General features: G+C 42.1%; 1 protein-coding gene and 1 long non-coding RNA gene across 9 annotated transcripts; both read left to right on the forward strand.

The window, feature by feature from the left end:
• Positions 1 to 13758: 13758 nt before the first annotated feature.
• ZNF254 (zinc finger protein 254) lies at positions 13759 to 102546 on the forward strand. Of its 8 annotated transcripts, none has more exons than XM_065536331.2 (7): positions 13759 to 13927; positions 19663 to 19758; positions 22399 to 22476; positions 23142 to 23285; positions 84046 to 84172; positions 84655 to 84750; positions 99062 to 102546. In XM_065536331.2, the coding sequence occupies exons 5-7, from the start codon at positions 84139 to 84141 to the stop codon at positions 100789 to 100791; spliced, it is 1860 nt and encodes a 619-aa protein (XP_065392403.1). In that variant the 5' UTR covers positions 13759 to 13927; positions 19663 to 19758; positions 22399 to 22476; positions 23142 to 23285; positions 84046 to 84138; the 3' UTR covers positions 100792 to 102546. The 8 variants fall into 8 exon arrangements, with proteins under 8 accessions (XP_065392403.1, XP_065392405.1, XP_065392402.1 ...); XM_065536333.2 differs by having other exon boundaries at positions 23147 to 23285; XM_065536330.2 differs by lacking the exon at positions 22399 to 22476.
• On the forward strand, positions 32047 to 50167 carry LOC135968654 (uncharacterized). Its single transcript, XR_010583574.2, has 2 exons — positions 32047 to 37784; positions 49282 to 50167. It is a non-coding gene; the product is annotated as an uncharacterized lncRNA (long non-coding RNA).
• Positions 102547 to 144179: the final 41633 nt, after the last annotated feature.

Raw genomic sequence — 144179 nt, forward strand, 5'->3', positions numbered from 1 at the left:
TTCTGGCTGGGCGAGGTGGCTCATGCCTGTAATCCCAGCACCTTGGGAGGCCGATGCAGGTGGATCACCTGAGGTCAGGAAAAAAAAAAGTCTTTCCTTCAAGCTCCTCTCATTGACCACAAACTACAATTTTTGAACAACACTTTCATTTAATTCTTTAATATTTTTGCAGTGACTCCCATAAATTTTTCTTTTTTCTCTTTGAGATGGAGTCTTGCTCTGTTCCCCAGGCTGGAATGCAGTGGCGCGATCTTGGCTCACTGAAACATTTGCCTCATGGGTTCAAGCCATTCTCCTGCCTCAGCCTCCAGAGTAGCTGGGATTACAGGCGCCCATGACCACACCTGGCTAATTTTTTTATTTTTGGTAGAGACGGGCTTTTACCATGTTGGCCGGGGTGGTCTTAAACTCCTGGTCTCAAGTGATCTGCCCACCTTGGCCTCCCAAAATGCTAGGATTACAGGCATGAGCCACCGTGCCCAGCTGATGCCAATAATTTCTATTTTATTTTTTTCTGAGTCAGAGCCTTGTTCTGTCGCCTAGGCTGGAGTGCAGTGGCAGGATCTTGGTTTGCTGCAACCTTCGCCTTCCAGGTTAAAATGATTCTCCTGCCTCAGCCTCCTGAGTATCTGGGATTACAGGTGCCTGCCTCAACGCCCTGCTAATGTTTTTGTATTTTTACTAGAGATGGCGGTTCACCATGTTGGCCAGGCTTGTCTCGAACCCCTGACCTCAGGTGATCCACCCTGATCAGCTTGGCCTCCCAAAGTGCTAGGATTACAGGTGTGAGCCACCATGCCCAGTTCCCAAAATATTATTATTTTAATATGTGAGCAATATTCATTAATAAAGTATATATATTTGGAACTAAACTTTGGAAACCAACTCTGTATTTTACCTTTTTAGCAGACTGCAGTTCAAAGCAGGAACATTCCAGGCACCCAGTAGCCACACATGGCCAATAGCTGCCACGTTGAAGTATAGCTTCAATGTCAGTGGAGGTAAAGGGACATCCCTTTTCTGCCACAGGGGAGGCCTCTACCTACCAACAACTTCTTCAGTTAAAAAGGTGAAACAGATAATGGCCATAGAAAAGACAGAAGGTAACGAGAATAAAATAACCACAGGCAGACCACTGCTGGCTACCTGTTGTCCATCTTTCTTCCAGTGAACAAAAAATGCTGGGGCCAAACGAGAAGAAAACTCTATGTTTTCAGATCTGTCCACAGTCTTGATTTCCAATGTTTAGATATAAAGAAAATAGGTTAAGGCAAACTTATTCTGCTATTTGGCCTTGGCCCTAATTGTCAGGCTGCAGTCATTTGTTTTTCCTATGGTGTGGGTGACTATGTGAGTATTAGGACCAATTACATGCATATATGTCTGCATGTATTTTTTCATTACTCAACATTATTTCACAAGGCATCCAACTTCAAATTAGGGGAAAAAATCAAAACTTTTAGGGTGCCCACTGTTAGAAGGTAACTAATAACCAACCTGTCATTGAATCCTGGCATCCTATCTGCACCGGGTGCATGTGTCGGCTACCGCAGCATAACAAACCATCCAAAACTTTTTGGCTCATAATTGAAATGGTCAGCCATTTAGGCTGGGCTCAGTGGGACCATTCTTTTGGTCTCAGCTGAGCTCCTTCAGACATGTATCATCAGCTGCTTGTTGACTAGGCAGCTGTACTTCTGACAGCGAGCATCTGCTTCTGGGGCTGTCAACGGGGGCACCTTGCTTCTCCTTCTCATGTTACCTTATCCTCCATCTGCCTAACATGGCTTTACTCATGGAGACGGCAGCATTCTGAAAGAAAAACAGGAGCATTCGAAACCTTTTGAGCCTAAGCCCCAAACTAGCCCACTCTCATATTCACAGATTTCCACTGCCCTGAGCAAATAAGGCCAGCCAGCTATATGGTTTGGAAACCAGATTCTGTATTTCAGTGGGAAGAGCTGTAAAAGCATTGGGAAATGAATATAAAAGAGACAAAAAGGGCCAGGTGTGGTGGCTCATGCCTGTAATCCCAGTATTTTGGGAGACTGAGTGAGGGGGCAGATTACCTGAGGTCAGGAGTTCGAGACCAGCCTAACCAACATAGAGAAATCCCAGCTCTACTAAAAATACAAAATTAGCCAGGCATCGTGGTGCGTGCCTGTAATCCCAGCTACTCAGGAGGCTCAGGCAGGAGAATCATTTGAACCTTGGAGGCAGAGGTTTCAGTGAGCCAAGATTGCACCATTGCTCTCCAGCCTGGGCAAAAAGAGCAAAACTCCATCTCAAAAAAAAAAAAAAAAAAAAAAAAGATAAAAAATTGCAGCCAGGCAGGGTGGCTCACGCCTGCAATCCCAGCACTTTGGGAGGCTGAGGTGGGTGGATTACTAGAGGTTAGGAGTTCAAGATCAGCCTGACCAACATGGTAAAACCCTGTCTCTCCTAAAAATGCAAAAAAAAATTGACTGGGTGTGGTGGTGGCTGCCTGGAATCCTAGCTACTCAGGAGGCTGAGGCAGGAGAATCACCTGGACCCAGAAGGTAGAGGTTGCAGCGAGCCAAGATGCCAAGATTGTGCCTCTGCACTCCAGCCTGGGCAACAAGAGTGAAACTGTGTCTCAAAAAAAAAAAAAAAAAAAAAAATTGCTACAATTTTTGAAATCACTATCATTCTGCCTTTTTGCATATGTGGTTTATACAACTATTTCCTCTCAAGAAACTTGTTCAGTTGTTCACGGGGGCTCACGCCTGTAATCCCAGCACTTTGGGAGGCCAAGGTGGGCAGATTACAAGGTCAGAAGACCCAGACCAGACGGCCAATATAGTGAAATCTCGTCTCTACTAAAAATACAGCAAACTTAGCCAGGTATGATGGCACATGCCTGTAATCCCAGCTACTCGAGAGGCTGAGGTAGGCGAATTGCCTGAACCCGGGAGGTAGAGGTTGCAGTAAGCTGCGTTCATGCCACTGCACTCCAGCCTGGACGACAGAGCGAGACTCCGGATTTAAAAACAAAACAAAACAAAACAACAACAGCAAAACAACTGGGTGCGGTGGCTCATGCCTATAATCCCAGCACTTTGGGAGGCCAAGGTGGGTGAATCATGAGATCAAGAGATCGAGATCATCCAGGCCAACATGGTGAAATGCCATCTCTACTAAAAATAGAAAATTAGCTGGGCATAGTGGCACGTGCCTGTAGTCCCAGCTACTGAAGAAGCTGAGGCAGGAGAATTGCTTGAACCTGGAAGATAGAGGTAACCTAATATCCCGCCACTGTACTCCAGCCTGAGTGATAGAGCAAGACTCTGTGTCATTAAAAAAAAAAAAAAAAAAATTTACTGGGCACAGTGGCTCACACGCCTGTAATCCTAGCACTTTGGGAGGCCAAGGCAGGCAGATTGACAGAGCTCAGGAGTTTGAGACAACCTTGGGAAACACGGTGAAACACTGTCCCTACTAAAATAGAAAAAATTAGCCGGGCGTGGTGGTGCATGCCTGTAGTCTCAGCTACTCAGGAGGCTGATGCAGGAGAATCGCTTGATCCTGGAGACGGAGGCTTGAACCCAGGAGGCTTGTACTCCAGTCTGTGAGACAGAGTGAGACTCTGTCTCAAAAAAAAAAAAATGCAGAAACATTTTGAAAGGACAAAATAATTTGAGAAAATAGATGAGGGATGAGTTTAGAAAATTAAAGCCCAAAAACACATTATTCATTTTAATGATAGAAAAAAATTTTAGGAATTTTTTTTTTTTTTTTTGAAATAGAGTCTTCGCTCTGTAGCCCAGGCTGAAGTGCAGTGGTGTAATCTTGGCTCACTGCAACCTCCGCCTCCCAGGTTCAAGCGATTCTTCTGCCTCAGCCTCCAGAATAGCTGGGATTACAGGTGCATGCCACCATGTCCTGCTAATTTTTGTATTTTTAGTAGAGACAGGGTTTCACCATATTGGCCAGGTTGATCTTGAACTCCTGACCTTATCATCCACCCGCCTCATCCTCCCATAGTGCTGGGATTACAGGCATGAGCCACCATACCCGGCCTGGAAAAATTTTTAAATAAAAAATAAACTGTAGAGAAATTAAATTCAACAGACTTTAATTGAACAAAGAGTGATTTGCAAATAGAGTAGCCTGTGAATCTAGAGGAGGCTCAGGGACATTTCAGCATAGCCACGTGGTGGACAAAGACTTACGGACAGACAAAGCAAAGTGACATACAGAAAATGGAAGTGAGGTACAGAAACGGCCAGATTGATCACAGCTTGAGATTTGCCTTATTTGAACATGGTTTGAACAGTTGACATCCTTTTATTGACCAAACCACAGTGGTTGGTACAAGAATGGATACAGTCTATTCACATATCCAGTTAGGTTTCAGTTTACTGTGTAAAACAAACAAACAAAAACTATTGACTAAAATTAAACAGGAAAGGGGGCAGCTTTAGGGTATAATTAATTTAACAATTTTTCCCTACGGTCACAGCCCAAAACTTTTTTTTTTTTTCTTTTTGAGACAGAGTTTTGCTCTGTCATCAGGCTGGAGTGCAGCGGCGCTATCTCAGCTTACTGCAGCCTCCACTTCACAGGTTCAAGCAATTCTCCCGCCTCAGCCACCCAAGTAGCTGGGACTATAGGTGTGTGCCACCACGCTCAGCTAATTTTTGTATTTTTAGTAGAGACGGGGTTTTACCATGTTGCCCAGGCTGGTCTCAAATTCCTGACCTCAAGTGATCTGTTTGCTTCTGCCTCCTAACGTACTGGGATTACAGGCATGAGCCACCACACCTGGCCGAGATAGACCAAAATTTAGACATTGATATCACTGTGTCAAAATGAAAAATGAACTTATTTAGTCTCAAATCCCACTGTGAAATAGCAGAACTGTGGGTTTTGTAAAGTGGAAGCAAGAACTTCAGGTTATTATTTTATTATTATTATTTTTAAAGGATTAGACTACAGGGGATCTCCTTGTGTTGAAATCTGCTATTTACAGAAGAAAACAAAAACTGGTCTGTTTTTTTTTTTTTTTTTTTTTTTTTGAGACACAGTTCCTCACTCTTGTTGCCCAAGCTGGAGTTTGGTGGCATGATCTCCTCTCACTGCAACCTCCGCCTCCCAGGTTCAAGTGATTCTCCTGCCTCAGCCTCCCAAGTAGCTGGGATTCCAGGCGTTTGCCACCACACCCAGCTAATTTTGTATTTTCAGTAGAGACGGAGTTTCTCCAAGTTGGTCAGGCTGGTCTCAAACTCCCAACCTCAGGTGATCCACCTGCCTCAGCCTTCCAAAGTGCTGGGATTACAGGCATGAGCCACCCGGCCTTAATTCTGTATTTTTAGTAGAGACAGGGGTTTCTCCGTGTTGGTCAGACTGGTCTCAGGCTCCTGATCTCAGGTGATCTGCTCACCTTGGCCTCCCAAAGAAAAATTGGTCTGTTTTAAGATCTACCTATTTTCTTAAATTTTAGGTTTGATAAGCTCACTTTCAGCATAAGTGACTCATTTTGTTTTGTTTTGGTCTGTTTGGGATGAGTGCACATGCTCAGTCTAGATGATGACCATAAATAATTTTGTTTAAAAAATTCACTCCAGGCCGGGCACAGTGGCTCCGGTCTGTAATCACAGGACTTTGGGAGGCCGAGGCTGGCGGATCAAAAGGTCAGGAGATCAAGACCAGTCTGGCCAATATGGTGAAACTCTGTCTCTAGTAAAAACACAAAAATTAGCCGGGTGTGGTGGCACACACCTATAGTCCCAGCTACTTGGGAGGCTGAGGCAGAAGAATCTCTTGAACCTGGGAGGCAGAGGTTGCAGTGAGCCCAGATCGTGCCACTGCACTCCAGTCTGGGCAACACAGCGAGACTCCATCTCAAAAAAGAAAAAAAAATCACCCCATTTGTTTAAGTTCTTACATAGGTCATGGTGTGACCAAAACTCAGGGCTCTAGTCCCACTCTGTTTCCATTATATTTTTCTTTTTTTGTTTTTTTTTTTAGATGAAATCTCAGTTTGTTGTCCAGGCTGGAGTGCAGTGGCACTATCTCGGCTCACTGCTACTTCTGCCTCCCGGGTTCAAGCGATTCTCCTGCCTCAGCCTTCTGAGTAGCTGGGACTACAGGCCTGTGCCACCATGCATGGCTAAATTTTTGTATTTTTAGTGTGGAAAGGTTTTCACCATGTTAGCCAGGATGGTCTCCATCTCCTGACCTCATGATCCTTCCACCTTGACCTCCCAAAGTGCTAGGATTACAGGCCTGAGCCACTGTGCCAGGCCAATTTTTGTATTTTTAGTAGAGATGGGGTTTCACTATGTTGGCCAGGCTTGTCTCAAACTCCTGACCTCATGATCCACTCACCTCAGTTTCCCAAAGTGCTGAGGTTACAGGCGTGAGCCACTGTGCCTGGCCTATTTTGGGTTTTTGTCCTTATCATGTCATTCATAGGTGATGGTGTCTTCATAGTCACATATATCTTCGAGTTTCTGTCATTCTGGTTTAAAAGAGACCATTTGACATTCTAGAGATGACTACATGCAAACATTTATAACTTTTGAGAGAATACAGTGAAGTAGGAAGATACTACTATTTTAACTATCAGGAAGATGATACCAAGAGTCTGAGCATGCTTTTTAGCCAGGGTCCCCATGAACAACCAACTAAAATTAAATAGGTCGAATAGTTAGCTAGATAAGTGCTCTACTCATTTCAACCAAGCACACTGTTCATTAATCCTCTACAACTGCATCTCTGTGGATGCAGAGTAGGCTCAGGGAGCCTACCTAATGTATTTCTCCAAGTGCAACTACCAGTGTTAGCAAGTTCCCAGGTACTTCTCTGTTCATCCGATAAGTAATTAAAAGAGAGAATATTATTTAGCACAACTTTAGTAAGTAAATTTAAAATCTATTGTGTAACCATAGCCTTTACAGTATAATCCGCCATACAGGCCTATTAGGGAGGATACATTTCTAACCATTGCCTCATTTACTCTATACCATGGAAAGTAATGATATAAATGATGGCCACTCAGAAGAGTAAGGGCATCCTGGCAATGCTGCTTAACTTATTGTGAAAAAGTTCTCTTTAACTTATGAAGTAAGTTAAGAGCAGTGGACCAATGTTCTGTTTCTGATATTGTGAGGGAACAAATATCCCCTAAAAATTTTTCACCCACACTGGCCCTTCATCTTTTATCTATCAAGGTATAAGCTTTTTCATATATAATGTTGGCTGCAAAATTCTCTACATTTAAGTATACCCCGTAAGTGCACATAAGGGACCCCTTTCTTTATTTCTATTGTTTGTAGAGCCATAAAAAACTGTGAAGTAAGGGTGTCATGATAGCAGAGAAGTATGATCATGTTCTGAGTGAGTGTGTCTCACCATGAAACAAGCAAAAAAAAAAAATACTGCTGTTATTTTGAGATAGTGAGTTAGCATTTTGTGCTAATATGTACTACGTAATTTTTTATTGATATGTAACATGCATAGAGAAATACATGCACAAATGCTTCATTCAAGTAAAGCTCAGTGAATTATGAAGAAATACACTTGTGTAATCAGATAATAAAACTAGTCTGGATACAGTGGTTCATGTCTGTAATTGCAGTACATTGGGAAGCCAATGCGGGCGGATTGCTTGAGCTCAGGAGTTCAAGACCAGCCTACCCAACATGACAAGGTTCTGTCTCTACTTTAAAAAAATACAAAAAAAAAAAAAAAAAAAAAAAAAAAAAAGATCCAGCCAGGCTGGTGCATGCCTATGGTCCCAGCTACTGGGGAGGCTGAGGTAGCAGGATCACTTAAGACTAAAAGTTTGAAGCTGCAGTGACCCAGCATTCAGCCACTGCACTCCAGCTTGGGTGACAGAGTAAGACCTGTATGTGTACACACACACACACACACACACACACACACACACACGGTGGGGGATGTGAAAGAGAGAAAGTGTGGCTCCTGCAATTCAGTGAGACCTGGTTTTCCATCATGAGAACTGCCCGTGATGAAACCACAATGTAGCACATGCCAATTTGCACTCTAAACCTGCTAAGATACCACTGTTTACCCTTAAACAAAAAATTGAAGTATTTCACCTAAAAGAAGGGAAAAAGAAAAGAAGGATTTCACATCTAAAGCCTTTGTTTCCTTTATAAAACAACAGCCCCTTGTCATTCGAGTTGTCCAGAGGTGTCTGACAACACTAACACACTTATGGAATCAGCCAGGAAAAATGGGCCTCTCAGGTGACAAAGAGGCACAGTGGTAACTAAAGACAATCCATTCTCAGCTCTACATGATGTCCCCCTCTCATGAAGTGATGTTAACCATGTGAACCATATTCACCAGAGGAAAGTATGTTCAGAACAACACAATCACGAGGCTGCAAATCAAACTGGGGGCGGGAAGCACGTAGGAGGTTTCCATGGCCAAGACACTGGTGGCTCTCCTTGGGTGTCATTTAAAAATTTCAGGTGAAAAATCCTCTTCCAGTTGGCTCAAGAAAACTAACAGACATTACTATTGGAATTCGTTTTACTTTTTAGAATTTCTAAGACATAAAGTATGCTTCAAACACTCCAAAAGACATTCAGCTATACCTAGGGCTGAGGACCTGCCTTCTCCTTCACATTAGGGCCCTCACAGCAGGCAAAGAGGAGCATAGGGGCCGGGTGTGGTGGCTCACGGCTATAATCTCAGCACTTTGGGAGGCTGAGGCAGGCCGATCACCTGAGGTCAGGAGTTTGAGATGAGCCTGGTCAACATAGCAAAACCCCTTCTCTACTAAAAATTCAAAAATTAGCCACGCGTGGTGGTGTGCACCTGTAATCCAGCTACTCGGGAGGCTGAGACGGGAGAATCATTTGAACCCAGGAGGTAGAAGTTGCTGTGAGCTGAAATTGCACCATTGTACTCCAGCCTGGGAAATAACAATGAAACTGCCATCTGAAAAACAAAACAAAACAAAACAAACAACAACAATAACAAAACAGAGAAGGAGCATGGGCAGGTGGGGACAGAGAGCAGCCCGGGCCTGTAGGGATCCCCAACCACCCCCAGAGCCGGTGTCTGTAGGAGGGGCTGTGTGGCAAGAATCAGGTAGGGAGCTGGGCTTCATGGAGAGGTAACCACCACTTCTGTACCTTTAACTTTTCCCAGGGATTTATGATTCCACTCTGGTTCTCCCCAGGTCCCCCACCCATCCTGCCCTCACTCCCTCATTGTGTGTTAGGCAGGTCTAGTTAAAATGGGGAGAATAATACATTCAGATTGTAGCCTTCAAGGTATTCCCATCTGGGGTACAGGGAGTAGGGAGGCAAATCAGTCTGTGGTGGTGCTTACTTCCGGGCCTGAGGGCAGGAAGGCCAGGGCTGGGCACATGGATATCTGGGGAAACGCCACTGCTAATTCCTTCTCCCTACCCAGAGCTACAACCAGGCCAGGCCAATCACAATTAATAAAACCACTGCAGCTCACATCCTGCACAAAACTTAAGTGTAACCCAACCCGCAGTCCTACCAGAGATCTGCAACTTCCCATCCCAGAACACAGGAAGCCCTCCGTCTTTTTGACCTAAAGCCTGGACTTTAAGCCAGGTTGGGGCCTGGGGGTAGTGGCACCAAAAGCAGCAGCCACAATGTCAAACATATGAATGACTTGAGAAATCTCATCTGCACGTCATTCACTCAGAACAGACCTGCAGTTGTGTACAAGTTAAGAAGGCCAGGTCTATACACTTATGGCCACGGACACATTCTACACTTGCTGGGGAGAATGAGAGGCACCTGTTTCCCAGCAGCAAGCTGATGGCCTCGTACGCCATTCATGTGTTTTGATTTAGGCCTCTGCATTGTGTATTCATTGAGCTAGTGCAAATACATATTCAGGGGGGCATCATTTAGTGCAGGACCACTCCCCACTTGTTCTGGGGGGCACTCAGGAGGGATCTGGTTAGCTCCCAATTCCCTAGGACAAAGGTGCCTTCCCCTTTCCAGCACTCATATCCAGCAGTGCCATCTCAGGAATTTTTTTTAAAAAAAACATGATCAACATGAAGAAGCAGGCATGGTACAAGAGGCTCAGGGCCATGGATCGCTGGCTGCTGGAGAAACAGCACAGGGCAGGCACATCTGTGGGTGGGGCCATGACAAGCCAAGGCAGACATAGTCCCTACAGCTGACAGCCTCAGCCCAGATAGCATTCAAATCTTCCTGAATGGGCTTGATGCCCGTCACTCACCTGCTCTTTAGCACTGCCTTGTGTTGGTTTCTCAGGGCCTGGGGAGAGGTGGTGGGGATTGTAGATCCAGGGTGGGAATCATCTCACACCCAGAGTTCACCTGGCCACAGGCCAGCAAGGAAGTCCAAGTGGCACAGCTCTAGACCCTGAGCCTTGGCACCTCCGGGCTGCACTTTCTATTTGTATATGAGGATTTTAAAAACCAAAATAAACAAACAGACACAAAAACAGCCACTTTGATTGAGGAGAAAGTGGGAGCCTAAAGCAGCTGACCCTCAAACAGCTCCGCCAAGCCCCAGGCCAGGCCAGGCCAGGCCATCTGAACACTCCAAGGCCACATGATAGTTACAGAGGATGACAGTTCCCACAGGTACTTGTCAAGCACTGTGCTAGCTTCTCACAGAGTCTCAGAATGCCTCCTCGCCAACACCCTGTGAGGGGAGGCCCTTCCTCACTAGGGCACAAGAGGTTCCTAAGCTCTTCCCAGGAAATGGTTAACAAAGTGTGGAGCGGGAGGAAAGCCCAGTCAGAACAAGTGACTAGCCAGGGTCTTCCTAGACTCCATCCCCTCCTCCACATGGGGCCTGGAGGTGATGTGAGCAGCCTCCTAACCCCCTCCATGCCACTATCTCCTCAATCAAAATGGCTGTTTTTGTGTGTGCTTGTTTGTTTATGGGAATTTAAAAACCTAAATTTTTTTTTTTTTTTTTTTTGAGACGGAGTTTTGCTCTTGTTACCCAGGCTGGAGTGCAATGGCACAATCTCAGTTCACTGCAACCTCTGCCTCCTGTGCTCAAGCAGTTCTCCTGCCTCAGCCTCCTGAGTAGCTGGGATTACAGGCATGCGCCACCACACCCAGCTCATTTTGTATTTTTAGTAGAGAAGGAGTTTCTCCATGTTGGCCAGGCTGGTCTCAAACTCCCGACCTCAGCTGATCCGCCCGTCTCGGCCTCCCAAAGTGCTGAGATTACAGGCATGAGTCTCCGCGTCTGGCCAAAAAACCCCCTGATATTTTATTTATAGTAGTTTCAGGCTTGTATGTATGTAGTTGTATAGACTTTATTAGAAGGAAGAGGGTTTAAGACAATAACATTTTTAAAAGGTCTCCGTGGGGAATAGACTTCCATGCCACAAATGATGATGCTGACCTCCTTCTGTTGCTTTTGGGCAAAGTATAAAGAGTGTGAGAATTGGCATGTGCTGGGTTGTGGTTTCAGTGTGGGAGGGCAGTTCCTTAAGATGGAAACCAAGCCTCACTGAGCTGTAGGAGTCACACTCACCTTTTATCACATTCCCCACCATAGTCTTTCATTTTTCTTCTGTGCTTGAATTTCTTTCGACATACATATTATTTTGATTATATATATATACACACACACATGCATATATGCATATATGTATATATATGTATATGCATGTGTGTGTGTGTGGGTGTATGTATATGTTTGTGTGTGTGTGTGTACACATACAGGTGTCACTCTGTCACCCAGGCTGGAATGCAGTGGCCAAATGATGGGCTACTGCAGCCTCAACCTCCAGTGATCCTTCCACTTCAGCCTCTCAAGCAGCTGGGACTATAGGCATGCAACATCACACAAGGCCAATTTTTAAAATTATTCTAGAAACCGAGTCTCACTATGTTGCCTAGACTGGTCTAGAGCTCCTGGACTTAAGCAATCATTCCACCATGGTCTTCGAAAGTGTTTGGATTACAGGTGTTTGCCATCAAACCCAGCCAAAAATATTTTTATAAGAACGATTACAACCCAATTATGAGCTATGGTTGTGCCACTGCACTGCAGCCTGGGCACTAGAAAATCATTTGAACCCGGGAGGCGGAGGTTGCAGTGAGCCAAGATTGCACCATTGCGCTCCAGCCTGGGCAATAAGTGTGAAACTCGATCTCAAAAAAAAAAAAAAAAAAAAAAAAAATCCAAAAGATCTTTCCTTACCCTTACCTTGTCTCCAAAAACAAAGCAAAACAAAAAAAATTATGACCAAATTAAACTTCTAAGACTGTGTCATCTGTGTCCCCTTTCTGCCTTGTAAGCTATCATTGTTAAATTTTTTCTATTGAGAAAACTGTTAGATATTAAGAAATTCCTATATATCCTCTAAGTGAGAATAAGGTATTCTGATGTGGCCCAATATTTCCTCACCTCTATCTCCAGGGTCTAAACTAGCAAATCAAATCAGGATGCCCACAAAGGACTGTTGGCCATTTTCAAATAGAAAATGATATACCCCGTTAGTGAGAGTAATCCAGTGATTTTAAAAAAGAGAAGTCAGACTGAGACGCAGTGCAGTCAGGGCACAGTTACCCTGGAATAGCCACTTCACACGGAACGATAGAGGAGGCTTTCTAAGATGAACAAATTTGGGTAACATAATTCTTGCTTAACCATTCTCAGCCTCGACTGCCCCCCACCCCAGCCCCATTCCTAATGGACATCCCACGATGTGGTCAGCAGTGTGGTACAGCATGGTGAGAGAGGGGTCCAGGGATGGGATGAAGGTCTTTCCTGCATTATCAAAATGATTAAAAAGTTGTTAAAAAATGTCCAAATGGGCCGGTCGTGGTGGCTTACGCCTGTAATCCCAGCACTTTGGGAGGCTCTGGCGGGCGGTCACGAGTTCAGAGCAGCGTGGTGTCAGGAGTTCAAGACCAGCCTGGGTAACATGGCGAAACCCTGTCTCTACTAAAAATACAAAAGTAGTCGGGCATGGTGGCATATGCCTGTAATCCCAGTTACTCGGGGTAATCCCAGCTACTTGGGAGGTTGAGGCAGGAGAATCATTTGAACCCGGGAGGCAGAGGTTGCAGTGAGCCAAGATCACACCATTGCACTCCAGCCTGGGCAATAAGAGTGAAACTCAGTCTCAAAAAAAAAAAAAAAAAAAAAAATAAATCCAAATGATCTTTTCTTACCCTTAAGTAGCAAATAAGATGCATTATACAAGCAGACGCAGGCAAGGGAAAGAGCAAGTGCATTTTAAGTCTCAACTCACTTCTTAATTAGCTGTAATTCCCTGTGCATTTTACCCTACCTACTTTAGCCTGTTTTTCTTTTCTTTTCTTTTTTTTTTGAGACAAAGTCTCCCTCTGTTGCCCAGGCTGGAGTGCAGTGGCACGATCTTGGCTCCCTGCAACCTCTGCCTCCCAGGTTCAAGTGATTCGCCTACCTCAGCCTCTCCAGTAGCTGGGATTACAGGCACCTGCCACCACGGCCGGCTAATTTTCGTATTTTTAGTAGAGACGGGGTTTCACCATTTTGGCCAGGCTGGTCTTGAACTCCTGACCTTGTGACCCACTCGCCTCGGCCTCTCAAGGTGCTGGGATTACAGGCGTGAGCCACTGCGCCTGGCCTGCCTGTTTTTCTGTTCATAAAACGCACTAATGCTGAGAGGAGGGCGGGCGTCGGGGGTGGTATGGGGAGAGTGTCTGTGCTTTATCCAATCATTGGCGCTGGCGCGGGAACCGCCCAATCAAGCGCACAGTTGAAGAGGAGGGCGTGGTTTTCGCCATTTGGCGGGGCCTTTGTCGCTCCCACCAGAGCTTGGGATCTGTCTCCACTCTTCTACGTTCTTCACCTCGGGAGCCCTTGGTGACTCTGTGACGGCCTCTGTTGCCCTGTGATCTGCAGGTCGGGAGAGACGCACAGCGAAGATGCCAGGACATCCTGAAAGCTGGGAAAGGGTGAGTGTGCGGGGTTGGGGCATCCCGAGAGGAGAGAGCGGGCTGTGTAACCGGCGGGACTGGTCTCCTTTCCGCTCCCGGGTTTCCGACCTGAGTCCCTGCTGGCGCAGTTCGGCGCCCGGACCCTCTGGCCGCAAGATGGCGGCTGGGCCCGCAGCCGGGACCCCCGCGTTCCGCCCCGTCCCTGCGGCGCCCTATCTGGAGCTCCCTCGGCAGCTCTGCACGCAGTCCCGAGTATTTCCCAGATTGTTCAGGGATGCCAGGCGGATCATCAGGGCAGAATCCTGACTCGGTGTGTGCGTGGCAGGAGCTGCGGCAGGTGGGGCTGCCAAGTCTCTTTTCTTAAACATTTTGTTTGAGACGGAGTCTTGCCTTGTCGCCCAGGCTGGAGTGCAGTGGCGCGATCACTACAACCTCCGTCTCCCAGAGTCAAGCGATTCTGGTGCCTCAGCCCTCCGAAAAACTAGGATTACATACCTGCGCCACCACGGCTGGCTAGTTTTGTATTTCTAGTAGAGACAGGGTTTCTCCATGTTGGTCACGCTGGTCTCGAATTCCTGACCTCAGGTGAAATGCCTGCCTTGGCCTCCCAAAGTGTTGGGATTACAGGCGTGAGCCACCACGCCTGGCCAAGAAAAGTATTCTTGTCCTTGTACCCAACAGTTAGCTGAATAGCTATAGGTAACATCAGATCAGGATCAAGAATTAGAGGCAGTTTTATTTTTATTTTTTAAGTTTTTGTTATTTTTTATTATTTTTTGAGACGGAGTCTCACTCTGTGGCCCTGGCAGTGCAGTGGTGCAATCTCGGCTCACTGCAAACTCCACCTCCTGGGTTTAAGCGATTCTGCTGCCTCAGCCTCCCAAATAGCTGGGATTACAGGTGCCCACCACCATGCCTGGCTAATTTTTTATTTTTAGTAGAGATGGAGTTTCGCCATGTTGGCCAGGCTGGTCTCGAACTCCTGATCTCAAGTCATCTGCCCACCTCAGCCTCCCAAGGTGCTGGGATTATAGGCATGAGCCACCGCATCTGGCCAGCTGTTTTATTTTTTATTCTGGCCTCACAGAGTCAGCCTGAGTCTCCTCTGTTTGAATAACTTTTGGAGCATCAGCCCAGGGCCACTACAGACCCTTTCACTAGCGCCTAATAGTCTGAGGCATTTGGGGGTGTCCTGTGCAGACTGGGGTCAGGCTGACAACAGAGTCCAATCTTCCTCTTATCTCAAACAAAGAAGAGTGAGTAATCCAGGGCTTGTTTCTCCCCTCATGGAATGTTCTTATTTGACATCCAAATGGGAGTTGCTCTTGTTTCCTGATACTTGGGTGAAGAACAAGTAGGAGGTCTGGAGGCTCAAATTGATAGGTAAACACATTGCTTTTATTATTATTATTTGCCATTAGAAGAACAGGTGAAATAATCATGGACTCTACTATTCAGGAATTATTATTCTAGAGCCAATAAATACATGGTTGAATTAGGAGTAATGTGATCAGAATGAAGAAGGGAGTTGCACAGAAGACTTGGGCTTTATTTGGGACACTGCTCTTATGTTGTGAGTTCTGATGTCACCACCTGAAGGGACATCATAGACAGAAGAGTTGATACAATTTTTTCTGTTGCTTTTCTCTTGTTAAGAATCGTTTCTAATGTAGTTTTTATAGAAAGTACTACATGTTTTGGTTAAATCGGTTGTTCGTGTGTCATGCAGAATAGAGATGAAGCTTAAACCATTAAAATCAGAAAAATTCTTGGGAGTCAAGCTCTTGTTGGTCCAGCTTAGGAAAGATAGAACACAAAATAAGCCAGCAGCATAGAGATGAGAAGATGAGGGCCAGCTCCCTACCCCAGCCCTATCCAGACCTACCCTCTTTGAGCCTTGTCCAGGTCTGACCCACACTGAAATCTCCCCTCACAGAACCAATTAGAGGAGATCAGACTCCTGTTTGGAACAACTATTGGATCTGCAGGAGTGTGAAACAGGTGTCTACCCTTGGTGTCTCTTCAGAGCTGGAGCTCACAATTTTTCCAAACACAAAAGCAAATACATGGGAACAAAGGAGTATACATTTTAGAATCTTAATGTCTTTCTTTCTCAATGAAACCAGTGCTTACATTTTACACAGCAACCTGTTTTACACTTCTGCAGATCCACAGTCATGAGAAAGTAAATAGAAACACAACAATTAAAAGTCTCTCTACTTACCCCTTCCTTTCTATATCCCTCCCATCTGTGTGTATTTAGCTTTTATAGTGATAGGGAAACCAGAAGAAATAGCCTAAGCCGTCATCTAAATCCTACTGGGAATTATGAGACACTTAGTACCCACCTTTCAAAGTTTTTTGAGGCTTAGCTGACACCATGCGAGTTTCCCAGCACAGTATATTATAGCATACTTGGTGAGCACATAGTACAAGCTCAATAAACACCATATTAATGTATGTGTACATGTTGTTGTTCAAATGCAGATGTAGACATTACTACATTCTCCAGCCTTCTGTAAACTTTAAAAAGCTGGCGAAGCATGTGATTCTCTGAGACAGTGACTTGTGGTCTTCACTGTAACAAAAAGTATTTGTGTTGCAATAAGGGTATCAGATGTAAGGGACTCTGTGTGCTATGCCTGCTTTCTCTGAGTGCTGGAGAGCAACAGCGCATTAACAGGGAACTTTTGATAAACAAGCTAATTTCTGGACCCCTCCAAAACCTGCAGAATCACATTAGTTAGAGAGTGGCTCAGAATACCAAATGAGCTATATGCACATCGAAGCTTGAGAAGCAATGGTCAGCTAAGTGGTTCTTAGCCCAGGCTTCCAGTTAGGATTACATGACAAGTTTGAAGAAATACCACTACCTGTGTCTTCCCTACAGGTTCTGTTTTTTCATTATTAGATTCAGATTAGTATTTACTTTTCTCTCCACCAATATCATAGCAGTAATTATGGGCCCATCTGTGCATTGGCTTCTGGATCCAATTTGTCTAATTACAGCTGACACTAACTTTATTCATCTGGCTAAGGTGTTTTCTGCGAAGTTTCTTCTCTATAAAGTTATTTTTCTCTTTATTATGAAATGAGTTTCTTGGAGGGATGGGTTTCCTAAGTGAGGTTTATAAATTGTCACATTTAATCCAAAAACTCTGTTTCTTTTTCTTTTTAGGTTTTTTTTTGTTTTTTGCTTATAGCTTGCTTTGGAGAACAAATGATCTCATATTTGTTGACTGTAGATATCAGCTTTTGAAACTGGAAGTTCTAAAAAAGGCATTAGTTTTGTAGGTTTTTATTTTATTTCATCTTTATTTTACAAGCATACACTTTACTTTTTGCATATTCAGAGAAAGAGAACAAAAATTAATATATAACTAATATATCATCTTAAAAATCTAAAATATAACGTGGCACATAAAGCCAAAAAAATTTTTTTGTTTTTTTTTTTTTGAGACAGAGTCATACTTTGTCACCCAGGCTGCAGTGCAGTGGCACGATCTCAGCTCACTGCAACCTTAATATCCTGGGTTCAAGCAATTGTCCTGTCTCAGCTTCCTGAGTAGCTGGTACTACAGGTGCATGCCATCACGCCTGGCTAATTTTTGTATTTTTACTGGAGACGGCATTTCACTATATTGGTCAGGCTGGTCTCAAACTCCTGACCTCAGGTGATCCACCTACCTCGGCCTCCCAAATTGCTGAGATTACAGGCATGAGCCACTGTACCAGCCAAAGCAAAAAAATTTTAAAGAACACCTGATTCAGTAACAATAGCTCTTAATTTAGTTTATATCGTTAAATGTTTTGATCTTCATCCTTGTTTTAGGAAACACAAAAAAGCATACACAAAGAGGCTTATAATTTTTATACAATTTAAAATATTTGTTAATTTCATTTAAACAGAAGTGTGCTACTCTCCCACTTTTCGTGTGTACATAGTTACCATTTCTGTGGGTGTATGCATAAAATGTAAGCATCATTTGATCAATTTTCTGTTGTTGCCTTGTTTATATTACTCAGTTATGAAAACTGTCCTGGATGTTGTTTTACAGTTATCTCTGTGTATTGGGTCATAAATCCTTTTGAGATAAATTTCAAATCAGATAAATAGGGGTAAAACGCAAAGCTCGGCTGGGCATGGTGACTCACGCCTGTAATCTCAGCACTTTGGGAAACTGAGGCAGGCAAATCACGAGGTCAGGAGTCTGAGACCAGCCTGGCCAACATGGTGAAACCCCATCTGTACTGAAAATACAAAAAATTAGCTGGGCGTGGTGGTGGGCGCCTGTAATCCTAGCTACTCAGGAGGCTGAGGCAGGAGAATTGCTTGAGCCCGGGAGGTGGAGGTTGCAGTGAGCCGAGATTATACCACTGCACTCCAGCCTGGAGACAGAGCAAGACTCCGTCTCAAAAAAAAAAAAAACAAAAAACAAAAATAGCACTCAAAAATGTATATTCTTTTACTGATTCCTGTTTAGATTTTGTTTTATATGTACATATTTCTGCTAATTTTGTGGATCTTATTCTATTTCCACAGAATTAGAGAATACATTCGAAATATTACTGTGTTTAAAAGTATCTTATTTAATAACTCAGGCCACTCATAAGTCAGAACCAGTTCTTCTCTTAACTTTTTAATTTCATCTTGGGTCAAATTAGGAACTCTACCCTTGACTGCATGATCAATGCATTATTTATTTTTATTACAGAAACTGTTGACATTCAGGGATGTGGCCATAGAATTCTCTCTGGAGGAGTAAAAATACCTGAATCCTCAGCAGAATATGTATAAAGATTTGATGTTAGAGAACTATACATACGTTGTCTCTGAGTCGGAATAACTTGCCTTCAGAATATCTAACGTCTAATAACTGTGATACCCTACCTTGTTTTAACCTGATTGTCTCTCGTAGCTGAGAGAGCTGGACAGACTCCATTTTAGTTTCTTCGCTTGCAGCCCCGTTACCCTACTCCCTTACGGACATAACTAGTGCAAGCTGACTCCAAGCACATCCAGGAATACACTTACTGATAAGATACTGAGGCAAGCTGTACCAGCAGCTCCTGGGAATGCATTCAAAGCCCCTGCGTTTATCGCTTTGTGATAGTTTAAGCCCCTGCACCTGGAACTGTTTATTTTTTCTGTAACTGTTTCTGTAACCATTTATCTTTTTAACTTTTTGCCTGTTCTGCTTCTGTAAAATTGCTTCAACTAGGCTCCCCCCTGCCCTTTTAGACCAAGGTATGAAAGGAAATCTAGCCCCTTCTTCGGGGCGGAGAGAATTTTGAGTGCTAGCTGTCTCTCGGCCACCGGCAATAAAGGACTCCTGAATTAGTCGCAGAGCGTGGTGTTTCTCTACAACTCGCTGGGTTACAACATAACAAGGGCTTTATTTCTTTCCTTTTTAGAATGTCTCCTTGGGAGGTAGTGCTTTGTCTGAATGAATTTCAGAGTTTTGCTTTCAGGAAAAAAAAAAATTGTAAGTTTGTTGATGCAGAAAAAAATCTTCCTAGTGTTTCCAGCCCTCCCCGTTAGTTTTGATTCATTCAAACTTGAAAATGAAGCTTAGAATTTCTAAACTTAAAATACTTCCTACATATTCTAAAGAAGCTGGTAGGAAACAGTATTTTGGGGAACAATTTTTAAAAATCTCATATAATGTTCCCTTTTCTCTACTGAGCCACAGTACTGAGCTGGAAATTACAGATCCTCCAGCATGAGTCATCTGACTTTTTATTAAAAACAGGTCTTGCCATCTCTAAGCTGGACCTGGTGACTTTTTTGGAGGGAAAGAAAGAGCCCTGGACTGTGAAGAGTGAGGAGACCACAGCTGCACAACCAGGTAAGTGGGAGTAAAGATGGTAGGTGGCCTGGGTGAGAGGTTCGAAGGTCAAGAAGCCAGATTTTTTTTTTTTGTCTTCCTTTATTTTGTTATAATATATATATGTGTGCAGATCTGTTTTATGTACAACAATTGATTCTATCAGATAATCAGACCAAGGCATTCCACTGGTAATTTTCCCTCAAATCAATTCAGGTGAAATTAGATATTTATGCTCTTCCTGGGCTATCAAAACTTGAGATTTCATTATCAACTTTAGTTCTGAAGCCATACACACAATTCAAAATATACATTAACTAGGTTAAATCAACAAAAGTGGGCTGAAAGAAACCACAGGATTCAAACAATGAAACCGTGTATTTTGTTTGCATGAGAGTCACAATGTGAGCAGCAAGTATTTCACATATCTCATGGCTCTTCAGTGTAGAGGGAGTGGCTTCTGAACATCTAAGGTCATTACACAGCAGGTGGGCAAACAGTTGGTGTGGCCTCCTGGAGGCTTCAACCAGCGCTAATTTCTTCTCTGCCTCTCCTTTTTTAGGTTCTGTTTTTTCATCTTTCTTCTTTCCTCTTTTTTTTTTTTTCCCCCTTGAGATAGAGTCTTGCTCTATTGCCCAGGCTGGAGTGCAATGGTGCAATCTCAGCTCATTGCAATCTCTGAATCCTACGATCAAGTGATTCTCATGCTTCAGCCTCTGAATAGCTGGCATTACAGTTGTGCGCCATGATGCCTGGCTAATTCTTTGTATTTTTTTAGTAGAGACAGGGTTTTGCCATGTTGGCCAGTCTGGTCTCGAACTCCTGACCTCAAGGGATCCTCCTGCCTTGGCTTCCCAAAGTGCTGGAATTATAGGTGTGAACCACTGCGCCTGGCCTCCTTTCCTCTTTTCCTATTTTTTTCTCCCTTTCTGTCTCTTTCTTTCTGTCTGTCTTTCCCTATTTCTCTCTTCCTTTTTTTTTTTTTTTTAATATATTTCTCTCTTTTTGTTTCTTTTTAATTTTTTTTCCTTGTAGAACTTGGTTTCTTTTTCCTTCCTACCTTTCTTCTTTCCTTTGCTCCTTTCCTCCTGCCTGTTTTCTTTCTTACTACATGAGCATGCCATCATGCCTGGCTAAATGTTTTATTTCTTGTAGTAGAGACAAGGCCTCGCTATGTTCCCAGGGCTTGTGTCAACAGCTAGTTCTTCCATTTCAGCTTCCCAAAGTGTTGGGATTATAGGTTTGAGCCAACATGTTCTGCCCACTTTTATTTTCTTCTTTTTCCTTTTCATTCTTCCTTTTTTTTGGCTCTCTTTTCTTTCTTGCTTGTTTCTTTCCTTCATTTCTTTCTTTATTCTACATTTTTCTTTTTTTCTTTTTTTGAGATGGAGTTTCACTCTTGTTGCCCAGGCTGGAGTTCAATGGCGTGATCTCAGCTCACCGCAACCTCCACCTCCCTGGTTCAAGTAATCTCCTGCCTCAGCCTCCCAAGTGGCTGGGATTACAGGCATGTGCTACCATGCCCAGGTAATTTTGTATTTTTGGTAGAGATGGGGTTTCTCCATGTTGGTCAGGCTGGTCTCAAACTCCTGACATGAGGTGATCCTCCCGCCTCATCCTCCCAAAGTGCTGGGATTACAGGCCTGAGCCACTGCGCCGGCTCTTCTTTTTCTTTTTCTTTTTCTTTTTCTTTTTCTTTTTCTCTTTCTCTTTCTCTTTCTTTCTTCTTCTTGTTCTTTTTCTTTTTCTTTTTTTGAGATGGAGTCTCACTCTGTCGCCCAGAGTAGGTGGGAAGCTCTCAGACTTAGCTGCCAGAGGGACCGTTTTGAGCGCGAGCGCCACACATGGCCGGCAGGGTGGACCCAGTAGCTTCCTGGTCAGGCCGTCAGGTGACCAGATGTGGGCTGCAAGCTGTGGCCACTACTTGAGGCCGCTGGCCTCACGTTTGGGTTGATCAGAGATTGAAAGCTTAGGAAGGAAGGCCAGCGGACTTAGAGGCCGGCCGCTGAGGTGGGCCACCTTGGGGGGAATAAGTTTCCAACGGGGACAACTTCAGGCCGCGAGCGCCACACGTGGCCTGTAGGGTGGAACCAGTGGGCTTCTGCCTCCGCCATCAGCTGGCTTTTCCTTCTGGCCGCTAGGTCTACAGGATGTAAGCCACAAGCGTAGGACTTGGTCGCCAGCTTAAAATGTTTAAGATGGACCCGATGGCTCTCGCCGGTGCAGTACCGCTTAGGTCCAGCAGAGAAATTCAATGATGGTTCACTGTGCCCTCCACCTTCCTGGGCTCATGCAGGTGATCCTCCCATTTTGGCCTCCCAAATAGCTGGGGATCTGGGGATCGTTCTGTTTGTTTGTTTGTTTGTTTTCTATCCCCACTTTGAGTTTGTTTCCACAGTACATTGAGTTCTGTAGGTTTTTGTGTTTTGGGTTTTTTTTTTTTTTAAGCTGCTTCCTGTATACTGAAGTTCCTGTTGTTTTAGATTTCTTTCACCCAGGCTTAAGTGCAATTACCTGATCACAGCTCACTGCAGCCTCGACCTCCCTGGGCTCAGGTGATCCTCCCGTCTCAGACACCCTGCCTCTTTAGTAGCTGGGACTAAAGGTATAGGGCACCACACTGGCACATTATTTTGTATATCTTGCATTTTATTTTTGTAGAGATGGAGTTCCATCATGTTTTCCAGGCTGATCTCAAACTCCTGCAGTCAAGCGATCGCTTGGCCTCGGCCTCTCAAGGTACTGAGCTTATAGGCGTGAGCCACCATGACTGGTTCTCTCTCTATCTACCTACCTGCCTACCTACCTATCAATCAATCTATCATCTATCTCCTTTTTTTTTGTTTGTTTTTTAAGAAGAGACGTGGTCTTGCTATGTTTTTCAGGCTCTGGTGTTTTTTATATATATATATATATTTTTAATTTAATTATTATTTTTTAATATAGGTGTTGTCTCACAATGTGGCCCCCAGGATAGTCTTAAACTGCTGGGCTCAAAGTATCCTCCCGCCTGGACCTCCCAAAGTGCTGGGATTACAGGCATGCGCCACCGTGCACGGTCTTGGTCATTTTTTTTTTTTTTTTTTTTGAGACGGAGTCTTGCTCTGTAGCCCGGGCTGGAGTGCAGTGGCCGGATCTCAGCTCACTGCAAGCTCCGCCTCCCGGGTTTAGGCCATTCTCCTGCCTCAGCCTCCGGAGTAGCTGGGACTACAGGCGCCCGCCACCTCGCCCGGCTAGTTTTTTGTATTTTTAGTAGAGACGGGGTTTCACGGTGTTAGCCAGGATGGTCTTGATCTCCTGACCTCGTGATCCGCCCGTCTCGGCCTCCCAAAGTGCTGGGATTACAGGCTTGAGCCACCGCGCCCGGCCCTTGGTCATATTTTTGATGTGTTGATTCTTTCCAGTCCAGATGTATTATCTCATCCCTGAACATGTCTGACAGTGTGATTATGACATATGACTTTACCCGGCAACAGAGTGAGTTGATACTCCCGCCTGAGCCCAGCCCACAGAAAGGATTGTGACATATCGTTGGACCCAGAATTGAGGTGATGTAACTATTCTACTGCCCTGGCACTGCCCACAGAAGACATTGTGACATATCGCTGGGTCTTGTACCCAGGTGGTGTGAATCTTCTCTCCAGCCTTGGCTCTTCCACAGGGGGCATTGTGTCATATCGCTGGGCTCCACACATAGGTTATGTGACTCTTCTGCCTGTGCCCTGCCCATGTGGCCCATTGTGACATATTGCTGGGTCCAAAACCTAGGTGATGTAACTCTACTGCTTAGGCCCTGCCTACAGAGGACATTGTGACATATCCCCGCATCCGTCACACAGGTAATGCGGCTCCCTTCTGCTTGGCCCCGACTCACAGAAAGGATTGTGACGTATCACTGGGCTCAGCACCTGGCTAACATGACTTTTCTCCTCTTCCTAGGTTTTTGCCCACAGGGGATATTGTGACATGTCACTGGGCCTAATACTAAGGTGACATTACTCTTTTGTCATGGCACTGCTCTCAGAAGGCATAGTGATGTATTCCTGGGCACAGAACAAATGTGATATGAGTCTCCTGCCTGGACCCTGCCTACAAGGTGCATTGTAACATACCTGGGGCCCTTTGACTATTTTATTTATTGTATTATGTTTTATTTATTTTAATTTTATTTTTGAGACGGAATCTCACTCTGTCACCCAGGATGGAGTGCAGTGGCGTGATCTCTGCTCACTTCAACTTTTGCCTCCTGGGTTCAAGTGATTCTCCTTCCTCAGCCTCCTGAGTAGCTGAAACTACAGCTGTGTGCCACCAAGCCCGGATAATTTTTGTGTTTTTAGTAGAGACAAGATATCACCCTGCTGGCCAGGCTGATATCAAACTCCTGACCTCAGCCGATCTGCCGGCCTTGACTTCCCAATGTGCCGAGATTACAGATGTGAGCCATTGCTCTTGGCACCCATTGACTATTTTATGTGACTCTTCTCTCTTACCTGGACATTGACCAAAAAGAGACTGTGACATATCTTTGGACGCAGCACCAAGGTGACGTGACTCTCCTCTCCTGCCTGGGCCTTGCCTATAGAATAGAGAGTGACTTACTGCTGAATGTAGCATACAGGTGATATGATTCTTCTGCTGACTCCCAGAAGTCACTGTAACATATGTCTGGACCCATTACTGAGACTGTGTGACTCTCTTCTCCTTGGGACCTGTCCACAGTGGGGATTGTGACATATTGCTTAGCCAAGCACCTACATTATGTGACTTTTTATTTATTTACTTTTTAAGATGCAGTTTCGCTCTTGTTGTCCAGGCTGGAGTGCAATGGTGCCATCTGGGCTCAGCTGGGATTACAGGCATGCGCCACCAGGCCTGGCAAATTTTTTTTGTATTTTTAGTAGAGATGGGGTTTCTCCATGTTGGTCGGGCTGGTCTCCAACTCCCGACCTCAGGTGATCCGCCTGCCTTGGCCTCCCAAAGTGCTGGGATTTCAGGCATGAGCCACTGCACCTAGCTTCGATATGACTCTCTTCTTATGCCAGGGCCCTGCCCACTGGAGTGATTTTGACACATAGCTGGGACCAGCTCAAATGTTATGTGACTGCACACTTCTTCCTGAGCCCTATCCATGAGGTGCGCTGTGTCTTATATCGGAGACCCTTAATCCTTTAGTTAGGTGATGTAACAATTTTTTTTTTTTTTTTTTTTTGAGACAGTGTCTGGCTCTTTTGCCCTGGCTGGAGTGCAGTGGTGTGATCTTGGTTCACTGCAACCTCCGCCTCCTGGGTTCAAGTGATTCACTTGCCTCAGCATCCTGAGTAGCTGGGATTATAGGCGCACATCACCACAGCCAGCTAATTTTTGTATTTTTAGTAGGGACGGAGTTTCACCATGTTAGCCAGGCTGGTCTTGAACTGCTGACCTCAAGTGATCCACCCACCTTGGCCTCCCAAAGTGCTGGGATTACAGGCATGAGTCACCACACCCGGCCGATGTAACTCTTTTGTTTGGACCCTCTTCTTCGGGTATTGTGACATATTGCTGGGCCCAGAATCTAGGTGATGTGACTCTTCTCTGCTGTTCCATCTCTGCCCAAAAAGAGATTGTGACATACCACTGGGTCAAGAACCTAGATGAGGTGACTCTCGTCTCCAGCCTGGTACTTGCACACATTGTGTATTGAGATATATCACTGGGTCTAACACATAGGTAATGCAACTCTCCTGCATGGGCCCCGCCCATAGAGGTATTATGAAATATTTTTCTATTAATCACCTAGGTGATGTGACACTCCTACCTGGGAACTGCCAAAAAAACCGTATTGGTACATATCACTGGGCCCAGCACCTAGGTGATGTGACTCTTTTCTCATGCGTGGGCTCTGCGAACTGGGGTGTTTATTACATATAGTTGGGCCTAAACCCTAGGTCTTGTGATTCTTTTGTTTTCCTGAGCTGTTCCTCTTCATAGAGAACATTTTGACATATTTTGAGGCCCATAATTTAGATGATGTGACTCTCTTGGATGGGCCCTCCGCGAAGTGGGTACTGTGACATATTGCTGAGCTCATTATATAGGTGATGTGACCTCTTGCGTGGGCCCTCCACATAAGGGGTAGTGTGACATATTGCTGAGCCCAGTACATAGGTGATGTGGCTCTTCTTTATGGTTTGGGCTTTGCCCAAGCAGGGATTGTGATGTGTTGCTGGACTCACCACCTATGTGTTGTGACTTTCTTCTTCTGCCTAAGCCCTGCATGCATTGTGTGTTGTGACATATGCCTGGATTCAACACCTAGGTGATACAACTTTGTGGCATGAGAACTGCCCACCGAAGTATTATGTCATCTTTCCATCACTTAGATGATGTGATTCTTTTATTTTTCCTGTTTCTGGCATATTTTGGGTATAGTGACATATCACTGAGTTTAACACCCATGAAATGGGAGGCTTCTGCCTGAGCCCAGCACATAAGTGGCCTTGTGACATATCTTTGCATTCATTATCTAGGAGGTTTAACTCCCCTTTTCTGCCTGCACCCTGACCACTGGGAAGATTGTGGCAAATCACCGGACTCAGCAATCAGGTGATGTGTTTTTCCTGCCTGGTCCTTGCCCACAGATCATTGTAACATATCACTGGGCCTAGCATCCAGGTGATGTGATTCTGCTGACTGTATTCTGCTTTCAAGAGGAGACTGTAACATATCCCTAATTGAGCACCCAGGTGATGTGACACTTCTGCCCTGTCCCTGTCCCTGCCCTCTGACATATCACTGCCCCAAAAGGCGGGTGAGGTGAATCTTTTGGTTAATCCCTATTCACTGGTGGATTGTGATGCATATTATCCAAACTTACAGGTGCAATATGACTTTCATACCTCTAAACAACCAATAGCAGATACATTATCTCTCATAGCCAGGGTCAGGAAAATGAGTAATGTCTTGGGTTTCTTCTTTGTATGAAGATCATAAAGAATTAACACTCTCTCACTGTATAAAGTTGTCAAGAGGTACAGAGAATGTCCTAACAGAACTCAGCACACAGGGGAGGTTGTGACACTCATATGCATAGCCTGCCAACAATAAAGACTGTCATCCTTCCACGTAAACACAGCTCACTGTTGAGGTTCCGAATCTCATATGCAGATGCAGTTGAAAGTTAGAAAATTAAATCTCATGTTAATTCGGTCCATAGAGAGGTTAGTGTCTCTGAGACCAAGATTCAGCACACCTGTGAGTCAGTGATTTCACTAAAATGACACCATTTGCAGGAGGGACTGAAGTTCCCATACACAAATCCAGACCATCATTGAGACTGTCACTCATGTACTTAACACCCAACATACAGAGGATATTACGTCTCATACCTAGAACTAAGACATGTGTGAAATTGTTAATCTCATACCTTGACCTTAATTCAGGTGTGTTTGTGACATACACCTTTTTTTTTTAGCACCTGAGTAATTCGACTCTACTGCCTGAGCTGAATGTACAGATGGGATTGTGCCATATTTCTGGACCCAGCATTTAGGTGATGTGAGTCTATTCTCTGGTCTTAGTGCTTTCCACAGAGAACACTGAACATATCACTGGGCCTAGTGTCCTGGTGATGTGACTTCCCTCTACTTCCTGGGCTTTTCCTAAGAAGGGATTGTAATATATTGCTGGGTCAGAACCTAGGTGATGTGACTTTCCTCTGCTGCCTGGTTCCTCTTGTACATTGTGTATTGACATGTGGCTTGTTCTAACACTTTGGTGATGTGAATCTCCCACATGGGCCCTGCCCACAGAGGTGTTATTACATATCTTTTCATTCATCACCTAGGTGATGTAATTCTTCTGCCTGGGCCCTGCCAAAAGGGAGGATTGTGACATATCACTAGACCCAGCACCTAGGTTATGTAATTCTTCTGCCTGGGCCCTGCCAAAAGGGAGGATTGGGATGTATCACTAGACCCAGCACCTAGGTGATGTGATTCTTCTGTTTTCTCTGGGCCTCAAATATTTTGGATAATGTAAAATATTACTAGGCCCACTACCTATGGGATTGCATGCTCCTGCTTGGGCTCTGCCCACAGGGACCTTGTGACATATATCTGCATCCGGACCTAAAAGGTGACACTTCTTGCATGCACCCTGCCCTGCACAGGAAAGATTGTGACATATCCCTGGAACCAGACACCAGGTGATGTGGGTGTTCTGCCTCTGTCTTGCCCCCAGGGAGCATTGTGACACAGTGCTGAGCTCAGCACCCAGGTGATGTGACTGTGTTGCCCGTGCTGTGCTTTCAGGAGAGAATTGTAACATATCCCTGGCTGAGCAGCCAGGTGATGTGACACTCCTGCTTGGTTCCTTCCCTCAGGGAAGAGTGTGAGATATCCTTGGCTGAAATCCCAGGTGATGTAACTCTTGCTAACTCCCTACCTACAGGTTAAATGGTTACTTATACTATAGTCGGCTTATAAGTGCAGTGATGACTCTCATACCTCAAGTCAGCTATTAGAAGAAATAGTGTCTCTCATAGCCTGCCTTAGATTAGTCACATCCTTAGTCTTCTCTTTTTATGAAGGTCATAAAGAATTGCCACACTCTAACATATATAATGCCCTCGAGTGTTACAAAGAGTGTTATCCCAGGGCACAGCATAAAAGTGAGATTGTTTCTTATATGCACACCTCACCAACTATTAGGATTATCACCCTCACACAGGGAAAGAGCCCATGGCTGAAGTCTTGAATCTCAAATGCAAACAGACTGTCAAATGCAAACACTGTGCACAGTTGGAATTGTGACTGTCATATATGAGCCTCCAGTCACAGTTGAGATGGTGACACATTTCTAAACTCAGAACATAGCAGATGAGGACTCTATTCTCTAAACCCAACAAACTAGAGAGAGGTTGACTCTAATACCTAGACTTAGGGCCACAAGTATGGTCATGGGTGTTTACAAACATGATTTAAGAGTAAACTGCCTCTCATTTATACTGGATAAAAACCTTGAGTAGTATAGACGGTGTACTAACCAGGCGCTGTGGCTCACGCCTGCAATCCCAGCACTTTGGGAGGCTGAGGTGGATGAAACAAGGTCAGGAGTTTGAGACCAGCCTGACCAACATGGTGAAACCCCGTCTCTACTAAAAAATACAAAAAATTAGTTGGTCATGGTGGCGGGCCCTGTAATCCCAGCTACTTGGGAGCCTGAGGCAGGAGAATTGCTTGAACCCCGGGAGGTGGAGGTTGCATTGAGTCGAGATCACGCCACTGTTCTCCTGCCTGAGTGATAGTGCGAGACTGTCTTACAAAAAAAAAAAAAAAAGAAAGAAAGAAAAAAAAGGAGTGTACTAACAACATCCAGCACACAGGGGTGATTTTCTTTTTTTCTTTTTCTTTTTTTGGGATGAAGTCTCACTCTGTCACCCCAACTGGAGTGCAGTGGTGCGATCTCAGCTTAGTGCAACCTCTGCCTCCGGGTTCAAGTGATTCTCCTGCCTCAGCCTCTTGAGTAGCTGGGATTACAGGCACACGCCACCATACCCAGCTAATTTTTGTATTTTTAGTAGAAAGGGGGTTTCACCATGCTGGCCAGGATGATCTCAATCTCCTGACCTCATGATCCGCCTGCATTGGCCTCCCAAAGTGCTGGGATTATAGGCATGAGCCGCTGCAGCCGGCCTGGAGATTTTTACAGTCATATGAACACCTATTGAACAGTATACATCATCATACTCTCACATAAACAGCCCACTTTTGAAGTTCTGGATAGCACATAGAGAAAGTCAAAGGTGGAAAAATTGACTCTCGTATATGGATCCAGTCCACAGTGAGTTGGTGACCCTAAGAGCAAGATTCAGCACACCTATGAGGCTGTGACTTCACTAATTAGACAAAGTCCGCAGGAGGAGTATAGGCTGTCAGGTACAAATTTAGTTCACTGATGACATTGTAACTGCTGTTCTTAGACACAACATATAGGAAGGGTTAACCTCCTTTACCTAAAACCGGAACATGTGTGGGATTGTTAATTTCATCTCTGCACCTTCCCACAGGTTTAATTGTAACATTTTTCTCTGCCCGACACCTGAGTGATCTGACTCTCTTGCCTAAGACCAGCCCACAGATGGAATAGTGACATATTGCTGAACCCAGAACTGAGGGGATGTGATTCTATTTTTCTGCATTGGTGCTGCTCACAGGGGACATTGTGACATATCACTGGACCTTACACTTAACTGATGCGAGTCTCCTCCCCTGCCTTGGCACTGCCCACAGAAAGCATTGGGACATGTCTCTGGGCCCTATACCCAGGTTATGTGACTCTCCTGCCTGTCTCCCGACCACATAAGCAATTGTGATGTATTGCTAGGTTTGACACCCTGGTAATGCAACTCTACTGCCAAAAAGGAGCATTACGACATATATTTCCATTCATTACCCAGGTGATGTGACTGTCTTCTCCTGCCTGGTCCCTGCTCACAGAGGGAGTTGTAACATATCCCTTGGCTCCGTACCAAACAAGTGTGATTGTTCTTTCATCATAAGTTCTGCTGGCAAGGGAGATTGAGACATATTGTGGAGCTCTACGCCAGTGTGACATTACTGTTTTGCCTTGGCCTGGACCTCAAAAGGCATTGTGACATATTGCTGGGCCCAGCAACAAGGTGACATGAGTTTCCTGTATGGACCCTGACAACAGAGCATTATGACATATCTTTAAGAGCATCAACTATTTGATATGACTCTCCTTTTCTACCAAGGCTTCCCCACAATGAGAGATTGTGACGTATCTTCTTGCCCAGAAATCAGGTGATGTGTTTCTCCTGTCTGAGCTTTGCTTGCAGGGAGCATTGTGACATATCACTGGTCTCAGCACCCAGGTGATATGACTCTACTGTCTGTGCCCTGATTTCAGGAGGAAATTTAACATATCACTGACTGAGCACACCCAGGTTTTAACTCTTCTGCCTGGTGCCTGCTCTCAGAGAAGATTGTGACATATCCCTGGCCTGTTACCCAGATGATGTAACTCTCCTGCTCTCTCCCCTATTCACAGGGGAGATTGTGACATATATCTTTGTTCAGATCATAGGTATGATGTTGACTCTCATATCGAAATCAGCCAATAGGAGACATACCGTCTCTCATATGTGGGCTTAAGTACATGGGTAAGATTCTCACTGTCCCCTTTGTAGAAAGGTCAGAGAAAATTACACTCTCTCACATATTGTATAAAACCCTCAAGTGGTACACAGAGTATCGTAACGGCTCTAGAAAACAGATGAGATTGTGTTTTATGTATGCACACTTTGCCAATTGTTAAGATTGTCACCCTCATCCATGGATAGAGCCTTCTGGTGAGGTCTTAAGTCTTACATGTGGATGCAGTGCAGAGTTGAAATTGTGACTGTCATATGTGAACATCAGGCAACAGCTGAGGTGGTGACTCATTAGTAAGCCTAGCTTATAGGCAGGTGACAACTCTCATATCTGGGCGTAGAGCCATAGGTACGATCATGGGTCCATACCAGCACAAATGTCTCCCCATCACAAAAGATTGCGACTCTCATGGGAACCTTATAAATTCCTCGGTTGGTACAGAGAGTGTTCTAACTAGGCCCATTGTACAGTTGAGGTTTTGACACTCATGCACACCCAGCCGACGGTAAAGATTATCCTCTTTTCACATGAACACAGTCCACTGGAGGTTCTGAATCTCATATCCAGAGACAGTCGCAAGTTGGAAAATTTACTATTATAAGTGAATCTAGTCCACAGTTAAGTTGGTGACTTTCAGACCAAGATTGAACACACTGTTCGTCTGTGATTCCACTAAGGTGACGCAGCCAGTAAGAGGGATAGAGTCTCATTCAGTGATTCAGCTCATTCTAAAAATTGTGACTTGTGTACTTAGATTTAACATGCAGGAGGTGTTGACTGTCATACCGAGAATTGTGGTATATATAGGATTGTTAGTCTCATCCTTGGTCTTTCCTTCAGGTGCGATTTTGACACACTTCTGCCCAGCAGCTGAGTAATGTGATTCTTCAGAATTGGCCCAGCCTACAAATAGGATTGTGCCACACTGCTGGACCCAGCACCTAGATGATGTAACTATTCTCCTGCTTTGGTGCTATTCGAAAAAAACATTGTAGCATATCTGAGAGCCTTGCACCCAGGTATTGTGAGTCTCCTCTCCTGCCTGCTGCTGCACACACAAGCGGGATGTGTACAGGATTGTTAATCTCATCTTGGTCCTTCCTGCCCGTGTGACTGTGCCACATGCCTCTGTGTAGAACCTGAGTGAGTTTACTCTCCTGCCTGGATTTAACCCACAGATCGAATCGTGACATATCGCTGGACCAGAAACTAGGTGATGTGACTCTCTTTTCTTACCTCTCTGCTTTCCACACAGAGGTAAGAAATTGTGACATATCACTGGGCCTTGCATCCAGGTGATGCAGGTGATGGGAATTTTCTTTTTCTTTTTCTTTTCTTTTCTTTTCTTTTTTTTTTTTTTGAGACAGAGTTTCGCTCTTGTTGCCCAGGCTGTACTGTAATGGTACAATCTCGGCTCACAGCAACCTCCGCCTCCTGGGTTTAAGCAATTCTCCTGTCTCAGCCTTCCAAGTAGCTTAGATTACAGGCATGCGCCACCATGCCCGGCTAATTTTTGTATTTTTAGTAGAGACAGGGTTTCTCCATGTTGGTCCGGCTGGTCTTGAACTCCTGACCTCAGGTGATCCACCTGCCTTGGCCTCCCAAAGTGCTGGGATTACAGTCGTGAGCCACCGTGCCTGGCCAGTGATGGGAGTTTTCTCTCCTGCTTTGGTGCTGACCACAGTGAGCATTGTAAAATATTGCTGCCATCACCCCTAGATTATGTTACTCTCCTGCCTCTGCTTTGCCCACATGGGTCATTGTGACATATTACTGGGTCTAAAACCCAGAAAATGTAACTCCCTTATTTAGGTTCTGCCTGCAGGAGCCATTGTCACACATCTCTGTGCTCATCACCTGGGTGATGTGACTGCCTTTTACTGCCTAGTTCCTTCTCACAAAGCATCTTGTGACATATGGCTAGGTCCAGTACCTGGCTGGTGTGGCTCTTCTTTCTAGGTTTCACCTGCAGCAAAAGTTGTAACATACCACTGGGCCCAACAGCATAATGACATTGCTCTTTTGCCTTGGGCCTCCGCTCAGAAGGCACTATAAGATACTCATGGCCCCAACACTGAGGTGATGTGTGTCTCCAGCTTGGATCCTGCCCACAGGGGGCATTGTGACATATCTCTTGGCCCATCAGATGTTTAATGTTATCACCTCCCCTTTCCTACCCTGTGTTTCCTATAAGAGACATTGTCACATGTTTCTTGGCCCAGCACCTAGGTGATGTCTTCCTGGGACCTGTCCATATGGGGATTGTGATATATTGTGTGGCCCAGTACTTACGTGATGTGACTCTCCTCTCATGCCTAGGCCCTGTTCACAGGTGTGATTGTGACACACAGCTTGGCCTAGCCCCTAGATTATGTTACTCTCCTCTTATTCTTCAGTCATTTTCACAGGGGGCATTGTGACATATTGATAGACTGAGAACTTAGGTGATGTGACTCTCCTCTAGTGCTTGCAATAGTTCCAAAAAGAGAGTTTGATATATTGCTTAGCCAGGATCCTAGGTGGTATTACTCTTTTCTCCTGCATAAACCCTGCATACATTATGTATTTTGACACATCACTGGGGCCAAAACCTAGGTGATGTAACTCTCCTGCGTGGGCTTTGCCTACAGGGGTATGATGATGTATCTTTTCATTCATCACCCAAGTGGTGTGACTCTCCACTTATGCCTGGGTCTTGATGAAAGAGGAATTGTGACACATCCCTGACCCTAGCACTTAGGTGATTTAACTTGCCTTTATTGCCAGAGCATGGCATATTATGAGTATTGTGACATCTCTGGGCCTGACACCTAGGGGATGAGAGGTTCCTTCCTGGGCCCTGCCTATAGGAGGCTTTGTGGCATGTCTCTGGCCTCATTATCTAGAAAGATGTGACTCTTCTCTTCTACCTGTGTTCCTCCCTCAGAGAAAATTGTGACATCACTGGACCCAGCAATTAGAAGATGTTTCTCTCCTGCCTGAGCCTTGCCCACAGGAACATTGTGACGTATCTTTAGGCTCAACACCCAGGTGGTGGAATTCTGCCACCTGTGCCCTGTCTACTTAGGCTATTGTGAAACTGGTTTCAATACCCAGGTGATGTAACTTTCCTGCCAGGCCACTGCCTTCCAGGGATATTGTTACATACCTTTGTGCCAGTCACCAAGGTGATGTGAATCTTTTCACCTGCCTGGTCCTTGTTCACTGGGGGATAATGCTATCTATTGCTGGTTTCAGCACCGAGCTGATGTGACTTGCCTCTTCGTAGATTCTGCCCACAAAAAAACTGACACATCACTAGGCCCATCAGCAAAATTATTTTGCCTGGCCCTGCCCTTAAAAGACATTGTGACACACTGCAGTGCCCAGCACCAATGTAATTTGTCTCCTGCCTACTGGGGACATTGTGACATATCTCTTGGTCCATCAACTATTTGATGTGACTCTACCTTCTTACCTGGGCTTTGCTAATAGTAGAGATTGTGACCTATCTCTGGGCCCAGCACCTAGATGTTATGACTCTCCTGCCTGGTCTATGCCCACAAAAAAGAGAGTGACTTATACTAGGATCAACCCACAAATGATTCCATTCTTCTGCATGGCTTATTGTGACATCTCTAGGTTCATTATCTAGATGACGTGACTCTCCTTTTCTTCCTGGGAACTATCCATAATGAGGATTGTGACACATCACTTGGCCCAACACCTATGTGATATGACTCCCTTCTTTTGCCTGGGCCTATCAGTTTGGGTGATTGTGTCATATAGCTTTACTTGGCACCTAGATTATGTGACTGTCCTGTTTCTCTGAGTCCACAGAGGTCATTGCAACATATCCCTGAGCCCCTCATTTAGGTAATTTGACTCCTGCCTGGGCCCTCCCCTCAGTGATTTTTGTGACATAGTTTTTGACTCAGCACCTAGGTAATGTGATTCTTCTCTACTGCTTGGACTGTGTCACAGAAGGTATTGTGATGTGTCACTGGGCCTGACACCTAGGTGAAGATACTGTCTTCTCCTGCCTGGGCCCTGCATAAATTGTACATTTTGACATGTCACTGGGTTCAACACATGGGTGATTCAACTCTCTCACATGTACCATGAGCATGGGGTTATTGGGACATTTTTTTTTTTGTTCATCACCTAAGTGATGTGACTCCTCTCTGATCCCTGTCAAAAGGAAAGATTGTGACATGTCACTCAAACCAGAACTTCGTTGATGTGACTCTTCTGTCTAACAACCACATATTTTGGTTATTGTGACATTTCACTGAGCCAAACACCTAAAAAATGGGAGGCTCCCACCTCAGCCCTGTCCCCAGGGGTTCTTGTGACATGTATCTGCATCCATTACATAAAAGATGTGATGCCTTTTCTGCCTGCACTCTGCCCGCAGGAAAGATTGTGACACACTGCAGGGCCCAGCCACCAGGTGATGTGTCTCTCCTGCATGTGCATAACTTTCAGGAGAAAATTGTAACATGCCACTGGTTGAAAACCCAGATGATGTGACTGTCCTGCCTTTTCACAGCCCTCAGGGAAAAAAATTACATATCATTTGCCCAGCATCCAGGTGATGTCACTCTCCTAAGTGGTTTGTGCCAACAAGTTGGTTGGTGACATATATCTCGGCCCAGCTCACAGGTTTGATGATGACTCTAATACCTCATACCAGCTAGTAGAAGAAATACTATCTCTCACAGCTTAGAAAAAGGAGTAAAATTCCTGGCTGGGTGTGGTGGCTCACGCCTGTAATCCCAGCACATTGGGAGGCCAAGGTGGGCGGATCACCTGAGGTTGGGAGTTCAAGACCAGCCTGATCAACATGGAGAAACCCTGTCTCTACTAAAAATACAAAAAATTAGCCAGGCATGGTGGCACGTGCCTGTAATCCCAGCTACTTAGGAGGCTGAGGCAGGAGAATCGCTTGGACCCAGGAGGCGGGGGTTGTGGTGAGCTGAGATCACGCCATTGCACTCCAGCCTGGGCAACAAAAGCGAAACTCCATCTCGCAAAAAAAGAAACAAAAGAAAAAGGCGTAAAATCCCGGTCTGCTCTCTGTATGAAGGTTATAGAGAATTACCACTCTCTTGTATATTGTATAAAGCACTCGGATGGTACAGAGCATGTCATCATAGGACCCAGCAAACAGGTTAGATCATGTTTCATGTAAGCACTCCCTGCCAATTTTTAGGATTGTCATCCTCACACATGGAAAAGCCCGCTGATGAGGTCATAATTGTGAATGGATGCAGTCCAGAGATAAAATTGTGACTATCATATGTGAACATGTGGCCACACTTGAGATGGTGACTCATTTCTAAACCCAGCTTATAGGTGGGTGAGGACTCTCCTCTCTGGAGCCAGCCAATTGGAGAGATGTTGACTCTCATACCTAGACTTAGGGTCACATTAGATCATGGGTCCAAAGCAGCGCAAAGCTCTCAGAGCAGGTTGCAACTCTCATGCACACCATATACAGTCCACAAGAGAGTGCCCTGACAGGGACAAACACACAGGTGAGATTGTGAAATTTATATTCACACCCAGTCAGTACCAAAGACTCATCCACTTACACTCTTCTTTTGAGGTTCTGAATCGCACTTTTGGAGGCAGTTCAATGTTGGAAAATTGACTCTCATTTGTGGATTTTGTCCACAGTTGGGTTAGTGACTTATTAACCAAAATTCAGCACAGCTTTGTGACTGCAATTTCACTAAGGAGCATAATTTATTTATTTCTTTTGAGATGGAGTTTTGCTCTTGTTACCCAGGCTGGAGAGCAGCGGTGCAATCTTGGCTCACTGCAAACTGCTTCCTGGGTTCAAGTGATTCTTCTGCCTCAGCCTCCTGAGTAGCTGGGATTATGGGTGCCCACCACTGTGCCAGTTAATTTTTTGTATTTTTAGTAGAGCTGGGGTTTCACCATGTTGGTCAGGCTGGTCTTGAACTCTTGACCTCAAGTGATCTGCTTACCTTGGCCTCCCAAAGTGCTGGGATTACAGGTGTGAGCCACCATGTGCAGACTAAGGCACATCATTTGCAAAAGAAATTGAGGCTCTTATGCACAGCTCCAGTCCACCTTTGAGATTGTGACCCCTGTACTTAGATCCAACATGCTGGAGGTATTGACTCTCATCCTTTGACTCAGGACATGAGTGTAATTGTTAATATCATCACAAGACCTTTCTACAAGTGTCATGTGACATACATCTTAGCCCAGCATCTGAGTTATTTGTCTTTTTATCCTGGTCCCAGCTCACAGTGCCATATCACCGGGCCCAGACCCTTGGTACTATGATTCTATTCTGCCTTGATACAGCCCACAGTGGTCATTGTGACATATTGCTGGGTGTTGCACCCAGGTGATGTGAGTCGACTCTTCTGCCTTGGTGCTACCCACAGATGTATTGTGACATATTGCTGGGCCTATGTTATGTTAATCTTTTGCTTGTACGCTAAACACATAGGCCATTGTAACGTTGCTGAGTCCAACACCTAGGTGATGTAACACTTCATCCTGGACCTGTGTACAGAGGGGATTGTAATATATGTCTTCACCAATCATCCAATCACCCTGGAAATGTGACTGACTTTTCCTGCCTGTTCCCTAATCACAGGGGATGTTGGGACATATTTGTTGGGCCCAGCTCCTAGCTGATGTGATACTTTTTTTAGGTTTTGCTCACAAAAGAGATTATGACATATGACTGTGCCTAACACTAAGGTGTTGTTACTATTTTTTGCTTTGGCTCTGCCCTTAGAAGGCATTGAGACATATGACTGGGCTCAGCACTAAGAAGATGTGAGTCCTCTGCCTGAAGCCTGACCACAGGGAGCACTGTGACGTATTTCTTGACCCATTACAATCTCTCCTATGGGCAAAGCTGAGGTAAATGCCCTTTTTACCTACGTGATATGACATTCCTCTTCTGCCTGGGCCATGCCCACAGAATAGAGAGTGACTTATTGCTGGGGCAAGCAAAACAGTGATGTAATTATTCTGCCTGGTCCCTGCACACAGGAGTCACTGTGATATATGTTTGGGCCTCCCGCCTGGATGATGTGACTCTTTTCTTCTGGGGTTTGTCCACAGTGGGAATTGTGATATGCCATGTGATGTAGCTGCTATGTGATGTGACTCTTCCTCATTCTTGGCTTCTTTCCACTGGGGTGACTGGAACATAAAGCTGAGCCCAGCATCTAGGCTATGTCTCTCCTCTTCTTTATAAGCCCTACTCACAAAAGACATTGTGATGTATCTCTAGGCTTTTCACCTAGGTAATGTGACTTTTTTACCTATGTCCTCCCCTCAGGGTTATTGTGAGATACTGCTAGACCAAGAACCTAGGTGGTAGGAATCTCTGCTACTGCTTGGGGTGTGATTAAGAAGAAATTGTGATGTGCATTTAGGTGCATCCAGCACCTAAGTGATGTTACTCTCCTTTTGTGCCTGAGACCTGCATGCATCTTTTTTTGTGTGTTTTTTTGGTTTGTTTGTTTGTTTTTGCGATGGAGTTTCACTCTTGTTGCCCAGGCTGGAGTGCAATGGCGCAATCTCAGCTCACCGCAACCTTCATCTCCCAGGTTCAAGCAATTCTGCCTCAGCCTCCCGAGTATCTGGGATTACAGACATGTGCCACCAAGCCCAGCTAATTTTTGTATTTGTAGTAGAGATGAGGTTTCTCCATGTTGGTCAGGCTGGTCTCGGACTCCCAACCTCAGGTGATCCACCCACCTCAGCCTCCTAAAGTGCTGGGATTACTGGTGTGAGCCACCGTACCTGGCCAGCATCACGTATTTCAACATGTCTCTGGGTCCATCAACATGGTTATGTGACTTTCCTGCATGGGCTCTCACACAGAACTATTCTAACACATCTTTTCATTCATTATCTTGGCGATTTGACTTTTCCGTTCCACTTGAGTACTGCCAAAAGAAAAGTTTGTCACAGATCGCTGGACTTAGCACCTAGGTGATGTGACTTTTCACTTGCCTGAGACCTGCGTATTTTGGTTATTGTGACATATTACTGAAACAAACACCTAGGGGTTGGAAGGCTTCTGCCTGAGCCCCTCCCACAGAGGACCTTGGAATATATTTTTTTTTATCCATCACCTGGGAGATGAAACCCTCTACTTCTACCTGCATTCTTCCCTTAGAGAAGATAGTGATATATTGCTGGGCCCAGCAACCAGGTGTTTTGTCTGTCCTTTCTAGGCTTTGCCCACAGTGAGCCTTGTGGCACATTTAGCTGAGCCCAGCACCCAGGTGATCGTACTCTTCTTCCTGTGCCCTGCTTTCAGGAGAGGATTGTAACATCTCTGGTTGAGGACCCTGTGATGTGACTCTCCTGGCTGGTGCATGCTGTCAGGGAAGATTGTGACATAACCCTGGCTCAGCACACAGTTGATGTGACTCTTGTGCTTGTTCTCCACCCACAGGTGGAATTGTGACATAACCTGGCCAAGCACACAGATGTAACGATGATTTTCATAGCTCGAGGAAGCCAGTAGGAGAGAGAATGTTGCTTATAGTTACGGTTAGGAAAACAAAGAAGATCCTAGCTCTTCTTTCTATACAAAAGTCATAGAGAATTAAAACTCCCTCACATATGTAAAGCCCTAGTGTGTTGGAGAATGTCATAAGAGGGTCCACCATGCAGATGAGATAGTGTTTGTCCTATGAATACACCACCAAAGTTTAGAAGAATTGTCATCCTCACACATGGACAGAACCCTCTGGTGAGATCCTGAATCTCACATCAACGCACTCCACAGTTGCAACTTTGACTGTCATATGTGAACATATGGTCACAGCTAAGATAGTGACTTTTTCTTTTTCTTTTTTTTTTTTTTTTTTTTGAGACAGAGTCTCACTCCTGTTGCCTAAGCATGGAGTGCAATGGCACCATATCGGCTCACTGCAACCTTCGCCTCCTGGGTTCAAGTGATTCTTTTGCTTCAGCCTCCCAAGTAGCTAGGATTACAGGCATATGCCACCACACCTGGCTAAGTTTGTATTTTTCGTAGAGATGAGGTTTCTCCATGTTGGTCAGGCTGGTCTTGAACTCCCAACCTCAGGGGATCCGCCCGCCTTGGCCTTCCAAAATGTTGGGATCACAGGCATGAGCCACTGCACCAGATGGCTCTCTTTTTTTTATTATTTTTATTTTTTTTATTGAGACGGAGTTTCGCTCTTGTTGCCCAGGCTAGAGGGCAACGGCGTGATCTCGGCTCACTGCAACTTCTGCCTTTCAGGTTCAAGCAATTCTCCTGCCTCAGCCTCTTGAGTAACTGGGATTACAGGCACCTGCCACCATGCCTAGCTAATTTTTTGTATTTTTAGTGGAGACGGGGGTTTCACCGTGTTGGTCAGGCTGGTCACAAACTGATGATCTCAGGTGATCCACCCGCCTTGGCCTCCCAAAGTGTTGGGATTACTGGCGTTAGCCACTGCACCCAGCTGGTGATGACTCATTTCTAAACCCAGCTCACAGGAAGGTGAGAATTCTCTTATCTGGACTCAGCCAATTAGAGAGATGTTGACTCTGGGCTTACAACCACAGAAAAGATTCTGGATTTCCTTCTTGTACGAAGGTTACAGAGGATCACCACTCTTGCATATTGTATAAAGCCCTCAGGTGACATGGAGAGTGTCATAAGAGTGCACAGCACACAGGTGCGATAGTGTTCTTGAATGCACATCCAGGCAACAATAAAGATTGTCATTCTCCCACATAAACATATCCCACTGTTGAGGTTCTGAATCTCACACGTGGAGGCTGTTGAAAGTTGGAGAATTGACTCTCATATGTGGATCTGGTTCACAGGTGGGCTGGTGACTCTCAGACCAAACTTCAGCATACACATGAGGCAGTGACTGCACTGAAAGGATAAGTCTGCAGAAGAAGTTGTGGCTCTCTTGCAAAAAGTCTGTCAGCTCTTGAGATTTTTACTCATGTACTCAGACCCAACATACAGGAAGTGTTGACTCTCATATCTAGAATGTGGACATGTATGAAATTTCTAATCTCATTCCTGGAATTTCCTTCAGGTGTGATTATGTCTGCTAAGCATTGTAGTGATTTGACTCTCCTGCCTTGGCCCAGCCCAGAGATGAGATTGTGACATATCTCTTGATTCTGCACCTCAAAGATGTGACCCTCTTCCAGCCTTGGTGCTGCCCACAGGTGGCATTGTGACATATGGCTGGACCTTCCACCCAGGTGATGTCTTTTTTTCTTGGCGCTGCCCACAGAGTGCATTGTGACATATTGCTAAGGTCTACACTCAGGTTATGTGACTCCTTTTTTTTTTTTTTTTTTTTTTCCTAAGCCCTATATTTGCATGTTAGGGCATATTACTAGGACCAAAATCTATAAAATGGGAGGCTTCTGTCTGGGCCCTGTCTTCAGAGGGCCTTGTGACATATCTTTGCATCAATCACCTAGGAGATGTTACTCCATTTTTGCCTGCATTCTGCCCACAGGAAAACTTGTGAATTATCACTAGGCCCAGGTACGGGGTGATGTGTCTCTCCTGCATAGGCCTTGACCATAGAAAGCATTGTTACCTATTGCTGGACTCAGCACCCAGGAGATGTGACTCTGCTGCTTGTATCCTGCTTTCAGGAGAAGGTTGTAACGTATTCCTGGCTAGTATTAAAGTGATGTGACAGTCCTGTCTGGTTCCTGCCCTCAGTAAAGATTGTGATGTATTCCTGGCCAAAAACTCAGGTGATGTGACTCTTCTCTCTGCCTATTCGTAGGTAGGATTGTAAATTATATATTGGCCTAGCTCACAGGTGCAATGGTGAGTCTCATACCTCAAACTATCCAATAGGAGAGATGCTGTCTTTTATAGCTAGGCCTTAGGTAATGATTAAGATCCTGGGTCTCCTTTTTTGTACAAAGTCATAGGAAATTACCACTTTCTTGCGTACTATATAAATCCCTTGCTGGGCATGGTGGCTCATGCCTCCCATAGTGGCTCAGCACTTTGGGAGGCTGAGGCGGGTGGATCACCTGAGGTCAGGAGTTTGACACAACTCTGACCAACATGGTGAAACCCCATCTCTACTAAATACAAAAAATTAGCCAGGCATGGTGGCACATGCCTGTAATCCCAGCTACTTGGGAGGCTGAGGCCGAAGAATCACTTGAACCTGGGAGGCGGAGGCTGCATTGAGCCAAGATTGTGCCATTGCGCTCCAACCTGGGCAACAAGAGCAAAGCTCGGACTAAAAAAAAAAAACAAAAAAAAAAACAAAAAAACACATTAGATTTAAAAAATAAATCTCTTGTGGTACAGAGAGTATCATTTCAGCATTCAGCACACAGACGAGATTGTGGTTCTCATGTGCACACCCCACCAATTGTTAGGCTTGTCACTCTCACTCATAGACAGAGCCCACTGGTAAGGCCCTGAATTTCACACACACACAGTCAGCAGTTGAAATTGTGACTATCGAAGATGGCCGAATAGGAACAGCTCCAGTCTCCAACTCCCAGCGCGAGTGACACAGAAGACCGGTGATTTCTGCATTTTCAACTGAGGTACTGGGTTCATCTCACTGGGGAGTGCCGGACGATCGGTACTGGTCAGCTGCTGCAGCCCGACCAGCGAGAGCTGAAGCAGGGCGAGGCATTGCCTCACCTGGGAAGCGCAAGGGGGAAGGGAATCCCTTTTCCTAGCCAGGGGAACTGAGACACACAACACCTGGAAAATCGGGTAACTCCCACCCCAATACTGCGCTTTAAGCAAACAGGCACACCAGGAGATCATATCCCACACCTGGCCGGGAGGGTCCCACACCCACGGAGCCTCCCTCATTGCTAGCACAGCAGTCTGTGATCTACCGGCAAGGCAGCAGTGAGGCTGGGGGAGGGGCACCCGCCATTGCTGAGGCTTAAGTAGGTAAACAAAGCTGCTGGGAAGCTCGAACTGGGTGGAGCTCACAGCAGCTCAAGGAAACCTGCCTGTCTCTGTAGACTCCACCTCTGAGGACAGGGCACAGTAAACAATAACAAACACAGCCGAAACCTCTGCAGACGCAAACGACTCTGTCTGACAGCTTTGAAGAGAGCAGTGGATCTCCCAACACGGAGGTTGAGATCTGAGAAGGGACAGACTCCCTGCTCAAGTGGGTCCCTGACCCCTGAGTAGCCTAACTGGGAGACATCCCTCACTAGGGACAGTCTGACACCCCACACCTCACAGGGTGGAGTACACCCCTGAGAGGAAGCTTCCAAAGCAAGAATCAGACAGGTACACTCGCTGTTCAGAAATATTCTATCTTCTGCAGCCTCTGCTGCTGATACCCAGGCAAACAGCGTCTGGAGTGGACCTCAAGCAATCTCCAACAGACCTACAGCTGAGGGTCCTGACTGTTAGAAGGAAAACTATCAAACAGGAAGGACACCTACACCAAAACCCCATCAGTACATCACCATAATCAAAGACCAGAGGCAGATAAAACCACAAAGATGGGGAAAAAGCAGGGCAGAAAAGCTGGAAATTCAAAAAATAAGAGCGCATCTCCCCCGGCAAAGGAGCGCAGCTCATCGCCAGCAACGGATCAAAGCTGGACGGAGAATGACTTTGACGAGATGAGAGAAGAAGGCTTCAGTCCATCAAATTTCTCAGAGCTAAAGGAGGAATTACGTACCCAGCGCAAAGAAACTAAAAATCTTGAAAAAAAAGTAGAAGAATTGATGGCTAGAGTAATTAATGCAGAGAAGGTCATAAACGAAATGAAAGAGATGAAAACCATGACACGAGAAATACGTGACAAATGCACAAGCTTCAGTAACCGACTCGATCAACTGGAAGAAAGAGTATCTGCGATTGAGGATCAAATGAATGAAATGAAGCGAGAAGAGAAACCAAAAGAAAAAAGAAGAAAAAGAAATGAACAAAGCCTGCAAGAAGTATGAGATTATGTAAAAAGACCAAATCTACGTCTGATTGGGGTACCTGAAAGTGAGGGGGAAAATGGAACCAAGTTGGAAAACACTCTTCAGGATATCATCCAGGAGAACTTCCCCAACCTAGTAGGGCAGGCCAACATTCAAATCCAGGAAATACAGAGAACGCCACAAAGATACTCCTCGAGAAGAGCAACTCCAAGACACATAATTGCCAGATTCACCAAAGTTGAAATGAGGAAAAAATCTTAAGGGCAGCCAGAGAGAAAGGTGGGTTACCCACAAAGGGAAGCCCATCAGACTAACAGCAGATCTCTCGGCAGAAACTGTACAAGCCAGAAGAGAGTGGGGGCCAATATTCAACATTCTTAAAGAAAAGAATTTTCAACCCAGAATTTCATATCCAGCCAAACTAAGTTTCATAAGTGAAGGAGAAATAAAATCCTTTACAGATAAGCCAATGCTTAGAGATTTTGTCACCACCAGGCCTGCCTTACAAGAGACCCTGAAGGAAGCACTAAACATGGAAAGGAACAACCGGTACCAGCCATTGCAAAAACATGCCAAAATGTAAAGACCATCGATGCTAGGAAGAAACTGCATCAACTAACGAGCAAAATAACCAGTTAATATCATAATGGCAAGATCAAGTTCACACATAACAATCTTAACCTTAAATGTAAATGGACTAAATGCTCCAATTAAAAGACACAGACTGGCAAACTGGATAAAGAGTCAAGACCCATCAGTCTGCTGTATTCAGGAGACCCATCTCACATGCAGAGACATACATAGGCTCAAAATAAAGGGATGGAGGAAGATTTACCAAACAAATGGAGAACAAAAAAAAGCGAGGGTTGCAATCCTAGTCTCTGATAAAACAGACTTTAAACCATCAAAGATCAAAAGAGACAAAGAAGGCCATTACATAATGGTAAAGGGATCAATTCAACAGGAAGAGCTAACTATCCTAAATATATATGCACCCAATACAGGAGCACCCAGATTCATCAAGCAAGTCCTTAGAGACTTACAAAGAGACTTAGACTCCAATACAATAATAATGGGAGACTTCAACACTCCACTGTCAACATTAGACAGATCAACGAGACAGAAAGTTAACAAGGATATCCAGGAATTGAACTCATCTCTGCAGCAAGCAGACCTAATAGACATCTATAGAACTCTCCACCCCAAATCAACAGAATATACATTCTTCTCACACCACATCGTACTTACTCCAAAATCGACCACATAATTGGAAGTAAAGCACTCCTCAGCAAATGTACAAGAACACAAATTATAACAAACTGTCTCTCAGACCACAGTGCAATCAAACTAGAACTCAGGACTAAGAAACTCAATCAAAACCGCTCAACTACATGGACACTGAGCAACCTGCTCCTGAATGACTACTGGGTACATAACGAAATGAAGGCAGAAATAAAGATGTTCTTTGAAACCAATGAGAACAAAGATACAACATACCAGAATCTCTGGGACACATTTAAAGCAGTGTGTAGAGGGAAATTTATAGCACTAAATGCCCACAAGAGAAAGCAGGAAAGATCTAAAATTGACACTTTAACATCGCAATTGAAAGAACTAGAGAAGCAAGAGCAAACACATTCGAAAGCTAGCAGAAGGCAAGAAATAACTAAGATCAGAGCAGAACTGAAGGAGATAGAGACACAAAAACTCTCCAAAAAATCAATGAATCCAGGAGTTGGTTTTTTGAAAAGATCAACAAAATTGACAGACCACTAGCAAGACTAATAAAGAAGAAAAGAGAGAAGAATCAAATCGACGCAATTAAAAATGATAAAGGGGATATCACCACCGACCCCACAGAAATACAAACTACCATCAGAGAATACTATAAACACCTCTACGCAAATAAACTGGAAAATCTAGAAGAAATGGATAATTTCCTGGACACTTACACTCTTCCAAGACTAAACCAGGAAGAAGTTGAATCCCTGAATAGACCAATAGCAGGCTCTGAAATTGAGGCAATAATTAATAGCCTACCAACCAAAAAAAGTCCAGGACCAGATGGATTCACAGCTGAATTCTACCAGAGGTACAAGGAGGAGTTGGTACCATTCCTTCTGAAACTATTCCAATCAATAGAAAAAGAGGGAATCCTCCCTAACTCATTTTATGAGGCCAATATCATCCTGATACCAAAGCCTGGCAGAGACACAACAAAAAAAGAGAATTTTAGACCAATATCCCTGATGAACATCGATGCAAAAATCCTCAATAAAATACTGGCAAACCGGGTTCAGCAACACATCAAAAAGCTTATCCACCATGATCAAGTGGGCTTCATCCCTGGGATGCAAGGCTGGTTCAACATTCGCAAATCAATAAACATAATCCAGCATATAAACAGAACCAAAGACAAGAACCACATGATTATCTCAATAGATGCAGAAAAGGCTTTTGACAAAATTCAACAGCCCTTCATGCTAAAAACGCTCAATAAATTCGGTATTGATGGAACGTACCTCAAAATAATAAAAGCTATTTATGACAAACCCACAGCCAATATCATACTGAATGGGCAAAAACTGGAAAAATTCCCTTTGAAAACTGGCACAAGACAGGGATGCCCTCTCTCACCACTCCTATTCAACATAGTGTTGGAAGTTCTGGCTAGGGCAATTAGGCAAGAGAAAGAAATCAAGGGTATTCAGTTAGGAAAAGAAGAAGTCAAATTGTCCCTGTTTGCAGATGACATGATTGTATATTTAGAAAACCCCATTGTCTCAGCCCAAAATCTCCTTAAGCTGATAAGCAACTTCAGCAAAGTCTCAGGATACAAAATTAATGTGCAAAAATCACAAGCATTCTTATACACCAGTAGCAGACAAACAGAGAGCCAAATCATGAATGAACTTCCATTCACAATTGCTTCAAAGAGAATAAAATACCTAGGAATCCAACTTACAAGGGATGTAAAGGACCTCTTCAAGGAGAACTACAAACCACTGCTCAGTGAAATAAAAGAGGACACAAACAAATGGAAGAACATACCATGCTCATGGATAGGAAGAATCAATATCGTGAAAATGGCCATACTGCCCAAGGTAATTTATAGATTCAATGCCATCCCCATCAAGCTACCAATGAGTTTCTTCACAGAATTGGGAAAACTGCTTTAAAGTTCATATGGAACCAAAAAAGAGCCCGCATCTCCAAGACAATCCTAAGTCAAAAGAACAAAGCTGGAGGCATCACGCTACCTGACTTCAAACTATACTACAAGGCTACAGTAACCAAAACAGCATGGTACTGGTACCAAAACAGAGATATAGACCAATGGAACAGAACAGAGTCCTCAGAAATAATACCACACATCTACAGCCATCTGATCTTTGACAAACCTGAGAGAAACAAGAAATGGGGAAAGGATTTCCTATTTAATAAATGGTGCTGGGAAAATTGGCTAGCCATAAGTAGAAAGCTGAAACTGGATCCTTTCCTTACTCCTTATACGAAAATTAATTCAAGATGGATTAGAGACTTAAATGTTAGACCTAATACCATAAAAATCCTAGAAGAAAACCTAGGTAGTACCATTCAGGACATAGGCATGGGCAAAGACTTCATGTCTAAAACACCAAAAGCAACGGCAGCAAAAGCCAAAATTGACAAATGGGATCTCATTAAACTAAAGAGCTTCTGCACAGCAAAAGAAACTACCATCAGAGTGAACAGGCAACCTACAGAATGGGAGAAAATTTTTGCAATCTACTCATCTGACAAAGCGCTAATATCCAGAACCTACAAAGAACTCAAACAAATTTACAAGAAAAAAACAAACAACCCCATCAAAAAGTGGGCAAAGGATATGAACAGACATTTCTCAAAAGAAGACATTCATACAGCCAACAGACACATGAAAAAATGCTCATCATCACTGGCCATCAGAGAAATGCAAATCAAAACCACAATGAGATACCATCTCACACCAGTTAGAATGGCAATCATTAAAAAGTCAGGAAACAACAGATGCTGGAGAGGATGTGGAGAAATAGGAACACTTTTACACTGTTGGTGGGATTGTAAACTAGTTCAACCATTATGGAAAACAGTATGGCGATTCCTCAAGGATCTAGAACTAGATGTACCATATGACCGAGCCATCCCATTACTGGGTATATACCCAAAGGATTATAAGTCATGGTGCTATAAAGACACATGCACACGTATGTTTATTGCAGCACTATTCACAATAGCAAACACTTGGAATCGACCCAAATGTCCATCAGTGACAGATTGGATTAAGAAAATGTGGCACATATACACCATGGAATACTATGCAGCCATCAAAAAGGATGAGTTTGTGTCCTTTGTAGGGACATGGATGCAGCTGGAAACCATCATTCTTAGCAAATTATCACAAGAACAGAAAACCAAACACCGCATGTTCTCACTCATAGGTGGGAACTGAACAATGAGATCACTTGGACTCAGGAAGGGGAACATCACACACCAGGGCCTATCATGGGGAGGGGGGAGGGGGGAGGGATTGCATTGGGAGTTATACCTGATGTAAATGACGAGTTGATGGGTGCAGCACACCAACATGGCACAAGTATACATATGTAACAAACCTGCACGTTATGCACATGTACCCTACAACTTAAAGTATAATAATAATAAATAAATTAAAAAAAAAAAAAAAAAAAAGAAATTGTGACTATCATGTGAACATCCAGCCAGAGTTGGAATGATGACTTATTTCTAAACCCAGTTCATTGGCAGATGAGAATTCTGTGTGACCCCATGAAAATTCTCCCTGGGCTTAGTGCCAGAGTAAACAGAGTTTACAGGAGGAATGAAGGCTCTCAGGCTCCCATCCAGTTTATTGGTGAGATTGTCACTACCATACTTAGACCCAACATAGGAAATGTGGTGACTCTCATACCTAGAACTGGGACCTGTGCAGGATTGTTAATTCATTACTGGACCTTCCTTTGGGTGTGATTGTTACATATGCCTACGTTCAGCACCCACGTGATTTGATTTTGCTGCCTGGTCTCAGTCCAAAGGTAAGATTGTGATTTATCACTGAATCCAGCAGCTCGGTGATTTGGCTCTCCTCTTTTTTTTTTTTTGCGGGGGGGAATCCCACAAATTTTGGGTATTGCCAATTATTTCTGAATCCTGCACCCATGTTATGTGACTCTCCCACGTGTGCCTTACATGTTGTGCCATATTGTGGCTCAATATATCACATTAGACATTGTTAAATATTATTGGGTTCAACACCTGGGTGATGGATGTAACTTTTTTTCTGGGCCTTCCTACAGGGGACCTTGTGACATAACTCAATGCCCATCACCATGGAAATGTTACTCTCTTCTCCTGCCTGATCTCTGCTCACAGAGAAATTGTGACACATCACTGGCCTCACATCTAGATGATGCAACTTTCTTCTTTTTTTCAGGCTCCACATATTTGGGTATTGTGATGTATTGCTGAACTCAACACCTAAGGGATGGGAGTCTCCTACCTAGGCCCTTCCTACAAGGGGCTTTGTGACATGTCTCTGCATTCCTCATCCAGGAGATGTGACTCTTCTCTTCTGCCTACACCTGCCTATACAGAAAGTTGCGGCGTATTGCTGTGGTCAGCAACCAGATGATGTGGTTCTCCTGCCTGGGTCTTTATTACAGGAAAGATGGTTGACACATTACTGGGCCCAGCATCCAGAGGATGTGACTCTCTTCTTCTGTTGGTCCCTGCTTACAGGGAAATTGTAGCATATTGCTACACCCAGCTCCTAGCTTATGTGACTCTTCTTTTAGGTTTTTGCCTTCAGGGGATATTGTGACATATTGCTGGACCCTGCACTGACAATTTGTGACTCTTCTGCCTGTGATTTGCCCACTTGGGCCATTGTGACATTGCTGGGTTTAACACTCAGGTGATGTAACTTTTATGCCTGGGCTTTGCCTACAGGAGGCATTTTGAAATGTCTTTGTGGCTAGGCACAGTGGCTCATGTCTGTAATCCCAGCACTTTGGGAGGCCAAGGTGGGCAGATCACAAAGTCAGGAGTTTGAGACCAGCCTGGTCAATATGGTGAAAACCTGTCTCTACTAAAAACAAACAAACAAACAAACAAACAAAACCAAAAATCAGCCAGGTGTGGTAATGGGTGCCTGTAGTCCCAGCTACTCAAGAGGCTGAGGCAGGAGAATCGCTTGAGCCCAGGAGGTGGAGACTGCAGTGAGCCGAGATCATGCCACTGCACTCTATCCTGGGCAACAGAGTGAGACTCCATTTCCAAAAAAAATAAAAAATAAAAATAAAAAAATGTCTTTGCACCAATCCCACAGGTGATGTGACTCTCTTGTGTTACCTGGTCTCTGTTCCCAGGAAGTATTGTGACCTTTCACAGCATATAGCTATTTTTTTTTTTTATTTCTTAGTTTTTTCTTGCAGGAAAGATTGTGAAATATTACTGAACTAAGCACCAAAGGGATATGCTTTTTTTCTTGGACTTGCCCATGAAAAACATTGTGACATATTGCTGAGCCCTAAACCTAGATGGTGTGAGTTTTCTGCCCGTCAGCTATTTTATGTGACTCTCCTCTCTCATCTTCACTTTGTCCATGGTTAGATTATAATATATCTTTGGGCCTGGGTCACACTAACAGAAGCAAGAGTGACTTATTGCTGGGCCCAGCACACAGGGGATGTGATTCTTCTTCTTGGTTCCTGCCCAAATCGTCATTGTGACATATCTCTGGGTCAGTCGCCTAAATGATAGGACTCTTTTTATCTTTCTGGACCTGTCCACAGTAGGAAACGTTACATATCGCTGGGCCCAGCACCTATCTGATATGACTCTCCTCTCATGCCAAGGCCTTGCCTACAGTAGTGATTGTGCCACATAGCTGGGTCCAGCTTCTACGTTATCTGACTCCTGTTTTCTTCCTGAATCCTACAAAAAGATAGCATTATAAAATATTTCTGGGTCTTTTACCTAGGTGATGTGACTTTTCTTCCTGGCTTGTCCTCTCAGAGGGAATTGTGACATGTTGCTGAATACAGCATTTAGGTGATGCGAAGCTTCCTCTACAGCTTGGACTCTTACCAAAAAGAGATTGTGATATATCACTGGGCACAGCACCTACATAATGGAACTCTTTTCTCTTGTCTGTGCCCTGCAAACATTTTGCATTGTGACATATAGCTGGGTCTGCCACCCAGGTAACATGAGTCTTCCACATAAGCCCTGGCCACAAGAGTGTTATGAAATAACTTTTTATTTATTGCCTAGGTAGTGATGTGACTCTTCCTCAGCCTGTACCTTGCCACAAGGGAATTGTGATGTATCACTGGGCCCAGCACCTAGATGATGTAACTCATCTTTTGGCTGAACCTTTCATATTTTACATATTGTTACATATCACTGCATCTGACATTAGGGGATGAGAGACCTCTGCCTGGGCCCTCCCCACAGACGGCCTTGTGACCTATTTTGGCATCCATCACCTAAGAAATGTGACTCTCCTCACCTACATGCACCGTGCACAAATAAAAGATTGTGACATATCACTGGGATCAGCCACCCAGTGTGTGTCTATCCTCTCAGGGTGTTGCTTAAAGAGACCATTGTAACGTATCACTGGGACCAGCACCCAGGTGATGTGACTTGTGGCCTGTGCCCATCTCGTCTTTTTTTTTTTTTTTTAAGGCAAAGTCTCACTGTGTTGCCCAGGTTAGAGTGCAGTGATGTGATCTTGGCTCACTGCAACCTCCGCCTCCTGGGTTCAAGCAGTTCTTCTGCCTTAGCCTGGGATTACAAGTAGCTGGGATTACAGTCATGCATTACCACACTGGTCTAATATTTGTATTTTTAGTAGAGGTGGGGTTTTACCATGATGGTCAGGCTGGTTTCTAACTCCTGACCTCAGGTGATCTACTTGCCTTGGCCTCCCAAAGTGCTGGGATTACTGGCATGAGCCACTGCACCCAGTCTACCTGCGGCCATCTTATAGGATTAGATTTTAATCCATCCCCTGCCAAGAACCTAGGTGATGTGATATGACTCTCCTGTTTGGTCCTTGCCTTCAAAAAAGATTGTGACATACCTTTAGACGAGACCCAGGTGATGTCACTATTCTGTTCACTTCCTACCCACCAATGTCATTGGGACATATATCTTGCTTCAACTTGCAATTGCTATGATGATTCTTATACCTTGAACTAGGCAATAAAAGAGTTATACTCTCTCCTAGCTAGGCTTAGGAAAACAAAAATAATCCTTAGTCTCTTCTTTTTGACAAGGTCATAGAGAATTACCACTCTCTCAAATATTGTATAAAGCCCTCGGGTGGCACATAGAGTGTCATCAAGGGATAAAAACACTGATGATATTGTGTTTCTTTTCTTTTTTGGAGATGGAGTCTCACTTTGTCACCCAGGCTAAAGTGCAGTGGCATGATCTCAGCTCACTATAACCTCTGTCTCCTGAGTTCAAGTGATTCTCCTGCCTCAGCTTCCCGAGTAACTGCGACTACAGGTGCGTGCCACCAAGCCCAGCTAATTTTTGTATTTTTAGTACAGATGGATTTTCACCATGTTGGCCAAGCTGGTCTTGAACTCCTGACCTCAGGTGATCCACCCGCCTTGGCCTCCCAAAGTGCTGGGATTACAGGCGTGAGCCACTGCTCCCAGCCCAAGATTGTGTTTCTTAAAAGAATATCCTGGCCGGGCACGGTGGCTCAAGCCTGTAATCCCAGCACTTTGGGAGGCTGAGATGGGTGGATCACGAGATCAGGAGTTCAAGACCAGCCTGGCCAACATGGTGAAACCCAATCTCTACTAAAAATACAAAAATGCACCAGGTGTGGTGGCAGGTGCCTGTAATCCCAGCTACTCAGGAGGCTGAGGCAGGAGAATTGCTTGAATCCAGGAGGCGGAGGTTGCAGTGAGCCGAGATCATACTACTGCCATTCAGCCTTGGTGATAGAGTGAGACTCCATCTCAAAAAAAAAAAAAAAAAAAAAAAAAGGAATATCCTGCCAGGCATGGTGGCTTACACCTGTAATCTCAGCACTTTGGGAGGCTGGCTTGTGCCTGTAATCTCAGCATGAGGTGGGCGGATCACGAGGTTACGAGATTGAGAGCATCCTGACTAACATGGTAAAACCCCATCTCTACTAAAAATACAAAAAATTAGCCAGGTGTGGTGGCACTCACCTGTAGTCCCAGCTACTCAGGAGGCTGAGGGAGGAGAATCACTTGAACCCAGGAGGCGGAGGTTGCAGTGAGCTGAGATCGTGCCACTACATTCCATCCTGGGCAGCAGAGCGAGACTTTGTCTCAAAAAAGAAAAAAGAAAAAGAAAAAAAGAACATTCTGCCACTCATTATAATTGTAACCTCAACATAGACAGAACCCACTGGTGAGGTCCGAAATCTCATATGCAGATGCAGTCCATAGTTGGAATTGTGACTGTGATATGCAGACATCCAGCCAGGAATGGCTCATTTCTAAAGCTACAAATGATGACTCACTTGTAAATGTAGCTCATAGGCAGATGAGGACTCTCCTATATGGATCAGCCAATTGAAGAGATGTTGACTCTCATTTCTGGGATCAGAGCAACACGTACTTTCAAGGGTCCATACCATCACAAATGTCTTAGAGTGAATTGTGACTCACATGTATATTGCATAAAGTCCTCAGGTAATGCATTGAATGCCCTTACATGGCCCAGCACACAGGTGACATTGTGATACTGATTTTCACACCCAGTCAACAGTAAATATGTCATCCTTTTAGAAGAACACAATCTACTTCTGAAGTTCTGAATCTCACCCCTGGAGGCAGTGGAAAGTTGCAAAATTGACTCCCATATGTGGATCTGGTCCACAGCTGGGCTGTTGACTCAGATCAAGATTCAGCACACCTGTGAGGCATGAGTTTACTGAGAAGACAGTCTGAGGGAGAGATTGAGGCTCTTTTTCATGAATTCATCCATATTGAGATTGTGATTTGTGCACTTAGACCCAGCTTCCAAATGGTCTTGCCTCTCATACCTATAATGGGAATATGTGAGGAATTATTCATGTTATTCCTGAGCCTTTCTGCGTGTGTGATTGTGACACACATCTCTGCTCAAAACCTGAGGGATTTGACTCCTGCCTGCGCCCAGCACACAGATAGGATTGGGACATATTGTTGGAACCAGTATGTAGATGATGTGACCCTATACTCTTGTCTTGTTCCTGCCACAGAGGACATTGTGACATATCACTGGTCCCTGCACCCAGGTAATGTGTTTGTCCTTTCTATGCCCTGCCCACATGGGCTATTATAACATATTGCTGGGTCCAACACCCAGGTAATATGAATCTCCTACCTATATCCTGACTACAGGGGCCATTTTTGGAAATAGATGGAAATAGAACCCATCATCTATTTGATGTTACTCTCCACTTTTTTTTTTCTTCTTGGTTTTAAGGAGTGGAGAGTTTAATAGGCAAGAAGGAAGGGAGAAGACAGAAGGAAGAAGCTCCCCTGTACAGAGACAGAGGGAGGGGAGCTCCAAAGCCAAAAGAGAAGGCCCCCTACTCTGGACTTTTACATAGGCTTTTCCCTAGGAGACATTGTAACATATCTGGGCCAAGCACCTATATGATGTTACTCTTTGCTCCTGCCTGGGCCCTGACCACAGAAGGGGGAGTGACTAATCCCTAGGCACAACACACAGGTGATGTAATATTTCTGCCTGTTCCCTGTCCACAGGAAACATAGTGAATGTCCTTGGCCTACTAAACAAGATGATACGACAATTTTTTGTCTCTGAGACCTGTCAACAGTGGGGATTGTGACAGATCACTTGTCTCAGCACTGACATAATTTTTTCCCCGTGCCTGGGTGCTTCCCACTGGGGTGACTGTGACATGTAACTAGGTGAAGGGCCTAGGTTATGTGACTTTTCTATTCTGCCTGAGCCTAGGTTAAAGACACATGCAGTGGAAAGCTTTTTGGGGCCTGGCTCCTAATTGCAAGGACAGTTACATAGGTGTCTCTGAATGCTTAGACAGCCTGGTCTTTCCTCACCCAATGCTCCCCAACCGCTTTTTCAAGCACATCTTGACCTTTCTGTTCTCTGGGGTGAAAACTCATCTTCAGGGCTGTCTGCGACAAAAGAGAAACATCGGGTTACTAAAACCTCAGGAACAGAGATTACAGATTGGGTTAAGAGTGTGCCCTTTCTTAAGGATGGTATGCATGGGAAAGTAGCAAACAGTTTCAGAAAGATACAAGAAAAATTGCCTCTAATGGGTATTTATACTTCAACTCAATTTGTTCTGTAAGTGGTAGGGAAAATGGGATAAAATACCGTATGTTCAAGTATTTTTGCTGCTCAGTCAGAATGAAACCCTGCAGCAGGCATGTCCATGTTTCATGAGAGAAATAGAAGAAAAAGAATTGGACATACAAGATGATCCTGTATGACAAGCCCCCCTGCCACTTGGTTCAGTGGGCATTTTTGGGTGAAGCAGAACTTCTTTCTCTCAGGTCTGAAGGTTCAGATGTGTTGGTCCTTTTTCCCACTAGTACACCTGAAAGTTCTATTGAGAACCATTTGTCCCTCCTCCTTACCCATCTAGTCCTGCTCTACACCCACCAGTCCCTGAAGAACTTAGCCCTGTGAGTACTACTTGTAGTGGGGCTGCCTATCAACTTCCAAGGGGAAATCTTTGATCACTTACAGAGGTTGCAAATGGGGAAGAAGGCCTGTGAGAGGATGTGTCCCCTTTTCTCTGTCTGGTTTAGCTCTATAATAAGACAAGTTTGGTCATTTCTCTGAAGATCCAGGAAAATTCATGGGTGAGCTTGAGAAGTTAACTCTGACCTACAGTTTAACATGGCAGGATCTGTATATTTTGTTGTCTCTGTGTTGTACAGTGGAAGAAAAACAATGCATTTTGGGGACAGCTAGGACTCATGCAGGTGAGGTATTGGCTCATAACCTGAACCATAATATATATCAGACAGGAGGTATAGCAGTTCCAGATCAAGATCTAGAGTGGAACTATCAAAGTGGGTGTGAGGACTTGGAAGAAGAGATCATATGGTCACTTGTTTGTTGAAACAGATGAAGAAATGTATGAAAAAACCCATTAACAATGAAAAGGTTAAGGAAGTTTCTCAGGGCAAAGATGACAATCCAACTTTGTTTTAATAGCCTTTAGTTGAGGCAATCAGGAAATATACTAACACTGGTCTTGCCTCAAGGAAAAGATAAACCCTTCTGAGAGTACATTTTATAACCAAGTCTGCCCCTAATATCTATAGAAAACTACTAAAAGCAGCTATGGGTTCCCAAAGTTCTCTGGAACAGCTTTGGATATGGCATTTTTAGTTTTTAATAACAGGGACAAAGCAGAGGAAGCAGAAGAGGAAGAAGAACCTCCCACAAGTTGCAGCTCTTGGTTGCAACCTTAAGCTAACCTCCCAAATGGGGTTGCCCTCCTGGGTCTTGGCTTGAACAAGGGAAGCTGAAAAGTGGGAAGCCCAAACTTGGGTGTCGGAGTCACTGTGCCTTGGGCATAAATCAGGGTGTGCACTGTAAGAAAACTGACCATTGGAAGAGGGTTTGTCCAGTGTTCTGAAGAGAGCCATCAGCACCTGAACTAGTGATGGGTAAAACAGCCAGGCAAGTACCCAAGAGTGACGGGACCTGAGACCTTCCACCACTGTTTCCATCAGACAACTAGCCATATATCTGGAAAAGCCTCGGTAACCTTTGCCATGGCAGGTAAGAATATGAAGTTTCACCAGGTGTGGTGGCTCACACCTGTAATCCTAGCACTTTGGGAGGCCGAGGTGGGTGGATGACTTGAGGTCAGGAGTTCATGACTACCTGGTCAACATGGTGAAACCCTATCTCTACTAAAAATACAAAAAATTATCCAGAAATTGCTTGAACCTGAGAGGTGGAGGTTGCAGTGAGCTGAGATCATGCCACTGCACTCCATTCTGGGAAACAGAGACTCTGTCTCAAAAAAAAAAAAAAAAAAAAAAAGGCCGGGTGCGTTGCCTCATGCCTGTAATCCCAGTACTTTGGGAGCCCGAGGTGGGCGGGTGGATCACCTGAGGTCAGGAGTTTGAGACCAGCCTGACCAACATGGAGAAACCCCCATCTCTACTATAAATACAAAATTAACTGGGCGTGGCGGCACATGCCTGTAATCCCAGCTACTCAGGAGGCTGAGGCAAGAGAATCACATGAACCCGGGAGGCGGAGGTTGCAATAAGCTGAGGTCACACCACTGCACTCCAGCCTGGGCGACAGAGTGAGACTCCATCTCAAAAAAAAGAATATTAACTTTCTTCTGGACTGCTTACTCTGTTTTGACCCATTATAATGGGTCTTTGTCACCCCAAAACTGTATGGTCACGGGGATAGATTGACAAGCCCATAGATGCCATTTTACCTAATCTCTAAGCTGTTTTTCAGTGACTGGTTTTCTTACATAACTTTCTTATCATGCCTGGATGCCTCAGGGAAATTGTAGCAACTTCTCTTTTGGTAGATAAAGCCAATAAACTGGCTTTAGAACAACACCGTGAGGTTTAAGCCCACACCAAGTACAAGGAGTTCTATAAGCTAAAAGACACCAGTGGATGACCGGGAATTCTTATTGAAATAGCAGGCATTTTGCTAGACACTCCAATAAACCTGATATGAGATGCTAATCAATAAAAAAATAGTTAAACATTTGCATGACTCTACTCATTTGGGAATAAATTCCCTGTTTAAATTAATATCTTGGCTTTTTATAGAAAAAGAATTACTTAAAAGAGTAGACCAGGTCACTCGGGCCTGTGAACTATATGCCTGGAACAACCCAAATGACCAATGTTTACCTCCTCCTTTAGTAAGGCCTGTTCAGCATAGAGGAACGTACCCTGGTGAAGATTGGCAAATAGACTATAACAGATGCCCCCATGTAAAGGGTTTAAATATTTATTAGGCATTCATTGACACCTTTACTGTTTGGATTGAGGCTTTTCCTATGCAGTCTGAAAAGGCAATTGAGATTTCTAAACTACTAAAAGAAATAATTCTGGTGGGTGTGGTGGCTCACACCTGTAATCCCTGCACATTGGGAGGCCAAGGCGGGTAGATCACCTGAGGTCTGGAGTTCGAGACCAGCCTGGCTAACATGGTGAAACCCCGTCTCTACTAAAAATACAAAAATTAGCTGGGTGTGGTGGTGTGCACCTGTAGTCCCAGCTACTCTGGAGGCTGAGGCATGAGAATCACTTGAACCTTGGAGGCAGAGGTTGCAGTGAACCGAGATTGTGCCATTGCACTCTAGGCTGGGCAACAAGAGTGAAACTCTATCTCAAAAAAAAAAAAAAAAAAAAAAAAAAAAAAAAAATAGAGTCTCATGAAATATAGTAATTAAGAAAATTAATTCTTTATCGCAAACCCTTGCCACAGAGCACATCTCCTCATATGTAGAAACACTATAACTATGGTAAATGTGTTCCTCAATAGTAAATTAATTAGTTATTAAAATCATTCAAAATTGTTTTTTATTTAATTTTTCAGAACAATGCTTATGTTTCATATAGCTAATTCCTTTAAGTCCTTAACAAAAACTGGGCCGGATGCGGTGGCTCTTGCCTGTAATCCCAGCACTTTGGGAGGCCGAGGCGGGCGGATCACGAGGTCAGGCGATCGAGACCATCCTGACTAACACGGTGAAACCCTATCTATACTAAGCAAAAAAAAAAAAAAAAAAAAAAGTACAAAAAATTAGCCGGGCATGGTGGCAGGCACCTGTAGTCCCAGCTACTCGAGAGGCTGAGGCAGGAGAATGGCGTGAACCTGGGAGGCGGAGCTTGCAGTGAGAAGAGATTGCGCCACTGCACTCCAGCCTAGGCGCCAGGGTGAGATTCCGTCCCCCCAAAAAAAAAAAAAAAAAAAAGTCTTTAATAAAAACCAAGCTCACAGCAGCTCAATACAGAAGTTAAAAATAAATCCGTCTTGTAACGTTTCCTTTTGGTTTTTCTGTCGGCCTTTTTATTTTTTTTTTTTATTTTTTATTTTTTTATTTTATTTTATTTTATTTTTTGAGACGGAGTCTCGCTCTGTCGCCCAGGCTGGAGTGCAGTGGCCGGATCTCAGCTCACTGCAAGCTCCGCCTCCTGGGTTCACGCCATTCTCCTGCCTCAGCCTTCCGAGTAGCTGGGACTACAGGCGCCCGCCACCTCGCCCGGCTAGTTTTTTGTATTTTTTAGTAGAGACGGGGTTTCACCGTGTTAGCCAGGATAGTCTCGATCTCCTGACCTCGTGATCCACCCGTCTCGGCCTCCCAAAGTGCTGGGATTACAGGCTTGAGCCACCGCGCCCGGCCGGCCTTTTTATTTAAAATAATTTTAAAAAGTAACCAACGGGCTGGGCGTCGTGGCTTAAGCCTGTAATCCAAGCACTTTGGGAGGCCGAGGCGGGCGGATCACGAAGTCAAGAGATGGAGACCATCCTGGCCAATGTGGTGCAACCCTGTCTCTACTAAAAATACAAAAAATTAGCCAGATGTGCTGGCATTCACCTGTAGTCCCAGCTACTCAGGGGGCTGAGGCAGGGGAATTGCTTGAACCCGGGAGGTGGAGGTTGCAGTGAGCCAAGATCAGGCCACTGCACTCCAGTCTGGCGACAGAGCGAGACTCCATCTCACGAAAAAAAAAAGAGAAAAATAACAAATTCCTGTCCACATCCATTCCTATATGGCCTGGGACAATTAATTGGCTTTAAGTCTTTTGACTGTTAAGGCCCTCAGCCATAGGGAATCCTGCCACGGGAAAACTGACACTGTAGAATTATATGACTTCTCCTGTGACAAAACCTCTTCTCTCCCAAATACCAGTATATGGTGCAATACAAAAATCGGAGGAAAAATGGATTTGTCTACTGTTAACAAGTCTATAACAATTTAGACACCGAGGACCAGACATTTCTTGCATTGAATTTATACGCTCCTCAGGATGCTATACCTATGGAGATAAATTGGCTGGAAAAAAGTTAAACTTATTAAATTCTAATTTAACGCTGGTCCCACAATTCTCAAGTAAGATTTATCACAAGGTCCAAATAACCCTTTATAAGGAGGATAAACACATTGTGAGTCTGATCAAAAAGTATGATGATGCATGCAGTGGTTTTTGGGCTGGTTAGTAAACAGAGGCTGTTTACTGCCCTCTGACTCTACGTATAACCTTTTGGGTGCCTAATCCTTGCTATCTTTTTATATATTTTTTGAAGATGTTATGCTGGATGCAGCAGAAGGAAAGGCACAATTAAAGACCTGCATCACGATAGCTCAGAAAATAGATTTTATCCAAGATTTTTTATTTTAGACTAAACCTAGGCCTGACCCCATCTCACCTTTAAACAATTAACTGTTACATCAGGTCAGACTATGTCCTCATAGCATTATCCAAATTGCTAATATTTAAAACTACCACCAACCAGACTACTCTAGAAATGAGCCTTCCTAGCATTGTGGGAGCTCACCTAATGACCAGATCAGACAACTCTAGGATGAACCCTTCCTAGTACCATGGGACCTGCTGCTGTTAGCTTGCATATGCATTCTGTGGAATGCTTTTTGGCCAAGAGGAGGACTGAGGACTGACCTCTGATTTTTTATCTTGCCCAAATTTGTACCTAGGGGATATAGGGAGTCATGCCCTACAAACCATAAATTTACTCATCAGATGCAGTTTATTTGACCCTATATGTCATGACTTACTTTTCAGTCTAACTCTCTCATAACATTATGAGACAAGAAAAAAGTATTTAAACCCAAAATAGATTTCCTTGCCATATCTGGAAATTGCCCCACCAAAGTCTCTTGTGGGAAAAACTCACATTCTGTAGAGAATCTCCTTCCCCCTTTGTTTTCCTTTCTTCCTGTGCAGATCCAGGAGATAGTCAACTAAGAGCCAACCACCCTTTTAGGTCTGATAAGAAACATTTTCCAACCTGTTCTGTCTCTGAAGTCAGCTATCTGAGAGATTTCTCTGCACAGTAAAACTTGGTCTCCATAATTCTTTACCTTAACCTAAAAATTCCCTTTTGTTGATCCCAAGTCTTCAGATAAATTCCACCAATTGTCAACCAGAAAATGTTTAAATTTACCGGAGAGCCCCCTGCTTGAGTTGTCCAACCATTCTGAATCAAACCAATGTATGTATGTATGTATGTATGTATGTATGTATGTATTTATTTATTTATTTTTGAGGCAGAGTGTTGGTCTGTTGCTCAGACCACTGCACCTGCCTACCAGTGCATTTTTTAAATGTATGTGATTGGCCAGGCACAGTGGCTCACGCCTGTAATGCCAGCACTTTGGGAGGCCAAGGCGGGCGGATCATGAGGTCAGGTCCTGGCTAACACGGTGAAACTCCGTCCCTACTGAAAATACAAAAAAATTAGCCGGGCATGGTGGCATGCACCTGTAGTCCCAGCTACTTGGGAGCCTGAGGTAGAAGAATCTCTTGAACCTGGGAGGCGGAGGTTGCAGTGAGACCAGATCATGCCACTGCACTCCAGTCTGGGCAACAGAGCAAGACTCCATCTCAAAAAAATATATATATATATTCGATTGATGTCTCATTCCAAAATACATAAAAGTAAGCTCTACCCCGACCACCTTGGGCACATGTTCTCAGAACCTCCTAACAGTTGTGTCATAGGCCATTGCCATGCATATATGGCTCAGAATCAATCTCTTCAATTTTTTTTTAAAACCGTCTGTGACAAACCCACAGCCAACATTAAACTGAACAGGAAAAAGTTGGAAACATTTCCTCTGAGAACTGGAACAAGACAATAGTGCCCACTTTTATCACTTCTATTCAACATAGTACTGAAAGTCCTAGCCAGAGCAACTAGAGAAAAGAAAGAAATAAAGAGCCTCCAAGTTGGTAAAGAGGTAGTCAAATTGCCACTGTTCACTGATGTTACACTTATCTAATTAGGAAACCCTAAATACTCATCAAAAAGCATCTAGATCTGATAAATAAATTCAGTAAAGTTTTAGGATACAAAATTAATGTGCACATATTAGTGGCATTGGTATACACCAATAGCAACCAAACTGATATTTAAATCAAGAACTCAGCCTCTTTTAAAGCAGCTGCAAAAAAATAGTAATAATAATTAGGATTATCCCTAAAGAAGGCCATGAAAGATCTTTACAAGAAAAACTATAAAACATTGCTGAAAGGTATCATAGATGACACAAACAAATAAAAACACATCCCATGCTTATAGAGGGGTAGGGTTAGTATTGTAAAAATGATGATATTACCAAAAGTGAGCTACAAATTCAATACAATTCCCATGAAGGTAACATCATAATTTCCTCACATAACTAAGAACATCTAAAATTCATATGAAACAAAAAAGAACCTGCATAGATAAAGTAAGACTAAGCAAAACAAAAATCAACTCAAGATGGATCAAAAACGTTAAGACCTGAAACTATAAAAATTGTAGAAGATAATACTGGAAAAACTCTTCTAGACATTGGCTTTGGCAAAGTGTACATGACCAAGAACCCAAAAACACATGCAACATGAAACAAAGACAGATGAGACTTAATTAACTCTCAAAAGAAGATATACAAATGGCCAAAAAACATTGATAAAAATGCTCAACATTAATGATTAATGATCAGGAAAATGCAAATCAAAACCACAATGTGATACCACCTTATTCCTGCAAAAATGACGATAATTAAAACATCAAAAAATGATACATGTTGTCATGGCTGCGGTGAAAAGGGAATACTTCTACACTGCTGGTGAGAATGTATACTAGTACAACCATTATGGAAAACAGTATGGAGATTCAGTAAAAAACTAAAAGTAGAACTACCATTTGATTCAGCAATCCCACTACTGGGTATCTACACGGAGAAAAAGAAGTCATTATATGAGTAAGACACTTGCACATGCATGTTTATAGCAGCACAATTTGCAATTGCAAAAGAATGGAAGCAGCCTAATTAGTGCCCATCAACTAATGAGTGGAAAAAGAAAATGTGGCATATGCCACACATATATATGTGTGTATATATACATACATATATACACACCAATGAATGCTACTCAGTCATAACTAGGAATAAAATAATAGTATTTGCAGCAACCTCGATGGAGTTGAAGACCATTATTCTAAGTGAATTAACTAAGAAATATAAAACCAAACATTGTATGTTCTCACTTATAAGTGGGAACTAAGCTATGACAATGCAATGGCATAAGAATTATATAAATGGACTCTGGGTACTCAGTGGCAAGGGTGGGAGAGGAGTGAGGGATAAAAGACTACATATTGGGTACAGTGCACACTGCTTGGGAGATGAGTGCACCTAAATATTAGAAATCACTACAAAAGAACTTATCCATGTAACCAAACATCATCTGTACTTTAGAAACTTTGGAAATAATAATAATAAACAGAAACAAAATAACCCCAAACCCCATAAGTTTAACTTTCTGTGCTTTGGCTGTTTTTGGTTTATTTTTTATTTTTCAGAAGGGGTCTCACTCTGTCACCCAGAATAGAGTGCAATGGCTTGATCAGGGCTCATTGCAGCCTCGACCTCCTTGGTTCAGTCAATCCTCCTCCCTCAGCCTCCTGAATAGCTGGTACTAAAGGTGCAGGCCACCATGCTCAGTTTAACTTTTGTAATTTTTTAGATACATGTTTTTACCATGTTGCCCAGGCTGATCTCGAATTCCTGGGCTTAAGCAGTCTTCATTTCTTGGCCTCCCAAAGTGCTGGGATTATAAGCATGAGCCATCATGAGTGACCACAATCTTTTCTCTTTTTTTGGAGACAGAGCCTCACTCTGTCACCCAGGCTGGAGTGCAGTGACCTGATCTTGACTCACTGCAACCACCGCCTGTCAGGTTCAAGCGATTCTCCTGCCTCAGCCTCCGAGTAGCTGGGACTACAGGTGCACGCCACCATGCCCAGCTAATTTTTGTATTTATTAGTGGAGATGGGGTTTCACCATCTTGGCCAGGCTGGTCTTGAACTCCTGACCTCGTGATCCACCCACCTCGGCCTCCCAAAATGTTGGGAATACAGGCGTGAGCCACTGCACCCAGCCCACAATTTTTTTAAAACATGATATAGAAAAGTTAACTATATTTAGATCTGTTACTTAACAGAAAATTTGAATAAACATTAAAAAACAAAATATTTTTTATCTACAAATATTGATACAAAACAGTTCAAAATTACTTTCTAGGGATTTCATTAAAAATTGGTTTGTTAAGGGTTAATGTAATTTATATATATAAAACAGATTTCTAGGTGTAAGAAAACCGATTTTTCGTAGAGAGTGTATAAACAAAGGTCAGGTGCAGTGGCTCACATCTGTAATCCCAACATTTTGGGAGGCCAGGGCAGACGGATCATTTCGAGTTTAGGAGTTCCAGACCAACCTGAGCAACAAGGCAAATTCCATTCTCTACTTAAAATACGGAAATAAACCGGGCCTGATGGCTTACGCCTGTAGTCCCAGCTACTTCAGAGGCTGAGGCTGGAGATTCGCTTGAACCTGGGAGGCGGAGGTTGCAGTGAGTCAAGTTTGCGCCACCGCACTTCAGCCTGGGTGAAAGAACAAGCCTCTCTCCCGGAAATAAAAAAAGAGAGTGTATAAACCAAAGCAAAATATGTTTTTGATGAAGAAAGTTAGAAACATTTTGTCTACTTTGAAATTACTTAAAGGTTGTTTCAAATTGAAAACATAAAAATAATGTAAATTAAAATAAAATATAAAAACTTAAAAAATGGCCGGGCACGATGGCTCACGCCTGTAATCCCAGTAATTTGGGAGGCTGAGAGGGGTGGATTACCTGAGGCCAAGAGTTCGTGACCAGCTTGGCAACACAGTGAAACCCCGTCTCTACTAAAAATACAAAAAATTAGCCGAGTTTGGTGATGCATGCCTGTAATCCCAGCTGCTCGGGAAGCTGAGGCAGGAGAATCGCTTGAACTCAGGAGGCAGAGGTTGCAGTGAGCCGAGATGGCGCCACTGCACTCCAGCTTGGGCGACAGAGCTAGACTTTGTCTAGACAAAAAATAAAAAATAAAAAATGATAAGAGATCATAAAATATGTATAAAAATCTAGAATGGTCAAAAAGACAAATTCGATGGACTTTATTTTTGTTATTATTATTATTATTATTATTATTTTTGAGACAAAGTTTCGCTGTGTCGCCCAGGCTAGGGTGCGGTGGCAAGATCTTGACTCACTGCAACCTCAGCCCCCAGGGTTCAAGGAATTCTGCTGCCTCAGCCTCCTGAGAAGCTGGGATTACAGGCACGCCCCACCATACCCAGCTAATTTTTTTTTTACTTTTATTTTTTTGAGACAGAATTTCACTCTTGTTGTCCAGGCTGGAGTGTAATGACGCGATCTACACTCACTGCGGCCACCACCTCCTGGGTTCAAGCAGTTCTCCTGCCTCAGCCTCCCGAGAAGCTGGGATTACAGGCACATGCCACTACGCGTAGCTAACTTTGTATTTTTAGTGGAGATGAGGTTTCACTATGTTAGTCAGACTGGTCTTGAACTCCTGACCTCAGGTGATCCGCCCGCCTGGGCCATCGAAAGTGCTGGGATTACAGGCGTGAGTCACCGCGCCCAGCTGATGGGTTTACTTATAACGGTTTATTAAATTAGCTTTTGTACTGATAATACATTATTACTAAAGTAAAAGTTGATTTTCTTGAACAAAAATTTTATGTATTATTAATATACATAAAATATGTTTGTTCACATTTTGAATACGTTGAAAAAGAGAGAGAGCAAAACGGATATAGAATTTTCGCATGCTCTGGGGTGGGCCTGGCTCAGCTCAGGGAGGAAACCCTGCCTGATAAGGCTGCAGCTTAAGCTGTCACTCTTCAGTCCAGCGTGTGATCACATCTTCTATCACTCAGGGTCTGACTAGGCGGGGCCTTAAACGTTATCCAATCAGGGACGTTGGGCTGGGAACTGTCCAATCAGGCACACAGCTGGAGCGGACAGGGCGGCTTCCGGGATATGGCGGGGCCTTTGTCTCTTGCTGCCGCTGGAGCTGCAGGTCTGTCTTCACTGATCTGTATCCCCTGCTCCTAGAGGCCCCGCGTTTGTGGCGCTGTTACCAGCAGGTATTGGAGATCCACAGCTAAGATGCCGGGACCCCCTAGAGGCCTAGAAATGGTAAGAATTCCAGTCCGACATCCCGAGAGAGGGGAGGGGGCTGGTTGGAACTGGTGGGAAGCGGTTGTGGCGGGACGCAGGCCTCCCTGCAGTCAGCTCCACAATCTGCGCCCGGAGTTCTCCTTTCCCAGCTCGGCCTCAGTCCCCTGCAGAAATAAGATGGCGGCTACGCTGACAGCCAAATCCCCAGGCGTCCTGTCTCTTCCCTGCGCAGTGACCCGCAGTCCCGCGTCTCTCCCAAGTTGTGCAGGGACCCAGGGATGGTCGTCAGGGGAGAATCCTGACTCGGGTTGCGTGTTCATGAACGGGAAGAGCTTTGGTCTGTGGGGTTCCCAGGCCCTCTTTTTTCCCATTAAAAATTTATGGGCGTCACTGCAAAAATACTAAGTAATTTAATAAAAGAATAATTGAAAAAATTGTACAGCACCCAGCTGTGGTTTGTAATTTGTGGTCCATGGAAGGGGCTTGAAGAAAAGATTGATATAAGGTTCATGATAAAGAAAACCAAATAATTGGCTAGGTACAATTATCTAGCTTTTTTTTTTTTTTTTTGGAGACAGTCTCACTCTTTTGCCCAGGCTGGAGTGCAGTGATGTGATCTCGACTCACCGCAACCTCTGCCTCTTGGGTTCAAGCGATTCTCCTGCCTCAGCCTCCCTAGTAGCTGGGATTACAGGCGCCCGCCACCATAATTTTTTTATTTTTAGTAGAGACGGGGTTTCACCATGTTGGCCAGGCTGGTCTCCAACTCCTGACCTCAGGTGATCCACCCACCTCGGCCTCCGAAAGTGCTAGGATTACAGGAGTGAGCCGCCGTGCCCAGCCTATTTTCTTGATTTTTACATTCAAGGTAGAAATAGCCTGGTAATGTAATCAGAGCTCAATTGGCAGCTTATTCTTGGTTAAGCCTGAATTTTGTTTCCGCTAATGTAGTAATATACCAAAAAAATGCTCTTGAGTTTAGATTTTTATTTTTAGAAGTAGAAATCCGGGGACTAGAGCCACCTCAATCTAATTGCCTGCCACTTAATTATTTTCACATTCCATAGGGGACTGATTTCTTTCTGAAATTTTCACATGTGTCCCAAGCAGGGCTTCAAGTTCACCCCTCATCCCCTATTCCTCCAGCCTAACTCTGGCTTGCAGGAAAATACTAAATTTCCCGTTTCGTCTGATATTCCCAAATGCCAGTTTCCCCTCCCTAATTCACTTCATCATATATTTGTCCTTTAGTGTACGTTTTGATACCTATTTTAATTTTTTTTTTTTTTTTTAATTTTTGAGACAGAGGCTTGCTCTGTCGCCTCAGATGGAGTGCAGTGGTGCGATCTAGGCTGTCTGCAACCTCTGCCTTATGGGATCAAACGATTCTCTTGTCTCAGTCTCCCAAGTAGCTGGAATTACAGGCGCCCGCCCCTATACCTGGCTAATTTTTGTATTTTTGGTAGAGACCGGGCTTCACTGTATTGGCCAGGATGGTTTCAAACTCCTAGCCTCAAGCCATACGCCTGCCTCGGCCTCCCAAAGAGCTGGTATTACAGACGTGAGCCACCTCGCCTGGTCAATTAATCATTTTTTGACAGCATTTGATGGCACATTTAAAAAGATTTGTTTTCTTTTTGTAAATATTTCCTATGAGAAGAAAGCAAAGAATAATCTCTTGACACTGTATTGTAAAATATCTCTGTGTGTTTTTTTCTTCTATTTTCCCTAGACACAGATATCTTATCAGAATGTTTTTGGGTCAAGTTTTCCTTTTGGAAACTATAGTGTGATGTGTCTTCAGTCACCGTTCGGTTTTCTTGGACCTGGGTTTCAGAACTGTATTGGGATAAACTAAGATACCCACCGTGGCTGTGTCTGCTAGAGTGTCTAGTAAATATCAGCTTTGGGTCATATTCTCTCATAGGAAAATCTGAGGTATTGAGTGTAGCTTCCCAAGTGTGCAGGTGGATGCCCTGAGTCTAAGAGGCATTTCCTGGTGCACTTTTTTTTTTTTTTAAAGCTAATTTTTTGAGACATTAATATTGTCTTCACCCAACCCGGCTTTTGTTTCTTAAAGACACATTGCTGGTCAGCCAATCAGATACTAGTATTGAGGAGAAAACAAGTAATTTCTAACTCCTGGTTTCCTTTAGAGGGCAGAAAAGTAGTAAAAAAAATTCTAGAAACAAACAAAACAAAACCAAACCAGGGCCAGGCGCAGTGGCTCACGCCTGTAATCCTGGCACTTTGGGAGGCCAAGGAGGGCGGATCATGAAGTCAGGAGTTCAAGACCAGCTGGCCAACATGGTGAAACCCCATCTCTACTAAAAATATAAAAAAATAAAATAAAATAAAATAAAATACATAGCTGGGTGTAGTGGTACACGGCTGTAATCGCAGCTACTCAGGAGGCTAAGGCAGGAGAATCACTTGAACCTTGGAGGTGGAGGTTGCAGTGAGCGGATATCATGCCACTGCACTCCAGCCTGGGCAACAGAGTGAGACCCCTTCTCAAAAACAAAAACAAACCCCAAAAAACTGACCCCAGTGAGATGGTGCAAAAACTTGAGGAATAAAATGCGTCTGAGGCACTCAATGGAGCATAGTTCAGAGTCTCCTGAGAGGGGGTTATTGAGCACTTCAGTGAGTAGGATGGGGTGGGACAGTCTCTCAAGTATTTGGGTTGCCTGACTTGACACATGATTAAGACATATCTGTGTCTTGAAAAGGTTTTTTCACGTATTTTGACCGAAGGTTTGTTTTTGTTTTTTTGAGACAGAGTTTCCCTCTGTCACCCGGGCTGGAGTACAGTGGTGCCATCTCGGCCCACTGCAACCTCTAGATCTTGAGTTCAGGTGATTCTCATGCCTCAGCCTCCCAAGTAGCTGGGACTACAGGTGTGCGCCACCACACTCAGCTCGTTTCTGTAGTTTTAGTAGAGATGGAGTTTCATCATGTTAGCCAGGCTGTTCTCAAACTTCCGGCCTTAAGTGACTCCTCTGCCCGGGCCTTCCAAAGTGCTGAGACTACAGGCCTGAGCCACTGTGCCCAGCTCACCTCAGTTTTTTAACTGTATATTGCGTTTTATTAGTAGAGCTTGAAAGGTAAGAAAATATTTACAAAGGGCATAAAAGAGGTGAGTTTCAAAAACATTAATATCTAATAATATATTTTATTTGTTGAAAATTTTCATTTCCTTTTTTCTTTCTCAGAGTGAGTTTAGCAAGTTTCTCGGGCACGTTTATTTTATGGCTGAGTGATTTTTTTATTTTATTTTTTTTTGAGACAGAATCTCACTCTGTCGCCCAGGCTAGAGTGCAATGGTGCCTCTCGGCTCACTGCAACCTCTGCCTCCCGGGTTCAAGCGATTCTCCTGCCTCAGCCTCCTTGGTAGCTGGGATTTCAGGCACATACCACCATACTTGGCTAATTTTTGTATTTTTAGTAGAGATGGTTTCACCATGTTAGGCTGGTCTCAAACTCCTGACCTCAGGTGATCCACCCGCCTCGGCCTCCCAAAGGGCTGGGATTACAGGAATGAACCATGCTTGGCCTGTGGCTGAGTGATTTCAAACAGAATTCCATCTAGCTTTTAGACTGGTAGCTACCAAGGAAAAAAAGAAAAAAACAAAATCTCTCTTCAATTTCAGCTGTAGACAATGAATACATTTCCATAAAACAATGTGGTAGATAATTGATGAGTTACATAGATTCCTGAAAACTTCAGTTCCTTTTTTTAGCCGGGTAAATTTTTGATAGTGAGTATCTTTGTTCTATATCCTGTGTTTTTTTGTGTGTTTGATTGTTTTTGAGATAAACAGTTGCACTGCAACACCCAGGCTGGAGTACAATGGTGCAATCTTAGCTCACTGCAACCTCCAGTTCCCAGGTTCAAGTGATTCTCCTGTCTCTGCCTCCTGAGTAGCTGAGACTACAGGCATGTGTCACCACACCTGGCTAGTTTTTGTATTTTCAGTAGAGATGAAGTTTCACGGTATTGGCCAGGCTAGTCTCGAACTCCTGACCTCGAGTGATCTGCCCATCTCAGCCTCCCAAAGTGCTGGGATTACAGGCGTGAGCCACTGCGCCCAGCCCAATATCCTGTTATTTTGATTTTTGAGTTTAATGCTACATTTTATGTGATGAAACTTGGTACCTCCTACAAGTGTTCCTATGTGATTAATTTTTTTTTTTTTTTTTTTTTTTAAGTGGAGTTTTGATCTTATTGCCCAAGGTGGAGTGCAATGGGTGATCTCGGCTCACCTCAACCTATGCCTCCTGGGTTCAAGCAGTTCTCCTGCCTCAGCCTCTTGAGTAGCTGGGATTACAGGCGCCCACCACCATGCCTGGCTAATTTTTGTATTTTTAATAGAGATGGGGTTTCACCATGTTGGCCAGGCTGGTCTTGAACTCCTGACCTCAGGCGATCCGTCGCATCGGCCTCCCAAAGTGCTGGGATTACAGGTGTGAGCCATCACGCTGGGCCAAGCAATCGTCTTGTACCTCGGCCTTCCAAGTAGCTGGGACTACAGGCATACAGCACCATGCCGTAGGTAATTTTTGTTTTTGTAGTTTTTTAGAGATGGGATTTTTCCATGTTGCTCAGGCTGGTGTCAAACTCCTGAGCTCAGGCAATCCACCTGTCTTGGCCTCTCAGAGTGCTGGGATTACAGGCGTGAGTCATTGTGCCTGATCATACCATATTTTCTTTATTCAGTCTACCATTGATAGACATTCAAGTTGATTCCATGTCTTTGCTACTGTGAATAGTGCTGCAGTGAACACCCTTGTGCATGTGTCTTTATGACAGAATAATTTATATTTCTTTGGGTATATACCCAATTATGAGGTTGCTTGATGAAATGGTAATTGTTTTTTTTTTTTTTTTTTTTTTTGAGACGGAGTCTCACTCTGTCGCCCAGGCTGGAGTGCAGTGGTCGGATGTCAGCTCACTGCAAGCTCCGCCTCCCGGGTTTTTACATCATTCTCCTGCCTCAGCCTCCCGAGTAGCTGGGACTACAGGCGCCCACCACCTTGCCCAGCTAGTTTTTTTTTTTTTTGTATTTTTTTAGTAGAGACGGGGTTTCACCGTGTTAGCCAGGATGGTCTCGATCTGCTGACCTCGTGATCTGCCCGTCTCGGCCTCCCAAAGTGCTGGGAATATAGGGTTGAGCCACTGCAATGTACCCTTTTAACAGCAGTGTATAAGTATTCCCTTTTCTCTGCAACCTTGACATAATCTATTTTTTGGCTTAATAGCCGTTCTCACTGGCGTGAGATGGTATCTCATGGTTTTTCTTTGCATTTCTCCAATAATTATTGATAAGCATTTTATTATATGTGTGTTAGCCACATGTTTGTCTTCTTTTGAGAAGCATCTTTTTCATGTTTTTTTGTCTGCATTTTAGTGAGGTCTTTTTTTTCTTGTAAACTTGTTTAAGTTTCTTATGGATTCTGGATACTAGACCTTTGTTAGAAGCATAGTTTGAAAATATTTCCTATTATTCTGTAGGTTGTCTATTTACTGTGTTGATAGTTTCCTTTGCTGTAAAGAAGCTCTTTAGTTTAATTAGGTCCAATTTGTCAATTTTTGCTTTTTTGCAGTTGCTTTTGGTATCTTCATCATGAAATCTCTACTAGATTCTATGTCTAGAATGGTATTTCCTAAGTTATCTTCCAGGGTTTTTTATAATGTTAAAATAAACATTTCAGTCTTTAATTAATCTTGAGTTGATTTTTGTATATGGTGTAATAAAGGGGTCCAGTTTCAGTCTTCTACATAATGTTAGCTAGTTATTCCACCACCATTTATTGCATAGGGAATTGTTTCCACATTTCTATTGTCACCTTTGTTGAAGATCAGATGGTTGTAGGTGTGTGACATTATTTCTGGACTGTCTATTCTGTTACGTTGGTCTATGAGTTTGTTTTTGTACCAGTTCCATGTTGCTTTGTTTACTGTAGCTCTGTAGTATAGTTTGAAGACAGGTAATGTAATGCCTTCAGCTTTGCTGTTTTTGCTTATGATTACCTTGGCTATTCAGACTCTGTTTTGGTTTTATATGAATTTTACAATAGTTTTTTTTTTTTTTTTTTTAGTTAAAAATATTTTGATCATTTGATTAGAATAGCATTAAATCTGTAAATATTTTGGGGGACATTATGATCATTTTTAGGATATTGATCTTTTCTGTTTATGAGCATAAAGTTGTTTTCCATTTGTGCTTTTTCTGACTTCTTTAAGCATTGTTTTGCAATTCTTATAGAGATCTTTCACCTTCCTGGTATTTGTAGATATTTTATTCTTTTTGCAGCAGTTGTGAAGGGATTGTGTTTATGATTCATATTTGGCTTGGATGTTGTTGATTTACAGGAGCACTACTAATTTTTGTACACTTATTTTGTATCCTGAAATGATACTGAAGTTGTTTTTCTGCCAAGAAAGAGCTTTTCTGCCAAGTTAAAGAGCTGTTTTGCTAAGACTAGATGGTTTTCCAGATGGAGAATTATGTTGTCTGCAAATAGGGATTGTTTGACTTCCTCTCTTCCTGTTTAAATGCCTTTTATTTATTTTTATTTTTATTTTTGTGAGATGGAGTCTCGCTCTGTCACCCAGGCTGGAGTGTAGTGGCATAGTCTTGGCTCACCGCAAATTCCACCTCCCAGGTTCAAGCGATTCTCCTGCCTCAGCCTCCCGAGTAGCTGGGATTACAGGCGTCCGCCACTGTGCCTGGTTAATTTTTGTATTTTTAGTGGAGGCGAGGTTTCACCATGTTGGCCAGGCTGGTCTCGAACTTCTGACCTCGTGAGCTGCCTGCCTTGGCCTGCCAAAGTGCTGAGATTACAGGCGTGAGCCACTGTGCCTGGCCAAATTGCCAAAGTTTTGCCTAATTACTATAACCAGTACTTCCAATTTTATGTTGAATAGTAGTGTTGAGAGAAGGCATCTTTGCCTTGTGCCGGTTTTCAAAGAGGAATGCTTTGTTTGCTTGCTTGTTTGTTTTTCTTTTTGAGATAGAGTCTCACTTTGTCTCCCAGGCTGGAGTGCAGTGGCACAATCTCGGCCCTCTGCAGCCTCAACCTTCTGGGTTCAAGTGATTCTCTTTGCTCAGCCTCTCGAGTAGCTGGGATTACAGGCACCTGCCATCATACCTGGCTAATTTTTGTATTTTTAGTGGAGACAGGGTTTTGCCATGTTAGCCAGGTTGATCTTGGAATCCTGACCTCAGGTGTTCCACCTGCCTTGGCCTCCCAAATTGCTGAAATTATAGGCATGAGCTACTGCACCTGTCCACTTTCAGGTTTTTGTCCATTCAGTATGTTTGCTGATGGTTTGTCATAGATAACTTACTATTTTAAAGTATGTACCTTCAGTGGCTAGGTTGTTGAGGGTTTTTAACATGAAAGATCTTAAATTTTATCAAAAGCTTTTTCTGCATCTATTGCGGTAATCTTGTGGTTTCTGTCTAGTTTTGTTTATGTGATGAATCACATTTATTGATTTGTGTATGTTGAACCAACCTTGCATTCCCAGAATAAATTCTACTTGATCATACTGGGTTAGCTTTTTGATATGCTGCCGGATTTGGTTTGTCAGTGTTTTGTTGAAGATTTTTGCATCAATGTTCAAATATATTGGCCTGAATTTATTTTTGTTTTTGTTTTATCTCTGCCAGGTTTTGGTATCAGAATAATGCTGTTCTTATATAATGAGTTGGAAAGAAGTTACTTTTTCTTAATTGCTTAAAATAGTTTCTGTAGAAATAATATCAGCACTTTTTTGTACATTTGATAGAATTCAGCTGTGAATCTGTCTGGTCCTTGGCTTTATTTGGTTGGTAGGCTATTTATTACTAATTCAATTTTTGAGCTTCTTATTCATCTATTTAGGGGTTTCATTTCTTTTTTGTTAATTCTTGGAAGGATGTATTTGTTCAGTACTTTTTTCATTTTTTCTAGATTGTCTTGTTTGTGTGCACAGAGGTGTTCATAGTAGACTTCAAGTTATTTTTGTGGGTCAGTGGTAATGTCTCTCTTTTGTTATTTCTAATTGTGTTTATTTGGGTCATCCCTTCTTCCTGCATTAATCTAGTTAGTGGTTTATTTATTTTTTTCATAGATTTAATTCCGGGATTTTTTTATATTTTGTGAAGTTTTATGTCTAAATCTCAATTTAGATCTGATTTTGGTTATTTCTTGTCTGCTGCTACCTTAGGAATTGATTTGCTCTTGCTTCTTTCATTCTTTTATTGATGATGTCAGGTTGTAAAATGAAGATCTTTCTAACTTTTTGATTTGAGCATTAAATGCTATAAATTTCCCTTTAATGCCATCTTAGCTATATTGCAGAGATTCTGATGTGTTTTTTTTTTTTTTTTTTTTTTTTTTTTTTTTTTTTTTTGAGATGGAGTTTTACTCTTGTTGCCCAGGCCAAATGCAATGGCACAGTCTTAACTCATTGCAACCTCCGCCTCTTGGGTTCAAGCATTCTCTTACCTCAGCCTTTCAAATAGTTGGGATTACAGGCGTGTGTCACCATGCCTGCCTAATTTTTGTAATTTTAGTAGAGACAGGATTTCACCATGTTGGCCAGGCTGGTCTCGAACTGCTGACCTCATGTGATCTGCTTGCCTCAGCTTCCCAAAGTGCTGGGATTACAGGTATGAGCCACCGTGCTTGGCCTGTTCTTTGGTTCTTATTTGTTTAAAAGAACTTCTTGGTTTCTGCCTTAATATCATTATTTACCAAAAAGTTATTCAAGTGCAGGTTGTTTAATTTTTATGTAATTGTATCAGTCGTTATATTTTTATTGAACTATATTTCTGTTCAGCTGTGGGCTGTGTTTGGGTTTGTATAATTTTGAGATTTTTGAATTTCCTGAGGATTATTCTATTTCTGATTGTGTGGTCAGTTTTTGAGTATGTGCCACATGATGATGAGAACAATGTATGTTATGTTATTTTTAGATGAAGACTTCTGTAGATGTCTATTAGGACTGTTTGGTCAAGTGTGGAGTTTAGATCCTAATGTTTTGTTAATTGTCTTCTTCAGTTATCTATTAGTGCCTGTGGGATGTTGTAGTCTCCCACTATTATTGTGTCAGAATCTGAAACTCTTCATAAATCTCTAAGAACTTGCTTTATTCATGTGAACCCATGAATTTTATATAACGCCTTTCTGTCTTCTGCTTTTTCTCCCATAATCATTCTTACATGTGCACACAGTGTGCAAAATTCAGATGTCCAAGAGTTCAAGGACATGTTTAGAGACCTGTCTGTTGTAAAACAAAATATAAATTAGAAATAAGAGGCTTAGTCTACATTAAAATAAGGGAAAATATTAAAACCTCTTTTCTTAAAACATTTAGGTTATGTGTAGATTTTTATCCCTGTTTTTTTGAAATATATGTAAGTCATATTAACAGCAAAATAAACCTTTTGTCATATTTTTGGTCTCAGGATTGTCTTTATCTGGGACCTGAGATTAATTGCTTTGTTTTTGCTTTGGCAAAAGATTATTCTTATGATTTTTAGTCTTTTAAAGTTGACACAGATTTGTTCAGAGTAAAGCTCATTCCAAGAGCACACAAAAGCCAAGCATAAAAATAGATAAAATTTAGCAATACAGAATTATAAAGATTAAAAGATACTGAGTAAGTTGTTTGACAGAAACCTGATTATCCATGGTGATTGTTTGTGGGCTGAAGTATTTATACTACAAAAGCAAAAAGAGTTTAGTTTATGGCTGGACGTGGTGGCTCATGCCTGTAATCCCAGGATTTTGGGAGGTTGAGGTGGGCAGATCACCTGAGGTTGGGAGTTTTGAGACCAGCCTGACCAACATGGAGAAACCCCATATTTACTAAAAATACAAAATTAGCAGGGCAGGGTGGCACATGCCTGTAATCCCAGGTATTTGGGAGGCTGAGGCAGGATAGTTGCTTGAACCTGGGAGGTAGAGGTTGTGGTAAGCTGAGATCATGTCATTGCACTCCAGCCTGGGCAGCAAAAGCAAAACTCTGTCTCAAAAATAAAATAAAAAAAACAAGCAAACAAACAAAAGTTCAGTTTATAAACTGAACAGTGGAGTCTGTTGTCATACCTTGGTTTCTATTTATTACTTCAGTACAATTAGTATAGTTATGTGCAGTGTTTGTAGACAGCCTCATTCATATACATTCACTAGTATTTTCTACAATAATATGAATAAAGCCATAATATTTACTTTAAGTGAATTCCTTAAATAGCCATTTTAGTGTTGTGATTCATACTTTTGAAATGTAGTTTTTGAACTGGATTATAGTTACAGAAAAATTTTAAAGATTCCACATACATTATGAGTAGTACATTAAAATTATTCATACTTACATATTTATGTTTAATATCCAAAGAAAATTTACTACCAAATTGTTACAGTAGATGTTAGTCTGATAGGCTTATTAATTTAACCAATAGGGATAATTATAAGTAAGCATAATGTTAGTGTCTTTCATTTCACAAATTGGAATGCTGCTATTACAGGACAAATAAAGGCAAGTGATGTGGCCACCCAAAAACTGTAATAACTCTCTAGTGAGCTATGTTGCAGGCTCACATATATTCCATTGTACTATCACAGTCAGATTTTAATTTTTTATCAAAAGTGCTGGTGGAAGTTGTCAAATATATTTCAATATAGATTCTGCCTTCAGTGGCTAGATGAGAGCAGCAGAGATGAATACAAACTTAAAATTCCACTGATAATATGCCCCCTTTCTTCATAATACTCATATTACTCATGCTGAGAGTAGCTATGCACTCTGGGTATTTAGAGCGAAATTCTTTTTAGAGGAATATTTTCTGGCTGACTTGATCAATCTTATATCTAATCTCAGGTTTTTTTTAAAGAGGCTTTTAACTTCCTTTTTTCTCAGTATAATCTTTCTTGGAGTGAGAGCTGTTTTTCTTTTGAATGCTTTGTATGTCTGTTTTAGAATCCCTATTAGTATCCCATAATATCTCTGAAAGACATGGGCTATCACAGTGAGAACTCTTGGAGCTATCTTTATCTGGATGCATGCTGGAAATCCAGCAGTGTTTTTCCATGTAACCATTATAAATAGAAACTGTGGCTTAAATAATGCTCTCATTACCATATTGTGAAGGTGCAGTTCTACCCAAGAGGCCTGTAGGCTCTCCTTCTGCAGCTCAGGCTTCACTCTTTTTTGTTTTTTTTTGAGACAAAGTCTTGCCCTGTCTCCCAAGCTGGAGTGCAGTGACATGATCTCAGCTCCCTGCAACCTCTGCCTCCTGGGTTCAAGCGATTCTTCTGCCTCAGCCTCCAAGCAGCTGAAATTACAGGTGCCCACCAGCACGCCCAGCAATTTTTTTTTTTTTTGGTAGAGATGGGGTTTCACTTTGTTGGCCAGGCTGGTCTCGAACTCCTGGCCTCATGATCCACCAGCCTCGGCCTCCCAAAGTGCTAGGATAACAGGCATGAGCCACCGTGCCCAGCCAGGCTTCACTCTTTGATGTGATACTGAAGTGCTGCTGTGACAATTGGCATTCACCTAAGATGTGAGCTGCCAGCCGTGAGCCCTGTGCTGTGGGCTGTACGTCAGTGGCAGATGGTAGGAAACAAAAGAGGACACTGGCCACCAGAAGAGGGGAAGCAAGAGTGCTCTAGCCCAGTCCTCAGGGAGTAGAGAGCCACTGATTTAAAATGCAAGTAGCCAAAAGGATAGCACCCTATTCAGTCACTATTGTAGAAGAGTGAAAGTCTACCTGGCTTGAAGTTGCAAAACTACCTTCTGTCATGAAGATGTGAAAAGCTGATTTTGTCATTGAATATAACCAATTAGCATACATGGATGGCCTCCCCAGTGACCAGGTGAATTTAGGATGAACTATGTATGACATGGTGCTGTAAAATCTTCTACTTGTGAACCAATTATGGTAACTGTCTTTCTGTCTTTTCAATCCCTTAAGTAGACTGACTGTAATATATGTGACATTCAGATTTAATTGTGTAATGAAACAGTTTTCTTTCTGTTACATGATTGTGGTTTCTCTGGGGCTAAAGAGAATTTTTTAAAAACTATATTTTCCAAATGCTATCTAGAATTACCAGACATAATATAAACACATAAGGTGCCAACCAAGCTTTACTGTAGAGGGGACTTTCCCTCGTAGTCTTCTAGTCAGCTCACAATTGTGCTGTAAAATGCATGCTGTCACCTAAATATGCAGACAGAATTGTGTCTCTGCCTATTTGGTATCTAGAGTGGCTAGACCAGATTTCTGCAAACTTTATAGAGCAGGTATTAATCATTTTACTTCATTCAGTGACTCTTGTATCTTCAGAACTGAAACTGATTCAGAGACCGTGGAGCCCAGAAACCTAATCATAGTAACAGTGTGCATTGGGTTGATACGGAGACATGAGAATCTCCACTTCCCTTTTCCTTCTCTCGCTAAAATGCTCACAATTGCAGGTAACAACTGCTGCTACTCCACCCATCTGGGACCTAAGTCTGCAGCTCTAAATTCTAAATCTAGGTCTTGAAATTTGAAAAAAAAAAAAAAAAATTCCAAAACTTTTGTTCGAGAATGCAACTATTTTTACTTATGAAACTCAGAGAGACATTAAAATAAGAGCACAATTACGGCTTTCTCCCTTCCTTCAACTATGTATTCATCTCTTGAAACTGTTCACTATTGCCACAAGTAGGTGTAAGTTAAATTAATAATGACACACTGGACACTATATTGTATACCTTTACCCTTAGTGTACAGTCAGTCAATAATTAAAGTTATTTATTTAAACAAGAATTTTTGACAAACAAGTTTGTATGTCTCTTTTTTTTTTGCCTTCGCAAATCCACTTGTAACTGCTGCTAATCAAAGTGTAAATTCCAGGCATCTTGAGTATTTCTTCTCAAGTTACAATACTTAAACTTGGCCCAAATAAACCGTCTACTTATAGTCATGTTGTGTCAGCTTTTTTTTTTTTTTTTTTTTAGACGGAGTTTTGCTCTAGTTGCCCAGGCTGGAGTGCAATAGCTTGATCTTGGCTCACCGCAACCTCTGCCTCCCGAGTTCAAATGGTTCTCCTACCTCTGCCTCCCAAGTAGTTGGGATTACAGGCATGGGCCACCTTCCCCAGCTAATTTTGTATTTTTGGTAGAGATGGGGTTTCTCTATGTTGGTCAGGCTGGTCTCAAACTCCTGACCTCAGGTGATCTTCGACCTCAGGGGATCTACCTGCCTCGGCCTCCCAAAGTGCTGGAATTACAGGCATGAACCATGGGACCCAACCTGTATCAGCCTTTTTTTAGGTAAAATATTACTTAGAATTTTCAAGAGCAGCCTCTATGAGTAGATCTTTTGATTGTATTCCACTTTCTGTAACAGCCAAAAATGCAGAGTGATGTTTATTTTATTTAGAATCTGCAAATAAGGTCTGGTCTCTGCCTTTTTATTTCTGTTTCTTTTTTTATGAAACAGGGTCCGACTTTAGATTGAGAATGTACAGAAAACCAGCAGGAGGCATTTTCTGCATTGTGAGATGTCAACATAGACATTTCAGATCCCTCCTTTGAGAGTGTGGCTCTTTGACCTTTTCACATCTTGTGTGTTCATCTGCTAGTTATGTGAGAGGCCCCAGGTGTAAATAGAATCTGATGACAGAATCTCTAAGTGTAAACAAGCATCTTAGGAGTGAGAGATCAAGGCCACAAAGTAGCCAGATCCCTGAGCACAACTATACCTACCTAGAGAATGTGATACTAGAGTATTCTTGCACTTCTACATACCCAAAAGCTAGCTAATCAGGACAGGTGATCCAGGTTCTGGAGTTCCACCAGGGTACTTCCATTTTCTATTTAGAATCAGCCTGAGTCTCTCCTGCCGGCTTATTATTGAACCGTCAGCCCAGAGTCACTGGAAATGCTCTCATAATCAACTAGGCATCTTTGAGACATTTGAGAATCTCCAGAATAGAAATGTGTCAGGCTGACAAGAGTGGTTAATTTTGCTTCTGTCTTAGTATAAACGAAATGAATCATCCTGTGATTGTTCCTCCCCTCATACAAGAGATGTCTTTGGTTGGTACCCAGATGAGAGTTTCTCCAGTTCCCTGATACTTGGGTGAAAAACAAGGAGGCGATCTGCAGACTCAAACAGATAAACTAATTGCTTCCATTTCATATAGTCATTAGAAAAATAGATAAGGCGGTCATGGTCCCTACCATGCAGGAACTTTTAGTCTAGACTAGCAACTGGATAAATGATTTAATTATGCATCATATGGTGGGTACAATAAATAGATGTGTGCAAAAATATGGGCTTTATTTGGTCCATTTTCTTTATATTGTGACTTCTGATGTCTATACCTGAACATATATTAATAAACAAAGTTATTTTTTTTTGCCTTGCTAAGAATACTTATCTTCTAAAAATTATTCTAGAAAACCTTAAGGGATTTGTTTAAATTGCTTATTAGTATGTGATAAAAAATTGACAGGGCAGTGGGGCTAAAAAAAGATAAAATTACACAAACTCTGAGATTTAGGTTTTGTTTTTTTTTTCTTTTAGGTAAGCTTAAAAAAAGAAACAGAAATAAAAATACTCCCCAGTGGCATAAAGAACAGAATTTTACATCAGCTCTACACCCTCCCCCAGCCCTGTTCAGATTCACCCTTTTTGAAGGCCTTATTTAGGTCTTTCCCTACCCTGGAGTCTTGCCTCACACAACTAACTAGAAGAGATCAGAGTTTTGGCTGATGAATCCTGTTGCCTTTTTAGAGTTGGTGCTCACAATTTTCTGAAACCCAGTGGCAGATAAATAGAAAATATAACATGTATTATAGGGTCTTAATTTATTAATTTTATATTAAAACCAGTGTTTACAGAGACATTCCATTTAGCAGCTTGTTTTCTGTTCCTGCACATATAGTAGTTGATTCACAAGTCACAAAATAGCAAATATAAACACAGTAAAAATTCATCTACATTTCATTAAACTCTATTTGTATCCTTCTCAACTGTCTGCATTTAGATTTTATTCTGTGAATTTAAAAAAAATCAATGAACGATAAACCGAAGAGGAAATAAAAATGCTGGGTCTTTATTCTAAATACTTGGACTTATTGGACACTTAGTATCAACTCACAGAGTGTTATTAGAATCAAATAATGTGCTATCACAGTGCTTTGTAACATCCTATTGATCACATAGTACCTGCTTAATAAACATTGCATTAGGACATGTGCACATGTTGTTTTCCAAATGCAGACTTACTCAGAGGTTGCTGCTTTCTGTTTTCTCTGTAAACTTTAAAGAGCCAGAAAATAATATGATACTTTAAGATAGAGAATGATTGTCTTCATTTGCATCAGAAGTATTTGTGTTGTTACAAAACTGCTGAGTGTAAGGAGCTCTGTGCTGTGCCTCATTTTTCTAACTAATGCTAATAATGAACCCAGAGAGAGTGACACCAGCATTGACAGAAGACTTGTTTAGAACACCTATTTATGGTCCATTTCCAAACCTGAAGAATCACATTACATAGAGTGGGGCCATGTTTACTAAGTGATTTATAAGCTCATTAAAGCTAGAGTGACAATGCTTAGGTAAGTGGTTATAAGCTCAGGCTTCTAATTAGAATCTCATGACCAATTCACAGAAGTCTCTTTACTTGCACCCTTTTCACAGTTTCTGTTCTGGGTGAAAGCATCTATTTGTTTTAATTAAGTGCCTCATGTGACTCTCACGTGCCAGAATCAAATTCGTGGAGTTCAAGATACATTCATCGGAGTTAAGTTCCACCTTTGCACTAAAGAATGGTCCAGGAATCTATTCTGTTTGGGTTTGATAAGGACAGGACACTGTGGCCAATATTTCTTGCCCTTTTTTTGAGATGGAGTCTCGCTGTCTCACCCAGGCTGGAGTTTTATGAATGGCACGATCTCGGCTCACTGCAACCTCTGCCTCCCAGGTTCAAGTGATTCTCCTGCCTCAGCCTCCCGAGTAGCTGGGATTACAGGTGCCTGCCACCATGCCCAGCTAATTTTTGTATTTTTGATAGAGAGGGGGTTTCACCCTGTTGGCCAGGCTGGTCTCGAACTCCTGACCTCAGGTGTCCACCTGCCTTGGCCTCCCAAAGTGCTGGGATTCAATATTTCTATTACTGTAGCAGAAATTGCCGGTGTTTGTAACAGGGGAGAGCACCTGGGGACATAAAAAAGAGAAACTTAAATTTTTATCTCTGTGGAGCAGCTCATTGTTCCTGAATCTTTATTGTTATAAAGGACAGAAACGGGTAGAGTTTTTCTGTCTTGGGCCTTCTGACTTTGAGTGTGGTGGTAACAAGTGAACATGTGGTGCTCAGAATTTTAAAGGCATATTCTCAAGATGCAGGTGTAATTAGTCCAGAAAATCTCATCTGAGAAAGAATTCTAAAGGAGGAGGAGAAAGAGAAAAAGTGACTTTTCTTCAGCTAAACGTGTCTTAGATCGAGAGCTGTGTCTACTCTGCTTTTTGGAATGCCATGCATTTAGTACTTGCAAATCTTCACTTCTATACCTGTGTTTTTTCTCCCTAATGAGTTTATCTTAACTACTTTTAAAAATGTTTATGATAGTCAAGGGTGTCTGAAAAATTTTTCTATATACCAGAGCCTTCTCTACATCATGGCTTCTTATATGCCATGCAGAATTCTCACCATGAATTTGTGGTGTGCAATATTAAAAATGTTCTCCTTGTGGCTGTTGAACATGGAGAGGTGTGGATACTCAATATTTCTATGGGGAAACCCTGGGGTTCTTAGTAAAGATGTAGAACGTGTAATGTTGAGGTTCTATCTGTGTTCTTTATTATCTATATGCATTATACAATTAAGAAAATGCTTATTTAAACAGGATGGCATTTATTACCCAGAAAGTTCTGAAAAAATTATCAAGAGAGACCTCCTTATTAGGGTGCCATAGAAAGACTACTTAAAATCACTATTAAAAACTGCAGAACATGAAAGATATCTGTATCTTGAACTTTCCATAAAACTGATTTTTTTTATGGTTAAATTCAGACTGTAATTTACTTTAGTGGGGACAATATCTCAGTAGTAATGCCATGTCCTTCTGGGTACATTAGCACACTATAAAAACTTGTCCTAGGGCAGTTGATGTTGATGTTAATAACTCAATAAGCTCTCTTACAGATTTTTTTCACTATAGAGTTATTTTTCTCTTCATCATTAAGCATCTTTATGGGAACTGATGTGTATAAACCATCACATTTAATCTGGCTGCCCTTTTTTTTTTTTTTTTGTAGATTTTCTTTGCATTTTTCTTTGGTAAATGAAAACTCTCATCTTTGTTTACAGGCTAGAAAAACTGAAACAAACAAACAAAAAACACAGGCTGTTCCACTTACTGGATGTTTGACAAAATAGTCTTTTGGGGCCAAAACATTGGCAATACTGGTGAGCTTGGCAGAGATTCAGTAACTCAGACTTTATTTCAGATCTCCTAAAAAAAAAGATCTGCATTAACAAGATGTCCAGTTTATTGTACACATTAAAATTTGAGTGAACCTTCTAACTTAAGATGTCTATTTTGTCTGAAAAATATAAAGAACTATGTCTTTTTCCTCTGAAAAATATACATAACTCATTCTGTATTATGTAAATATAGCACTCAAAAATGTATGTTAGTGTTTATGCCTTCAGTTTTACATTTTATCATCCAGACAATTATCATATATACACTGATGTTGTGAATATTTTTCCACTGTCTTTTCTCAGAGTTAGAGAATACATTAGAAAATGTTTATGTGTTGACAATTATTTTATTGGATAATTTCAATCACTCTTATAAGTCAGAATCAGTTCTGTTTACTCTAATTTTACCTTGAATCACATGAAAAATTCTGCCCATAGCCACTTTGTAAATATGTGTGTTTGTGTGTGTTTTCCAGGGACTGTTGACATTTAGGGATGTGGCTATAGAATTCTCTCTGGAGGAGTGGCAACACCTGGACATTGCACAGCAGAATTTATATAGAAATGTGATGTTAGAGAACTACAGAAACCTGGCCTTCCTGGGTGAGGATAACTTTAATACAAGATTCCTAATATAAACTAAAGCTTTCATTTCTCTTTTGTAGAATGTTTTCTGGTAATTTATGCTTTCAGATTTCTGTTTTCAAGAAAATACTGGGGATTTGTCTTGAGAAAAGAATTTCTTCAAGATGTTTCATCTTGACCTGAACTTTCCGCATTCCTGAGCTGATCTGTGTCCTGCACTTTAGATTAAGGCTAATTTCAGAAGTTTAGTGGCATGAAATATTGTTATACCTTAAAATCTAATTGGCGTCACCAAATTTGATTCAGTAGTACCAGGCAGTGAAATTAAGAACCTAAAAAATTAAAATATTTTCTGAATATTTAAAAATCTCTTTTATAAATTAGTATATTGGAATAAAGTTGTTAGAATATTCTATTATATCCTCTTTACTGAGCACATTACTAAGTTGGCAATTGGAGAATATGAGCAAGATTCATGTTAGTTATTTTTAATAAAACAGGTATTGCCGTCTCTAAGCCAGACCTGATCACCTGTCTGGAGCAAGGAAAAGAGCCCTGGAATATGACGCAACATGAGATGGTGGATGAGTCCCCAGGTAGGTAAGAATGAATACAACAGATGACATGGTTGAGAGGTCCAAAGTCAAGAAGAAAGCCACTCTTTAATTTGGGAAGCTGTGTTTCAAAGGAAACAGTTTCTGGGAAGCCTAAAATTTTTTTTTTTAATTATACTCTTACATAGGGGCATCTTCTACTTATGCCTATAAAATCTAAGAATTCTACTTTCCCTTCAATGATCTTCCTTCAAGTTTACAGTGACAGCCAAAGTACTGTTCATGGCATACAAAAAAAGTGTACAATCTGACTTCTTTTTTCTTGTTTTGTGGACAGACAGATATCTCCATAATTTTGAGATACTCTGTTAAACTGTTTTTTAAGTTCTCTTTTTGCATCACGTCTGAAATGTGTGACAGTAGTAGTTTCTGTTCTATTGGTTTTTTTTTTTTTTCCTGCACATTTCATCCCAGTTTTCATTACTGTAGTCTTGAAATCTAGTTTGAAATTATAAAGTAGGATGTCCTTCTGCTTCCTTTTTTTTCCTCAAGATTGCTTTGGCTATTCAAAGTTTATTGTAGTTTCATGTATATTTTAGGATTGTATTTTTTATTACTGTGAAGAAAAACGCTGGAATTTTGATAGGGAGTTCATTGAATCTACAGGTCACTTTGGATAATATGGCAGTTTCACAATACTTATTCTTTCAATAGAAATAAAATATTTTAAAATTTATTTGTGTCCTCTAATTTTGTTCATTGATGTATCTTTCACTTAAAAGATTTATGAACTCCTTGTTTAAATTTGTTCTAAAATTGATTATTTCATTGGTATTGTATGTAAGATTGTTTTTTTCCTCTATTTTATCAGATAGTTTGTTTTAAGTGTATGGAACCATCACTTATACTTGTATGTTAATTTTATATTTTGCTAATTAACTGAGTGTATTCATTAGTTTAAACAGGTTTTAATATACTATATTTATATCTATCTATGTGATTACATGATCTACAAACAGCAACATTTTACTTATTGGTCTTCAATTTCAATGACTTTAAATTTTTCTTTTGACTATTTTGTCTTCTATATACTTCGAGTGCTGTGTTAAAATAGAAGCTAGTTTTGCATTAGTGTCTAAATTTGAAGGAGCAGCCGGGCGCAGTGGCTCACGCCTGTAATCCCAGCACTTTGGGAGGCCGAGGCGGGTGGATCATGAGGTCAGGAGATGGAGACCATCCTGGCTAACACTGTGAAACCCCGTCTGTACTAAAAATACAAAAAATTAGCTGGGCGTGGTGGCGGGTGCCTGTAGTCCCAGCTGCTCGGGAGGCTGACGCAGGAGAATGGCGTGAACCTGGGAGGCGGAGCTTACAGTGAGCCGAGATTGCGCCACTGTACTCCAGCCTGGGCAACAGAGGGAGACTCCGTCTCAAAAAAAAATTTTTTTTTTGAAGGAGCAAACACCTCTTCAAGTTTTTACAAACTGGTTTCAGAAAGTAAAAATGTATTTTTGTTGGGCCCGCAGAGTGATAAAATGCCCTCTGGGTTTGTAGTAAAGAGGGGTTGTAGCTTGGCCTTAAGGCTGCTGAGTCTGCACAAGGGTCCACCTTTAGTTGTCTTGTTAAAAGGAGCGTGGATAGTTGTAATTCTCATTTAATTTTTGGACAGAGTGAATATCCTTCAGGACTTTGCTCTGCAGGGCAGACCCAAGGGCAGGTTTCTGCAGTCAGGCCTGCGTATGGTGGGTTTTATATCAGGATGTGGATGACAAGTACAAGAGCGGATTTTCCCAGGTAGCTTTGGGTTTCTACATAGGCAAAACTGGCCATGAACTGTGGCTCAGGGAGCTGGAATTGAGTCATGGAACTGCTCCAGGGACCACAGTAAAGGTCAAGGTCTGCAGGCCTGCCAGCATGGCTATAAATGGGTATCTTTCTCCAGGCCTCTGGAAAGGCAGGACCTCCCCCACACTGTGACTGGGAAGAGTTTGGGACATTTACAGAGTAAGTTTAAAATTCTCAGGGGAACCAAGTTCGGTGGAACAATTTCTTGTATGTAGCCAGAAACAGTAGTTCTGTAGTTTGCTACCTGAATGAGGGCCTGCCTTCTAAAAAGGATTACCTTCAATCTTGCGCTTTAGCAGAGTTTCACAACTCCTTTCCTGGATCTCAGAGTTCTTTTAAAGGCACTTATTTTTGAGCTGGGGTCTTGTAACATAACCCAGGCAGGTCTTAATATTTTGACTGAAAGCAATTCTCCAACTTTTATGTACCATGTAGCTGTCATTACAGGTGTGAACCATGGTGCCTGGTTCTCTCATAAAGGCATTTTTGTCAGCAATGGCTGACAGATTTTCTTGCTGTTGGAGAATAAGCAAATAGGGCACCTTTAATTTTTTATCTTATTAATGTCACTCTCCATATAAATTTTTACTATTTTCTACTTCAAATTTGTCTGTAATTTTAGATTCAGACATTTAGGGCAATATACTAGAATATACATGTTGTGTCTGAATTAAATTAGATAATTAGTATGCAGGCAGGCAAAAAGGAATTATAGAGCCGGGTACAGTGGCTCATGCCTGTAATCCCAGCACTTTGGGAGACTGAGGCGGGTAGATCACGAGGTCAGGAGATCGAGACCATCCTGGCTAACACTGTGAAACCCCATCCCTACTAAAAATACAAAAAATTAGCTGGGCATGGCAGCACGCACCTGTAGTCCCAGCTACTAGCGAACCTGAGGCAGGAGAATCACTTGAACCTGGGAGGTGGAGGTTGTGGTGAGCCAAGATTGTGCCACTGCACTCTAGCCTGGGAGGCAGAGCGGAGACTCCGTCTCAAAAGAAAAGGAATTATAGAAATTTCAACCACTTTTATCAGCCTATATCTAAATAATAACATAATTTATTCCCCCAATATTTGTTTTATATGTGAGGCTCTAACCATATTCTGCTAAATATATACATAATTTAGCAATGTAAAACTATTCTTTGCTTCTAAACTTGGATTACAGTAGTTTTTGGTGTAAAATAGCATATATTTAAAACATAAAAGTTGCCTATCTTATCTATTGAATGCTTATCTATTAAAAGTTTCTCATTAGCATCTCCTATTTACGATTTTATGCATTTTGTCTAAAATTTTATTGCCACATAACAGATGCCAGTAATTTAAAACGCCTGCTTTCCCTGAATGCACAGTTACAGTCAAACATTGCGCTTATCTAGACAAATTATTTGTTAATGTACATTATTGTTGCCAACTAGATTTTATGAGTAAACATTTCTTTCATTATTGTCTTACGGTTCTATATTAGTGTTTTTTTTAGTGCAAGTTTCTTAGTATCAGTTTATTTTGTCTATTGATTTCATGCATTTTAATTTTAGACAATTTACAATTCTGTTTGTATACTTTAAGTCAGTGTCTGGTTTAATTAAAAGATAAATGAGCCATATGTCTATCACAGTCAGATTATATGTGTGTGTTTATAGCTACAAATATGACCCAAATTTGGTTATAGTTTACTTGTATATATTGTATATATTCTTTCTTAGCTCATTTTCTTTTTCTTTTCTTTTTGTTTTCAGACAGAGTTTTGCACTTGTTGCCAAGGCTAGAGTGCAGTGCATGATCTTGGCTCACTGCAACCTCTGCCTCTCGGGTTCAAGTGATTCTCCAGCCTCAGTCTCCTGAGTAGCTGGGATTACAGGCACGTGCCACCATCCCTGGCTAATTTTGTATTTATTTATTTATTTATTTTTTAGTAGAGATGGGGTTTGCCATGTTAGTCAGGCTGGTCTCGAACTCCTGACCTCAGGTGATCAGCTTGCCTTGGCCTCCCAAAGTGCTGGGATTACAGGCATGAGCCACCGTGCCCGGCCTCTTAGCTCATTTTCAATGTTGGTTTTATCTTGTCTAAGTGAGTAGCCTTGGAAATAGTCTTATTTTCGCCATGTGTTTAATGATAAATATGTATTTCTTTTGTGTGAGAAAAGCACTTTCGTGATTTGAAGGTAATTTTTAAAAAGATGTATATTGTATTTTTTCCGGTTAAAAAAAATATATTTGTTGTAAAAACACTTAACATATAATTTACCTTCTTAAATCTATTTAAATGTACATGTCAGGGCCAGGCATGGTGGTGGCTCACATCTTTAAAACCAGGATTTTGAGAGGCCAGGACAGGAGGATTGCTTGAGCCTAAAAGTTTGAGACAAACCTGGGCAAAATATGGAGACACCCTCTCCACAAACATTTTTTTTTTTTTTCTAAAAAATAGCCAGGCATGGTGGTGTACACCTATGGTCCCAGCTACGTTTTTTTTGTTTTGGTTTTTGAGACGGAGTCTCGCTCTGCCACCCAGGCTGGAATGCAGTGGCCGGATCTCAGCTCACTGCAAGCTCCGCCTCCTGGGGTTATGCCATTCTCCTGCCTCAGCTTCCCGAGTAGCTGGGACTAAAGGCGCCTGCCACGTTGCCTGGCTAGTTTTTTTGTATTTTTTAGTAGAGACGGGGTTTCAGCGTGTTAGCCAGGATGATCTCGATCTGACCTCGTGATCCGCCCGTCTTGGCCTCCCAAAGTGCTGGGATTACAGGCTTGAGCCACCGCGCCCGGCCAAGTCCCAGCTACTTTAGAGATTGAGGGGCAGGATTACTTGAGCCTGGGATTGTGAGGCTGTAGCGAGCCATAGTTGTGCCAGTGCATTCAATCTTGGGTTGCAGATTGAGACCCTGTTTCAAAAAAAACAAAAAACAAAACCTGTATATTTCAGGCATGTTAACTATATTCACATTGTTATGCAAAAGACTTCTAGAAATTTTACGTCTTCTAAAACTAAAACTCAATATCCATTAAATAACATTTACTTGTTTTATGTTCTCTCCAGCCCTTGAAAAACACCCTTCCACTTTCTGTTTTTATGAGTGTGACTATTTTATATATTTCATATAAGTAAAATCATAACATCCATCATTTCGTAACTGGTTTATTTCAGTGGACATAATATTCTCAAAGTGTATCTTTAAATGTGACAAGATTTTTTTTTTTTTTTTTTTTTTTTTGAGATGGAGTCTGGCTCCGTCGCCCAGGCTGGAGTGCAGTGGCGCGATCTCGGCTCACTGCAAGCGCCGCCTCCCGGGTTTACGCCATTCTCCTGCCTCAGCCTCCCGAGTAGCTGGGACTACAGGCGCCCGCCACCTCGCCCGGCTAGTTTTTTTGTATTTTGTAGTAGAGACGGGGTTTCACCGTGTTAGCCAGGATGGTCTCGATCTCCTGACCTCGTGATCCGCCCGTCTCGGCCTCCCAAAGTGCTGGGATTACAGGCTTGAGCCACCGCGCCCGGCCGACAAGATTTTTTTTATAAGGCTGAATAATATTCCATTGTATCAAATATGTCTTCAAGGTCTTTTGTTGCATATTTTAGATACAGATTCATAAATGTAATTGCTGTATTTGATAATAGTTTTATTTTTATTTGAAGTACATTTATAACATTATAAAATAATATGTGCATCCTAGTTTTCTACCAAAAATTCACATGGATTTCTTTTTTTTTTTTTGAGACAGAGTCTCCCTTTGTCACCCAGGCTGGAGTTTAGTGGCAGGATCTTGACTCACTGCAACCTCTACCTCCCAGGTTCAAGCAATTCTCCTGCCTCAGCCTCCTGAGTAGCTGGGATTACAGGCACGTGCCACCACATCTAGCCAATTTTTGTATTTTTAGTAGAGATGGGGTTTCACCATGTTGGTCAGGCTGGTCTTGAACTCCTGACCTTGAAATCTGCCCGCATCAGCCTCCCAAAGTTCTGGGACTACAGGCGTGAGCCACCTTGCCTGGCCAAGGGTTTTATTGCATCATCAACAGATTTGGTGTTTTTAAAAAATTGATAGTGGCCATTTACATGGGTGTGGGAATTTTTTTTTCATTGTGATTTTTATGCATTTCTCTAGAAATGAGAAATTTTGTGTGTCCTTTTAAATTTTTTTATTTGTGTTTTTTTTGATGAAAATGTATTTCAATTATTTGCCTATTTCTAAATAAATTCATTCAAATTTATTGTTTAGTTTTAAAAGTTGTTTACATTTTTTGAATATTGACTCCTATCACATGTGATTTGTAAATATTTTCACCCATTTTCTATGAGGTCCTATTCCTCTGTTAAATGTTTACTTAGATGTGCAGAAATTGTGAAGTGTAGTGTAGATTTTTCTGTTTTTTTCTTTGTTGCTTATGCATTTAATGTTGTATCTAAGAAAGTGGCGACAAGATTATTGTCATGTGTTTCCCCTATATATTTTTAAATGATGAAGAAGTTATGCGGCCTGGAGCGGCGCCTCACACCTGTAATCCTAGTGCTTTGGGAGGCTGAGGGAGGTGGATCATGAGGTCAGGAGTTTGAGACCAGCCTGGCCAATATGGTGAAACCCTGTTTCTACTAAAAATACAAAAAATTAGCCAGGCATGGTGGTTGGTGCCTGTAATCCCAGCTACTCAGGAGGCTAAGCCAGGAGAATAACTTAAATCCAGGAGACGGAGGTTGGAGTGAGGAGAGACCATGCCACTGCACTCCATCCAACCTGGGCAACAGAGTGAGATTCTGACTCAAAAAACAAAAAATGTTAACTTCTTATGTCTAATGAAAAGATTTTTCCACATATTGTTTAAGGAAATAATCAAACTTTAATTTTTTTAATTTGTTTAATTTGTTTCGAGACGAAGCCTCACTTTGTTGCCCAGGCTAGAGTGCAGTGACACAATCTCAGCTCACTGCAACATCTGCCTCCTAGGTTCAAGTGATTCTCCTGTCTCAGCCTCCTGAGCAGCTGGGACCACATGTGTGTGTGACCATGCCTGGTGAATTTTTGTGTTTTTAGTAGAGACGGGGTTTCACCATATTGGCCAGGCTGTTCTCGAACTCCTCAGGTGATCTACCTGCCTCAGCCTCCCAAAGTGCTGGGAGTACAGGTGTCAGCCATGACACCCAGCCTTATTCGTTTGTTCTTGAGATAGGGTCGCACTCTCTCAACCAGGCTGGTTTGCAGTGTTGTGATCATGGCTCACTGCAGCCTCAACCTCCCAAACTCAGAAAATTCTCTGATTTCAGCCTCTCAGGTAGCTGGGTTATTAGTATGTAGCATCATGCCCTGCCAATTTTTTTGTATTTTTGGTTGAGACAGGGTTTTACCACATTGCTGAGACTGGTCCCAAACTTCTGAGATCCAGTGATCAGCCCACCTTAATCTCCCAAAGTCCTGATATTACTTTTTTTTTTTTTTTTGAGACGGAGTCTCGCTCTGTCGCCCAGGCTGGAGTGCAGTGGCTGGATCTCAGCTCACTGCAAGCTCCGCCTCCCGGGTTCACACCATTCTCCTGCCTCAGCCTCCCGAGTAGCTGGGACTACAGGCGCCCACCACCTCGCCCGGCTAGTTTTTTTTTTTTTTTTTAGTAGAGATGGGGTTTCACCGGGTTAGCCAGGATGGTCTCGATCTCCTGACCTTGTGATCTGCCTGTCTCGGCCTCCCAAAGTGCTGGGATTACAGGCTTGAGCCACCGCGCCCGGCCTACATTTCTTTTTATTAAGTAGTTTAATTAATTTATATTTAAAATTATTTCTTAAAATGAAATTACTAGTTTTATTGCTATTGTTTTATGTGTTTGAGTGGTATATTTTTCCTTATTTACTGTTTTATTGCCTTTTAATTGTGTAGTGACAAACTTGAATTATTAAATTTTGTTTTGCATAGTTTCTAGAAATATTATCTTCATAATCATCTTGTGTATTAGTCTGTTTTCATGCTGCTGATAAAGACATACCTCAGACTGGGCAATTTACAAAAGAAAGAGGTTTATTGGTCTTACAGTTTCGTGTGACTGAGGAGTCATCACAATCATGGTGGAAAGTGAAAGGCATGTCCCCCATGGTGGCAGACAAAAGAAAGAGAGCTTGTGCAGGAAAACTGCCTTATAAAGCCTTCAGATTTCATGAGACTTATTCACTATCATGAGAACAGCACAGAAAAGATCTGCCCCCATGATTCAATTCCTGCTACCACGTCCCTCCCACAACATATGTAAATTAAAGATGAGTCTTGGGCTGGGACACGGCTAAACCATATCATGTTAAAAATGGAGTTCACGTAAAACATCTAAAAATTAAAACAATCTATTTTAATCTCATGACAACTTCAATTGAATATAAAATTATACCTCTGTATTTTTCAGTTTATTAATATTAAAATTTATTTTGTGTATTAACATTTATGCAGATTTTTATTGTTTTGAATATTCTACAGAAGAGCTCTTAAGGGTTTTATGTGTCATCATTATGATAGTAAAGATTCATACATTTGCATGTTTACATTTAATAGCTTTATTTTTATGTATGGTTTTATGATGCTGTCCAGTATTATTTTATTTTTAAACAAAGTTGACTCATTTTACCTTCTTTTTTGTCGTTTTTGTTGTTGTTGAGACGGAGTCTCCCTCTGTTGCCCAGGCTGGAGTGCAGTGGCGCATTCTCGGCTCACTGCAAGCTTCGCCTCCTGAGTTCATGCCATTCTCCTGCGTCAGCCTCCTGAGTAGCTTGGACTACAGGCGCACCCCACTACGCCCAGCTAATTTTGTTTTTATTTTGTATTTTTAGTAGAAACAGGGTTTCACCATGTTAGCCAGGATGGTCTCAATCTCCTGACCTTGTGATCCACCTGCCTCGGCCTCCCAAAGTGCTGGGATTACAGGTGTGAGCCACCGTGCCCGGCCCATTTATTTTTTTTATTTATTTATTTTTTTTTTTGAGACGGAGTCTGGCTCTGTCACCCAGGCTGGAATGCAGTGGCGCGATCTCAGCTCACTGCAACCCCTGCCTCCCGGGTTCACACCATTCTCCTGCCTCAGCCTCTGGAGTACCTGGGACTACAGGCGCCCACCACCACGCCTGGCTAGTTTTTTGTATTTTTAGTAGAAACGGGGTTTCACTGTGTTCACCAGGATGGTCTCAATTTCCTGACCTTGTGATCCTCCCGCCTCGGCCTCCCAAAGTGCTGGGATTACAGGCGTGAGCCACCGCGCCCGGCATGCAGAGTCTCTGCTGTATTACTCAGACTGATCTGAATCTCCTGGTCTTTAGTGTTGTGACAGCTTTGGCCTCCTAAAACTGTAGAATTACAGGTATAAGCCACAATGTCTGGCCACCATGTAGCATTTTTTTGTAGAACTGTGCTACTGGTGATGAGCTCCCTCACCTTTTATTTTGGAAATTTTAAATTTTCATCTTATTCTTAAAGGGAAATAAATTTAAATCAAATATTCTTGGTTACAATTTTTTTCCTTTATTACATCAAAATTTGGGAAGTTCTCACCCTTTATCTTCAAGTAACCACTGTATTATTTTTTTCCCATATCCTTCTTCTAAGATTCCCTTAATGAATATATTGATCTATTTGATGGTATCTAATTAAGTTTTACATTCCATGTTTTAATTTTGTTTTGCAATTTTATATTTTTGTGTTATATGTTCTAGCATATGCCACCGCACATCTGTTATTTGTGTTTTGATTTTGTAGTATATATCATAATTGTGCATGATAATATTTAACTTTGTACAATTTAAGACAATGTGGAGAAAAATCAAATAGGAATCAGCCATATGTCTTTTTCCAGTGGAATTATTTCTATGTTTGTTTGCCTGTGTAAATGTTATCCTTGTTTTTTGTTGTTGTTGTTGTTTTGTTTTTTGTTTTTTTCCGAGACAAATTTTTGCTCTTGTTGACCAGGCTGGAGTGCGGTGGCATGATCTCGGCTCACTGCAACCTCTGCCTTCCAGGTTCAAGTGATTTTCCTGCCTCAGCCTCCCGAGTAGCTGGGATTACAGGTGCCCACCACCACGCCTGGCTAATTTTTGTATTTTTAGTAGAGACAGTTTACCACGTTGGCCAGACTGGTCTCAAACTCTTGACCTCTTGATCCTCCCTTTTCAGCCTCCCAAAGTGATTACAGGCATGAGCCACTGCACCTGGCTACCCTTGTTGTTGTTGTTGTTGTTTTAATTACTTGTATATGTGTCGTTTAGGTTTGTTGTGAATGGTTTTCTAATCCTGTGTAGATGAGTACTCATAAAATTCTTGTAATTTCAACATCCTATTTATGAATCTATATGATTTTTGTTGGGAGAAACACTTGGATTTGAATATAATTTATAACTATCATAACTCTGTATCTCTTTTGGGTATTATTGTTTACTTGTCAAAAAAATAACAAAATTTACCACAAAATATTTTTAAATATTCAGTTTAGTCATATTAATTATCTTGACATTGCCATGCAACACATTGCTAAAATGTTTTTATCTTGCAAAGCTAAATCTTAATACATATTGATTACCAATTGTTCCTTTTTTTTTTTTTCTTTTTTGAGGTGGAGTCTTGCTCTGTCACCCAGGCTGAAGTGCAGTGGTGCCATCTCAGCTCGCTGCAACCTCCACCTCCCAGGTTCAAGTGATTCTCGTGCCTCAGCCTCCTGAGTAGCTCAGATTACAGGTGCCTACCATCATGCCTGGCTAATTTTTGTATTTTTATTAGAGATGGGGTTTCACCATGTTGGCCAGGCTCATTTTAAACTCCTGACTTTAGGTGATCCACCCACTTGGGTCTCTCAAAGTCCTCGGATTACAGGTGTGAGCCACCACGCCTGGCCCCAATTTTTTCTGTTTTATGGCACTTTGTGAACACCACTCTGTTCTTTGTTTCTAAGAGTGTAACTCTCATTTCATTTTGCATAATGCCATCAACATTTATCTTTACAGTTGGTACAATATTTCCTGCTTTTTGAAGACTGAGTAATATTTCAGAATTTTTATATTTCAAATTATGTCTACTGAATGATTTGGTGAAAGAAATTTGCATTGCTTTTACCTATTGGCTTGCAGTAACAATGCTGCAGTAATTATGAGTATGTAAATGACTCCTTATATGACCATATATGTGAATGTTTATATATGTGCTGCATTCTATTTTATTAGTCTACTTTTTCACCTTTATACTTATACCAAATTGTTTTAATTCTGTAGCTTTGTAGTGTGTTTTAATCAAGAACTTTAATGCCTGCAGCATTGTTCCTTTTATTTTTTGAAGATTGTTGGGTACTTTATTGTCTCTTGCGATTCTGTATACTTTTGGGGTTGCTGTTCCTGTTTCTTCAAAAATGCAATGAGAAATTTGAAAAACATTGCATTAAGTCTGTGGATTGCATTGAGCAGGATGGACCTTTTCACAATATTAACTATTTCAACCTTTGTATAAAAGCACACTCAAGGGTGTGTTGTTTAATTTCTATATATTTGTAAATTTTTCAGTTTTTCTCTCATTGTTGGATACTCATACTCCATTTTACTCATAGAAAGTAGTTCATGGAAGTTTACTTTTAAAAATTTTGGTAAGACTTCCTTTTTGGCTTAAGATGTGGTTTATCAAGGAAAATGTATGAGCTATTGAGAAGGGTGTATATTCTGATGATGTTGAGGAGTGTTCTCTATAACTCTGGAATAATTGTTTTATACTGCCTTTAAGTAGTCTGTTTGCTTATTAACATTCTTTCTTGTTTTATTTTTATTACAGTAAGTATGGTATTAAAATATCTTGCTATAATTATATTGCTTTCTGTGTGTTTCTTCCATTCTGTCAATATTTGCTCTATATATTTGGAACCCTAATGTGAGACACACACACATGCACACGCACAGACACAAATTTTTCATAGGTTCCCAGTGAATAAATCTATTATTTTTTGATGTCCTTCTTTGTTTCTTTGGAGTTTCAATTTCAAGTACATTTTATAAAATATTATAATTTTTCACTTAAGATGTAGCTTGTGTAAGATTATTTTGACTGTTTCTGCTCTCATTTGATTAATATTTTCATGGAATGTCTACTTTCTTTCTACCTCTTCCAGTCTTTTTTTATCATTAGATTTCAACTGACTCTTGTAGAAAGGCAAGATGAATCTCGGTCTTTAAAATATTTTAATAAAACTATTTATTGAAAGTATGTCTCAATTTAAAAGTTAATTTTATATATATTTAAATAATTTTCTGAAATAGATTGTTACTTTATTAAGTATTTTATTTGATTCTTGTGTCTTTGTCTTTTATTCTCTTTCCATCTTTCTTTGTGTCTTTTTGATATTTGTATTGATAGGCTTTCACTTATTTTGTTTTGTGTATTTATACAAATATTTTTGTGGTACCTTGGGGTATTACATATAACCTCTAAAAGATACAACAACATATTTTAATCTGGTAAATAAACTTATGTTGTATACAAAAATTTGTTCTTATTACACCTTCCCTCAAATTTGTCATTGATGTTGTTAATGGTATCTTTTTATATTGTATATTCATTAATGAATATTTATGATGATTTCTATGCTTTTATCCTTCAAATTTCAGAGAATAATTAAAAATGTTTTCTGCACCACTAGGGTAATACTAAGAAATTCTACTTTTGTGTATTTGCATATTTTTTCCTAGAAAATCATGTATTTTTATATTATTCTGTTTTTTTTTTTTTTTAAAAAAATCATGTTATTTTCAGTAGAATGAACTGTTTTCAGCACCTTTTATCTGTAGGGCATATGCACTTCCAATATACTTTTTTAGAGTTTGGTTACTTTGGAAGGTGTTTACTTTTTTTATTTGGGAGGACAGATTCACTGATGGTATTATTCTCAATTAATTGAAGCTATTTTTTTTTTCACAATTTTTTTCATGACTACATCACACAGTTCCCTTATGGCCTGCAAAATTTCTGTTAACAGTTCACTGATTATCTCATAACAGTATGTTTGTAAATGGCACATCACTTCTTTTCTTTTCTTTTTTTTTTTTTTTTTTTTTTTGTGCAGACAGAGTCTCACTGTATCCCTCAGCCAGGCTGGAGTGTAGTGGTGTGACGTGAGCTCACTGCAATCTCCACTTAAGGGGTTCAGGTGGTTCTCCAGCCTCAGCTTCCTGAGTAGCTGGGATTACAGGCATACACCACCATGCCTGGCTAATTTTTGTAGTTTTAGTAGAGATGGGGTTTTGCCATGTTGGTCAGGTTGGTCTCAAACTCCTGACCTCAAGTGATCAGCCCACCTCAGCCTCCCAAAGTGCCTGGATTACAGGTGTGAGCCACTGTGCCTGACCTGGCACATCAGTTTTATCTTGCAGCTTCAAAGATAATCTTTTTGTCTGTGACTTTTGAAATTGTGCTTATGTATGTGTTTGTAATAAATATCTTTTTGTTATTCTAGTTTGTTGAACTTTTTTATTTTTACATCTTTTTTTTTTTTTTTTTTTTTTTTTTTACTTTCAGGATCTGTCAGTTTTTTGGTGTATATTTTATCTCCACAATTTCTGTTTTTTGATATCTTAAATATTTTTTATTCTCATCATCATTTTTCTAATTTTCCATAGTTGTCTCTGTACCTATTTTAATCAGTTTATTACCAAATATTAAAATTAATGTATACATCTTTTTTATGGTTTCTTTCAGAAAATTATATATTTTTGGTGGTATTGTCCTATTTTGTATATATTATAATCTTTGATTGAGATTTGGACATTAAAAAAAGCTTCTTGTCAAAATCTTTATAATGTAGCTTTGTCCTGGCATATTCTGAAAACAATTTTCTTGCCTGTTGATTATGAGAGTTCCTTAAACATGTTCTTAGGATATGTGTTGTCTGAAATTTTGTGTTTATTCTTTAGTTAAGAGAGTTTACTCATGTTACTTCGTAGAGTCAGTCATCACTTGCTACACCTGTTCCATTTCTGTGGCACTGCAGTCTGTTTGCTGCTGTATGTAACGTTTTTCTTTGGTCTCAGCAGACTCAAACTCTCATTCCAAAATATACCACCATTTCTTTCAGTACTTTATGTCATGAGAGACAGAAACCAGTGTCAGGAAAAACCACTAAAAGCCAGAAATGACAATGAATGTGCCAGTATTTTACCTTTCTTTTAAAACAGAAACCAAGAGTTGGCAATTTCGTTTTAAAGGCACTATGTTATAGTGGGAACCAGGAAAAGATGTGTTGAGTAAATTTAACAGACTTTTCTTTTTCTTCCACGTGTTTCTTTTGCATTGTGCTCACCTGGGACACTGCACACACTTGACTCATATATAACTTTTCCACAGATGTGTTTTGGTCTGTATGTTTTTGTTACATTTATGTCTATGAAAGAATTAGGACCTGTGGTATTTTGCAGTGCCATCTTGTTTATGTAGTTTGTATAATTTTATAGGTAAGATTTTAAAACTATATTCATCTGAGTCTAGTAAATGGAGTAATTTATTTATTTATTTATTTTTTCAGGTATATGTCCTCGTTTTGCTCAAGACCTTTGGCCAGAGCAGGGCATGGATGACTCTTTTCAAAAAGTAATACTGAGAAGATATGAAAAATACGGACCTGAGAATTTACAGTTAAGAAAAGGCTATAAAAGTGTGGATGAGTGTAAGGTGAACAAAGAAGGTTATAATGGACATAACCAGTGTTTCACAACTGCCCAGAGCAAAGTATTTCAAAGTGATAAATATTTGAAAGTCTTATTTAAATTTTTAAATTCAAACAGACATAAGATAAGACATACTGAAAAGAAATCTTCCAAAGGTAAAAAATGTGTCAAACCATTTTGCATGCTTTCACATAAAACCCAACACAAAAGCATTTATCATAGAGAGATGTCCTACAAATGTAAAGAATGTGGAAAAACCTTTAATTGGTCCTCAACCCTTACTAATCACAGGAAAATTTATACTGAAGAGAAACCCTGCAAATGTGAAGAGTATGGCAAAGCTTCTAAGCAACTCTCAACCCTTACTACACATGAAATAATTCATGCTGGAGAGAAACTCTACAAATGTGAAGAATGTGGTGAAGCTTTTAATCGACCCTCAAATCTTACTACACATAAGATAATTCATACTGGAGAGAAACCTTACAAGTGTGAAGAATGTGGCAAAACATTTATCTGGTCCTCAACCCTTACTGAACATAAGAGAATTCATACTAGAAAGAAACCCTACAACTGTGAAGAATGTGGCAAAGCATTTATATGGTCCTCAACCCTAACTAGACATAAGAGGATGCACACTGGAGAGAAACCCTACAAATGTGAAGAATGTGGCAAAGCTTTTAGCCAATCCTCAACCCTTACTACACATAAGATAATTCATACAGGAGAGAAACGCTACAAATGTTTAGAATGTGGCAAAGCTTTTAAGCAACTCTCAACTCTTACTACACATAAAATAATTCATGTTGGAGAGAAACTCTACAAATGTGAAGAATGTGGCAAAGGTTTTAATCGATCTTCAAATCTTACTACACATAAGATAATTCATACTGGAGAGAAACCTTACAAGTGTGAAGAATGTGGCAAAGCTTTTATCTGGTCCTCAACCCTTACTAAACATAAGAGAATTCATACTAGGGAGAAACCCTACAAATGTGAAGAATGTGGCAAGACATTTATATGGTCCTCAACCCTAACTAGACATAAGAGGATGCACACTGGAGAGAAACCCTACAAATGTAAAGAATGTGGCAAAGCTTTTAGCCAATCCTCAACCCTTACTACGCATAAGATAATTCATACTGGAGAGAAACCCTACAAATGTGAAGAATGTGGCAAAGCCTTTAACTGGTCCTCGACTCTTACTAAACATAAGATAATTCATACTGAAGAGAAACCCTACCAATGTGAGAAATGTGGCAAAGCCTTTAAGCAGTCTTCAATCCTTACTAACCATAAGAGAATTCATACTGGAGAGAAACCCTACAAATGTGAAGAATGTGGCAAATCTTTTAGCCGGTCTTCAACTTTTACTAAACATAAGGTAATTCATACTGGAGTAAAACCCTACAAATGTGAAGAATGTGGCAAAGCCTTTTTCTGGTCCTCAACCCTAACTAAACATAAGAGAATTCATACTGGAGAGCAACCCTATAAATGGGGAAAATGTGGCAAAGCTGTTAACCAGCCCTACCTCACCACAGATAGGATAACTCATATTGGAGAGAAATATTGCAAGTATGAATAATGTGCCAAAGCCTATGAAAGTCCTCAATTCTTAGTAGATATAAGGTTATTCATACTGGAGAGAAACTACAAACCTGAGAGAGGTGCTGTTGCTTTTGACAATACCTCAAACTTTAAAGAAAATCATTCTGCTGAAAAATCCTAGAAATGTGAAGAATGTGACAAAGCCTTTAAATGATTGTCACACTTGATTGTAGGTAAGATAATTCATACTGGAGAACTACCAGTGTGAACAATGTGGCCAGGCTTCGAACCAATGCTCACACCTTATTGCACAGGAAAGCATTTATACTTCAGAACAAATGTACAAATATAGGCAAAGTAAAAAAGCCATTAATGCCTGCCCACATCTTACTCAAAATCATAGAGTTCATACTAAAAAGCATTAAAATCTACTCTCAGAAGATCAGAAAATATGTTTTTAAAGTATAGAAGAGTATTTATTTTGAAAAAGCATTACAAATATGAAGAGGATTGTAATATCTTTACTTGCATCACAGATCTTATTGTACACATTTTGTACTAGAGAAAAACCCTCAGGCAGTTGTTAAAATTGTGTTGAACATCAGGGAGTTTATATTGAAGAAAACCCTGCAAGTGTAATGAATTTGGAAAAACATTTTTTCAAAAACTACAAATTATAAACCACTGAGGTGTTCATCTAAAATATATTTTTGTAGATGCATTAGATATGAATGATACTCCAAAATTAAGTCTATATCAGGGAACAATTCACAGTAGAAATATCTAGGGTGCTCAAACATTAGACATTACACTAAATCAGAGTGCTGAGTAGAAAATAATACAAACTAAAATTTGTGTAAACATTATTTGTATATAACTTTACATTCAAAGTACTTTTAAAAAAATACATTTTTAAAAAAGTGAATAATGTGTTAAACTCTTAAATTACTTCATACTGTTTCATCATTCCTAGTGTATTCACATGTGAAAGCATGTGACTAATTGTTGCTGCATAAAATATATGAGATTTTTATTCGGCATTATTTATGATCTTTTCTATGAAAAGATAAGGACATTAAAATGTAAGATGCATGATGAAAATTTAAGTAGAGAGGCTCTTTGTGGTTAACTTATAATATTGAGTGATGCATGAGGTAGGTGTTCACTATGAATGAAAAATATTCTTAATTTTAGTTAAAATTAAGTTATATGTTATTTTATTAATTGTACTTCTATGGAATAATATGCAGTATATTTTTAAATTATAAATTATGTGTGAACTTAGCTTTTCAATTCAACATTTTTAACATGTTAAATACTATTGTGAATTCAATGAAGTGTTCTCATGCCACTAACATTAACCTGTTCCACTTTACTCAAGGGTGTAGGTAAAAGATGATAACAATACACTTTTGTAAGATAATGGACTGTCATCTCTAGGAATCTTTTTTGCCAGTGACTTTAAATTGCCAATAAGTTAAAGAATATTGTTCCTATAGGTTAAATTTTTATTCTTATTTTCAGATTTAAATTTATTTTTCTTAATTTTTGTGGATACATAATATGTGTATATATGTATGCCATTTATGGTATATTTTGATGCAGGCATACTCTATATTATAAATAATCACATTAGAGGAAATGAGATATCCATTACCTCTAGCATTTATTCTTTTTACTACAAGCAATTCAATTCTACTGTTTTAGTTATTTTTAAATTTACAATTGTTATTGACTACAGGGTCATTTTTATGGTCATAATAAAAAATTATATACAAACATGTAAAATCCATACATTTCTGAGTTCTGAATATTTTTAAAAATTTTAATATATTTTTCTTTGAACATGTGGCCTCTGCCCGCAAGCACATATGGACTCTTAGAATTGATTTACATAAAATTAAATATATATACATCTGTTAAAGATAAACCTTAGGTGTAAATAAATTATGGAGTAAGTATGTTTGTGTGAGTACAGGTTTGAAAGTTTTTAGCAGCAAAAAGCAATATTGGAACAAAATAAATTATTTTAATAAGGTGTCTAATTTACTAGAAAACAAAAATTTTCAAAAATGCTGAAACCAAATTCATGCTATTTGCTTTGTGTTGAATTTATTACTGTACAGTCTTTGGGCTTATGATTCAGAATCTCCCCATGCAGATTCTATGTTTTAACTTGACTGGTACTCGTGCTAGACCCACAACTTTGTTTTTTTTTTTGTTACTTGTTTGCTTGTTTGTTTATCTATTTATTTTTGAGACAGAGTCTTGCTCTGTCACCAAGGCTGAAGTTCAATGGTGCGATCTCAGCTCACTGTAATCTCTGCCTTTTACGTTCAAGCAATTCTCCTGCCTCAGCCTCCCAAGTAGCTGGGATTACAGGTGCCCGCCACCATGCCCAGCTAATTTTTGTATTTTTAGTAGAGATGAGGTTTCACCATGTTGGTCAGGCTGGTCTTCAACTCCTGACCTTAGGTGATCCACCCACGTTGGCCTCTGAAAGTCCTGGGATTACAGGCGTGAGCCAGTATGCCTGACCTGTGTAATAGTTTTAGAAGTATTATGTGAGCTGGTCTGTAATTATAAGAATATATATATTTTTAATTTTGCTGTTCCTTAAGTTATTGGGGTACATGTGGTATTTGGTTAGATGAATAAGTTCTTAAGTGGTGACCTGTGAGATCCTGGTGCAATCATCATCTGAGCAGGATACACTCCACCATATAAGTTGTCTTTTATCTCCCCCCGCCACTCTTTCCCCAAAGTCCCCAAAGTTCATTGTATAATTCTTATGCTTTTGTGTCCTCATAGCTTATCTCCCACATACCAGTGAGAACATATGATGTTTGGTTTTCCATTCCTGAGTTACTTCACTTAGAATTACAGTCTCCAGTCTCATCCAGGTCATTGCAAATGCTGTTAATTCATTCCTTTTTGTGGCTGAGTAGTAGTCCGGGGTGTGTGTGTGTGTGTGTATCCACTCATTGATTGCTGGGCATTTCAGTTGGTTCTGTGATTTTTTTAGTTGCGAATTGTGCTGCTAGAAACATGCGTGTGCAAGTATATTTTTCAAATAATGACTAGTTTTTCTCTGGATAGATACCCAGTAGTGGGATTGCTGGATCAAATGGTAGTTCTACTTTTAGTTCTTTAAGGAATATCTACACTGTTTTTCATTGCAGCTGTACTAGTTTACATTCCCACCAGCAGTGTAGAAGTTGTTTGAAATGTTTATTCCTTAGTGCCATAAAGAAATAGCACTTGAACATACATTTAATTTGTTTAATAAGGCCATTTTTACTTCCTGCAGAAAGTGCACACTCGCCAGCAGTTTTGCCATGAAAGTACAATGAACAAAGGAGACAGGGTCATTTATAACCTGACGCTTCCACCCTACTGTTGTGTCCGGTTTCCGTTGGCTGGAATGGGACCTCACATTCTGTATTTGTCCTGATTAGCTAGCAACTTAGAACTTTTTAAAAGAGGCAAAGGTAAAGGAGAACAAAGAAAGGAGTGAGTAACTTGTGGAATGCTCAGAAAGGTAAAACCACTTTTAAATAAGGAAGAGGAACGGGCTATGACCTAATGCTTGCGTGGACCACTATAAGCATACCAGGGCAAATATTTAGGAGTACAGGTCTTTGAATAAATTTTGCTTCTAAGAAAAGTTACCATTTATTCCTAATTAGATGGGGGGAAAAAACTTTGAAGAGGAACCTCTACTTTACTTTTTACAAAGTGTTCCCTAATCACCGCATCCACGCCAACATCTACAGTCTTTTGATCTTTTGATTATGACTATTCTTGCAGGAATAAGGTGGTTTTGCATTGTGGTTTTGATTTTCATTTCCCTGATCAATAGTGATGTTGAGCATTTTTTCATATGTTTGTTGTCCATTTGTATATCTTCTTTTGAGAATTATCTTTAGCACAGTTTTTGATTTTTTTTTCTTACTGATATGTTTGAGTTCCTTGTAGATTCTGTATATTAGTTCTTTGTCAGATGTATAGATTGTGAAGATTTTCTCCCACTCTGTGAGTTGTCTGTTTACTGTTCCTTTTGCCATGCAAAAACTCTCTATTTAATTAAGTCCCAGCTATTTATCTTTGTTTATACTGCATTTGCTTTTGGGTTTTTGGTCATGAAATTTTTGCCTAGCCAATGTCTAGAAGGGTTTTTCCATTGTTATCTTCCAGAATTTTTATAGTTTCAGGTCTTACGTTTAAGTCCTTAATCCATCTTGTGTTGATTTTTTTTTTTTTTTTTAATAAGGTGAGAGATGAGGATCCGGTTTTATTCTCCTACATGTGGCTAGCCAATTATCCCAACACCATTTGTTGAAATGGGTGTCTTTTCCCCACTTTATGTATTTTTACTTTTTTGAAGATTGCTTGGCTGTAATTATTTCAGTTTATTTCTGGATTCTCTGTTCCATTGGTGTGTGTGTCTATTTTTATACCATGCTGTTTTGGACACTATGATTTTGTAGTATAGTTTGAAATCAGGTAGTGTGGTGCCTCCAGATTTGTTTTTTGCTTAGTTTTTCTTTGGCTCTGTGGGCCCTTTTTTGGTTCCATATGAATTTTAGAATTGTTTTTTCTAACTGTGAAGAATGATGGTAGTATTTTGATGGGAGTTGTGCTGAATTCATAGATTGCTTTTGGCAGTATGATCATTTTCACAATATTGATTCTACCCATCCTTGAGCATGGAATGTGTTTCCATTTGTTGATGTCATCTATGATTTCTTTCAGTAGTGTTTTGTAGTTTTCCTTTTAGAGGTCTTTTGACTCCTTCATTAGGTATACGCCTAAGTTTTTCTTTTTCTTTTTTTTCAGCTATTGTAAAAGGGGAGTTCTTGATTTAATTCTCCATTTGGTTTCTGTTAGTGAATAAAAGAATAAAAGAGCTACTGATTTGTGTACATTAATCTTGTATCCAGAAACTTTGCTGAATTCTTTTATCAGTTGTAGGAGCCTCTGGAGGAGTCCTAGGCTTTTCGAGGTAAATATTCATATCATCAGCAACCAGGGACAGCTTGACTTCCTGTTTACTGACTTGGATGCCCTTTATTTCTTTTTCTGGATAACTCTGGAGGATGTCCAGGACTATGTTGGAGAGGACGTCCAGGACTATGTTGGTGAGAGTGGGCATCCTAGTCTTGTTTCCATTCTCAGAGAGAATACTTTCAACTTTTCCTCATTCAGTATTATGTTGGCTGTGGGTTTGTTGTAGATAGCTTTTATTACCTTAAGCTATTCTTTGTATGCCAACTTTCCTGAGAGGTTTTGTTTGTTTGTTTTGACAGAGTTTTACTCTTGTTGCCCAGGCTGGAGTGCAATGGCACGATCTCGGCTCACCACAACCTCTGCCTCCTGGGTTCAAACGATTCTTCTGTCTCAGCCTCCCAAGTAGCTGAGATTACAGGCACATGTCACCATGCCCGGCTAATTTTTGTACTTTTAGTAGAGACGAGGTTTCATCATATTGGTCAGGCTGGTCTTGAACTCCTGATGTCAGGTGATCTGCCTGCCTCCGCCTCCCAAAGTGCTGGGGTTACAGGCGTGAGCCACCGTGCGCCAGACCAAGCTGAGAGTTTTACTTACAAAGAGATGCTGGATTTTGTCGAATGCTTTTTCTGTGTCTATTGAGATGATCATGCTATTTTTGTTTTCAATTCTATTTTTGTGGTGTATCACATTTGTTGACTTGTGTGTGTCAGACCATCCCTGCATTCCTGCTATGAAACCCACTTTGTCATGGGGCATTATCTTTTTGACATGTTGTTGGATTCGGTTAGCTAGTATTTTTTTAAGGATTTTAGCATCAATGGTTATCAAGGATATTGGCCTGCAGTTTTCTTTCGTAGTTGTGTCTTTTCCTGATTTTGGTACCAGGGTGATGCTGACTTAATAGAATGAATTAGGGAGGGTTCCTTATTTCTCTATCTGGTGGAATAGTGTCAAGAAGATTGGTACCAATTCTTTGAATGTCTGGTAGAATTCTGCTTTGAATCTGTCTGGTCCTGGACTTTTTATTGCTAATTTTTTAAATTACTATTTTAATCTCACTGCTTGTTATTGGTCTGTTCAGGGTATCTAGTTCTTCTTGATTTAAGTTAAGAGGGTTGTATTTTTACAAGAATTTATTCTTCTCTTCTAGGTTTTCTAATTTATGTGTGTAGAGGTGTTCATAGTAGTCTTGAATGATTTTTTGTATTTCAGTGGTGTCAGTTATCTCCTGTTTCATTTCTCAGTGAGGTTATTTGGATTTTCTCTCTTTTCTTGGTTAATCTTGCTAATGGTCTATCAATTTTATTTATATTTTCAAAGAAGCAGCTTTTTGTTTCATTTATCTTTTGTATTTTTTTGTTTCAATTTCATTTAGTTCTGCTCTGATCTTGGTTATTTTCTGTTTTTTCTTCTGGGTTTGGGTTTGGTTTTTTCTTGTTTCTCTAGTTTCTTGTGGTGTGACCTAAGATTGTCTGTTTGTGCTCTTTCAGACTTTTTGATGTAAGCATTTAGGGCTATGAACTTTCCTCTTAGCACCACCTTAGCTGTGTCCCAGAGGTTTTGATAGGTTGTGTCATTATTGTCATTCTGTTTGAAGAATTTCTTAATTTTCATATTGATTTGGTTTTTGCCCCAGTGCTTATTCAGGAGCAGGTTATTTAATTTCCGTATATTTACGTGGTTTTGAAATTTCCTTTGGGAGTTGATTTCCAGTTTTATTCTACTGTGGTCTGAGAGTGCTTGGATATAATTTCAATTTTCTTAAATGGTTGAGGCTTATTTTATAACCTATCATATGGTCTGTCTTGGAGAAAGTTCCATACACTGTTGAGTAGAATTGTGTTCTGTAGTTGTTGAATGAAATGTTTTGTGTATGTTAAGTCCATTTTTTTTCCAGGGTATAGTTTAAATCCACTCTTTCTTGGTTGACTTTCTGTCTTGATGGCCTGTCTAGTGCTGTCAGTGGAGTTGAAGTTCCCCACTATTACATTGTTGCTGTCTATCTCATTTCTTAGGTCTGTTATCAATTGTTTTATAAATTTGGGCCCTCCAGTATTAGGTGGATATATGTTTAGGGTTGTGATGTTTTCCTGTTGGACCAGCCATTTACCATTATTTAATGCCCCTGTTTGTCTCTTTTAACCACTGTTACTTTAAAGTTTGTTTTGTCTTATATAAGAATAGCTACCCCTGCTTGTTTTTGGTGTCCATTTGCATGAAGCGCCTTTTTCCACCCCTCTAAGTTTATGTGAGTCCTTATGTGCTAGGTGAGTCTCCTGAAGATAGCAGATAGTTGGTTGGTTAGTTCTTATCCATTCTGCAGTTCTGTTTTAAGTGGAGCATTTAGGCCATTTACATTCAATGTTAGTATTGAAATGTGAGGTACCACTGCGTTCATTATGCTCTTTGTTGCCTGCGTACTTTGGTGTTTTGTTTTGTGGAAATGGAATCTCACTCTGTCACCCAGGCAGGAGTGCAGTGGCGCCATCTTGGTTCACTGCAACCTCCGCCTCCCAGGTTCAAGCGATTCTCCTGCGTCAGGCTCCCAAGTAGCTGGGAGTAGAGGTGCCCCCAACCACGCACAGCTAATTTTTTTGTACTTAGTAGAGACGGGGATTCACCTTATTGGCCAGGCTGGTCCTAAACTCCTGACCTTGTGATCCGCCCGCCATAGCCCCCAAAAGTGCTGAGATTATAGGTGTGGACCACTGCACCTGGCCTTTTTTTTGTTTGTCACTTTTGTTTTTTATCTTGTATTTCTGTTTTATAAATCCTGTTTGATTTATGCTGTAAAGAGATTCTGTTTGGATATGTTTCCAGGATTTGTTTTATGAACTAGAGTTTCTCTTAGCAGATTTTCTATTAGGGGCTTGGTAATGGTGAATTATCTCAATATTTGTTTGTCTGAAAATGACTGTATCTTTCCTTATATATGATGCTTAGTTTCATGGCATGGAAAATTCTTGACTGATAATTGTTTTGTTTGAGGAGGCTGTAGTTGGGGCTCCAATCCCTTCTAACTTACAAGGTTTCTGCTGAGAAATCTGCTGTTAATCTGATAGGTTTTCTTTTATAGGTTACCTGGTTCTCTCTCACAGCTCTTAAGATTTTTTTGTCTTAACTTTGGATAACCTGATCACAATGTGCTAAGATGAAGATCTTTTTGCTATTGATTTCCCAGCTGTTCTTTGTGCTTCTTATATTTGTTTTTTTTTTTTTTTTTTTAATTATACTTTAAATTCTAGGGTACATGTGCATAACGTGCTGGTTTGTTACATATGTATACTTGTGCCGTGTTGGTGTGCTGCACCCATCAACTCGTCAGCACCCATCAACTCGTCATTTACATCAGGTATAACTCCCAATGCAATCCCTCCCTGCTCCCCCCTCCCCATGATAGGCCCCGGTGTGTGATGTTCCCCTTCCCGAGTCCAGGTGATCTCATTGTTCAGGTCACACCTATGAGTGAGAACATGCGGTGTTTGGTTTTCTGTTCTTGTGATAGTTTGCTGAGAATGATGGTTTCCAGTTGCATCCATGTCCCTACAAAGGACACAAACTCATCTTTTTTATGGCTGCATAGTATTCCATGGTGTATATGTGCCACATTTTCTTAATCCAGTCTGTCACTGATGGACATTTGGGTTGATTCCAAGTCTTTGCTATTGTGAATAGTGCCGCAATAAACCTATGTGTGCATGTGTCTTTATAGCAGCATTATTTAGAATCTTTTGGGTATATACCCAGTAATGGGATGGCTGGGTCATATGGTATTTCTAGTTCTAGATCCTTGAGGAATTGCCATACTGTTTTCCATAATGGTTGAACTAGTTTACAATCCCACCAACAGTGTAAAAGTGTTCCTATTTCTTCACATCCTCTCCAACACCTGTTGTTTCCTGACTTTTTAATGATTGCCATTCTAACTGGTGTGAGATGGTATCTCATTGTGGTTTTGATTTGCATTTCTCTGATGGCCAGTGATGATGAGCATTTTTTCATGTGTCTGTTGGCTGTATGAGTGTCCTCTTTTGAGAAATGTCTATTCATATCCTTTGCCCACTTTTGGATGGGGTTGTTTGTTTTTTTCTTGTAAATTTGTTGGAGTTCTTTGTAGGTTCTAGATATTAGCCCTTTGTCTGGTGAGTAGATTGCAAAAATTTTCTCCCATTCTGTAGGTTGCCTGTTCACTCTGATGGTAGTTTCTTTTGCTGTGCAGAAGCTCTTTAGTTTAATTAGATCCCATTTGTCAATTTTTGCTTTTGTTGCCATTGCTTTTGGTGTTTTAGACATGAAGTCCTTGCCCATGCCTATGTCCTGAATGGTATTACCTAGGTTTTCTTCTAGGGTTTTTATGGTATTAGGTCTAACATTTAAGTCTCTAATCCATCTTGAATTAATTTTCGAATAAGGAGTAAGGAAAGGATCCAGTTTCAGCTTTCTATTTATGGCTAGCCAATTATCCCAGCACCATTTATTAAATAGGGAATCCTTTCCCCATTTCTTGTTTTTCTCAGGTTTATCAAAGATCATTTGGCTGTAGATGTGTGGTATTATTTCTGAGGGCTCTGTTCTGTTCCATTGGTCTATATCTCTGTTTTGGTACCAGTATCATGCTGTTTTGGTTACTGTAGCCTTGTAGTATAGTTTGAAGTCAGGTAGCGTGATGCCTCCAGCTTTGTTCTTTTGACTTAGGATTGTCTTGGCAATGCAGGCTCTTTTTTGGTTCCATACGAACTTTAAAGCTGTTTTTTTCCAATTCTGTGAAGAAACTCATTGGTAGCTTGATGGGGATGGCATTGAATCTATAAATAACCTTGGGCAGTATGGCCATTTTCATGATATTGATTCTTCCTATCCATGAGCATGGTATGTTCTTCCATTTGTTTATGTCGTCTTTTATTTCACTGAGCAGTGGTTTGTAGTTCTCCTTGAAGAGGTCCTTTACATCCCTTGTAAGTTGGATTCCTAGGTATTTTATTCTCTTTGAAGTAATTGTGAATGGAAGTTCATTCATGATTTGGCTCTCTGTTTGTCTGTTACTGGTGTACAAGAATGCTTGTGATTTTTGCACATTAATTTTGTATCCTGAGACTTTGCTGAAGTTTCTTATCAGCTTAAGGAGATTTTGGGCTGAGACGATGGGGTTTTCTAAATATACAATCATGTCATCTGCAAACAGGGACAATTTGACTTCTTCTTTTCCTAACTAAATACCCTTGATTTCTTTCTCTTTCCTGATTGCCCTAGCCAGAACTTCCAACACTATGTTGAATAGGAGTGGTGAGAGAGGGCATCGCTGTCTTGTGCCAGTTTTCAAAGGGAATTTTTCCAGTTTTTGCCCATTCAGTATGATATTGGCTGTGGGTTTGTCATAAATAGCTCTTATTATTTTGAGGTATGTTCCATCAATACCGAACTTATTGAGCGTTTTTAGCATGAAGGACTGTTGAATTTTGTCAAAAGCCTTTTCTGCATCTATTGAGATAATCATGTGGTTTTTGTCTTTGCTTCTGTTTATATGCTGGATTACATTTATTGATTTGCGTATGTTGAACCACCCTTGCATCCCAGGGATGAAGCCCACTTGATCATGGTGGATAAGCTTTTTGATGTGCTGCTGGATCTGGTTTGGCAGTATTTTATTGAGGATTTTTGCATCGATGTTCATCAGGGATATTGGTCTAAAATTCTCTTTTTTAGTTGTGTCTCTGTCAGGCTTTGGTATCAGGATGATGTTGGCCTCATAAAATGAGTTAGGGAGGATTCCCTCTTTTTCTATTGATTGGAATAGTTTCAGAAGGAATGGTACCAGCTCCTCCTTGTACCTCTGGTAGAATTCAGCTGTGAATCCATCTGGTCCTGAACTTTTTTGGTTGGTAAGCTATTAATTATTGCCTCAATTTCAGAGCCTGCTATTGGTCTATTCAGGGATTCAGCTTCTTCCTGGTTTAGTCTTGGGAGAGTGTAAGTGTCCAGGAAATTATCCATTTCTTCTAGATTTTCTAGTTTATTTGCGTAGAGGTGTTTATAGTATTCTCTGATGGTAGTTTGTATTTCTGTGGGGTCGGTGGTGATATCCCCTTTATCATTTTTTATTGCATCTATTTGATTCTTCTCTCTTTTCTTCTTTATTAGTCTTGCTAGCGGTCTACCAATTTTGTTGATCTTTTCAAAAAACCAACTCCTGGATTCATTGATTTTTTGGAGGGTTTTTTGTGTCTCTATCTCCTTCAGTTCTGCTCTGATCTTAGTTATTTATTGCCTTCTGCTAGCTTTTGAATGTGTTTGCTCTTGCTTCTCTAGTTCTTTTAATTGTGATGTTAGAGTGTCAATTTTAGATCTTTCCTGCTTTCTCTTGTGGACATTTAGTGCTATAAATTTCCCTCTACACACTGCTTTAAATGTGTCCTAGAGATTCTGGTATGTTGTATCTTTGTTCTCATTGGTTTCAAAGAACATCTTTATTTTTGCCTTCATTTCATTGTGTACCCAGTAGTCATTCAGGAGCAGGTTATTCAGTTTCCATGTAGTTGAGCGGTTTTGCTTGAGTTTCTTAGTCCTGAGTTCTAGTTTGATTGCACTGTGGTCTGAGAGACTGTTTGTTATAATTTGTGTTCTTGTACATTTACTGAGGAGTGCTTTACTTCCAATTATGTGGTCAATTTTGGAATAAGTGCGATGTGGTGCTGAGAAGAATGTATATTCTGTTGATTTGGGGTGGAGAGTTCTGTAGATGTCTATTAGGTCCGCTTGGTGCAGAGATGAGTTCAATTCCTGGATATCCTTGTTAACTTTCTGTCTCGTTGATCTGTCTAATGTTGACAGTGGAGTGTTGAAGTCTCCCATTATTATTGTATGGGAGTCTAAGTCTCTTTCTAAGTCTCTAAGGACTTGCTTTATGAATCTGGGTGCTCCTGTATTGGGTGCATAGATATTTAGGATAGTTAGCTCTTCCTGTTGAATTGATCCCTTTACCATTATGTAATGGCCTTTTTTGTCTCTTTTGATCTTTGATGGTTTAAAGTCTGTTTTATCAGAGACTAGGATTGCAACCCCTGCTTTTTTTTGTTCTCCATTTGCTTGGTAGATCTTCCTCCATCCCTTTATTTTGAGCCTATGTATGTCTCTGCATATGAAATGGGTCTCCTGAATACAGCAGACTGATGGGTCTTGACTCTTTATCTAGTTTGCCAGTCTGTGTCTTTTAATTGGAGCATTTAGTCCATTTACATTTAAGGTTAATATTGTTATGTGTGTACTTGATCCTGCCATTATGATATTAACTGGTTATTTTGTTATTTTGCTCGTTAGTTGATGCAGTTTCTTCCTAGCTTCGATGGTCTTTACATTTTGGCACGTTTTTGCAATGGCTGGTACCGGTTGTTCCTTTCCATGTTTAGTGCTTCCTTCAGGGTCTCTTGTAAGGCAGGCCTGGTGGTGACAAAATCTCTAAGCATTTGCTTATCTGTAAAGGATTTTATTTCTCCTTCACTTATGAAACTTAGTTTGGCTGGATATGAAATTCTGGGTTTAAAATTCTTTTCTTTAAGAATGTTGAATATTGGCCCCCACTCTCTTCTGGCTTGGAGAGTTTCTGCCGAGAGATCTGCTGTTAGTCTGATGGGCTTCCCTTTGTTGGTAACACGACCTTTCTCTCTGGCTGCCCTTAAGATTTTTTCCTTCATTTCAACTTTGGTGAATCTGGCAATTATGTGTCTCGGAGTTGCTCTTCTCGAGGAGTATCTTTGTGGCATTCTCCGTATTTCCTGAATTTGAATATTCGCCTGCCCTACTAGGTTGGGGAATTTCTCCTGGATGATATCCTGAAGAGTGTTTTCCAACTTGGTTCCATTTTCCCCCTCACTTTCAGGCACCCCAATCAGATGTAGATTTGGTCTTTTTACAGAATCCCATACTTCTTGCAGACTTTGTTCATTTCTTTTTCTTCTTTTTTCTTTAGATTTCTCTTCTCGCTTCATTTCATTCATTTGATCCTCAATCGCTGATACTCTTTCTTCCAGTTGATCGAGTCGGTTACTGAAGCTTGTGCATTTGTCATGTATTTCTCGTGTCATGGTTTTCATCTCTGTCCATTCGTTTGTGGCGTTCTCTGCATTAATTATTCTGGTTATCAATTCTTCCAGTCTTTTTTCAAGATTTTTAGTTTCTTTGCGCTGTGTACGTAATTCCTCCTTTAGCTCTGAGAAGTTTGATGGACTGAAGTCTTCTTCTCTCATCTCGTCAAAGTCATTCTCCGTCCAGCTTTGATCCGTTGCTGGCAATGAGCTGCGTTCCTTTGGAGGGGGAGATGCGCTCTTATTTTTTGAATTTCTTCCTGGAGGCTTTGTTTACCTACTTAAATCTCAGCAATGGCGGGCACCCCTCCTCCAGCCTCACTACCGGCTTGCAGTTAGATCTCAGACTGCTGTGCTAGCAATGAGGGAGGCTCTGTGGGCGTGGGACCCTCCCGGCCACATGTGGGATATAATCTCCCACTGTGTGGTTTGCTAAGACCCTTGGTAAAGCGCAGTATTAGGGTGGGAGTTACCTGATTTTCCAGGTGTTGTGTGTCTCAGTTTCTAAAGGGATTCCCTTCCCCCTTGCGCTTCCCAGGTGAGGCGATGCCTCGCCCTGCTTCAGCTCTGGCTGGTCGGGCTGCAGCAGCTGACCAGCACCGATTGTCTGGCGCTCCCCAGTGAGATGAACCCGGTACCTCAGTTGAAAATGCAGAAATCACCCGTCTTCTGTGTCGCTCGCACTGGGAGCTGGAGGCTGTAGCTGTCCCTATTTGGCCATCTTGCTTGCACCCCCCACCAAGCTATTTCAATTTTAAAAAGTGAAGAGTAGGGAGGGCTTTTTAAAGTTTTATTTCTTTCTATTCAGTTTATCTTATGCCATACAACAATGGAATAAAGTGTGGTGTCTGTCCTAATGATATTTATGGCGTGGTGATACAGAAATATCTATGCTTCCAAGCAAGAGATGAAAAATTATGATCTCCCCAAAACAGAGAAACAAGTGCCACCTGGAGCCCAAAGAGATGTTCGGGTTACATCTGTCAGAATTGATACTGTACAAGAGAACCATCTTTGGAGAAGTGTGGTTCACCTGAGATTTTGGTGACCCATATGGATGACATCAGAGACAGGAGTTACACAAAATGAGCATCCCAATAAGATTTTCATGTATGATTGTCTTAGAAGATGGTGGCCCAACTCAGAAGATGACTGTGCAGCCAAGTAAGACAGATATTTTTTTCTCAGGAGCAGAAATCTCAAAGTAGGAGACGGCCACTCACTGAGCAGTCAAAGCATGCCCTGATGGAACTCTCTGGGGGTCAGACTGCACACTGTCTCCCTGAGTTGCATAAAGCACAGAACAGCATGCTGCATTACAGTTTCCAGTGTGCACCAACTCAGCAGAAAACACATCACTGTCTATTTTGTTTCAAAAATACTTTGCTATGAAAAAAAGTGAATATAGTAGAAACCCAAGAACTACCGAGGAGTAGGGAGTAAGTCTGTCATCAGTAGTATTTAAATGCTGACTAGACACATACTCTGTGGAAATAAGTTTCACTGTTTGGGAAAGGAGTAAAATCTTTTTCTTGGGCACTGACATATCTAGTGAAGAGTGTAGCATACAGTAGGTAAACAGCAACTTCTGTTTACTAAATAAACTTTATTTTCACAGATTACTGGTGAAGCAAAATATTGATACATCTCCAAGACATGAAGGGTATCACAAGACCACTCATGTTCTTTATGGGGTTTCAATTATGAAATGAGTTGAAAAATCTGGCTACAAAAGGAGTTTTAATCCTTCTAAGTAGCATCAGAACTGTTATGATGTGCTTAAGCCATGGTGACAGTCCTAGCTTGGTTCCTACCCAAAGTCTCTTCTCATGAATCCTATGCTTACAGGTCAAATAGATAAAGCATCCCTAGATCAAACACAAACTTCAACACTCTTAACATGTAGGTGTACATCTCATCTGAAAACCATTCAAAAGCTCAGGTTATCTACAAGAAATCTTTGCCTTTTAGTATCAATAAAAGAAAAGAAGGAAAAGAATAAGAGAAAGGCATTTAATTATTTTCATAGTTAAAAATATAACATTGGTTTCTCAGTTACATAAGTACTTATCTTGCTTCATCTGTGCCATAATTTTTAACCAACTAAAACACATTACAAGTAGAGAAATAGCTAAAATCATGGAAAACATATACATAACTCTTTAAAGAGTAGGAAACATTCCCTGTTCATATACAATGCTTAATCCAGCATTCCAATCTCACTGAGGCACCAACATCCACGCTGTTCTCTGAAAAGCATTCTTTTTCCTTCTGTCACCTATTCTTCAGATACTAGCTCAAATGTCACTTCCACGGGTCACCTTCTTCCTGGTATCCTCCATTCCTCTCCCATACAAAAAGGCCAAACTTTATGTTGGGGTGATCAGACCCAACACTACATCTTGGGGGTGACAAAATTCGGCTGAGTCAAAGGATTGAGAAAAAGACTGAGAAAAAAGTGGGACACCAGGGGGCCATCTCTATCGTGGAGGCTGCGAAGGCCTTGTTTAGCCCATGGTGTTTATTGCTAATCCATCAAAGAAATAGGTGGTGAGAATGTGGAGATCAAAAGATCAGGTACATGATCTATAGCTGCGATGGTTTAATATTTATATGGAATATGTTCTGCTACTTGAAATAATGGGAATAGGAGCCTAGGAAGGCCAGAAGGAGCCAGCAAGTCTAGACACATTCCAGAGGACATTATGCAAGCCCTGCCTCAGCTTCCCTCCCAACACTCAGCTTTTTCCCAACATGCTCCCCTTCTGTTTTTGTAAAAGAAGGTATCATTATTACTATCATTATTACTAGCTATCATTACCAGCATAAAAGGTGGCCTCTTTTAATTGAGCAAGGCGATTGCAGGTTTTTGTAGCCCTTAATTGATGGTTGGTGATCCAGCTTTATTTTTCTTAGCCCTTATCCAAACTGGAGTCGCTCTGGCTTGAATGCTTCCTATAAATCTCCCCTTTCCCTTTTACAAGAGGACCCTTAATCCGAGGCGTTGCAGAAGGATGAAGGTCCATCTTCTGTAACTTCTTCGTGCTGTATAGGGGTGATGATATTCCTGCCTAACTATCAGCATTTCTTGTATTCAAGGCAGAGAGGAGCTGAGTCAGAAAGCATTGGTCCATTAATCATCATGACTCCAGTCGGTCCTCATTCCATCTTCACATTCAGATTCAATTGTTTCATGGCTCATATTGGGGAAATCCGGTCCATGGTTGGGATCCATGTGTCCCTCCAGTCTCCCATTCAATGGTCATACACATCTTGAGGGCGTCCACATGGTTTGTTCATCTCCTGCAAAAGCAAAAGCATACCCTCACCCCTACTTTAGTAAATCTACTGAAACAAGCAAAAACTTTTGTCGTTGTGGCCGGGAGGCCACTGATAATGAGAAACAGACCTTTTCTGATTAACAGAAGGTATAGAGAAAGCAAATTGAGGCTTTTCAAACCTTCAATTCGCACTGTACAGGTAGGTCCACTAGATGCTGTGGCTCACGATAGATCTTTAGATGCTTGGTGGGCACCCACATAGGCATCTGATTGTCACTTAGAGAGACACAAGCAAATCCCCTTCCCTATAAAATTATCTTTAGGCAGGGATCGGAGGATGTAGGCTCAGAGGTAAGCAGAATTTTGGGGCCTAATGGCTTCCTGATGTTTGATAGGTGTTCCCTCGGAAGTTAGGAATTCCCTTTTTCTCCATATTGCTGTGGGGGCATGGAGGTCTAGGTAAACATACTTAGAGTTTGTATATATATTTATCCTTTTTCATTCTAATTCTAGTGTATCGTGGCTCCTGCTTTTGCTAGGATGTCTCTCTCTAACAAATGAGTGGGTCTTTCAGGCATTATTAGAAAGGTATGTGAAAAGAGTAAAGTTCCCCAGTCACAACTTAGTGGCTGGGAGAAGTATCTAGTGACTGCCTGTCCTATGACCCCTTGGATAGCGACAGATCTGGAGGACAGTTGTCCGGAGCAGGAAAGTAAGACTGAGAAGGACACGCCAGTGTCCAGGAGACAGTTAACTTCCTGGACCTCAATGGTCAGGCATACCCGGGGCTGGTGATGGCATGGGCTTGCCTCAGCGGATTTGCGCGCCTCAGTCTCCCAAAATGCTGGGACTACAGGTGCGAGCTACCATGCCCGGATGGCAACTACATTTATTACCAGGACACCTATGTTGTACAGTTCTGGCATACACCAGGTAGCCAATAAACAGCTTTTGATCTAATGCAGGAATAATAAGGTGAAGTTTGTTTTTTTTCTTCTTTAACATGCTGTACTTGTGTCAGATGCAAATAAGACCTCCGGAGTCTGCCTGAAGTAACATAAAATAGAAAACCCTTTCATCAAACAATCACTTGGATGGTGTAACAAGTTAGGTATGAATGTACCACCTTTACCAACTTAGTGAGATGAATGTTTACCATCACATAACAAACACGTGTTTGCCACACTAAGGGCTTAGAGTCTGAATTTCTGATGAGAAATAGAGCGGCATGTAGAAAACCCCAGAGAATGATAGTCCATATATCCATAAGCATCAGTAGCATTTCTATTCTTAAAAGTTTCATACATCCAGCAAATCCTTTAAAAACAAGATATCCTAATATACAGCCCGTTTAGCAATTTTGTTTGTTTGTTTCTTTTTTTTTTTTTGAGACCGACTATCTCTCTCTCATCCAGGCTGGATTGCAGTGGCGCGAACTCCGCTCATTGCAAGCTCCGCCTCCTGGGTTCACGCCAATCTCCTGTCTCAGCCTCCCGAGTAGCTGGGACTACAGGCTCCCGCCATCACGACCCGCTATCTTCTTCTTTCTTTCCTTCTCCTCCTTCTCCTCCTCCTTCTCCTTCTTTTCTTCTTCATTTTTTAGTAGAGACGGGGTTTCACCGTGTTACTCAGGATGGTCTTGATTTCCTGACCTCATGATCCGCCCACCTCAGCTTCCCAAAGTGCTGGGATTACAGGCGTGAGCCACCGTGCCCGGCCAGAAATATTTTTCAGACTGATAAGACAGTGCAGCTTCGTTTACCTGAAATGGAGCACAAGTTCTTTTTGAAGGAATTCATACCCATTCCTGCAGAAGTTCTGGGACTCTTGAAGGCAGCACAGAACTAAGCGTTCTTTTGTGTGTGTTTCCAAAGAGATTTTAGCCAAGACTTTGGTCTCTAACAGACTCACTGATTAAAATATGGTTTAGAAACGATACCTGCCTACTTGAAAAAGCATCAAATCTACAGAATGCTTTTCATGGGTGTAAAAAATGAAAGCAAAATCACATTCTTCTTTTTGCAATTCACTTTTTCTCACCTTCCACTTCTATTAAATATACTTCAGCATCATTGTGCATAGGTTCAGAGACCACTACATTTCTAAAAAAGGAAAAAACTCTCAAATATATGGGGATGCACTGGCAATCTTGCCTTTGCAGAGATCATTTTTGTTTCCTCCAGACAGAAGTGTCTCACTATTTTCAGCTTTCTTACCTAACAGGAAAACTGTTTCCATTGACTTTGAAAGGGCTAAACTTAAATCTAAACTCATAAACAAGAATGAGGGTTCAACTTTTTATTAATGAAAATCCCAGACAGGTTTTTCAACCTACCAAATAGTTACACTTTTTATTCACCCTTCTCTCTCTCTCCATAACCACTAACATTACCACCCACAAAAGAAGAAGAAAATCCCTCCAACGTTCCCCCAATGTGTGCTGTTGCTAGCTTGGAAGCTGCGTAGAGTTTTGTAATGGAATGTGAACTGCTGCCCCGGATCTGGGCTCCTGTTCCACCTCCTAACCAGTAAGGAGAGAGGGAGGACAAATCCGCTGAGCAGGAAAAAAGTCTTTCCTCCTCATTATAACCTTTCAGGGATGCAGCGTTGAGGAGCGTGGCCAGGGCACGGGGCCGCTACCAAGTCGCCCAATGGCCAGCGCATTCTGCGCCGAGCTGGGTCCCCGCGCACTGCATGTCTCCGCCCTGCCTGGAAAGGAAGTGGTCTCACCAGGCAGTGGAATCGGACGCCGCGCCCCGTCCTCATCCTTGGCCAGGGAGCAGGGCACATCCTCGATGTGCCCTCGGCCCAGAAAACGCGCCGCTTCCCAGGGAGGGCGTTGGCAAAGGGAAGGACCTCCCCTGCTCCTTAGCAAACATTAGGGTTGCGATTTCCTAAGAGACGCGAGTGGGATGTGGGGAGGGGACCTAGGCGAGGCTGGTGCTGGGGGCAGAGGAAGCCACAGTATGATGAGGGCTGATGTGGGAGGAGGAAGGGAAGCACTGGAACTAGCCACAAATTGTTCCAGCAGGAGAAGACCCCCTTGCCTTTTTCCTGGACTCACAGTGGCTCCTGGCTCCCAGCCCCCGACTCACGCAAGGAAGGTGCACGCCACACTGATGGATCCTATCTGTTGGATGGATCCCCTCCAACAGAAGGGAGAGGAACGATAGGCGCCCCCATGGTAAGGCCCTGGCACCCTTCTTTCCTGAGCGCCTTAGGTGGTAGTCGGCCACACCACAACCGCCAGCCAGGAAAAGGCCAGGGTGGAAGGGTGCCTGCTGCCCCCTCGATGCCAGTGTCCTCTGCCCAGGAAGATCAAATCCACAGAGTAGCGTGCGGCAGGGGCTTCTACCAAATACCCTGGTGAGAGCACCCCGGGAGGCCACCTCATGACTGGCACCCCCAGTGCTTTGTGGCTTCAGGGGAAAGCAGAAGCTCTAGTTTCCAGGCTTCCCTTCCAGAAAGGGCTTGGAAAGACCACAGGAGGAAAGTTCCTCATTCCACAGGGGAAGGATGCTGGGAGACAGAGGGCAGAAGATGGTGAGCAGCGTCGGGAAGATGTTTCTGGCATTCAAGGCTGCACCTTCCGAGTCCTGGCGGTACTATAACAAATGAATTCACCCCATTATTCCGGGAGGCCAAGGCAGGCAGAGCACTTGGGCCCAGAAATTTCAGATCAGCCTGGACAACGCGGTGAGACCCCGTCACTATAAAAAACATTTAGTCAGGTGTGATGCGCCACGCCTGTATTCCCAGCTCCTCGGGAGGCTGAGGTGAGATGAACTCTTGAGACTACAGTGAGTCATAATCTTGTGCCACTGCACTTCAATCTAGGTGACAGAGCAAGACCCTTTCTCATTAAATAAATAAATAAATACATACATACATACATACATACATACATACATACATACATACATACATAAATAAACTCTGCCGCCGGGGTTGGGCCGGATTCCTACCCTCCACAAGCTAATATAGATGCACATCACGTCTTGCTAGCACAGTGCTGCAGAGGCTGCCACTACGTGCGCTGGATGCTGATTGGCATGGGCAAGTGGCTCTGTAAGAGGAGTAGTAGCAGTGGAGGAGTGGAGATAGGGAAGAGGAAAAAAGAAGGGGAGAAGTAAAGGAGAAGAGGAAAAGGAAGACAGAAAAGGGAGGAGGAAACAAGAAGAACAAGAGCAGAGGAGGAGAAAATGAGAAAAAGATAGTAAGAACAGAGGAAGTGGAGAAAAAAAATCAGAGGGGGACAATGGAACCAGGAGAAGAGAGGAGGAAAAGAAAGCTGGGACAAAGAGAGGAGAAGGAGAGAGGAGGAAGAAAAGAGAAGGAGGAAGAGGAGGAAAAGAGAAGGAGGAAAAGAGGAGGACTAGAAGGAGAGGAGGAGAGTAAAAGGAGGGAAGGAGGAAGAGGAGTAGGAGAGAAAGAGGAGAAGAAGGATGGGAGGAGAAGGAGGAAGAGGAAAAGAAAAGGAAGAGAGGGAGTAAAGGAAGAGATGAGAAGGAGGAGAGGAGAAGGAGGAGAGAAAAAGAGAGGAGCAGAGGAGAGGAGGATGAGGAGAAAAAGGAGGAGGGGAGAAGGAGAAGAGCAGGAGGAGAAGAGGGAGAAAAGCAAGAGAGGAGGAGGAGGGGAGGAGGAGGATGAGAGGAGGAAATAAACAGGGAAGAAGGAGAGAAGGAGAAGAAGGAGGAAGTAGGGGAGGATGGGAGGAGGAGAGGAAGAGGAGAAGGAGGAGGAGAGGAAAAGGAGAAGTAGGAAAGGAGATGGAGGGGAAGGAGGAGGAGAAGAGGAAAGGAAAAGAAGGAGAAGAGAAGAAGAGGAGGAGGAGGAGCAGGAGATGAGAAGGAGAGGAAAAGGAGGAGAGGAGGAGGAGAAGAAAAGGAGGTGAGGGGAAAATAGGAAGATAAGTAGAAGAGGAGGAGGAGGTGGAGGAGGAGAGGAGAAGAAGAAAGAGAGGAGGAGGAAGAGGAGAGAGAAGGAGGTGGAGAGGAGAAATGGAGGCGGAATAGGAGAGAAGTAGGAGGAGGGAAAAAGAAGAAGGAGGGGAGGATGAGAGGAGAAGGAGGAGCAGGAGAAGAGGAGATGGAGAGGAGAAAAAGGCAAGGAGGAAGAGAGAAGGAGGAGGAGAGGAGGAGAAAAGGGGGGAGGAGATTGGGGGGACTAGGAGAGGAGAAAAAGGAGGAGGAGAGTAGAAAGAGGAGTAGGAGGAGGACAGGAGGAGAAGGAAAAGGAGAGCAGGAGAGGAGAAGGAGGAGGAGTGGAGGAGGAAGAGGAAGAGAAAACATGGAGAAGGAGGAGGGGAGAAGTAGGAAAAGCAGAGGAGGAAGAGAGGAAAAGAAGGAGTGGAGGAGGAAGAGGAGATGAAGAGAGGAAGAGAAGGAGGAGAGAAATTGCAGGAGGAGGAGAGGAGGAGGGAGGAGAGGGAGACGAGAAGGAGGAGTAGGAGGAGAAAAGGAGAGAAGAAGGAAAGGACGAGGAAGAGGAGAGAAGGAGGAGGAGAGGAGGAGGAAGAAAAGGAAAGGAGGAGAGGAGAAGAGGAGGAGTTGAGGAGAGGAGGCTGAGAAGGAGTAGGAGAGGAGACAAAGTAAAAGATGAGTAGTAGTAGGACGAAAGGTTTAGGGGGAAAAGGAGGAGAGCAGAATGAGGAGGAGAAGAGGATATGAGGAGGAACAGAGTAGGAGATGAGAAAAAGGAGGAGGAGAAGAAGAGAAGGAGGAGGAGGATGAGAGCAGAAGGAGAGGAGAAGGAGGAGGAAAGGAGAAAGAGGAGAAAGAAAGTAGAAGGAGGGGGAGGAGGAAGAAAAGAGTAGGAGAAGGAGAGGAGGATGAAATAAAGGATAAAATGAGAGGAGGAGGAGAGGAGAAATGGAGGAGGACCAGTGGAAGAGGAGGAAGAGAGGAGGAGGAAGAGGAAATGGAGAAGAGGAGAAGAGGAGAAGTGGGAGGAACAGTGGAGGAGGAGGAGAGGAGGAGAAGGAGGAGGGGAGAAAGAGGAGAAGAAGAGAAGTAGGAGAAGGGGAGAAGGAGGAGGAGAAAAAGAAAAGGAAGAGGGGGGAAAGCAGAAGGAGGAGGAGTAGAGGAGGAAGAGGAGAGAAGGAGGAGGAGAGAAAGATGAGGGAAGAAAAGGAGAGGAGGAGGAAGAGAGAAAGAGGAGAAGATGAGGAGAGGAGGAAGAGGAGGAGACAAAGAGGAGAAGAAGAGAAAAAGGGGGAGGAGGGGAGGAGTAGAGAGGAAGAGGAGAGGAGGAGAAGGATGAGGGGAGGAGCAGAAGAGGAAGAGGAAACGAGAAGATGGAAAGGAGGAAGAGAAAAGGAGGAGATGAAAAAAGTTATTAATTTGTGGTGTTTAGTAATGATGACTATTTTCATGGCTTTTGGATTAAAGTTTAAACTCAATAGGAGAGATGGGCACAAAGATCCAGATAATTTCAGAGCTCAATTTCAGAGCTAAAAAAAAAGATATGTGGTAATACACCTGTGGACATTGTCAATGCAAAAGAGTTGCATTATTTTGGTTTTGGATCCAGCCATATGTCTCCAGACACAATATATGTAGTGCTCAGGAGAGAGCAGGGTCCTGGGCCCAGTGATACATCGCAATCTCTTCTTGGGCAGAGTTCAAACAGTAGAGGAGAGTCACATCACCGAGGTTCTAGGTCCAGCAATACATCACAATACTTTCTGAGAGGAGGACCAAAGCAGGAGAGCCACATCACCTAAGTCAGAGCCCCAGAGATACGGCACAATGCCTTCTGTAGGTAGGGCTCAGGAAGAAGAGGAAAGTGACATAACCTAGGGGCTACCGCCAGCTATATGTCACAATCACCCCAAGGGGCAGGGACAGTGCATGAGAGGAGGGTCACATCAAGTAGGTGCTGAGCAAATCAATATGTAACAATCAGAGGAGAGTGTCATCTCCTACATGCTGGGCCATGAGATATGTTACAACATCCCCTATGGGCAAAGCCCAGGTAATAGAAGAGATTTACATCAAATAGTTGATGGGCTAAGAGACACTTCACAATGCCCCCTGTAGAAAGAGACTAGGAGAAATAAATCCAATTGCCTGTGTGCTGGGCCCAGGGAAAAGTCAATTTTTCATCTGTGGACATGGCCCAGGCAGATGAGGAGAGTCACATCATTTAGATGCTGGGCACAGAGATATGTAACAATCTCTTCTATAAGCAAAACCCTGGTAAGAAAAAAAAGACACATCAAATATTTTATGGACCCAGAGATATGTCATGATGTTTCCTCTTGACAGAGTCAAGGCAAGAAAGTCACATCACCTTGGTCCTGGGCCCAGCAATAGGTCAAAATGCCTTCTGAAGACAGGGACAAGACAAATGAGTAACATCTTAAAGCTGGGCCCAACATATGTGCAAAAATCTCCCCTGTGGGCAGAACCTAGGAAGAAGAGAAGTGTCACATTAGCTAGGTGCTGAGCTCAGAGATATGTCACCCTCTCTCCTGTGAGCAGAAACCAGGCAAGAGTACATTACCTGGGTGACGAGTGCAGAGAGATGTCACCATCCCCCCTTTAGGCTGGGCCCAGGCAGAAGAGTCACATCACCCGGGTGTTAAAATGAGCAATATGTCAGAATGCCCCTTGTGGGCAACACCAAAGTAGGAGAGAAAACTTATATCACCTGAGTACAAGTCCCAGTGGTATGTCACAATGCCTTCTGTAAGAAGCACCAAGGCTTGAGAATAGAGTCATCTCACCTGGGTGCTGGGTCCAACTATATATCACGATTCTATTTGTGAACCGAGCCCAGGCAGAAAAATCAAATCAGGTATTTGACAGAGGTGTATGTCACAATCTCACCTTCAAAAAAATCCAGGGATGAGATTATGAGTCTCTCACATGTCCTGGTTCTAGGTCTGAGAGTCAACATGTCTTGTATGTTGTGTGAAACACACGAGTCACAATCTCAATTGTGAACTGGATCTGTGCAGCAACTTCCCAATGTTTTCTGGGCATTGTGTCCCCTTAGATAAGTCACAGCCTGACACGTGTGCTAAATGATGGTTTGAGGGTCACCGAACCCATGCATAACAAATCCATGTATGACAGTCAACATTGCAACTCTTGACTGCCTCTAGATATAAGATTCAAAACCTCAACAGTGGGCCATGCTCATGTGAGAGGACAACAATCTTTACTCTTGACTGTGTCTCTTACTAGTGTTACAATCTCACCTTTAAGCTGGGCTCTGTTAGTGCACTCTCTGTACCACTCAAAGAAGTTATGAGATACATGGTTTGGCTCTATGTCCTCACCCAAATCTCATCTACAATTGTAATCTCCACGTGTTAAGGGAGGAAGGTAATTGGATCATGGGGCAGTTTCCCCTATGCTGTTTTCGTGAAAGTGAGTGAGTTCTCAGGAGATCTGATGGTTTTAAGTGTTGGAAGTTCCTCCTTCATCACTTTCTCCCTCCTGCCACCTTGTGAAGAAGGTCCCTGCTTCCCCTTCTGCCATGATTATATATTCCCTGAGGCCTTCTCAGCCATGTGGAACTGTGAGTCAATTAAACCTCTTTTCTACATAAATTTCCTGGTCTTGAGGAGTTCTTTATAGCAGTGTGAAAATGAACTAGTACAATATGATATGCATGAGAGTTGCAATCTGTATTAAGACCTTTATGCTGATATGGACCCATGATTGCATGTGTCATTCTAAGCTCAGGTGTGAGAGTCAACACTTCCCCAGTTGGCTGGGTCTAAATAGAAAAGTACTCATCTGCCTATGAGCTGGGTTTAGAAATGGGTCACTAATCTCATATGTGGCCAGACGTTAACATATGACTGACACAATTCCATCTGTAGACTGTGTCTATGCGTGAGATTCAGAATGTCACCAGTGGGTTGTGTCCATGTGTGAGGATGACTATTTTAAGGATTGGTAGAGTGTGTATACCAGAAACACAATATCTCCTGTGTCCTTGGACTTGTGATGACACTCTCTGTACCACTTGAGGGCTTTACACAATATGCAAGAGAGTGGTAAATCTCTGTGATCTTCATACAAAGAGGACACCCAGGATCTTACCTTTTCCCTAAGCCTAGTTATCTTTCTTATTGGCTAGTTCAAGGTATGACAGTCATCATCACATCTGTGAGATGGGCCAAGATATATGTCACAATACCCCTCTGGTTTAGGAGTAAGCAGGAGAGTAACATTACCTGGGTTTGGGGCCAGATGTATGTCACAATCTTCTCTCAGGGCTCAGCAATATGTCACAACGATCTATGTATTCAAGACCCTGTCAAAAGGGCCTCATCACCTTGTTGCAGGGTCCAGTGATACGTCATAATCTTTTCTGTTGGAGGATCCAGGCAGAAAATAAGAATCACAATTCCTAGGTAGCGTATGCAGATATATATCACAAGGCCCCCTATGGGCAGTTCCCAGGCAGGAACCTCTTATTTTCTAGGTGTTGGACCTGACGTTATTTCACAATACACCAAATATTTGGGGTCTGGGATAAAGGAGTCACATCACATAGGTGCTGGGCCAAGTGATATGTTAAAAAATTATGGTGTAATACCCCTGTGGGCAGGGCTCTTGCAGAAGAGGTGCGTCTCATCGTTGTTAAGATAGGTCATATATCACAGTACACAATTTATACTGAGCTCAGGCAGGAGAAAAGAATAACATTACCTATGTGCTGGGCTCAGTGATACATCACAATACCTCCTTGGTCAGAGCCCAAGAAGTAGAAGAGAGTTACCTCACCTAGGTGCTGAGTCCATCAACATGTCACAATACTCACTGAAGAAAGGGCCCAAGAATAAGAATTCCATCATTTTTGGTGAGGGGCCAAGAGATACGTACCAACTCTTTCTGTATGTAGGGCTTAGGAGAAAAGAAAGAGTCGCTAGACAGATGAGACCAGCTCTATGTCAAAATTACAACAGATGTCAGAGTCCAGGCATGAGAGGAGAATCACATCACATAAATATTGGTTGAAGGGATATGCCACAATCCCCACTGGGGACCGAAGCAGAAAAATAAGGAGAATTACACCATCTAGGTAATGGGCCCAGAGATACGTTGCAGTGACCCCTGTGGGCAATGGCCAGGCAGTAGAAGGACATTGCCTGTGTGTAGGGCTTAGGGATAATTCACTCTAACTGTTGTGGGCATAGCACAGGCAAACGAGGAGAGTCACAACACCTAGGTGCTGGAATCAGAGACATTTCACAATCTCTTCTAATGGCAAAGCCCAAGTAAATGAGAAGAGTCACAGCAAATAGTTCATTAACTTAGAGATATGTCACAGGGCCCCCCTGTGGGCAAGGTCCAGGGAAGAGACTCACATCATCTTGATACTGAGCCCAGCAATATGTCACAAAGCTTTCTGAAGTCAGGACCAAGGCAAAAGGGTGACATCACCTTATTGTTGGGTCCAGAGACATATCACAATCTGTCCTGCAAGCAGAACCTAAAAAGAATAGAAGATTCACATCAACTCAATGCTGGGCCCAGTGATAGGTCACAATATTCCCTGTGAGCAGAGATCAGGCAGAAGTGAGTCACATCACCTGGCTAATGGGTGCAGAGATGTCACAATGCCTCCTGACGGCAAGGCCCAGGCAGGAGAGTTACATCACCTGGGTTTTGGACCCAGTAATATATCACAATGGGTCATTTGGGCAGGGTACAGGCAGGAGAATCACATAACCTGGTTGTGGGGCCCAGTGCTACATCACAATGCCTTCTGTGCACCGTGACAAAAGACAAGGGTAGACTCACATTAACTGGATATAAGGCCTAGTGACAGTGATATGTCACAGTGCTGTCTGTGGGCAGTGCCAAGGCAGTGGACTAGCGTCCCATCATGAAGGTGCTGGGTTTAGCAAGATGTCAAAATTCCATCTGTGGGATGGGCACAGGCAGAAGCGTCAAATCACTTAGTTGCTGGATAGAGGCATATGTCACACAATCTCAGATGCAGAATGATAGAGACATAAAATCAAAATTCTTGCATATGAACCAGTTCTAAGTATGGGAATCAACATCTCCTCTATGTTAAGTCTAAGTACATGAGTCACAATCTTTTTTTTTTTTTTTGAGATGGGATGTCACTCTGTCACCCAGGCTGGAGTGCAGTGGCATGATCTTGGTTCACTGCAACCTCCGCCTCCCAGGTTCAAGTGATTCTCCTGTCTCAGCCTCCTGAGAAGCTGGGACTACAGGCTCACGTCATCATGTCCAGTTAATTTTTGTATCTTTAGTAGAGACGGGGTTTTACCATATTGGTCAGTCTTGTTTCAAACTCTTGACCTCAGGTGATCTACCTGCCTTAGCCTCCCAAAGTGTTAGGATTATAGGCGTGAGCCATCACGTCTGGCCAAGTCACAATCTTAATGGACTAGGCCTTTGCATGAGAAGCTCGCTTTCTTCAGTGCACTAAACCTCCTTAGTAGAGTCACAGCCTCACAGGTGTGCTGAATCTTGATCTGAGAGTCACCAGCCCACCTGTGCACTGGATCCACATGTAACAGTCACTCTTTCAAGTTTTGACCATCTCCAAATGTGACATTCAGAACCTCAAAAGTTGGCCGTGTTCATGTGGCAGTATGGCAATATTGTCAACTGGATGTGCATACAAGTGTTAAAACCTCACCTGGGCTGTGCCTTGTCAGGAAACTCTTCGTAGCACCTGAGGGCTTTATGCATGAGAGTCTCAATATGATCAGAGACCTCCGTGCTGGTGGGACCCATGGTTATAATTTGTATCCTAACCTCTAGTCTCAGCGTCAACTTCTCTCCAATTGGCTGGGTCCAAATGAAAGTTTCCTTACCTACCAATGAACTAGGTTTAGAAATGAGTCACCGTCAACTGTAGCATATGACAGAAACAATTCCAGCTGTGGACTGTGTCAACCTGTGAGATTCAGGATCTCACCTGTGGGCTCTGTCCATGTGGAAGGGTGAAAATCCTGATGGATAGTAGGATGAGAAACACAAACTCATTTGGATGCTGGGGTCTATGATGACATTTTTTTCCACACTAGGGCTTTATACAGTGTGTGAGAAAGTGGTAATTTTCTATACCTTCATAAAAGAGGACACATGGGATCTTACCTGTTTCTCTAATTCCAGCTAAAACGGACAGTGTCTTTTCTATTAGCTGGTGTGTGGTATGACAGTCACCATTGCAACTGCTGGCTGGACCAAGATATTTGTCACAGTCTTACCTGTGTGTAGGAAGCAAACAGGAGGGTCACATCACCTGTGTTCTGGGCCAGGAATATGTCACAATATTCCCTGACACAAGGGACCAGGCAGAAGAGTCACATCACCTGGGTACTCAGCCAGGAATATGTTACAATCCCCTCCTGAAAGCAGGGTGCAGGCTGCAGAGTCACCTCACCTCGGTAATGGGCCCAGTGATGTGTCAAAATGCTTTCTGTGGGCAAGGCCCAATTACAAGAGACTCATCATCTGTTTGCTGAGGCCAGCAATATGTCACTGTCTTTCCTGTAGGCAGTGTGAAGGCAGAAGAAGACAGCCACATCTCTCAGAAGATGAATGCAGAGATATGTCACCAGGTCCACTGTGGACAGCCCCAGGCAGGAGCCTTCTACTTTCTAGGTATTGGGCCCAGTGATATGTCACAAAACCCAAAACATGTGGGGACCAGGCCAAAAAAAAACAAAAAAAAACAAAAAACAAAAAAAAGAGAGAGACTCACCTTGCCTCGATGCCGGGTCAAATGGTATATCACAATCTTATTTGGCAGGTCCCAGGCAACAAAAATGTGTCACATCTCCTAGGTGATGAATAAACAGTATCATCTAATACCCCTGTCTTCAAGGCTCATGGAAAAGAGTCACATCACCTACTTGTTGGGTTCAGCCATATATTACTATACCCAATGTGTACTGGGCCCAGGCAGGAGAGGAGAGTAACATCCCCTAGGTCCTGTGTCCAGGGATACATCGCAATGCCTCCTTGAGCAGAGCCCAATAAGTAGAGAAGAGTCACATTACTTAGGTACCAGGTACAACAATTTGTCACAATACTTCCTGAGAGAAAGGCCTAGGCAGAAGTGTCACATCACCTTGGTGAGGTGAAGAAATATGGGGCAATGTCCCTGGCAGTAGGGCTAGAAAAAAAGAGATGTATCACATAATGTAGGGTCAGTGCTCACTTATCTGTCACAATCACACCAGTGGGCAGGGCTCAGCAAAAGTGGAGAGTAATATTATGTAGGTGCTGCAGCAAGCAATATGTCATAATTTCCACTGTGGACAGGTCCAACAAAGAAAATGAGAATCAAATCATGTAGGTCATGAGCCCAGAGATACATCACCATGGCCCTTGTGAGCAATAACCAGGCAGAGGAATGACATTGCTTGTGTGCTGGGCCCAGTGATAGTTCATTATTCCTTCTGTGGGCCTGGCACAGGCGAAAGAGAAGAGTCACAACACCTAGCTGCTTGGCCCAGAAATATGTCACTACCTCTTCTATGGGCAAAGTCCACGTAAAACAGCAGAGTCACATCAAATAATTGATGCAGCCAGAGATATGTCATAATGCCTTCTGTTGGCAGGGCCCATGCAAGAGAGTCTTAACATCTAGATGTTGGACATAGCCATATGTCACAATACACAATGTATTCAGGGCTCAGGCAAGAGATGATAGTCACATCATTTAGGTCTTGGATCCATGAAAACATTACAATTATTCCTCGAGCAAAGGCTAAGCAGCAGAGGAGAGTCACACCACCTAGGCTTTAGGTCCAGCAATACCTTGCAATGACCCCTGAGAGGATGGCCCAGGTAAAAGGGTAGCATCTTGTACATGAGAGGTCTAGAAATATGTCACAATTCTCTGTGTGGGTAAAGAACAGAATGAAGAGGGAAGTTATATAACCTAATAAGTGGGCTGATCTATATGTCACAATCACTCTAGCGGGAAGAGCTCAAACACAGGGGGAGGGCTGCACCACACAAGTGCTGCATATTTTGCAATACAGAATGTATGCAGAGCCCAGAAAGGAGAGGACAGTCACATCCCCTAGGTACTGCTCCCAGCAATACATTACAATCTCCTCTAGGGCAAAGCCCAAGCAGTAGAGGTAATCCTTGCTGCTGGACCCAAAAATATGGCACAATACACCCTGAAAAAGGTCCCAGGCAGAAGAATCACATCGCTTCAGGAGGGTTCCAGCAATATGTCAAAATGCCTCCTGTGGGTAAGGCTCAGGAAGAAGAGAAGAGAAAAATAACCTAGGGGCTGGGGCCAGCCATATGTTACAACAACCTCAGTGAGCAGGGCCCAGGTATGAGAGGAGGGTCACATAACATAGACACTGTGCCAAGTGATATGTCGCAACTCACACTGTGGACAGGTCTCTAGAAATAAAGGTGCATCACATAATCCAGTTGATGGTCACAGAGATACATCACAATGTAGTTATCTCTTGTCCTTATGGACAAGAACCAGGTAGAATAGTCACATCTCCTATGGACTGTGTCCAGGGATAATTTACTCTCCCTTCTGTGTATCAGAGCCCAGGAAAAAGGAGAGTCACATTATCTAGGTGCTGGGGCCAGAGATATGTCACAATTTCACCTGCTGGCAAATACCAAGTAAGAGAGGAGAGTAGCATCAAATAGATTATGGGTCCAGAAATATGTCACAATTCCCCTTGTAGGCAGAATCTAGGCAGGAGACTTACATCACCTGGGTTTTAGACCTAGAAATACATCACAAGATGCAATTTGGGCAATGTCAAGACAAAAGAATAAAAAACATATACTCTAGGTGCTAGGTGCAGAAATATGTCACAATTTCATGTGACATTCCTGGACCTAACACCTAGGGTATATGTCTTTATTGTGACATCCTCACTCAAGTGCTTGGAAGAAGTGCATGTCACAATCAGAGCTGTAGGTAGGTTCAAGGATAAGATTAAAAATCTTACACATGTCCCTATGAGCGCAAACACCTCTTGTATGTTGGGTCTAAGTACAAAATTCCCAATATAAACAGTGGACTGAATCTGTGCCTGAGAACTTCAATCCCTTCTTTGGACCGTATCTTATTCATGGAGTAATAGCCTCACAGGTAAGTTGAATCTTAGTCTGAAATTCACCAACCCACCTGGGAATTGCATCCAAGTATGAGAGTCAATTATCCAACTTTTAACTTCCTCCTAATGTGAGATTCAGAACCTCAGCAGTAAGCTGAGTTCATGTGCAAGAATGAAAATCTTTACTATGAGCTTTGTGTGCATAAGAGTGTCACAATCTCACCTGGGCTAGAGATATGTTACAATCTCCTGAAAGCAGGACACGGGCAGCAAAGTCACCTCACCTGGATGCCGAGCCCAGCAGTAAATCACAATGTTCTCTGTTAACAAGGAACATGAAGGAGAGACACATCACCTGGGCTTCTGGGACCAGTGATACATCACAATCTCCCCTGAGGCAAGAACAGAAAAAGAAGAAGAAGAGTCACATCAGCACGGTGCTGGATCAGTCATAGGTCACAATCCCCTCTGTGAGCAGGAACCAGGCAGGAGAAGTGAGTCCCAACAATGTCCCCTTTGGACAGTGTCAAGGCAGGATAATAGGGTCATATCACCTAGGTGCTCGGTTCAACAATAAGTCACAATCCTGTATGTGGGCTGGGCCCAGACTACAGATCAAATCACTCAGGTGCTGGCCAGAGGCATATATCACATTTACACCTGTAGGAAGGTCATAAAATGATATTTACAATCCAGCACATGTCCTGTTGCTAAGTATGTAGTTAACACCTCATGTATCTTGGGTGTAAGTACATGAGTTCATCTCAACAATAAACTGGATCTGTGCATGAGAGGAACATTCCTTCCTGTGTGCTGTTTTATCTGAGTGAAGTTACAGCCTCAAAGGTGTGCTGAATATTGGTCTTAGAGTCATCGACCTACCTGTGGATCAGATTCACTATGAGAGTCAATTTTCCAATGTTTGACTGCTTTTTGTTGTGAAATCCAGAGCCTTAACAATGAGCTGTGTTCATGTGGGAAGATGACTATTGGAGGAACCAGCCCCCAATATTTTAACATAGGTTCTTTCTATTTTCCTTGTCAGCAAGTTTTTATTAGGGATTTTAAAAGGGGAGGGGATATACCCAAAGGATTATACGTCATGCTGCTATAAAGATACATGCACACGTATGTTTACTGCGGCACTATTCACAATAGCAAAGACTTGGAATCAACCCAAATGTCCATCAGTGACAGACTAGATTAAGAAAATGTGGCACATACACACCATGGAATGGTATGCAGCCATAAAAAAGGATGAGTTCATGTCCTTTGTAGGGACATGGATGCAGCTGGAAACCATCATTCTCAGCAAACTATCTCAAGAACAGAAAACCAAACACTGCATGTTCTCACTGATAGGTGGGAACTGAACAATGAGATCACTTGGACACAAGAAGGGGAACATCACACACTAGGGCCTATTGTGGGGAGGCGGGAGGGGAGAGGGGGAAGGAGGGAGCGGGGGAGGGGAGAAGGGGAGGGGGAAGGGATAGCGTTAGGAGATATACCTAATGTAAATGACAAGTTAATGGGTGCAGCACACCAACATGGCACATGTATACATATGTAACAATCCTGCATGTTGTGCACATGTACCCTAGAACTTAAAGTATAATTTTTTAAAAAAAGGAGCGGGGGGGGAAGGATGCACGAACAGGGAGTAGGTCACAAAGATCACATGCTTCAAAGGGCAATAAGGATCACAAGGCAAAGGCAAAATTAGAATTACTGATGAGGATCTATGTCCCGCTGTGCACATATTGTCTTGATAAACATTTTAATAGGAAACGGGGTTCAAGAACAGATAACCAGTCTGACCAAAATTTACCAGGCTGGAATTTCTCAATCCCGGTAAGCCTGAGGGTACTGCAGGAGACCAGGGCATATCAGTAGCTAAGACAGACAGTATCTTTCATACTGGCTGGCTCAAGTTGTAAGAGTCATTATGACACCTGTAAACTGAATGAAGACATATGTGACAATCCCACAACTGGGTAAGGAGGGAGTGAGCAGGAGAATCACATCACCTGGGTGCTGTGCCAGAGATATTTACAACCTTCTCTGAGGGCAGTGACCAGGCAGGAGAGTCACATCATGTTGTTGCTGGGCTGGAATTATGTCATAATTTGTTCTGAGAGTAGGGACCAGGCAAGAGAGTCACAGTACCTGTGTTTTTAGCCAGAGATGTTATAATCCCCTCCTGAAAGCAGGACTAAAGCAGCAGAGTCCCTTCACCTGGTTGCTGGGCCTAACGATGTGTCATAGTGTCTTCTGTGGCTAGGCCCAATCAGCAAAGGCACATTACCAAGTGCTGGCTCCAGTGATGTGTCACAATGCTTTTGGCATGGCCCAGGCAGAAGAGGAAATTTGAAACACCTAGGTGATGAAGAAAAAGACACATTTTAATAACCTTGTGGGCAGACCCATGCAGGAGAGTCACATCACCTAGGTGTTGGATCCAGCCATATTTCACAATACACGATATACGTGGGGCCCAGGCAGGAGAGGAGAGTTACATCACATGCTTACTGGGCTCAGTGATATGTCACCATCTCCCCTGTGCACCGGGTGCAGACAGAAGAGGAGAGTCACATTTCCTAAGTGATAGATGTAGTGATATGTTACAGGTCTTCTATGGTCAGGGCCCAGGCAGGAGCCTTTTATTTTCTAGATGTTTAGTGCAAAAATGTGTCACAATATCCTAAATATCCGGGGCCCAGACAAAAGAAGAGTGTCATGTCACCTAGAGTTTGTGTCCAGTAATATGTCACAACCCCCACTTTTTGTAAGACCCAGGCAGAAGAGGAGAGACACATCACATAGGAAACAGACATAAAAAATATATTAAAATGCCTTTGTGAGCAGGACTTACGTGAGATAGTAGTTATCACCTAGGTGTGATAACATGCAATATGTCACAACACACAATGTATGCAGGGCCCAGGCAGGAGAGGAGAGTCACATCACCTAGGTGCGGAGCATATCAACACATAAAAATTCCTTATCGGTCAGAGTCCAAGATGTTGAGAGAGTCACATCACCTAAAAGCTTGGTTCAGCCATATGTCACAATACCCTCTGAGTGAAGACCCCGGGCAGGACAGTGAGTCACATCACTTAGCTAAGAGACCCAGAGATATGTTACAATGCTTTTTCTGACAAAGTTCCAGGCAAAAGAAACACATCATCTGGTTTCTGGATCCAGTGATATGTCACAATTCTTTCTGTGGTCTGGGTGCAGGCAGAGGTGAGGAGTCACATTTTCCAGGTGTGACGTCACAATGCCTACTGTGGGGATGATCCAAGCAAGAAACTCAAATCACCTTGGTAATAGTCCAAGCAATTTGTAATAGTGCCTTCAGAAGCAGGGATAAGGCAAAAAGTGACATCACTTCGGTGTTGTGTCCAGTGATTTGTCACCATGCTTCCTATAAACATTACCAAGGCAGAACAGGAGACTCACATCACCTGGGGGCAAGGCCTACCAGTACGTCACAATGCCCCTGTGGATATTGTTAACTAAAAAGAGTAGATTCACATCACCTAGCTGAACACGGTGTCTTTTTTCAAGCTTAAACTTTCTAAAAGGTTAGCAGTGTTCTCTCTAAAACACAGAGCTGCTCACATTACAGCCCAGCTCCAAATCCCATTTGATGGCTCATAACAGCCTACACAGCTGAGTCCTTATCCATTTTCCTAAGGCCAAACATCTTTTATCATGTCAACGCTACACAACACTCCCAAATGATATTCTCTTGTCACACTCTACTTCTTGTCCTACCCTGCGCTCAAATAAGTCTCATATTTTAATACTTCAAGTCCTGTACTTAAACTGCTTTTTTGCCCAAATTTGCATTTATTCTTTCCCGCATTCTTCTTCTACACATGAAAAACCTGCATATTTGAGGGTATCACCTTTTCTTTCCACTGCAGCTTCTCACTTGTCGATTCTCCACTTGTTCTTGCTGGTTGTGAGGCACTGGTGAATTTTAGAACTAGAACCATATTATATCCATCATTGTAGTTCTAGAGCCTGGTACCGGGTGTAGGTGTCAAAAATGGTTCCCAATGCAAGCTTGCTGAAAGTGATATTCAACAGATGAGAAAAGAAAGAAGCCAGAATTCTGGTCTACTCATCCAGATTGCTTTTCACTATTGTTTTGCTGAAACTCTCCCAATGTCATGAGAAAAATAACTGATAATAATACTAGTAGTAAATACAGAAGATAAGTCAGTTAAAATTGAGCTGGTAACATGCATGACTTCAATTCTCTATTTATTCCTAGTTTCAAAATAGTCCTTATCCACAGGTAGGAAGAAACAGGAAACAGACCCTCAAGCGCCTATCACAATGCAAGACCTGCCAATTTCATAACTTGCTCAGGTGCCCTCATAAAAGAAGTTAGGCACACTGGTGACCCCATCTCAAACACATTCAAAAAAGACAGAAGGTCTTCCTCTCACTGTCCTCCAGTACATGTGGCTCCTGCTTAAAAAGCAGAACAACAAAGAAATCATACTTCCCAGAGGCTATCACAGTTGATCTTGGACAAATCTTTAGATTAGGTGTGTAGTCAAGTCAATTCAATTGTTGCCCTTCCTTGGCTCATATCATATGTTATGAACTTCTTAGGATCATCCCAATGCAAATTCTGGAGCAAAACTTTGAGTTTCTTTATTATGTAAAGTAACAATAACCTATTATAACAAGCCAATAGACCTATTCTCAAGGCGTTGGCCCTACCCAAAGCAAAACTAAATTTCCCAAACACTTATGAGTTTACAGCTTCAAATCTCTTCAAAAGTAGGCTTCATATGAGTCCTTGAACAGGGCTCATCACTTTCAGTGAGGTTAAAAGTGGGTGTCCACAAAAAAGGTTTCAAGAGATAAGAGAGTCCCCCACTACCCACCACATAGACCAGCAGATCGCAGAGTCCATGCCCACCCTTTTTCACTTCTGGAATATTTCCCCCCATGTGAAAGACCACCTGTTTTTCACACACTATCCTTTCCAATGAGAACATAGTAAAAATTTGATCCTTGATAGGCTTTGTTCAGGGTTTCACTCTACTTTCCCAGTGGGTCTCAGTCTGTCAGCATTCTGCTTTAGTGTTTTGTTGAACTCCCCCTCTTTAAGGCCACACAAATCCAAGTCAGTCAGTTCATGTACTAACATGACCTCTGCAAGCCCCTCAGTCCACAGAACACCAGTCTCCATTCCTGATCATCACACAAGGGAAGGTCTAACTTATGTCCTCAAATATTAGCTAAAATCAACTGTTGAATAGGTTAGCTGTGATTTATTTCTGGAAACCAGAACCCTGTCCTGGCACACTTACACTTTTTCCTTGGTGTGCCCATCTTTTCCCTTGATGTGCCTAACAGGGAGAACTCTGCACACAGGAGGTTTTCAGTTAGCATTTGTTTGGTGAATGAATCTTGTCTCTATGGTAGGTAGTCTGGCAGGCATCAGAAGCACAGCCCTGGAGACAAACTTAACTGTTTGAGTTCTAATAGCTGGCCCCCTCTCTGGGTCCCTCTTTTCTCATGTGAATCCTGAGGATAATAATTACATCTACATCCCTCTGTCATAGAATTGTAATGAATGAAAAAGATGATGCATTAAAAAAAAAAAAAAAAAAAAAGGATGCTGGTAGCTAGTGCTTAATAATTGTTAGATCTTATGACTTCTGCTCTTACTGCTATCATGCTGAGTGTGTTTCCATGTAAAAAAGCTAACAACCAACAAAGTGTGAAAATTAAAGTACAACTTTTTTTTTTTTTTTTTTTTTTTTGAGACAGAGTCTCGCTGTGTCGCCCAGGCTGGAGTGCAGTGGCCGGATCTCAGCTCACTGCAAGCTCTGCCTCCCGGGTTTTTACGCCATTCTCCTGCCTCAGCCTCCCGAGTAGCCGGGACTACAGGCGCCCGCCACCTCGCCCGGCTAGTTTTTTGTATTTTTTAGTAGAGACGGGGTTTCACCGTGTTAGCCAGGATGGTCTCGAACTCCTGACCTCGTGATCCGCCCGTCTCGGCCTCCCAAAGTGCTGGGATTACAGGCTTGAGCCACCGCGCCCGGCAAGTACAACTTTTGATTATTGACTTATCAGATGGGATTCCTATCGATTAATAGGTCTAGCAGAGGTAGAAGAGAAACAGAATAGGTCATAGGTCACAATCCCCACTGTGAGCTGGAACCAGGCAGGAGAAGTGAGTCCCAACAATGTCCCCTGTGGGCATTGTCAAGGCAGGATAATAAGGCCACATCACTAGGTGCTGGGTCCAGTGATAACTCACAATCCTGTATGTGGGCTGAGCCCAGGCTAGAAAGTTAAATCACTCAGGTGCTGGCCAGAGGCATATATCACATTTACACTTGTAGGAAGGTCATAAAATGATATTTACAATCCAGCACATGTCTTGTTTCTGAGTATGTGAGTTAACGCCTTATGTATGCTGGGTCTTAGTACATAAGTTTATCTCAACAATAAACTGGATCTGTGCATGAGAGGCACAATCCTTCCTGTGTCCTGTTTTAGCTGAGTGAGTTACAGCCTCGCAGGTGTGCTGAATATTGGTCTTAGAGTCATCAACGTACCTGTGGATCAGATTCACATAGGAGAGTCACAGTACCTGTGTTTTCAGCCAGGGATATGTTACAATCCCCTCCTGAAAGCAGGACTAAGGCATCAGAGTCCCTTCAGCTGGTTGCTGGGCCAAACAATATGTCAGAATGTCTTCTGTGGCTAGGTCCAATCAGCAAAGCCACATTATCTAGTGCTGGCTCCAGTGATGTGTCACAACACTTTTTATTGGGATGGTCAAGGCAGAAGAGGAAATCTGAAACAGCTAGGGGATGATCAAAAAGTCACATCCTAATAACCTTGTGGGCAGGACCCATGCAGGAGAGTCACATCACCTAGCTGCAGGGTTCAGTGATATATCACAATCCCTTCTGCGGGCTGGGCCCAAACAAGGAGAGTCAAATAACTTGGGTGCTGGGAAGAGGCATATTTCACACCTGTAAGGAAGTCCAAGAATGAGATTAAAAATTCCACACATGTCCAAGTTCTAGGTACGAGAGTCAATGCCTCCTGTATGTTGCTTCTATATACGTGATCCACAATCTCTACAATGGATTGAATCCATTCATGAGAGTCTCACATTTTTCTGTGTACTGTGTTCCCTTAATAGAATCACAGTCTTACAGGTGTGCTAGATTTTTGTCTGAGAGACACCAATCAGTCTGTGGACAAGATCCACTTATGATAGTCAATTTTCCAACTTTTGACTGTCTCCAGGTATGAGATTCAGAATTTCAACAGTGGGCTGTGAAAGGATGATCATCTTTACTATTTGCTGTGTGTGTGTAAGAGTGTCACAATCTTACCTTTGTTCAGGGCCATGTTAAGACATGTTCTATATCACCCAAGGGCTTTATATGGTATGCATGGGAGTCACAATTTCCTCTAAATCCTTTGTGCTGGTATGGACCCGTGATAGTGTCTGTAGCTTTAAGCCCAGGTATGACAGTCGACATCTTTCTAATTGGCTGGGTCCAGATAGGAGAGTTTTTAACCTGCCAGAGCTGGGTTTAGAAATGAGTCACCATCACAACTCTGGACAGAAATTCACAAATGAATGTCACAATTTTAACTGTGGACTGCATCCATGTGTGAGATTAAGTTCCTCACTGGTGGGCTTTGTCCACGTGTGAGGGTGACAATCCTAATGGTTGTCAGGGTGAGCACACAAGAAACACAATCTCATCTGCATGCCGGGCCTTGTGATGACACTACACTCTCTCTACCACCCAAGGGCTTTATACAATATGTGAAAAAAAAATATATGAGAGAGTGTTAACCTTTTATAACCTTCATACAGAAAGGAAATCCAGGATTTTACCCATTTTCATACACAGCTACGACAGACAGTATGTGTCCTCTTGGCTGGTTCAAAATATTAGAGTCATTATTGCACCTGTTTACTGAGCCAATATATATGTCAAAACCCTACCTACATGTAGGGAGCAAACAGAAGAGTCACGTCACCTAAGTGCTGGGCCAGGGATATGTGACAATCTTTTCTGAAAGGAGGAACCAGGAAAAAGAGACACATCACCTGGGTTCTCAGCCAAGGATATGTTAAAATTCCCCACTGAAAGCAGGGCACAGACAACAGCAACACATCACTCAGATTCAGGGCTCAGTGACAATGTCACACTGTGACCTTTGGGTAATACCCAGGCATGAAAGACACATCACCTGGTTTCTGGGTTTCACGATATGTAGCAATGTTTCCTTTAAGCAGCATAAACGCAGAGGAGGAGAGTCATATCTCTTAGGTGACAGATGCAAAGATATGTCACAAGGCCTCTGGTGGGCATAGCCCAGGCAGGAGTCTCTCATATTGCTAAATAGGAGCAGTATTAAGTCACAATACCCAGCATATGCAGCACCCAGGCAAAAAAGAAGCGTTACATTACCTAGGCGCTTAATCCAGTGATATGTTACAATAACCTTTTTTTCTTTTCTTTTCTTCTTTTTCTTTTTTTTTGGCAGGGCCCAGGTAGAAGAGAAGAGTCATCATCTAGGTAATGAACGAAAATATTTGTCATTATTTCCCTGTGGGCAGGGCTTGTGCAGAAAATTTGCATCTTCTAGGTGTTGGACTCAGCGATATATTACAAGGTCTGCAACACTTTGGAAGGAGAGGAGAGTCACATCATTTAGGTGCTAGGCCCCCCAATACATCTCAATCACTTATTGGGCAAAGCTCAGGCAGTAAAAAAGAATCACATTACCTAGGTTTGGAATATAGCAATATATCACAATAGGCCCTGAGAAGAGGGCTCTGGAAAAAGAGTCACATTGGTGAGAATCTCAGAGATATGTGGCAATTCCACTTTTTGGTATTCACAAAAACGAAGGGAGTCCTATAACCTAGAAGCTGGACTCAGCTCTATGACACAATCACCCTAGTGGGCAAGTCCATTAGGGAGAAGAGTGTCACATCACGTAGGTGCTGGGCAAAGTGGTATGTCAAATTCCCCATGGTGATAGGTCCAGAGACACATCACAATGACCTCTTTAGGCAGAGACCAGGCAGAAGAATTACATCACTTGTGTGTTGGGCCTAGTGGTAAGTCACTCTCATTTATTTGGACATGGCCCAAGCAGAACAGCAGAGTCACATTACCTAATTGCTGGGCCAAAAGATATGTCACAATCTTTTACATGGGCCAAACCCAGGTATAAGAGAAGAGTAACATCAGATAGTAGGTGTTACCAGAGATATGTCACAATGCCTTGTATGAAAGACCCAGGCAGTCAAAATGCATTACTTGGTTGCTTAACTAGGGATATATTACAATCTTGCCTGTGGACATGATGCAGGCAGAAGAGGAGAGTCATATCTCATAGGTGATGGATGCAGAGACATGTCACAAGGCTCCTGTGGGCAGGGTCCAGACTGAAGCCTTCTGTCCACTAGGGTTTGGGTCCAATGATATGTCACAATACCCAAATTATGCACAGCCTAGACAAAAAAAGGAGAGTCACATCACCTAGGTACTGGGTCCAATGATATATTACTATTTTCTATTTTGGCAGGGCCCAGGCAGAAAGAAAAGCTACATCACCTTGGTGATGAATGAAAATACATGTTATAATAGTTTTGTGGGCAGGACCCCTGCAGGATAGTCACATAGCCTAGGTGTTGGACCCAGAAATATGTCACAGTATATAGAGTATGCAGGGCTGGGGCATGAGACAACAGTTACTTCATTTATTTGTTGAGCCCAGCTATACAATCATTTTTTGGGCAAAGCCTGAGTAGTAGAGGAGAGTCACATCACCTAGGTGCTGGGTCCAGCAATGTGTCACAATACCTGCTGAGGGGAGGGTACAGGCAAGAGAGCCATGTCACTTAGGTGAGGGGCCCAGAGATATCTCACAATACCCCCCGTGGGTAGAACTCAGGAAAAAGAAGAGAGTCACATAATCTAGAAGCTGGGCCCCGCTATATGTTACAATCACCCCAGTGGACAGGTCCCAGGCATGAGGATAGAGTTATATCACATAGGTGCTGGGCTGAGCCATTTGCCACAACCTTCACTATGGACAGACCCCAGGAAAAAGAGGACAGTCACATCATTTAGGTAACAAAACCTGAGTTATGTCACAGTTACTTGTTTGGACAGAGGCAAAGAAGTATCACACAGCCTGTGTGCTGGACTAAGCAATATGTCACTCTCTCTTTTTTAGGCATGGACCAGGCAGGAGAGAAGAGTCATATCACCTAAGCTCTGGATTCACAGATATATCTTAGTCTCTTTTTTGGGCAATGGTCAGGCAAGAGAGCAGAGTCACATCAAGTGGTTGATGAGCCCAGAGATATATCACATTGCCCCTTGTGGACAGGGACCAGGCAGGAAATTCACATCACCTTGGTGGTAGGATGAGCAATATATCACAGTACGTTTTGAGAGCAGAGCCAAAAAGGTAACATCATCTTGGTGTTGAGTGTAGCAATATGTTACAGTTTTCTTTGTAGGCAGAACCTATAAAGATGGGAAAAGATGGGAACAGTCAAGAGAAGAGAGTCACATCACTTCTGTGGTGGACACAGAGATGCCTCATAATGCTCTCTGTAGGCAGGGCCAGGGCATAAGAGTTACACAACCTGGGTGTTAGACCAAGCAACTTGTCAAAAGGGCCGATATGGGCCAGACACAGACAGAAGAGTCACATAACCTGGGTGTGGGGCTCAGTTATATGTCAAAATGCCTACTGTGGGCAGTGGCAAAGCAGGAGAGGAGATTCACATCACCTGCATATAAGGCCCAGTGATATGTTAAAATTCCCCTGTGAGCAGCAGTAAAGCAGAAGAATAGAGTAACATCACCTAGGGTCTGAGTCCAGTGATATGTCACAATTCCACCTGGGTTGGGCCCGGGCAGATATGTCAAATCACAAAGGTTCTGTGAGGTGCATATGTCACAATCACACCTGCAGGAAGGTCCAGTAATGAGATTAACAATCTCGCACACGTCCCGGTTCTCGGTATGAGAGTCAACACGTGTGAGTTGGAGCCAAACAGATGAGTCACAATCTCAACAATTGACTTGATCCATGTGTGAGATCCTATTTTCTATTTGCATTACTATTAGTACCAGTACCTATTGATTCTTCCACATTCTACATCTTTCTTCTATATGAATGCACATATGAATATTGATATGTATATATACAAGATTATATGAGTATATCTATGTAAATATGTGCACAAATACTGTTCCTCAAAAGACATTTCTCAATCTCTTAGCGTATTCTAAGGGTGCAGATGTAGAATTATTTCTCTTCTCTGTCCCCATAGCATGTCAGAATGGAATATAGCTATACAATGTTGTTTGTATAGACAAACAAAGCTTCACTTTCAGGGACAAGGTCTGGGAAATAAGCTGATAGTAAAGCCATGTAACACTTTCTGTGCGAGTTAGCATTTCTGGACCTTGCTTTCCTTCTCAGAGTATGCATGAACTATTCTCATCCACCACTGGGGGCCCGTCTTGATTGATCTACAGTTGTTATTTAGAGAACTGGCTGATTGAATCCACCTGCGCTGATCTAATTGATTGAACTCACCTGGGCTGCGCTTATAGTCCAATTAAAATATTATGGGCTCAAATATTGGCTGAATGGAGTCACCTGGGCTAAACTAATTGGCTAATTTTAATCTCCTTAGGATCAGCTAATTGACTGTAGTTACATGGTTTGAGTTAATTGGCTGATTGAAATCAAAAGTGCTGACCTAATTGGCTGATTGAAATCACCTGGAATGAAGTAATTGATGGAATTTACCTGATCTGAGTTAATTGGCTGATCAGAATTATTACCTAGACCAATCTAACTGGCTAATTGGAATAAACTGGGCTGAGCTAATTGGCTGATTGAAATAATCAGGGCTGAGTAAATGGGCTGGTTGTATTCACCA

The sequence above is a fragment of the Macaca fascicularis genome, chromosome 19, assembly GCF_037993035.2.
Source record: "Macaca fascicularis isolate 582-1 chromosome 19, T2T-MFA8v1.1".
In the NCBI taxonomy this organism is placed as follows: domain Eukaryota; kingdom Metazoa; phylum Chordata; class Mammalia; order Primates; family Cercopithecidae; genus Macaca; species Macaca fascicularis.

What these genes read in the sequence shown, in the direction of transcription:
- ZNF254 (XM_065536329.2), top strand. Translation starts at nt 13,898, where the DNA reads ATGCCAGGACATCCTGAAAGCTGGGAAAGG. An exon ending in CAGAAACCTGGCCTTCCTGG is followed by an intron (nt 84,173 to 84,654) that starts GTGAGGATAACT and finishes TTAATAAAACAG; the next exon opens with GTATTGCCGTCTCTAAGCCA. An exon ending in GATGGTGGATGAGTCCCCAG is followed by an intron (nt 84,751 to 99,061) that starts GTAGGTAAGAAT and finishes TTATTTTTTCAG; the next exon opens with GTATATGTCCTCGTTTTGCT.